A 116,151-nucleotide genomic window follows, 5' to 3' on the forward strand; every position below is an offset into this window, starting at 1 on the left:
TTCAGGTGACTACCTAAATGAAGCTGGTTGAGAGAATGCCAAGCATGTGCAAAGCTGTCATCGAGGCAAAGGGTAGCTACTTTTGAAGAATCTCAAATATAAAATCTATTTGAATTTGTTTAATACTTTTTTTGGTCACTACATGATTCCATATGTGTGATTTCATAGTTTTGATGTCTTCACTATTATTCTACAATGTAGAAAATAGTCAAACAGAAAGAAAAACCCTTGAATGAAAATATGTTTCCAAACTGGTACTGTATATATTTATATTCCAGACTCTAACATTGCTTGTTCTGATATTTCTTATTTTGGAGATTTGTGTGTATTGTATTACTTTACTTACTGTTGGAGCTAGAAACATAAGCATTTCGCTGCACCTGCGATAACATCTCCAAAATATGTGTGCTCGACCAATAAAATTGGATTTGATTTGACATTGAAGTCATTACATCTGGTTTGCAAGCATGTAAATGGTTTGTGTGGAATATATGGTTAATGAAACAGTGAAACATATGTAGATGTATTGTTGTAGGTACTAGTATGTGGAAGAGAGGGAAATATTCCTGTGTAGGGGGTGGAAGGAATTTTGGGGATGGGAGAGCGTTTTTATTTTTTTATTAACCCCTCAATCACCCCCCCCCCCACCCCCCCTTCGTTTTTTTTACAGAGTTTGTGTTACATATACATACATTTTTACATACACATTTTACATACATGTTACATTTTATATAAAGCAATCACATAACAATAATACATTACCAAACATAAACTTGTTAATCCCAACGCTCAGCCACTCTCAGCCCATCCCACCTATCACCATAGACCCCCCTAGTTTGGTTTCCATGTGCCATATATTTTTAAATTCAGCTGTGATGTTTTGCAAAATATTTTAACCTTTCTAATCATATATTATCCACAGATTGTGAGCTAAAGATGAAAACCTTTCCTACGAGTATTATTACATTATTTATTGACTGACTATTGCTTTCCAAATCGCCCAACACTCCTATTCGTAAGATTCATTTTGAGTGCATGTTGTGATTTTTTTTAAATACTTTTTTTTAACATTCCTGAAACTGTGTACAGAAACAAGCTACATGGGGGCAATACCAGAATAAATGATCAATCGATTATGTCTCTTTATAGTAAAATCTACAGAGCTGAGATTGTTGTATGCCCCATATATATGCATTCTGTTGGTGGCAAGAATATTATACAATCATTTAAATTGAAAGTGTTGAATCAAGTGTAATTTTTTGGAATTGGTACATCGAAAATCTCCTCCCATTTATTTTGCAACCTGTGTGGCGCAGCTGTCAACATTTTTGTCCTCAGATGAAACTGGTATATTTTTTTATTTACGCCAGTTCCTTTCAGACGATTTGTATCATTTAATATATGGCAGGCAAACAAGTTCCTTGCCTTCTCCCGTTTCCACTTGCCTCCTCCATTTTTGAGGTAGTGCTGCAATCAGTTGGTTGTAAATTTGGATTGAGCAGATATTCCCATATATTTTTGATAACTGCATATGTGACAACTCCTCCTTTCTATCCATAATATCATTAATAAATATAATACAAATTTGAAAAAAAATCTAAAATAATATTTTTTTATTAATCAGTATATTTAAGTTAACCATAACATTTGTGGTAATATTTTTTTATCTTTTCTGGGCGATAAAACTGAAATTGTAACCAGCTTTGTATGGCTGGTTTAAGAAAGGGTGATACTTTAAACAAAATTTCATTTTCAATTAGTCGGAAATGAGAAGTTGTAATCTGTATGAAGGCAAAAGGGCTATTTTTAACAAAGGACAAGCCTTTCTTAATAATCTACTGGAGAACCATTTTGGGTTTAAGTATAATTTATCTATGAGTGAAGCTTTTAGTGAGAGGTTTAAAGCTTTAATATTTAAGAATTTTAGCCCCCCAAACTCATATTCATTATATCAATAGGCATGTTTAATTTTGTCTGATGTAGCATTCCAAATAAAATGACATATTTTTTGCTCCCTAGATTTAAAAAACTAGTCATCTGGAGTGCCATTAGTAAGTAAGTAAACTGGGATAAGACCAGTTAATCAATGTGATTTTTCCATAAATAGACAAGTATTTACCTCTCCATGGTTGCAGAATCTTATCTATTTTTGCTAACTTTCTATTGAAATTAATTGTGGTAAATTCATTTATATTTTTTGAGATGTGAATACCAAGTATGTCTACTTCACCATCCACCCATTTTATTGGTAAACTACAAGGTAGTGTAAATACTTTTTTTAATGATCCAAGACATAATATGGTACACTTGTCATAATTAGGTTTTGATCCAGAGAGGCTAGAAAAGTGATCAAGATCTTCAATGAGACTGTGCAGGGATCCCGATTGGGGATTTAAGAAAAAAAATAGTCATCGGCATACTTTGACACTTTTTTTGTTTTTATCCCCTGGATTCCTAACCCCTTGATGTTCTTGTTGGATCTCATTTTAATAGCTAGCAATTCAATGTCCACAATAAATAGATATGGAGACAATGGACAGCCTTGTTTTACTCCTCTTTAAAATCTCAATACTTTCTGAGAAGTAACCATTATTTACTATTTTACATCTGGGGTTGCTGTACATACTTTAACCCATTGTATAATTTGTACCAAATTAAAGTAAGCCAGGCATTTATATATCAATTTCAGTCGTACTTTATCAAACGCCTTTTCAAAATCTGCTATGAAGACCAGGTCTGGTATCTTTGATGTTTCATAATGTTCAATTGTTTCAAGTAATTGTCATATATTGTCCACGTAAAAAACCCGTCTGGTCAGGATGAACAGTATCTGGTAAAACCTGTTTTATTCTATGTGCTATGCATTTCGCCAGCATTTTTTTCATCACAACATTGAAGTGTTAGAGGCCTCCAGTTTTTTAAATGGACTGGATCTTTATCCTTACCACCTGGGTCCTGTTTTAGTAGTAATGAAGTCAGACCTTTTTGTTGAGTACCTGAAAGTCTACGATTTGTATAAGTCATTAAAACATGTTTATAATGGATCTATGAGTACATCAAAAAAGGTCTGAAATACCTCTACTGGTATACCCTCAAGCTCTAGTGTTTTTCCAGACTGAAAATATTTTATTGCCCAAAAAGTTCCTCTTCTATAAATTGGCCTTCCTCTTCCTCTTCTGTTTGTTCCTTTATTAATTTAGTCTGTAAACTGTGATTGACTACACTCCAGTATAGTAGGTGGCGGCATGCACCTCAACGTTTGTTTGCGGGCCGCCGTAATATCATAGAAGTAGAGGCAGAAGCTAGCGTGGTACTCCTTACTAGCTAACAGTAGCGTCACAGATAGAACAATGAGACCGATATTTCACCGGATGTTTAAATGTGAAGTCCCCGTGGCATTTCCACTCACTACCAATTATGGATTTTGGCCGATATTTTGCAAATTTTCTCACCGATGAAACATTTGACCTCAATATAGTTTTCTGTTCCCAAAACTAAAATGTGTTATGAGTTGATTTTTTATTTAAACAACGCGATTTTCAACGGGTAAAGTCTACCCGTTGAAAATCGCGTTGTTTAAATAAAAAATAAAATAAACTCATATAGAAAATTTAAAAAATAAAGAAACATGTATTTTTTTATTATAAGGAGTGCAAAGGCGAATTGAGTTATTGCATATGTGCACTTCAGAGGTGGCGTTCCGTAACGGAAATATGCAGATGTCCGCTAGAAAGTGCCAATTATTGCATCTCTCCAGCTCGTGCTTGGCTCTGCCCAATATGACTCACTTGTTCCCGTTTGAAACGAAAGGCTGTGGTCTATCTTGGTTTAGTTATATACATCTTTGGTAGCGTGCTAATGGCCGTGGGAATTCAATTGTGTAGCATTAGCTAGTGGAAATGATTGTTGTTTATGCTTGCTTGACTGCACAATTATATGTTACGTTCTTTATATGCTAAATTAGTTGGGTTGTTACATCTAGCTAGACGTCTGTGCTTTTCAAATTAACATCTAGTCGTGGAAAATGACGAACGTTATTCAGGTGACAAATGTCTCTCCGAGTACCACCTCCGAACAGATGAGAACTCTCTTCGGGTTTCTTGGAAATATTGAAGAACTGAAGTTATTTCCACCAGAGTGAGTATTGTGAATATTAAACAATTAGCTAGCTAGTAGCGACGTACATTTTCCATGAAAATTCTGCCAAATCTGGCCATCACATAGGTTGGGGCCTGTGCGGCCTCAGTCCACCCCTAGCTAGTAGTAATTAGTTAGCACACGCAAGTGTGCGTTTGCTCATGCAACTGATACAGAGGAGCCAAACTCGCTCCTACATGGCTGTGAGCTCCCAATTTAGCTAACTTGATGGCTAGCTAGTGAACACTGCTTACTGCAAGCTCATGGAGTAGGATATCTGCGAACTCTTGTCCCTCAGTGCCTATATGAAACATCCTAACGTTAACCAGCGAACTGTACTGAGAAACAACTGGCTAGTAAGTTATCTTGTGATATCGAGAAATAAATCAGTCCCGCAGTCAGTAATATAGTAACTAGTTGACAAAACAATTTGTCGCGAATCAAACTGTTTTGAATTCCAATGATACTGTGAAAACAAATGGCTCCTTTGAATAACAGGGCTGGGTAGTAGGAGCTAATTAATCTGTTCTGTGCTTTGCTGTTTTTCACCTGTCGAATTACACCTGGCTGCACTGCAGTTAAGGTAGGAATTACAAGACGTCTTGATCATCCCTCTGAAGCTCTCATGGCAAAGACAAGAAAAGACTACAAGAGATGCAACGTTCTTTCATTGCTCTCTCTTCCCAATTGTAACTAAATCAGACATAAAATATGTTTAATTAGGAAAGTGAGCATATATGTTTTCAGGAAGAAAGTATACTAACAGTGTCAGTACCATGTTTCTTCTACCATATGTCGAGAATCTTTGTATTTCTTGCACAACAAATGTGTATTTTCTTCCAGTGAATCTTCCTTGCCTGTGACTTCACGTGTCTGTTTTGTAAAGTTCCTTGAACCTGAGTCGGTTGGAGTGTCCCAGCATCTGACCAACACTGTCTTCGTGGACAGAGCGCTGATTGTTGTCCCATTCGCAGAAGGTTGGTCGCCTTTGTCCTATTTCTAATGTTTTCCAACATACAACAAAGCTCAATCAAACCCTATTGTTTATCAATATTTTATTTCTAGTAAGATTTAGTACAAAAGTCTTACCAGAGATTGAAAATATAATAGGGGTAAACGGGAATACATGTGTAATTTTGCAGTTCTAGTATAGCCTATTAATACAAATCATTTTATCTGTAATTTGTGTGTTGTGGTTTTCGAAATGGACAAGGCATCTGCTGAGCCCCTACCTTGCAGACTGAACAAGGTCCTCTACAGCCATCAAGAGATTAGACACAAATGGGTGCTCGGCTCCTGAGCCCCTTCCCACTGTTGTTCTGCTGCAGAGAAAGAGTTTATTTATATCTCCAAAGCATCTTTTCATTATAAGGATAACCACTCAATGAACCATAGCAATAGCAGGGGCCAAGGGCCCTCCCTATCCCTCATGTCAACAATCTTAATTCTGGAAACGAGATTAAAGTAATCCAAGTTTAAAGGCCACAATCAGTAGTAGGTATGCGTCTAATAAACTAAAGGAAGCATACAAAAGTAAATTAACTGATTGCGGCAATGCATGCCAGAGTAGACTTGTATAGTACTCAGCCTACATCCATTTAGCTACTTTCAGCTACTGGCCTGAAATTCTGAACATCATTTTAGTTATGATTTACATGCTTATCTGTTGTTTGGACTTAACCCACCCAATTTGAATAGCTTTGTTTCGCAGTCCTTTTATACATATGTGCATTTCCGTCCCCATATATTTTCACTAACTGCAGGTAAAAGTAGGACTGGTTGTTGTAGTGAAATGCTTTATAATGATCCTCTCCACTTGACTCTGAACGGGTTTAGTAAGTCACACATTTAACGGAGGCTTTTCTTGTTGTTGTTTTTCCAGTTGTTTTTCCTGGTTCAGCCCTATACACCAGGCCCTGCTGAAAATACCACCCAACAGTTTTGTCTTCTGCAGCTTATCCTGTTTCTCAAGTGTCTTTATTTTATTTATTTTTTCCAGAAAAGATTGAACCTGTTTGATTTGAAATGATCTTAATTTTAGATTGCACCCCCATGGACCATCTCATAAGATTTTTGTTTTTATTTCACTATTGTATGTTTTTTTTCTTCTTCAGCATTGGGCACATAGTTAACCTTTTCTGTTTGGGCTTTTGCTGGCATTTTCCCTTTTTTGTCAGAGCCTACTCAATACTCTGGCAGGTAGCTTCGAGGTTAGAGTTTGGGCCAGTTCGAATACCAGAGCCGAGAAGGTGAAGAAAGAAAGTGTTGCTTTGCCCTTGAGCAAGGCACTTAATCGTAATTGCTCCAGGGGTGCTGTACAATTGCGACCCTGACCGTGACCCCACTCTCTGCAGGTCCTCGGGGAATTGGGATATTTAGAAAAATAAACACATTTCAATTACACACTTGTGAGTAACATGATCAAATATAAACAACCCCCAAATTATTATATATTATTCTTTCTGCAAGTTAAATTTTACAACACTTTACATGAGTGGTATCCTACGAAGCGCGTTTGAGGAGTTGTCAAAGTAACTTTGGTCAACTCAGGATAACGAGTCATACGAAAGTGGCTCGCCTTTTAGCCAGGTACATTTCTATGGCAACAGATCCTAACCAGCTCCAGGGCAGGCTAACTCCACTTACCCTGAATGAAATGACTGGGCAACGAGTTGAGGACCAATTCAATCAGATTCCCACCCTCTTGCAAAGATTGCATCATCCGCTTCATTTGAGGAAGACAATTGTTTCAGTATTTTGTTAAGGAAATGTTTTTGTGTTAAAAATAGTCACATTTTAACATATCACATTACACATTTAGTAATGACAGGATGCATTTAAAAAAAAACGTTCAGTGTTTGCTTAGCCATGTGCGACATAAACACGCAGATATAGGCCTGCTAGAGTTGGAGGCAGGCGGACGGGCAATATCCACCGTTGTAGTATGGATGAAGCCGGAGGTGAAATGTGAAACTAATGCTGGTTAGCTGTAGAAAACCCTGAGTAGATCTAGCTTGCTTCTTGGTATACCCCCCTGGTGAATATATTAGCCAATCAACAGTGCTGTAGGCTCTTTGGAAGGAAGAAAAGCCACCAGCAAAAGCCCAGAAAACAGAATTTGGTTGAGCCTTTTTCTGTTTGTTTTGTAATGGTAAGTGTTTTTAGGCAAAAGTAGTTACCTTTTCCCTGAACTTTTTTGTGTGTGTCTTGATGTTTTTGTGTGCTTTGTAGCGAAGCAGCCGTCACGAGTCGCTTGTTCATAAAACATCTAATGACACTTGAGAGCACATCCCACTGGACAACCGGCTGTGCTTGCTTACGTTTGGTTCATGACTTAAAAAAACAAGTACAGGTGATACAATCTTGGCAGTGTTGACCATAGTGTGTATTGTGACTTTATTCTCGTAGTAGTATTCTGAAATCATACTTAGCAAATCAGTTACCAACATTTTCCGCCAACACAAAATGGAATGTATGTCTTACTACATACAGTGCCTTGCGAAAGTATTCGGCCCCCTTGAACTTTGCGACCTTTTGCCACATTTCAGGCTTCAAACATAAAGATATAAAACTGTATTTTTTTGTGAAGAATCAACAACAGGTGGGACACAATCATGAAGTGGAACGACATTTATTGGATATTTCAAACTTTTTTAACAAAATTGGGCGTGCAAAATTATTCAGCCCCTTTACTTTCAGTGCAGCAAACTCTCCAGAAGTTCAGTGAGGATCTCTGAATGATCCAATGTTGACCTAAATGACTAATGATGATAAATACAATCCACCTGTGTGTAATCAAGTCTCCATATAAATGCACCTGCACTGTGATAGTCTCAGAGGTCCGTTAAAAGTGCAGAGAGCATCATGAAGAACAAGGAACACACCAGGCAGGTCCGAGATACTGTTGTGAAGAAGTTTAAAGCCGGATTTGGATACAAAAAGATTTCCCAAGCTTTAAACATCCAAAGGAGCACTGTGCAAGCGATAATATTGAAATGGAAGGAGTATCAGACCACTGCAAATCTACCAAGACCTGGCCGTCCCTCTAAACTTTCAGCTCATACAAGGAGAAGACTGATCAGAGATGCAGCCAAGAGGCCCATGATCACTCTGGATGAACTGCAGAGATCTACAGCTGAGGTGGGCGACTCTGTCCATAGGACAACAATCAGTCGTATATTGCACAAATCTGGCCTTTATGGAAGAGTGGCAAGAAGAAAGCCATTTCTTAAAGATATCCATAAAAAGTGTTGTTTAAAGTTTGCCACAAGCCACCTTGGGAGACACACCAAACATGTGGAAGAAGGTGCTCTGGTCAGATGAAACCAAAATGGAACTTTTTGGCAACAATGCAAAACGTTATGTTTGGCGTAAAAGCAACACAGCACATCACCCTGAACACACCATCCCCACTGTCAAACGTGGTGGCAGCATCATGGTTTGGGCCTGCTTTTCTTCAGCAGGGACAGGGAAGATGGTTAAAATTGATGGGAAGATGGATGGAGCCAAATACAGGACCATTCTGGAAGAAAACCTGATGGAGTCTGCAAAAGACCTGAGACTGGGACGGAGATTTGTCTTCCAACAAGACAATGATCCAAAACATAAAGCAAAATCTACAATGGAATGGTTCAAAAATAAACATATCCAGGTGTTAGAATGGCCAAGTCAAAGTCCAGACCTGAATCCAATCGAGAATCTGTGGAAAGAACTGAAAACTGCTGTTCACAAATGCTCTCCATCCAACCTCACTGAGCTCGAGCTGTTTTGCAAGGAGGAATGGGAAAAAAAATTCAGTCTCTCGATGTGCAAAACTGATAGACATACCCCAAGCGACTTACAGCTGTAATCGCAGCAAAAGGTGGCGCTACAAAGTATTAACTTAAGGGGGCTGAATAATTTTGCACGCCCAATTTTTCAGTTTTTGATTTGTTAAAAAAGTTTGAAATATCCAATAAATGTCGTTCCACTTCATGATTGTGTCCCACTTGATGTTGATTCTTCACAAAAAAATACAGTTTTATATCTTTATGTTTGAAGCCTGAAATGTGGCAAAAGGTCGCAAAGTTCAAGGGGGCCGAATACTTTCGCAAGGCACTGTATCTATTGTGGTAAGACTAGTTAGGTTGACGTGGTTTGTTTGAGTGTGGGGGTTGTTTGCAAAGACCTGTTCTGATTCTGTGGTGTTTTTCTCTAGGAGTGATTCCTGATGAGTCTAAAGCTCTGTCACTGCTGGCACCAGCGAACGCCGTGGCAGGATGCATGCCGGGAGGAGGCCTTCTCCCCACTCCGAATCCTTTGGCGTCCGTAAGTGTTATCTATTGGTGTCGAAATGAGACCTATCAACTGTGTAACCAAAGGCCCCATTTTGACAACAAAAAAAAGTAGCTGGAAGGAAGATTTGTCTGACTTGTGTCCCTTGTCCTTGCAGATGGGAGGCGTACCTCTTTCAGCTCTCGGAAATCCGAACATGGATCACATGGCTGCCATGGGCATGTCTGGCAACATCAACCCCCAGGTTGGACATGGCTACTTTCTATTTCACAACTCTGTACTTTAAAGCAGGTGTAGGTTATAGTTAAAATCTGTATGTAACATAATAAAAAATCCCTGTCTCAATCTGTCAGTTTAAGCTAGACATGTCTGTTTTTTGCATGGGCTGCGTCTCAATCCCCCGCATCCGACTATGGCGGCCTTTCCGCATCTGGTGGAAAGTGGCCGAGCTACAGTGGTCTTTGTCAGACCATGAGACAAAAATCGGTCTTCTCACAAAGCTTCCGAACTGTTTGGTCTACCAACAAATAATTTTCCCACTCTATGGAATGACTACGAACACGATGGTGTTTTGCTCTACGACTGAAGTCGGTAACGGTGATGTGCCAACTTCTGTCTGTAGCATCCAAATTGTTTGGGCTACAAATGACCCCATTGTGGAAAGGGGAGACTCATGAACACAATTGTGTTCTCCATTTTGCGCTAAGCCCCCACAAGTGTCACAGGACCTGGCTAATACAAATGAATGGAAGCATGTAGGTAGTTTTGTGGCAACAAAAATAAGGTGTTAAACGTGTCCAAAAAACAAAAAAACATTTCCTGAGCTTTCTTATCTCCTAGATATAGGACAGACACTTCAAAACTATATTCCTTATGATTTATTTTGTGATTATTTTTTTGCCATTACTGAATGTTATTCAAATGCGTTTCTATGAGCTATAGTAGTAAAGGCAGTTAATTTTTTTATTATATAAAAAAAAAAAATCAAACATGGTCTGACCATCTTCAAACAATTGCATATGTTAGCTTAGTAGAACCCCCCCCCCCCCCCTATAAATGTATATAGCTATGCATTTTCATGTTCCCTATTTCAGGCCCTCTCTGCTGACTTTCTGAAGCTTATGCAGTCCATGGATCCTACTAAGTAAGTATCACCTCCAATTCTGGCCGGTCTATAAAGAATATCTTAACTATTATTGTGTATGTGGAAAAGTCATCTGGAATTTTTCTGAGTGACTAACTGGGGTTTGACCATTGCAGGATGAATCCAATGGCTGCTGGTATGATGATTAATCCTGGTATGAAGAATGACTCCAACAAGGAGATGGAGGAGGCCATGAAGAGGGTCAGAGAGGCCCAGTCATTCATCTCTGCCGCCATCGAGCCTGGAAGTGAGTTATCACTAATTTAGACCACATATTTGCAGTATTACACTTTGTATTTTGACTGAATTACTCATTCCTCTCTTCTATGGTGCTCTTCCTCACGTCTTCAGACATTGACGGCTATCATGTTAGTCAGTTCCCACAGATTTGTATTGTTACGTTGGAGTTTCCCGAGCTTTCGTTCTTCCTCTTTGCAGATAAGAAAGACGACAAGCGCAAACATTCCCGCTCCAGGTCCCGGTCGAGGCGGAGGAGGTCCAGGTCTCGTCACAGGTACGCCGCTGATGAGAAACTGCATACCTTCGTTAAATCAGCAGTTTTGGATGTCTCACTTTACATGCATGTTGGAAAACATCAGCAAATCAGTCACGATGCATCTTGAGTGGTTTGAGTGCATGGATTTAGTTGGGACAGCTCTGAGTTCTGGTAAAAAAATTAAAAAACTGTCTAATCTCATTGCAGGCGATCAAAGAGCAGGTCTCGACGGAGGTCCCACTCGAGGAGCAGGAGGCGGTCGAAGAGCCCCCGCAGACGGAAGTCCCACTCCAGAGAGAGGGGTAGACGCAGCAAATCCAGGTGGGTGGCCATCTACAGTGTTATATTCACAGCGGGGATCAGGGGAAATGTGGTGCGTGATGTACCTCTTTCAGGATTCCTTCAAGTCATTGTTTGTCTTCATTGTTTTTCCTGCTTGTAGGGATAGGAGGAAAGAAGATAAATCCAAAAAGCGCTCCAAGACGCCGCCTAAGAGCTACAGCAGCACCAGGAGGTCTCGAAGCATTAATCGGTGAGTGGTTTAAATAAAGGAGAAGTCTAGTTAGCTTGACCAAAATGCATTGATCCCGCTTGATGTTCTAGACCTTTCAGGAACCCGAAGACAACCAGTGGAATATAGGGTTAAAGGTTTCCCTCCCATCTTTACTATCTTGTCTTCAACAGGAGACGTAGAAGAAGCCGCAGCGCCTCTAGGTCACCAAAAAAGTCCAGGTCCCCAAAGAGGAAACTGTCCAGGTCCCCTTCCCCTAGAAGGTGAGTGTGGTACAAAAGAGGGTCCTCTTAGTTCAGAACCACACTGGGCTTCACAGTGCAGTAGAAGCCGCAGCGCCTCTAGGTAGGTGTACCTGTCTGTATTTAAACTATAGTTTTTGTTCCCACAGGCACAAGAAGGACAAAAAGAAGGACAAAGAGCGAGAGAAGGACCGTGACAGGGGGAGGAAAGACGTCAGAGATCGGAGCCAAGACGAAAGAGAACGCTCCACTAGTAAGAAGAGCAAAGACAAGGATAAGGACCGAGACCACAAATCTGACAGTGAGAAAGGAGATGTCAAGGTGCGCAACCACTGACTTTCCCACATTAACGGCTCATTCTAATCGTATCTGTTAATAGCTTTTTAGCCATGACTAGGCTTAATCTGTACAGCGACACTGACCCTGAATGTTTTCATGTCCCGAGTTTGACCTGTTTCATGTGTCATTTATTCCTTTGTTGCTCAGAATGCTTTGCTCTTGAAAGTGACCAGGGATTACGATGAGGAGGAGCAAGGCTATGACAGTGGAAAAGAGGTAGAGGACGAAGAGGAGAGGAAGAGCGACTCTGATTCTGCGTCTCCCCCGAAACCCCAGGAGTCTGACGAGAAGCTTGCAGGGGAGAGCGGCAAGAAGTCCAAACAGAACGGAGATGACCACCATGATGAGGAAGACATGGAGATGAGCGACTGAGTACACCCAGGGAAACCCAGCCAGATGATGTCACTGAAAACCGACAGGCTCCATTCCCTACCTTTCTCTTTTTAAAGGCGTCTAGATAACGTGTCTGATCTTTAAAATGAATACTTGTGGGAATCTGGTGGGTTGTAGTCTTATTGGGGAGATGTACAGTTTTTAGAGTTATAGAGACACTTTCCATCTCTAGACTGGTTAGGGGAAATATTGTTCCTGTTTGAAATAGCCCGTTTATTTCTGCCTGTGTCTGGTGAGCATGTGTAGGAAATCAAAATATAAAATGTCAAATTGCTGTACTTTTATGTTGAAGGGCCTGTTGAATGTGAGGGATTTAGAAAGTGATTTCCTTTTTGGGCCTTTATTCATCTTGAACATATAGGAACTGTTTTCTCCTAAACGACTCACTGAACTTATGTATACTTAAACCTTTTACAGGACAGGGGTTGGCCCCTCACCTACTCAGACTGTTAAATTGTTTTTAGCCTGGTACCATTCTGGTTTCGGTGTAGCTTTCTATTCTTTGTTGTAATCTTGACAAATCTCAATCTGTAAAGCACTTAACATTGTTGTAGACATATCCTTCCACCCGTGACGATATACTGTAGATTCAAATCGGTGTTTGGATTATTATGATGGAACACCCTGTACTGTCTACATGTTTTACAAAGGAAAGTCTATAATAAAACGTGGTCAAAATAACTATGGTTTTGTGGTGGGATATGTTTGATAGCCTGCACCATTTTTGAAATGCATGATAAACAAATGGTACACAATATCATTATATGTGGACATTTGAGTAAAAATGTTGTTCATTTGATAATAGTGTTAGGCTTATACAAGGTTTTGTGTACAACTGGCATGTAGATGAGTGAACTTGTTTTACATCAGCTCCTGGCAGCTAAAGCCATGGTAAGGAGTAAAGCAACATTCAGCCCACAACAAAAAAGTGAAGAAAACACATTTCCATTTGCAGCACTAACCAGTAGTGGCATGGAAGCATGATGGAAAGGTTTATAACTACCGGAGGGGTCAATAGGACCCTGATCAATGTACAAAGGAAATGAGTCGAGTACAAAGAATTCTGCTATTTCTATTGCTGCTGGTGCAGTATTGATCACACTGCAGCTCAGCAAACCCTCCCTGTTGTACCCAGCAGAACCAAATGAGCACCATTTCAGAGAAGTCCAATTTCATTCCTGAAGTAAGGCATAGCTAAGCTTATTGGATTTGACCTTTTCCTTGAACGTAAAGCTTTGTTTATACCTGGTGCTAACGTGTAATTTGTCCTGATCTTGTCCACATTGATTGCCCACATTTTCAGAAATATGTCTACACGTCATTAAAATGTCTTTAATACCCATCCTTTGTGTCTGCATTATGACCAGAGTTCCAGGTCCCTCCCTATATGCAAATTATTTGACAGCTATTCTTTCAAAATAATATTGATTTGTTTTAAGACACATATTGATGCCATAATTCAATGGTGCCACCTGTCAGTGAAGGGATAATGATTTAAATGGTTTCACTGTCCAGAACTGTCTACACTTGTAAGATATCCTACCTCCGGAGTTGGTCAGAAAGAACTGATCACATTGAGTCTTTTAATTGTTTACACTGTCTGAAAATGTGGGCACAATCAGAATGTGAACAAAATCAGGACAAGGATGGATGTTGGAACCAGGTAGCAATCGGGACTCAACTGAAACTGTTCTGAAGATGGAAACTCTGCTGAATAACCCAGTCCTTGTAAAACCCAAGGATGTAAGACCCCACAGTGCTTTGTACACTTGGCTCATACATAGGTCTGCAGGGGAGAAGCCAACAAAGAGTTGACATAAGTGTGACAATGAAGACAAAAAAAAAAGGAGAATTGGAGACTTTTACCGGCACAATATTATATGTACAAAAATATCCATTGCCACCATGATACAAACCAATTACCTCTTTGGGTGAACTCACATCAACTAGGCTTGGCATCAAACTTCAGAAACCCTTCTTGACATAGAAGACATCTACACCCATATTAACACAAAGAAAGTGAAAAAAAAACACACAAAATAAAACAAACATAAAAGCACCTTGCGCAAAGGAAAAGGCCTGGTTTTTGCTAGCTTTAAAAATAGCATTTAGGGCTCGATTCAATCCACACCGCTGAAGTTGAACTCTATAGCGTGATTGAAATGTAAAGGTCATTTTGCGATTGAGCCGACATATGCAGTGTTTACCGTGAACACAGTCTCTGCTAACGCGGGCACGTTAACTTTACACTTATATCGCGAGGTGACTTGGAACGTAATCGAGCCCTTTACGTTGTACTTAAATCGTACCTAATCATCTACAGACAACTTTCACTCCTGGTTCATTTCCATTAACTGAATTGTACAGTTTGTTACATAAGTAAAAAAAAAAAAAAGGTAGAATATGAAAACAATTCTTATATGTAATACTTATAATGCCACACTTTGCTGCCAGTCAAATAGGGTAAGACAACTTGGCTCGGGTACAATTACATTTCTTAGCATGTCTATCATTGCTTTCAGGTAGAGTACCACAGAGTTGAGTAATCGACTGGCGCAGTAGGTCCTCCCCTCTGCTGCCAAGGCCAAGTCAGCCCAGTACTGACTGGCTGTAGTGCATCTAACCAGTGCCCAACGTTGAGTGCAGCTACTCCAAACAAAACGCTGGATAGTAGCTACATCTTTTCACGTCCATTTAAAACATTACACATACAATTTCCTTTTCTTGTCTTCTTCTCCTATGACAACTTGATGAAACATCAATGCCCTTTCATAGGTGACCCCTTTCTGGTGTCCACCCAACGGGGTTAAAGGTCAGGGAAGCGGCTGGGGTCCTCGTTGTACTCATTGGGGATGGTGAAGATGGACTCCTCAAACTCGTCGTAGCGCAACTCTTGAAATGTCACCGTGGCCGTAATGGTTGGAAAGACGGGGATATCTTTGTGGAGAGACGATAAAATGTAAACGTGTTATAACATCAGGGAATATCGCTGGTCAGCCAGTCAGCAGGCGTCCAACTGGATCTCTTATATTTTAGAATATGTTTCCCACTAAGCAGTATACTATGCATAGTACTTACCCAGTTTGACAGGGAAACCAGGAGGGAGTTTCATTTGAACAAACTCTCTGAGTTTATTAAAGTGCTTGAAGGGTGCTATCACCTCCAGGACGTTTAATAACCTGAAAATAAACAACAAAAATGAACAGTCTTTCGTTCTCACTCAATGAAGAATGGATTGCATGCATCACTTCATGCCAGAGAGTACAGCAGGTTACAGTCACTAGCACATTCAATTAGCGATGGGGATAATCGCGAGAAAACGAGGCCTCTGCACACCACAAAAGTGAGGGTTAACATTTTTGTTGTTGGTGTGATTACTGATCAATTCATTTATACATTTATAATTAGCAGGTGTTGTTTGTTTTAACAAACCTTTTTTATTTTTGTACTTATGTCTTGTATATTGTTTCCGTTGTGGTGTGGTTTTCATGGCTTCCAACCACACCTGCACACCGTTTTTCTTTAGTATTAATTTGTTTTTTATCTGTATTGTTGTCTATCGTGTGTTTTCTTTGGTGCAAATAAATAAATGCACCGTGCCCACCAACCTCTTAAGCCCATTCATTCACACAAACGACATCTCAGATTTCAATACATTACGAAGAAGAAAGAAAATACATTATTAAAATATATCCCGCCTGGCAACTACTTGTGTCAGTCTAGACTTCCATGTTCATCCGGGCGTAATAGAAGAGGATGCTTACGATTCAATGCTCAGAGGGAAGTCTTGACTCATGGCTACGGTAGCTTTGAAGTTCTTCTTGCTCTCTTTGCATACCAGGTCTCTTCCTAGATGAGGCGCTCTGAAGGAGGGGAAGAGGGAGAATGCCCAGTCACAAAATGAAGTGAAATTACTTTTTTGACGGAAAAGAAAGGAAAGAAAGAATCCCCCCTGGGGAGGAGAGCAAGGTAGAGCAAGGTAGAGCAAGGTAGAGAAAAGTAGAGCAAGGTAGAGCAAAGTAGAGCAAGGTAGAGCAAAGTAGAGCAAGGTAGAGCAAGGTAGAGCAAAGTAGAGCACGGTAGAGCAAGGTAGAGCAAAGTAGAGCAAGGTAGAGCAAAGTAGAGCAAGGTAGAGCAAGGTAGAGCAAGTTAGAGCCAGGTAGAGCAAGGTAGAGCAAAGTAGAGCAAGGTAGAGCAAGGTAGAGCAAAGTAGAGCAAGGTAGAGCAAGGTAGAGCAAGGTAGAGCAAAGTAGAGCAAGGTAGAGCAAGGTAGAGCAAGGTAGAAGAATATGGCAGATCACACAATTTTGAAAATTGGAAAAACAGGAAGTAGAACAGCTCTCCACAGCCACCCAAGCCATAGACTGTTCTTCCTGCTACCGCACGGCAAGCAGTGCTACTTACACTGACAACCCAACTCACACATACACACACACACACACACACACTGTATACGCCCACACACACATAACAAGCGCACACATGCATACTGACCCCACACACACACACACTCTTTCACAGTCACCACATACGCTGCTGCTACTGTCTTATCTATTCTGTTACCTAGTCACTTTACCCCTACCTATATGTACATAGGTACCTCAATTACCTCATAATATATCTTCCTTGTTCACATGCATTGACTCCCGATTCGCCAGTCTCTAATTAACTATGCCCGCTTCTTAAGTAGGCGTCTTCTTAATTTGTTTGTACAGCACAGATGACGGCATAAGGACTCCGTTCCTTGTTTTTATATAGCACTTTGCACTTCTTTCGAGCGTGGATTCAATTAATGATATTATTTCTGCATCTCGGGCCCCCTTGGGGTTTTCCTCTTCATGGTTTTGAGTGCGTTGAGTACTTCTTCCGAACACTACAGATATTTTCTCTCCCACACACCAGCCGCGGTTCATTCTAGCCTGAGCGCTAACCCTCATACTGGCTTTCCCCCCTCCCTGTCTATACCCATGTTGTTTTGACTCTTTATTGTTATTCACTGTGTATTTATTCCCTGTGTCACTATATCACATTTGTAACTCTGCACTGTTGGACCTTTAAGTGTGCATTTCACTGTTTGTCTACACCTGTTGTTTACGAAGCGTGTGACAAATAACATTGGATTTGATTCGATTTAACCCTGTATGTAGACATTTGAGACTAACAATGAGGAAGAGGGCACTCGTGAAAGGAAGCGTGTAAAGAAGTGTACTTGTGAGAAGGTGATGGGTCACACTTACTTTCCGTTTTCTGCGTTGATGTATTCCTCCCAGGAGATATTGTTGGGTGAAGGGGCAGTTAATGACTGTCGCCTCACAGGCTAAAGAGAGAGTGGACATACATATGAGTGGCAAGAACAGACACCTGGAAATAGAGATCTACACCGAGCAAAGTCCGACATCAAACTGAGCACAGAGTACACAAATCTCATAAACAAAGTCACAAGAAAAACAAAAACACATTCAGATATAACAAACAGCACACTAAAAGCGTAAAAATCCCAAGCTAATCACTTTTTTTAATGAGCTTCTCAAAGTGGCTTTATTTGTTGTTTGTAAGATTTTGCCTACAGTCGTTGCCAAAAGTTTTGAGAATGACACAAATATTAATTTCCACAAAGTTTTCTGCTTCAGTGTCTTTAGATATTTTTGTCAGATGTTACTATGGAATACTGAAGTATAATTACAAGCATTTCATCAGTGTCAAAGGCTTTTATTGACAATTACATGAAGTTGATGCAAAGAGTCAATATTTGCAGTGTTGACCCTTCTTTTTCAAGACCTCTGCAATCCGCCCTGGACTGCTGTCAATTTACTTCTGGGCCAAATCCTGACTGATGGCAGCCCATTCTTGCATAATCAATGCTTGGAGTTTGTCAGAATTTGTGGGGTTTTGTTTGTCCACCCGCCTCTTGAGGATTGACCACAAGTTCTCAATGGGATTAAGGCCTGGGGAGTTTCCTGGCCATATACCCAAAATATTGATGTTTTGTTCCCCGAGCCACTTAGTTATCACTTTTGCCTTATGGAAAGGTTCTCAAACATGCTGGAAAAGACATTGTTTGTCACCAAACTGTTCCTGGATGGTTGGGAGAAGTTGCCTGTGAAGCCCTTTTTTTGCAAAGCAATGATGACGGCCAGTGTTTCCTTGCAGGTAACCATGGTTGACAGAGGAAGAACAATGATTCCAAGCACCACCCTCCTTTTGAAGCTTCCAGTCTGTTATTCGAACTCAATCAGCATGACAGAGTGATCTCCAGCCTTGTCCTCGTCAACACTCACACCTGTGTTAACGAGAGAATCACTGACATGATGTCAGCTGGTCCTTTTGTGGCAAAGAGGGACTTTGCAATTAATCTGATCACGCTTCATAACATTCTGGAGTATATGCAAATTGCCATCATACAAACTTAGGCAGCAGACTTTGTGAAAATTAATATTTGTGTCATTCTCAAAACTTTTGGCCACGACGACTGTATATCCACCTGAGGTGAATGAAATGTAGGATACACAACCACGTTTGGGTCACTAGAGGGCCCAAATACATCACTAATGCTGAGAGCGGGATTGACCACATAAACAACACAGTGCCAGTGGTAAAACCAACTTGATGATTTTACAGCTGCACACAAACTGCATGAATGAAAAGGGGTCATTTCAATAAAGCACAGACTCAGTCGTTAATTCTCGACACCTCGTTACCAGCACCTTGACCTTAGGTTATCATCTCTCTGGACATCAAAGTAGCAACGGCCACCGAAATTGTTAAAAGGTTTTAATAAACGCAACAGTCAGACAATGGACAAAGATCCTCCAAACGTTTTGAATTTGTATAATCCATCAGATGTTGACTGAGTTATAGCACATAAAACATTTTACTGGCACGGACAAATAACAAATGGAATTCAGGGACTTTGGTGGGATCTATTGAAACATTCATATTTTTTTCTCTTAGAATACACTCATATATACATTTTCTTACTGTATCAGCAAATCGTTTTTATTCTCTGTTAAAAGAAAGAAAATGACATGTCCCTCATTTGCATAATCATACCAGGTGTGTTTGTATATATGCATACATTAACATAAAGGGGAGGAACAGAGCTGCAACCACCAAACACTTTCTCTGTCTACCCTACCTGCACTCACCTGCTCTGTCGACCCTACCTGCACTCACCAGGGCTGTCTACCCTACCTGCACTCACCAGGGCTGTCTACCCTACCTGCACTCACCAGGGTTGTATACCCTACCTGTACTCACCAGCTGTCTACCCTACCTGCACTCACCTGTTCTGTCTACCCTACCTGTACTCACCTGCTCTGTCTACCCTACCTGCACTCACCTGTTCTGTCGACCCTACCTGCACTCACCAGGGCTGTCTACCCTACCTGCACTCACCAGGGCTGTCTACCCTACCTGCACTCACCAGGGTTGTATACCCTACCTATACTCACCAGGGCTGTCTACCCTACCTGTACTCACCTGCTCTGTCTACCCTACCTGTACTCACCAGCTGTCTACCCTACCTGCACTCACCTGTTCTGTCTATCCTACCTGCACTCACCTGCTCTGTCTACCCTACCTGTACTCACCAGCTGTCTACCCTGCCTGCACTCACCTGTTCTGTCTATCCTAACTGCACATACCTGTTCTGTCTACCCTACCTGCACTCACCTGCTCTGTCTACCCTACCTGTACTCACCAGGGCTCTCTACCCTACCTGCACTCACCAGCTCTGGCTACCCTACCTGCACTCACCTGTTCTGTCTACCCTACCTGCACTCACCTGCTCTGTCTACCCTACCTGCACGCACCTGCTCTGTCTACCCTACCTGTACTCACCAGGGCTGTCTACCCTACCTGCACTCACCTGTTCTGTCTACCCTACCTGCACTCACCTGCTCTGTCTACCCTACCTGTACTCACCAGGGCTGTCTACCCTGCCTGCACTCACCTGTTCTGTCTACCCTACCTGCACTCACCAGGGCTGTCTACCCTACCTGTACTCACCTGCTCTGTCTACCCTACCTGCACTCACCTGTTCTGTCTACCCTACCTGCACTCACCTGCTCTGTCTACCCTACCTGTACTCACCAGGGCTGTCCACCCTACCTGCACTCACCAGGGCTGTCTACCCTACCTGCACTCACCTGCTCTGTCTACCCTACCTGCACTCACCAGGGCTGCATTCTGTAAGTTTTTACATTCTGCAACGTTGAATTGAACGGTGGGTTGGTTGTGGGTTGGAAAACGCTGTCAGCATGGCCACTGCCCTTTAAAAACGTCACTCATTGCTTCAAGCAAGAGTATGAACGAGTCACAAGAGTCAAATGAAAGCAATCAATCCAGCCAGATTTATTAAGTGACAAGTGGATTTTGCGCGTTGCTAGCGACTGACCCACCACACAGGCTTACTACCTCACATTGGCCAGGACAACTGGCTACTCAACAGTAGGCTACTGCCAATACTGAAGACTTGGCAACATCGAGGATACCAACCGACGCACGTCCACAAATACGCACGTATGCACAAAAACACAAGCACACCCACACCAATACTGAACTCTCTCTAACTGACCCGTCACTATGAATGGCTGTGTTTTCTGAAACGTGGATTGAGAAGCATCCACTATAATGTACTGTGGGATCCTGTGTTTTAGATTATAGCCAGTACCATATATATATGATTAAATATTATCTGATGTTGGCTGTGTGAAGTATCTGCATTTGTGCACTTGGAGCATCATCATGAGATTAAACAACTGCTTGCTACATCTACTTGCCTGTTTGTGTGTGTGACAAGAACTGAGTAACATGGTGTGACCTGCATGTTGCAAAACTGTAGATAACAGCCCAGCAGATGCTTTGTCCTTGTGTTTGTATGTAACAATATGGCGCACATGGTGTGACTTGCTGTATCTTACAAAGTTGTGGTTAAGCAGGCATAGGGAGGGGTGGTCATCACGTGGTTTAACTGAGATGGAAAAATACTGAACAACACAATAGCAGGAACTGAGCAACTGTTATAACTAGGCTGCGATACCAGAACAATAAGAATCTATACATCGACGGAGGGAGGACTCCAAGAAGCGCCAAGAGGCGGGGACCCGCCTGAGCGCCTGCAATAGGCTGAGCAAGTTTAAACCACGCCCAGCCTCTACTGTGATAGGCCAACAGACGGGTTGGAACTATGTCCATCACAGTATAAGAACACTGTTTACATACATCTTGTCAGTTCTCTGTTCTGCCCTGCGTGGCATTACAGTGAGCCCGTATATACAAAAGTTGCATTTGCCATTTATTACTTAGCTAATAAAAAATACATAGTATAAAATCGGTGACTCATTGTTATATGTATCCTGATACCAGATTCGAATTTACGCAACCCTAACAGTACCTACGGCCTACTTCAAGAGAAGAAAGACGGACCTGGCACCACATGATACCGTCAGTACCTCATCATTCAAACGTTCCCTTTACTTCAAACTGGACAATGTTATTATCCCTATGTGACCCTGAGCGGTGGTGGATCACAGTGTTTTGATGCATTTGCCGCCGCCGCTGTTGTTGTGACGGGGGCCAGAGTACACACAGCCTCCAGCCAGTGATCTCCTGGTATGCCAGTCCGCCTGTCGGCCAGTGCCACCCGTCGCTCCGTGGCACCAGGGGTTTTAGCCTTCATCCACCCAATCAATAGTACAGAGCCCTGCTTTAAACCCCCCTGCTATCTGTGTCCCCAGGCGCCGCGCTGACCCGCTCTGCTATGCCACCGCCGCCGGGAGTAAACAGAGGGGGACGTCAGTGCTGGGACGAACTTGGAATGTTATTTTTCCCCTCAACCTACTTCTGTGAAACAGTTCACAAGGGAAGCACTTGTACAAACATGGATGGATGGATGCACAGCGGACTGTGTAAGCAGTTTTTCCCCGTTCAATACTGTGCTGACCTGACCTTGACCTATATGCTCACAGGTTTTAATACCGGTTAAATGCACAGTAAAAAATAAACTCTGGGCAACAGATGAAAAATGCTTAAAAGCGTTTACCGTCACAGTACAAGGACAACAATACCACAAGAAGTAAATACCATAGGACACATCGACAACACAAAACCCAGTTCCTGGCAGGACAGGACTAACGAAAACAACAGAGCCGTTAAAGAGCATTGTGAGGCAGTGACTTCCCTGTGTGGCAGCTTTATGCACAGTGCATAGACAGGGGCTCCCAAAGCAAACTCTCGAACGAGCTAGAGGCCGAAAGAGAGGGAAAGCACTGTTACTGTGTGTAAAGTTCAGCTGTGAGCTTCCATCACTAGAGGGGGGTGTTGTGCCTGGTATATATGCGCAAAGGTGGAGGAAAGGGGTCGGAATGCCACAGACGAGGATCAGGAGGGCGGTTTTCATTCCGACAGACGGTATGTCCATATAAAACTACAAAGAAACCCAAGAGGGTCGTGGAGTCCAATTGAAGTATTTCCAAATAAACCATGCAGACGTGTTTCACATCAAAAGAGCCCGATGCTAAGGGGTCAAATATGACGCTCTCGTGGTCCATGTAGCATTGACATGTTTTGGTAGGAGTGACTGGAGGTGAGAGGAGATCCCATAGGATGGTGATAGGAGAGTGGCAAGCATTGAGGTCAGAGGGCGTACCCCGAGGGTCTAGCAGGAGAGGAGAGTTTCCGGACTGGACTCGCACTTAGGCTGCAGGTACAAGCAAACAGTATCTTCACTTAACACATAGCAGCCAGCTCACAACCGCAACAGGTGACATCATACCAGTAGGCCCCAGCAGAACGTTCTGGATATGAAAATATGGTTAAGAGTTGGGTGCATGTTTACATTGTGGCCATATTCCCGTCCTCTGCAGCCAGAGGACCTCAACAGCAGAGCTCACCTCGTAGTTCTGCTCAATGAGGTTTCCTCCTTTGCTCAGGCTCTCCATGATGGCCTTGTTTCTTAGGATGTCCTCCTCGCTCAGGTGCTCCCGACGCTTCCGTGACTCCAGCACCAGCCCGTTCACCGAGTAGAAATCCGCCAGGAAATTTCCCACGCGCTCCTGGAGCCACAAAGGACAAGAAAATAAAACCAATTCACCAATTTCCCTTCAATAGACCTCAAAGGACCGAGACAGACAGCAATACCCCCCCCCCCCCCCCACACACACACACACATACATGAACTCTCCCCTCAGGTGAACACCTGTGGCTCTCCCAGGAGGCTTATCAAACACAACCACTATGTTTTGGTTACTCTGTTGCCCCTGAACTTTGTTGTGGAGAGATACGACGCGGCCAATGTGAGAAGGACATGGGCGTCCTGTACTGCATGGAATAACAAGGCCGTGCTGTAGATCAGCAAAGGTCATATTTAGAGACGGAGAGGTAGTATTCGACAAAAGAGATGTATAAAAACCAACCGTTTTGTCCTCTCGGAACAGCCAGCCGGTCTGGGCTCTGGAGAAGGTGATGGACTTGGTGGAGAGAGTGGCAGAGTAAACATCGCTGCTCATTAGGATGTCCACCTCTTCCTCGGTCTCCATCTCTGACTCCTGCAACACAGGGAACACAGCCCTCTGACACACACACACACACTTCACAGACACCGGGGATCATTTTGAAAGGCAAAATAGGAGACATCGAGCGTCACTAGCTCGACTTCTGCAAGCAGAAATGCACCACGGTATGTTTGCGTGCGCGCGCGTGCGTATTTGTGCATCTGCGAGCGTGGGTGTATGCGCAAGTGTGTTTGTGTGTGCATGTGTCTCACCTCGTGGTGTATCCGCTGGTACACCTTCTGTTCATTGTCCAGCACCGCAAAGGACTCAGAGGGGATGGCGTCGCCATTAAAGATGAAACTAAGGTCACCACGCTGGCACTTCATATCTGTGAAGTCTATTAGGGTGGTGTCCAGTCTATGACCAATCAGAAAGAAAGGGAAGGAGGGATAGAATTTAAATTCAAACCACTTCATGGGCCAACATAATGTCAATAGCATCAGCAACAGCACATTAAAACAGCACATATTGCCTCTAGTTCATTTCTACACTAATTGCTTCATCACATCTACATAACCCCTCCACACCCATCAAAAACCAAAAGAAGACTGAAAGAAGCAAGGAGAAATGGAGAAAGAGAGAGACACAGTGAGGGACACACACACACACACGGAGTATAAGTACACGTTCTTGTTACCAAGCAACATACAGCGTAAAAGTAAAGCTTGTTTCAATAAAACTAAAGACCTCACCTTGGTCTCTAAAAGCTCGGAGACAGCTTTTGTGTTAATAGTTGCCGTGGGCGACAACCCATTTCTATGTTTTCCGACAAAAGCTAGTTCATTGGAGTCGTGGAGGAATGAGGTGTGACAACAAAGAATATAACGGAACTACTTTATGGGCTGCACATAGACACAAAGTGGAGAGTGAGAGGTATGACAGAGCTGAGAATTTCAACCATTGGAATGTAAATTAAGTTATGCCTAGGTCGGTTTCTTTCCCCACCTCAGGAATATCAAACAGACATTATGAAAGTCTATTAGACAGCTTTCAACCCACCACACACAGACACAGTTTGATATGCCTGAGAATGATTTGCCCTGAATCTCCAGTGTTGGATAGATTCAGAGCACGGTAGAGGGGGTGGGGAGGAGGGGGGCAATTTGTGAGGCAGGTAACCTAGCAACACTTTAAAACTCTTTCATTTGTCTGTGTGTGTGTGTGTCATTGCTGAGTGGGGTAAAATACAGGCCCTTTGAAGAACAAAACAGCCTAAACCTGGCTTCTCACTGAACACTGAAACTCAGCAGATCAACATACATTAACCAGGCAGCTAGCACATCAAAGCCAGAGAAGCAAATTGTTTTTCGTTCTTGTTTTTTTTCTGTTTGTATTTGACCCTCTTGCCTCATCACTGCAACTCCCCAACGGACTCGACGGACTCGGGAGGCGAAAGTCGAGTCATGCGTCCTCCAAAACATGACCCGCCAAACCACACTTCTTAACACCCGCCCGCTTAACCCAGAAGCCAGCCACACCAATGTGTCGGCAGAAACAACGTTCAACTGACGACCAGGGTCAGCCTGCAGGTACCCGGCCCGCCACAAGGAGTCGCTATAGCGCGATAAGCCAAGTGAAGCCCTTTCCTGCCAAACCCTCCCCTAACCCGGACAACGCTGGGCCAATTGTACGCCGCCCTATGTGACCCCCGATCAGGGCCGGTTGTGATACAGCCTGGGATCGAACCCGGGTCTGTAGTGATGCCTCTAGCATTCTAATCAACTGAACAAGGGCCCTAAAAGCCTGAAAGTGCTTCAAAAAAGGGCTTTGTCGAGGCATATTGACCTTTATTATCGTGGGTTTTTACCATATCACATTGTCCTTTTCAGTATAATACGGAAGGCTGTGGATATCACTCCGTAAAGGCGCCTGTCTAGTAAATGTTGTTGGTATGTCAATAGGGCAAGCATCAGTACCTGACACTTTTTCCATCCAATAAGATTGCATCTCTGCTCTGCCAAGACTCTGAACCAGATGGCTGGGGCAGAAACAGACTGGCACACAACCAGGACTAAAGATTGGTGATGATCAGTGTATCAACTCAGCTGAGGAGAACAAGCAACATTGTGTACTGTGTGTGTGTGTGTGTGTGTGTGTGTGTGTGTGTGTGTGTGTGTGTGTGTGTGAGCAAGCTGTAACAGCTGAGAAAAGTCCAGACAGAATGATCTGTCCAAGGCATAGCCAAGGGGTCCGTCAGTGATACTGTGTTGATACCACTGTGTGGTTATCTCTCTGACATGCTTATTTCTTACAATGATCTCACCTTACCGGCTTCGCACTAATTATCGCTTGTTACAACTTCATGAAAACAAGGGATTATTAAAAAGAATTACTTGACTTACCTGATGTTGATGCCCTGTTTGTAGATCTTACACACGTCAGAGGGCAGGATTCGGGAGAGCAAAGGCACTGCAACATGGGGGGAAAAGACATGGGGATAATCGATAGGCCTAGGCATTGAAACTCCACTTAATAATGAAAATCACCAACCGCTTCAGAGCCCATGCCAGCAACAGAATATGTGGTTCTGCAGTTGAATATGTAATGCTCTTTTTACAAATACGGTATGAGGCCAATTCAAACCCTTGGAGGGCACCATCCATGTTCCAATCACCACACTAACATGCTATAATATATTGCTAAATTCTAATGTACAGTATATGTCGGTATGCTAGTGTGGATATTGGAACAGAGCCCGTGAATGCCATGTGTGCACTCAGTGCACCTCTCTGATAGGAAATCTAATACAGACTGGACAATGTGTCTGTTTTGAGACTGTTCTACCCCCAGCATATTGAATAGGGCTGGTGGAGCCCTGGCTTCTCTCAATGTGTGTGCAGTGCATAACACTTGGGTTGTATTCTGGGAGGTGAAACGTTCAGAACATTGCAGATAGAAATGGAATGAATAGAGCTGGCACAATTCCCTATTATATCTGCTCTGCACTATACATTTCTATGTGAACGTTCTGTAACGTTTCACCCTCCCGAACAGTCCTAATAGAAAGGCATCTCCCAATACAATCTTTGGATTTGAGCCCTTGCCACTCAGGGGCCCTACAACCCCTGTCAAATACTACCAAACTAACACTTACACAATCAGCAACCCTTTCTTTACTGGGAAATGTTGACACACTGTTAGCATGCTCTCTGGAGTACACTAGACATTTAGCCAAAGAAATGTGGGACATTTGTAACAGCATTTCTTCTCTAATTAATTCAGTGAAACGGTAAGAAGTTCAATGGATCTAGAAGATAAGCTTAATTGAAGTAGGCATTCATAGGCCTTAGTAATGCTGGTGGTGTGACGTTGTAATGATGTATAGCCACCACCAGGGGGAGGGTCTGCCTGTGTGTGGAGGCGAGGCCACTCCCTACAGAGGATTACCTCAGTGTTGTAAACAATCTCTCAGTATCACTCTGTCCCCAACCAGCTGGGCAGAGAGCCCTTACTGACACCCACATAATTGGGCTCTCAGAGATGCTACCACCTCTCTCTCTCTCTCTCTCTCTCTCACACACACACACAGCGTAACAACACCAACCATTCTGGTACTTCTAAGTAAACTTTAATCTGGTTAAATGCACTTTGTGTAGATGGAAATTTCAAAGAAACTGAACCGTTGTAGTGAGTTGACCTGCTCATATACTCATCGTATACCTGTATAGATGCAGAGCAAACTCACCCCAACTTTGAAAGTCCCAGTGAAGCTCAAGATAAAAGTCTCCCAGCTGGAAGAAAAACGAAGAAGAATTACAATATGATTAGCAATCAAAATATACCAGAGAGAGTAAACGGGTGGAACAGTACATAAACATCTCTGTATCAAACATAGATTTTCTCGAATGAGTTTAGGATCCAATATGTAGTTCAAATGCTCTGAAATTACACAGCTGGCCCACCTAATCCAAGGGTACTACTGACCGGAAACAAAAACCCTCCAGTGACGCAATATGAATGATTGCGCATCTCTGAGGAGATATAATCCCCTGGAGTCAGGAGAAAAACTATCGGGGACATCTACGCCTGCTTCGTCACAAGAGTTACAGTTATGAATTCTCGTTGTCTAACACACGACAGGCTCCAAGGCCTCAAGCGGATCTTTATATCCCTTTCATCTCCTTCCTCTTATCGCTCCCCTCGGGGAGTCACAGTTAACCTGGCTGTGGCCTATGCCCAGAGCACCAGATGTTTATGCCCACAGAGAACCCTCAATAACATCATGCCGGCTGCAGCACTGCAATGCTCCCCGAAGCCCAGACTGTCAACTGTGTGTGTACATGTGTGTGTATGTGTGTGGAGTGGAAAGCATCTGCCTTCCCCGGTGTCATGCCATCCAGGGAGGTTTGTGAGAATGTCACCGCTCCTGCAGGTTGACCCTCCCTCCCTCCACCCCCGGGGCCCATGTTGCTGTCTGTTTGCATATTCCTTGAGCGTAGGCCTGGGGGAATGCTTACTGCATGCCGAGGGCTGTGCTATGGTGCCGCTTTGTTGTGATGACCATAGATAGTGTGTGACTGAGTGACTGAGAGAGGTATCTGTATGTATGTGTCTGTGTGCGTGCCGGAGAGTGGCATTTCTGACTGGGAGGACTCTGCTGGCAGGATGTGGAGTGAGTACACAGCCTGCCCCGCAGCGCATTGGATCATGCTTCATTTTGGGAGAGGAGTAAGATAGGGAGGGGAGAGGTGGAGAGGGTAGAGACGAGGTGGGAATACACAATATATCAGCCTTCATATCGGTTTCAGATATGAGGGATCAGGGATATGAAACTAGAGGAAGGAGGGAGAGAGAAAGAGAGAATGTACCGTACCTCTTTGAGGGCATTCAGTAGCTTTGGCCTCTTGTCCTCCACACTCTCTCTGGACTGCTGTTTGAGCTTCCTTAGCAGCGCTGTGACTGACAGAGAGAAGAGAGGAGGGAGGGAGGGAGGGGTGAGACCACAACAACTACATACAGTAACATCAAGCATCATTACTGGAATCTCTACACTCTTAGGAAAAAAGGTATGGTAAGGGTACAGTATTGTTCTTGGGGGTACACAAAATGGAAAATGCACATAATGTACCTTCCGATGTACACATGGTTAATATATACACTAGATGACTGACAGGGGGTGCTGCTTTGAAGCCACCGCAAATCCATCTTGGTACTCCCCCATCATTGTAAAACATATTTTGTAAGCTAGAGAAACACATTTAAAATGTTTAATTGAAATACTGTAGAATTCCGTTCATTCCTATGGAGAACTGCTTCTTCTGAGGAGTGCCTATATGGCCAACCGGTGGCTTCAAAGGCTCTTATTGGCCAATAGATAGCATTAGCAAAGGTTTATAGACATCATTGCACAATACTGTTTGGTACCTTTAAGGGTGTGGATAATGTAGTATAATGGTATATGTTTGTACCCAATTTTGTAAATATAAATGTACAACCATCACAATCTCATACCTCTTCATTATCATATTTCCCAGCATGCCCTATTGCAGGTAGATTTTTAAAAAATTGTTTGTTTCAATATGTGTGTTTTTGCATATACATTGATTAATTGATCTTATGCTACACAAAGATAAATAACATACATCTTTCTAAACTAATACAATCTGTTAGTAGTTGGATTTATTGCACCTATTACTGAGATTGTTGTTCCCATTTAGATAGTTTAGGTGGTCTCATTTATCAACTTTCCCTACCTTGGCAATCATTCTAAGTACAGGTTGCATAAGCAGTGGGAGTACACTGCGGCGTCCGTCAGGGCTGTCCGTTATCTCCTCTTCTGTTCGTGGCCTGTATTGAACCACTGGCACAGGTCTTGAGAAGGGACCAAGGGATCAGTGGGGTGGGTATCCCGGGAGTGGGGGGATGACCGCCAAGTGCGTCTTTTACATGGACGACGTCAACATTTTATGTACCGACCTTTTATCCATCGACAGGACTCTGGACAGGACTGACTGGTACGGACGAGCCTCTGGGGCGAGACAGAGGCCCAATTCTTCGGACCGTGGGCAGACCCAGACTTGACCAGACTACCTCTGACAGTTAAACGGACGGACATAAGGGTACTGGGGGTAAAGTTTGACCGGGGGGAGGAGGGAGCGGTAATTGAAGCGGAATCCTGGGGACTGTAAGACAGAGACTGGGTTTTTGGGGACTACGACAGCTGACTTTTGAGGGCAAGGTTTTAATCATTAAAGCTGTGATTTTACCTGTGCTTTTATTAATCAGTTCTGTTTTTATCCCCCCTCGAAGGAGTATTTTAGACCTGGAGCGAATGCTTTTTTACTTCCTGTGGGGGGGCAAGTGGGAGAGGCTGAGGAGGGAGGTGGTCAAGAGGCCCAGGTCCAGGGGGGGGAAGGCTTGCCTGACCTCTACTTGTTCCTGGGCAGCCGCTACACAGCGTTACATCTGACTCTTGCCACCTCCCCGGTCAACAATAAGACCCAGGCCCTCGCACGGTTCTGGCTGGGATCTTACCTCAGGACTCTGAGGCTGATCCCAGTCGACCTGCGAGCCCCAGTCTCTTTCCTGCTACCCCCGCACTACGCCCAGCTCCAGAAGTTTTTAAGACATTTTAAACTGGAAAAAGAAACAGTCACGGTCTTAACAAAACACCGCTCTCTTCTCTCTCTTGTGCAGGATCGGGAACCAGTATGTCCAGTGCGCGGGCTCGCTATAGGTGAGCCCACAACGGTTTGGCGCAACGTGGCCCATCCTGCTCTCCTGAATCGGCATCGGGACCTGTCCTGGATGGTCGCCCACGAGATCCTCCCGGTCAGGGCCGTTATGCACTCACGGGGCATGGCGAGGACATCCGCGTGCCCCCAACCAGGCTGCGGCCAAGAAGAGTCGGTGAGGCACATGCTCTGGGAGTGCAGAGCCGCCAGGGACCTGTGGAAGGAAGCAGGGCCCTGATCTCCTCGTGTCTGCCAGCAGGGGAGGACCTAACACCTCAGCTCGTGCTGTACGGGGTGGGCCGAAGGCCCTTTCCATTGAAGACCTTCACCAAGCTCTGGCCCACCCTCACGTGCCTGAAGGAAGCACTGTGGTCCTCCCGTAACCTGCTGGTAGCGAAAAACGTAGAGACCACCCCCCAGGCAGTGGCCATGGTAGCCACGGAAGCCCTGGGGTGGTACGAAAGGAAGGGGGCCTCGACCCCAGGTGAAGGGTCCCCCACAACACCCTAGGTCCCGGCGGCCACGGCCTGACAGCGCTGCGGCGCCTAGGGCGATGCGCCTAGGGGAGGGATCTCCTCTGGGCCCCGAAGGACGGGACGATGATCTATTCAAGGGAGCAGGATGAGGTGAGCGTGATAAAGACTCACCCCGCTCCTGTACAAGGGACTGAAGACAGCTTTTTAACAAAGTGGCTTTTTAACATGTTTTTCATGTCTAAAAATGTTTTACCTTTGTTAGATCATTAGTACACATTTTAAATGGCTTTTACAGATTTGATGTTTTTTTACAAAGAAAGTAATTTTATTCATGGTTGTTTTCATTGGTTTTAACAACATGTACTTTTTAACAAATTTAAATGTAAACGCTCAAATGCTGTGTTTTATGCTTTGTTGCCGTTTTTATGTGTATAAATGATGTAAAAAATGTATGACCTGTTTTTAAAGAACGGGGCTCCGGGCAGCCGAGCGGAAATGGAGGAAAACTCGCCTCCCTGCGGACCTGGCATCCTTTCACTCCCTCCTCTCTACATTTTCCTCTTCTGTCTCTGCTGCTAAAGCCACTTTCTACCACTCTAAATTCCAAGCATCTGCCTCTAACCCTAGGAAGCTCTTTGCCACCTTCTCCTCCCTCCTGAATCCTCCTCCCCCTCCCCCCCCTCCTCCCTCTCTGCAGATGACTTCGTCAACCATTTTGAAAAGAAGGTCGACGACATCCGATCCTCGTTTGCTAAGTCAAACGACACCGCTGGTTCTGCTCACACTGCCCTACCCTGTGCTCTGACCTCTTTCTCCCTCTCTCTCCAGATGAAATCTCGCGTCTTGTGACGGCCGGCCGCCCAACAACCTGCCCGCTTGACCCTATCCCCTCCTCTCTTCTCCAGACCATTTCCGGAGACCTTCTCCCTTACCTCACCTCGCTCATCAACTCATCCCTGACCGCTGGCTACGTCCCTTCCGTCTTCAAGAGAGCGAGAGTTGCACCCCTTCTGAAAAAACCTACACTCGATCCCTCCGATGTCAACAACTACAGACCAGTATCCCTTCTTTCTTTTCTCTCCAAAACTCTTGAACGTGCCGTCCTTGGCCAGCTCTCCCGCTATCTCTCTCAGAATGACCTTCTTGATCCAAATCAGTCAGGTTTCAAGACTAGTCATTCAACTGAGACTGCTCTTCTCTGTATCACGGAGGCGCTCCGCACTGCTAAAGCTAACTCTCTCTCCTCTGCTCTCATCCTTCTAGACCTATCGGCTGCCTTCGATACTGTGAACCATCAGATCCTCCTCTCCACCCTCTCCGAGTTGGGCATCTCCGGCGCGGCCCACGCTTGGATTGCGTCCTACCTGACAGGTCGCTCCTACCAGGTGGCGTGGCGAGAATCTGTCTCCTCACCACGCGCTCTCACCACTGGTGTCCCCCAGGTCTCTGTTCTAGGCCCTCTCCTATTCTCGCTATACACCAAGTCACTTGGCTCTGTCATAACCTCACATGGTCTCTCCTATCATTGCTATGCAGACGACACACAATTAATCTTCTCCTTTCCCCCTTCTGATGACCAGGTGGCGAATCGCATCTCTGCATGTCTGGCAGACATATCAGTGTGGATGACGGATCACCACCTCAAGCTGAACCTCGGCAAGACGGAGCTGCTCTTCCTCCCAGGGAAGGACTGCCCGTTCCATGATCTCGCCATCACGGTTGACAACTCCATTGTGTCCTCCTCCCAGAGCGCTAAGAACCTTGGCGTGATCCTGGACAACACCCTGTCGTTCTCAACTAACATCAAGGCGGTGGCCCGTTCCTGTATGTTCATGCTCTACAACATCCGCAGAGTACGACCCTGCCTCACACAGGAAGCGGCGCAGGTCCTAATCCAGGCACTTGTCATCTCCCGTCTGGATTACTGCAACTCGCTGTTGGCTGGGCTCCCTGCCTGTGCCATTAAACCCCTACAACTCATCCAGAACGCCGCAGACCGTCTGGTGTTCAACCTTCCCAAGTTCTCTCACGTCACCCCGCTCCTCCGCTCTCTCCACTGGCTTCCAGTTGAAGCTCGCATCCGCTACAAGACCATGGTGCTTGCCTACGGAGCTGTGAGGGGAACGGCACCTCAGTACCTCCAGGCTCTGATCAGGCCCTACACCCAAACAAGGGCACTGCGTTCATCCACCTCTGGCCTGCTCGCCTCCCTACCACTGAGGAAGTACAGTTCCCGCTCAGCCCAGTCAAAACTGTTCGCTGCTCTGGCCCCCCAATGGTGGAACAAACTCCCTCACGACGCCAGGACAGCGGAGTCAATCACCACCTTCCGGAGACACCTGAAACCCCACCTCTTTAAGGAATACCTAGGATAGGATAAAGTAATCCTTCTCACCCCCCCTCCCCCTTAAAAGATTTAGATGCACTATTGTAAAGTGGCTGTTCCACTGGATGTCATAAGGTGAATGCACCAATTTGTAAGTCGCTCTGGATAAGAGCGTCTGCTAAATGACTTAAATGTAAATGTTAAATGTTAAAGGAATTGTGCAAATAAAACTTTTCCAAAAGAAAAAAATTATTAAAAGTAGCTGGCAGCCGCTACACAGCGTTACATCTGACTCTTGCCACCTCCCCGGTCAACAACAAGACTCAGGCCCTCGCACGGTTCTGGCTGGGATCTTACCTCAGGACTCTGAGGCTGATCCCAGTCGACCTGCGAGCCCCAGTCTCTTTCCTGCTACCCCCGCACTACGCCCAGCTCCAGAAGTTTTTAAGACATTTTAAACTGGAAAAAGAAACAGTCACGGTCTTAACAAAACACCGCTCTCTTCTCTCTCTTGTGCAGGATCGGGAACCAGTATGTCCAGTACGCGGGCTCGCTATAGGTGAGCCCACAACGGTTTGGCGCAACGTGGCCCATCCTGCTCTCCTGAATCGGCATCGGTACCTGTCCTGGATGGTCGCCCACGAGATCCTCCCGGTCAGGGCCGTTATGCACTCACGGGGCATGGCGAGGACATCCGCGTGCCCCCGACCAGGCTGCGGCCAAGAAGAGTCGGTGAGGCACATGCTCTGGGAGTGCAGAGCCGCCAGAGACCTGTGGAAGGAAGCAGGCCCCCTGATCACCTCGTGTCTGCCAGCAGGGGAGGACCTAACACCTCAGCTCGTGCTGTATGAGGTGGGCCGAAGGCCCATTCCATCGAAGACCTTCACCAAGCTCTGGCCCACCCTCACGTGCCTGAAGGAAGCACTGTGGTCCTCCCATAACCTGCTGGTAGCGAAAAACGTATAGACCACCCCCCAGGCAGTGGCCATGGTAGCCACGGAAGCCCTGGGGTGGTACAGAAGGAAGGGGTCCTCGACCCCAGGCGAAGGGTCCCCCACAACACCCTAGGTCCCGGCGGCCATGGCCTGACAGCGCTGCGGCGCCTAGGGGAGGGATCTCCTCTGGGCCCCGAAGGACGGGACGATCTATTCAGAAGAGCAGGATGAGGTGAGCTTGATAAAGACTCACCCCGCTCCTGTACAAGGGACTGAAGACAGCCTTTTAACAAAGTGGCTTTTTAACATGTTTTTCACGTCTTAAAAATGTTTTACCTTTGTTAGATCATTAGTACACATTTTAAATGGCTTTTACAGATTTGATGTTTTTACAAGGAAAGTACTTTTATTCATGGTTGTTTTCATTGGTTTTAAAAACATGTACTTAACTAATTTAAATGTAACGTTCAAATGCTGTGTTTTATGCTTTGTTGCCGTTTTTATGTGTATAAATGATGTAAAAAATGTATGAGCTGTTTTTAAAGGAATTGTGCCAATAAAACTTTTCCAAAATAAAAAAATGATTAAAAGTAGCTCTGGCCCACCCTCACGTGCCTGAAGGAAGCACTGTGGTCCTCCCGTAACCTGCTGGTAGCGAAAAACGTATAGACCACCCCCCAGGCAGTGGCCATGGTAGCCACGGAAGCCCTGGGGTGGTACAGAAGGAAGGGGTCCTTGACCCCAGGCGAAGGGTCCCCCACAACACCCTAGGTCCCGGCGGCTACGGCCTGACAGCGCTGCGGCGCCTAGGGGAGGGATCTCCTCTGGGCCCCGAAGGACGGGACGATGATCTATTCAGAAGAGCAGGATGAGGTGAGCTTGATAAAGACTCACCCCGCTCCTGTACAAGGGACTGAAGACAGCCTTTTAACAAAGTGGCTTTTTAACATGTTTTTCACGTCTTAAAAATGTTTTACCTTTGTTAGATCATTAGTACCCATTTTAAATGGCTTTTACAGATTTGATGTTTTTACAAGGAAAGTACTTTTATTCATGGTTGTTTTCATTGGTTTTAACAACATGTACTTTTTAACAAATTTAAATGTAACCTTCAAATGCTGTGTTTTATGCTTTGTTGCCGTTTTTATGTGTATAAATGATGTAAAAAATGTATGAGCTGTTTTTTAAAGGAATTGTGCCAATAAAACTTTTCCAAAAGAAAAAAATATTAAAAGTAGGATTTACTGTACAAGCCAGCATAATGTTACTTGCTCGATGTGACCTGCAAATCAGGAGTTTCAGACCACTGTGTTGGGGTAAAAACTAGGCTGTCAAAGTAGTAGCTTATGATATACAGTGGGGTCTGAAATGATAGACACCCTTGATAAAGATGAGCAAAAATGACTGTATAAAATAAATAATTCAAATACTGAGCTATATTGTATATGGAAATTGTATGGGGAAATGATATTATTTTATGCTAGTACAATTGCTCAGACAAAGATTTTGTGTTAAAAAAATCTCAAATAGGTAGGATTCAAAATGATTGACAAACCTATTTTCAATACTTTTCATTACCTCACCTTGTGAGGATAACGGCACTGCGCCTTTTTCTTGAATGTTTTATGAGTTTGAGAAAACATTGAGAGAGATCTTAGACCATTCCTCCATACAGAATCCTTCCAGATCCTTGATGTCCTTCGTCTGCTCTTATCGACCACCCTCGTCAATTCAAACCACGTTTTCAATGGGGTTCAAGTCCAGATACTGAGATGGCCATTGCAAAATTATGATTTTGCAACCAATTAATTTCTTTGTGGATTTTGATGTGTGCTTGGGGTTACTGTCTTGCTGGAAGATCCACTTGCGGCCAAGTTTCAGCCTCCTGGCAGAGGCAACCAGGTTTTTGGGCTAAAATGTCCTGTTACCAGGTAAAGTTCATGATGCTGTTGACCTTAACAAAGGGTCTCAGGACTAGTGTAAGCAAAATAAAGATCAACCACAAATATTTTACAGAAGGTATGGGTTTATTTTCGGTAAATGCATCTTGATGGAAGAAATAAATGAAAGAGTATAATTTCGATAATAAAATATTCACTTTGGCACTCACTTGGTTTAGGCTACAGGACTGAAAGCCTTTGAATGCAACAACCAACTAGCATACGCAGTCATGGATGGTATTGGTAACTCAATTCACTTGAAAGGCACCCTGGGAAACATGCAAACAAGTTTTACACCCTACAGTGTTAAAACAACATCCAAAAACCTTTTTAGAGATACATTTCTGCCACTTAAAGGGAACAAACGGCTTTCTCACGGCGGTGGTCCCCTAAAAAGGCAATTTTTGACCTTTTCCAAAGGTCAGCTTTGTACCTGTACTATCTTGTCCCCTAAGGTACACTATTGGCTCTTTTAAGGTACGGACTGCAAGGGTACAATTACGTACCTATAACTAAAAGGTACAAAGGACTAAAGGGTACCACTACAGTAAGTAGTTTGTACCCCTTTAAGAACAAATCTAAACCTTTATTTCTGAGAGTGTAGGTAAAAGTAATCAAGATAAAGTATCCAATCAACAGCATTGCCTATTGCTAAACAGAGGACCACATTTCACCATGCAAACCCCACCTTATACTTTACGTGTGGAAGCTTAGTTGAGATGACTGAATCATTTGGCCGCCGGGTTACTAAATATCACATCATGCAAAACTTGATCACACAGTAGAGTATTCTACAATATTAAAGCACATACAGGACTGTCGGTGAATTTCAATAATGGGAGAGGCTCGCCTAGCGTGGTGAGACTGGTATTTCTAGTTCCTGAGGTACACTATGTTGGCTTCCCGTGGTGAAATGGCATAACAGGACCCCGCCCTCTACACCGCCGCTAGGATCACATATTTACCAGGAAGTTCAAAGAGGGGAAGCGTCTGGGAGTAAACAACAAAGTTGACCGTTAATGAGATATGTCTGTAAGCGCTGACGGCCCAGCTTTCCTGACTGGCTGCCTAATACGAGCTCGCTTGTTTTCAAACAAATAAGACCGAGCTGAAACAGACACGGCTGACTAACGTTTACCCAGGTTTTTTTGAGAGAGGTGGGAACAACAGCTAATTGCAGTTTTGGAGGTGCCGGGGGAATAAACGACAATGGGGTGATCCGCCTGTAATATGCTTTTAGAAGAAAACACAGCATTTCATTACATCAAAACAACAAATCTGTAATACAAGGTATGGAATTATGACTGATTGTCACAGATCAATCCTAGTGTTTGATATGGTCACTTCAAATGCAGGGGCTGAAGTAGGCCTAACCTACTGTAGCTATTCAATCATACAGGATGTTTTCCTATCACACATACATGCACAATACATCCCACAATAATGAGCTAACTGTAGGCCTACACTGGTACCCTTAATCCTGTGTACCCCCCAGTCCACGAACCCAAAGAGGCACACAAAGGGAGCTGGGACCTTGGTGCTGCTAATGAAACTAGGCCAAGGAGGACCAGGCTGGGGCCAAACACACACACACACAAATACACAAACAAGCGCTGGGCTCCACTTCTTACACACGCTGGGCTATGTTTTGGTGTTTTGGGGGCCAGGCGTCTCTCTCCCTCTCAGGCCTGGCTGTCTAATGAGATTTGACAGCCTCCTGATCCTTATCACCCATCGGCGGGGGAGACCAGAGGGGGAGAGGAGGGAGGACTAACTCACCATCTGCCCACGGACCACCCACCATATACGGGTGGCCCATCCACCGGACCTCCCCTCGCTACTTAGACTTGGGCCTATTCACCCTCATTCACACATCATGGCTATTTTGCTGCCATAACTTTCAGAAAGTGGTCTGAGGCACATACAGTGCATTCTGAAAGTATTCAGACCCCTTGACTTTTTCCACATTTTGTTACTTTACAGCATTATTCTAAAATGTATTAAATAGCTTTTTTCCATCATCAATCTACACACCCTACCCCATAATAACAAAGCAAAAACATGTTTTTAGACATTTTTGCAAATGTATTAAAAAACTAAACTGATATATTACATTGACATAAGTATTAAGACCCTTTACTCAGTACTTTGTTAAAGCACCTTTGGCAGCGATTACAGCCTTGCGTCTTCTTAGGTATGAGTCTACAAGCTTGGCACACTTGTATTTGGCGAGTTTCTCCCATTCTTCTCTGCAGACCCTCTCAAGCTCTGTCAGGTTGGAGAAGGAGCGTAGCTGTACAGCTATTTTCAGGTCTCTCCAGAGATGTTCAATTGGGTTCAAGTCCGGGCTCTGGCTGGGTCACTCAGGGACATTCAAAGACTTGTCTCGAAGCCACTCCTGCGTTGTCTTGGCTGTGTGCTTAGGGTTGTTGTCCTGTTGGAAGGTGAACCTTCACCCCAGAAACCTGGCACCATCCCTACGGTGAAGCATGGTGTTGGCAGCATCATGTTTTTCAGTGGCAGGACCAGTCAAGATCAAGGGAACGATGAACGGAGCAAAGCACAGAGAGATCCTGGATGAAAACCTGCTCCAGAGCGCTCAGGATCTCTCTGTGCTTTGCTCTGTTCATCGTTCCCTTGATCTTGACTGGTCCTGCCACTGAAAAACATGATGCTGCCAACACCATGCTTCACCGTAGGGATGGTGCCAGGTTTCTTCCAGACGTGACACTCAGCACTCAGGACAAAGAGTTCAATCTTGGTTTCATCAGACCATGTTTCTCAAAATATAAATTTGCAAAAATGTCTAAAATCCTGTTTTAGCTTTGTCATTATGGGATATTGCGTGAAGACTGATGATTAAAAAAAAGTATTTAATCAATTTTAGAATAAGGCTGTGACATAACAAAATGTGGAACAAGTCAAGGGGTCTGAATACTTTCCGAAGGCACTGTAGATGTAATAGAAGCAATAGAATAGCAACATGTCCTGTCTGAAAGGGGTCTGGAGTGTTAATAATATTAAATCATGTATAATTCATGCAAAATAATCACCCACATAACCAAGACATGAAACAGGCAAAAGACCTGAGGCAACCCCCACTGGTGAAAAATGTACTACAGCTACCAGCCAGCTTCCGAGTAGCAGAGATAGGACAGTAAATATTGACACAGTGTAGGCAGCACCAGGCTTCACTGCGGGCCAAGGGCCTACTCATTATTGGTTACACAACTGCTAAAATGACAGCTAGCTAGATTACCTCCCAGACCAAGCTAAGCTAGCAGTCAGTCACAGACAGAGCAGGCCAAGGCAGGCCAGGGTGCTCCAGTTTTCCAATTCAGCTGCCACATCAGAGGCTATGGGACAAATCCCTTCCATCTCTACTGGGCTTTGATGGATAAAGTCCCCTGTTAGTCTCATCAAAGCACCCAGCAGGGCACCCAGCAGGGCACTGGACAGTAAAAGCCCTATAGACAATTAGCCACCATAGACCCCCACCCCGGGGACCAGAGGCTGCTTTTGAACTATTTCATAGGCTACATGGCGATTGATGTGAGCACAATGTGAGTCATTAACTAACGACTTTCATGCAATTATCATGAGCGAGAACATTATGTTTAGTTAATTATAGATTTTTTTCACTTATTAGCAGGACTAACGGGGCATTTGAAATCAGCAAGGGGGGCACAATTAATTTGAGGACATAGGCTACAAGATAGATAGGGTAATTAACCTATTACAAACAGCCTATGGGAATGCGGCCGTTCACACAGCTGTCTTACCAAAATAATGCTAACTAAATGCTGAAGGTAGTTATGATGAAATATGATGAAACATACCGATACATGGCTATAGCCATGAGCATCATTTGAGTTCCTGCATTGGAATTAGATTGAATTCGGCGTACATCACACTATACCACAATAAACATAAAATGTCCAATGCTGAGACCATTTAGGGCTTTTGAAGAGACAGGTTGGCGCTAAATCTGTATCTCGGCTTGGTTGTATCAGCACCATGGAAAGGGTGTAGTACTGCCTACTCTACTGCCTATAGGCAGGGTGTAGTACTGTCTACTAGAGGTCGACCGATTAATCGGATGGACACACAGATGGACATACTTCTCACCCTGGACCAGGCCCTGATCCCTGAGACTCGGAGGAGGAAAAGACGATGTACAACACTCCGTTCTATTGGTGAACATACAATCACTGGAGAACAAACTGGACAAGCTCCGTTCAAGACTATCCTTTCAGGCCTCCCGGGTGGCGCAGTGGTCTAAGGCATCGCAGTGCTAGCTGAATCAGGCCTTCAGGCCTTCATGGTCGAATTGCTGCAAAGAAACCACTACTAAAGGACAGCAATAAGAAGAAGAGACTTGCTTGGGCCAAGAAACACAAGCAATGGACATTAGACCGGTGAAAATCTGTCCTTTGGTCTGATGAGTCTAAATTTGAAATGTTTGGTTCTAACCTCCGTGTCTTTGTGAGATGCAGAGTAGGCGAACAGATTTTTCCTAATTTTTCCTTTATTTAACTAGGCAAGTCAGTTAAGAACAAATTTTTATTTTCAATGACGGCCTAGGAACAATGGGTTAACTGCCTGTTCAGGGGCAGAACGACAGATTTGTACCTTGTCAGCTCTGGGATTTGAACTTGCAATCTTCCGGTTACTAGTCCAACGCTCTAACCACTAGGCTACCCTGCCGCCCCATGAACTCCGCATCTGTGGTTCCCACAGTGAAGCATGGAGGAGGAGGTGTGCCACCATATTCCAGAACTGAGAAGAATTAAACGTCAAGCTACCAGGATCCCATTATCCTCCAGTGCCACCATATTCCAGAACTGAGAAGAATTAAACGTCAAGCTACCAGGATCCCATTATCCTCCAGTGCCACCATATTCCAGAACTGAGAAGAATTAAACGTCAAGCTACCAGGAACCCATTATCCTCCAGTGCCACCATATTCCAGAACTGAGAAGAATTAAACGTCAAGCTACCAGGATCCCATTATCCTCCAGTGCCACCATATTCCAGAACTGAGAAGAATTAAACGTCAAGCTACCAGGATCCCATTATCCTCCAGTGCCACCATATTCCAGAACTGAGAAGAATTAAACGTCAAGCTACCAGGAACCCATTATCCTCCAGTGCCACCATATTCCAGAACTGAGAAGAATTAAACATCAAGCTACCAGGAACCCATTATCCTCCAGTGCCACCATATTCCAGAACTGAGAATAATTAAACGTCAAGCTACCAGGAACCCATTATCCTCCAGTGCCACCATATTCCAGAACTGAGAAGAATTAAACGTCAAGCTACCTGGAACCCATTATCCTCCAGTGCCACCATATTCCAGAACTGCAACTTACCTGGAGAGTCCAGAAGTACAAGGTGTCAAGTGCTCAGAGACATGGCCAAGGTCAAAAAGGCTGAAACACGACCACCACTGGATAAGATTCACAAGTTGAAGCGTCAAGATTGGTCAAAGAAACACCTGAAGACAGATTTTTCAAAGGTTTTATGGACAGATGAAATGAGAGTGACTCTTCATGGTCCAGATGGATGGGACCGTGGCTGGATCAGTAATGGACACAGGGCACCACTTCGAGTCAGGCGCTAGCAAGGTGGAGGAGGGGTACTGGTATAGGCTGCTATCATTAAGGATGAGGTAGTTGGTCCTTTTCGGGTTGAAGATGGACTGAAACTCAACTCCCAATCCTACTGCCAGTTTCTGGAAGATACTTTCTTCAAGCAGTGGTACAGGAAGAAGTCCTCAGCATTCAATAAGGCCATGATCTTTATGCAGGACAATGCTCAATAAAATGGATCCAAGTACTCCACTGCTTGGCTAGCCAGCAAGGACCTCAAAGATGCCCGAATAATGACCTGTCCCTCTTCCTCACCTGACTTAAATCCTATTGAGAATTTGTGGGCCCTTCTCAAACTTGAGATTTAGAGCGAGGGAAGACAATACACCTATTTGAACAGCATTTAGGAGGCTGTGGTTTCTGCTTCAGCGAAAGTTGATAGTGAACAGATCAATAAACTGACAGACCCCATGGATGGAAGGCTCATGGCAGTTATTGAAAAGAAGGGTGGCTGTATTGGCCCAAAATGTTATTTAACTGTCATTTTGTGTTACTTATTTGTTACTTACTCTAAAAATTGAGAATAAACAAGTGAGTTGGGAGAAATTATTTCTGTAATGTAGTTGCCTAATAATTCTGCACACTAATAGTTGCCTAATAATTGTGCTCACTTATATATTCTGGGACGGCAGCATAGCCTAGTGGTTAGAGCGTTGGACTAGTAAAAAAAGGTTGCAAGATCAAATCCCTGAGCTGACAAGGTACAGAATCTGTCGTTCTACCCCTGAACAAAGCAGTTTACCCACTGTTCCTAGGCTGTCATTGAAAAAAATCATTTGTTCTCAACTGACTTGCCTAGTAAAATAAATGAAAAAGACAAAACTCACTTTTCATTCAGTTTTGAGGTTCAATAACATTTTGTTTTGGATTGCATTGTGTTTGTTCAACAATAAAAATGAATCCTGATCAATACAATTTGCCTAATAATTGTGCACGCTCCACTATAATTGAGAATTTCAATAAGCATTTCTCTACGGCTGGCCATGCTTTCCACTTGGCTACCGTACCCAGGTCAACTGCCCGGCACCCTCCACAGCAACCCGACAAAGCCCCCACCATTTCTCCTTTACCCAAATCCAGATAGCTGATGTTCTGAAAGACCTGCAAAATCTGGACCCCTACAAATCAGCCGGGCTAGACAATCTGGACCCTCTCTTTCTAAAATGATCTGCCGAAATTGTTGCAACCCCTATTACTAGCCTGTTCAACCTCTCTTTCGTATCGTCTGAGATTCCCAAAGATTGGAAAGCTGCCGCGGTCATCCCCCTCTTCAAAGGGGGTGACACTCTAGACCCAAACTGCTACAGACCTATATCTATCCTACCCTGTCTTTCTAAGGTCTTTGAAAGCCAAGTCAACAAACAGATTACTGACCATTTCGAATCCCACCATACTTTCTCCGCTATGCAATCTGGTTTCAGAGCTGGTCATGGGTGCACCTCAGCCATGCTCAAGGTTCTAAACGACATCATAACCGCCATCGATAAGAGACATTACTGTGCAGCCGTATTCATCGACCTGGCCAAGGATTTCGACTCTGTCAATCACAACATTCTTATTGGCAGATTCGACAGCCTTGGTTTCTCAAATGATTGCCTCGCCTGGTTTATCAACTACTTCTCTGATAGAGTTCAGTGTGTCAAATCGGAGGGACTATTGTCCGGACCTCTGACAGTCTCTATGGGTGTGCCACAGGGTTCAATTCTCGGGCCGACTCTCTTTTCTGTATACATCAATGATGTTGCTCTTGCTGCTGGTGATTCTCTGATCCACCTCTACGCAGACGACACCATTCTGTATACTTCTGTCCCCTCCTTGGACACTGTGTTAACTGACCTCCAGACGAGCTTCAATGCCATTACAACTCTCCTTTTGTGGCCTCCAACTGCTCTTAAACGCAAGTAAAACTAAATGCATGCTATTCAATCGATCACTGCCCGCACCTGCTCGCCCGTCCAGCATCACTACTCTGGACAGCTCTGACTTAGAATACGTGGACAACTACAAATACGCGGGTGTCTGGTTAGACTGTAAACTCTCCTTCCAGACTCACATTAAGCATCTCCAATCCAAAATTAAATCTAGAATCGGCTTCCTATATCGCAACAAAGCATCCTTCACTCATGCTGCCAAACGTAAAACTGACCATCCTACTGATCCTCGACTTCGGTGATGTCATCTATAAAATACCCTCCAACACTCTACTCAACAAACTGGATGCAGTCTATCACAGTGCCATCCATTTTGTCACCAAAGCCCCATACACTACCCACCATTGCGACCTGTACGCTCTCGTTGTTTGGCCCTCGCTTCATACTCGTCACCAAATCCACTGGCTACAGGTTATCTACAAGCCCCGCCTTATCTCAGCTCACTGGTCACCATAGCAGCACCCACTCGTAGCACGCGCTCCAGCAGGTACAGTGGGGCAAAAAAGTATTTAGTCAGCAAACAATTGTGCAAGTTCTCCCACTTAAAAAGATGAGAGAGGCCTGTAATTTTCATCATAGGTACACTACAACTATGACAGACAAAATGAGGGAAAAAATCCAGAAAATCACATTGTAGGATTTTTTATGAATTTATTTGCAAATTATGGTGGAAAATAAGTACTTGGTCAATAACAAAAGTTTATCTCAATACTTTCTTATATACCCTTTGTTGGCAATGACAGAGGTCAAACGTTTTCTGTAAGTCTTCACAAGGTTTTCACACACTGTTGCTGGTATTTTGGCCCATTCCTCCATGCAGATCTCCTCTAGAGCAGTGATGTTTTGGGGCTGTTGCTGGGCAACACAGACTTTCAACTCTCTCCAAAGATTTTCTATAGGGTTGAGATCTGGAGACTGGCTAGGCCACTCCAGGACCTTGAAATGCTTCTTACGAAGCCACTCCTTCGTTGACCGGGCGGTGTGTTTGGGATCATTGTCATGCTGAAAGACCCAGCCACGTTTCATCTTCAATGCCCTTGCTGATGGAAAGAGGTTTTCAATCAAAATCTCACGATACATGGCCCCATTCATTCTTTCCTTTACACGGATCAGTCGTCCTGGTCCCTTTGCAGAAAAACAGCCCCAAAGCATGATGTTTCCACCCCCATGCTTCACAGTAGGTATGGTGTTCTTTGAATGCAACTCAGCATTCTTTGTCCTCCAAACACAACGAGTTGAGTTTTTACCAAAAGTTTCTATTTTGGTTTCATCTGACCATATGACATTCTCCCAATCTTCTTCTGGATCATCCAAATAATCTCTAGCAAACTTCAGACGGGCCTGGACATGTACTGGCTTAAGCAGGGGGACACGTCTGGCACTGCAGGATTTGAGTCCCTGGCGGCGTAGTGTGTTACTGATGATAGGCTTTGTTACTTTGGTCCCAGCTCTCTGCAGGTCATTGACTAGGTCCCCCCGTGTGGTTCTGGGATTTTTGCTCACCGTTCTTGTGATCATTTTGACCCCACGGGGTGAGATCTTGCGTGGAGCCCCAGATCAAGGGAGATTATCAGTGGTCTTGTATGTCTTCCATTTCCTAATAATTGCTCCCACAGTTAATTTCTTCAAACTAAGCTGCTTACTTATTGCAGATTCAGTCTTCCCAGCCTGGTGCAGGTCTACAATTTTGTTTCTGGTGTCCTTTGACAGCTCTTTGGTCTTGGCCATAGTGGAGTTTGGAGTGTGACTGTTTGAGGTTGTGGACAGGTGTCTTTTATACTGATAACAAGTTCAAACAGGTGCCATTAATACAGGTAACGAGTGGAGGACAGAGGAGCCTCTTAAAGAAGAAGTTACAGGTCTGTGAGAGCCAGAAATCTTGCTTGTTTGTAGGTGACCAAATACTTATTTTCCACCATAATTTGCAAATAAATTCATTAAAAATCCTACAATGTGATTTTCTGGATTTTTTTCCTCATTTTGTCTGTCATAGTTTAAGTGTACCTATGATGAAAATTAAAGGCCTCTCTCATATTTTTAAGTGGGAGAACTTGCACAATTGGTGGCTGACTAAATACTTTTTGCTCCTTTGCACCCCAGTATCTCTACCTGCACATTCATCTTCTGCCGATCTACCATTCCAGTGTTTAATTGCTATATTGTAAATACATCACCACCATGGCCTATTTATTTCCTTAACTTACCTCATTTGCACTCACTGTATATAGACTTTTTGGTTTCTTTTGTTCTACTGTATTATTGACTGTATGTTTTGTTTATTCCATGTGTAACTCTGTGTTGTTGTATGTGTCGAATTGCTACGCTTTATCTTGGCCAGGTCGCAGTTGCAAATGAGAACTTGTTCTCAACTAGCCTACCTGGTTAAATAAAGGTGAAATAAAAAAATAAAATGTGTGTATTGTTACTGTTGTGCATTGTGCACTGTTGGAGCTAGGAACACAAGCACATGGGTATGCAACCAATAACATTTGATTTGATGGCAAAATGCAGTAACTACGCCAACAGTGAAACTGAGAAAAATGGCTTTACATTTTTGGGGTTAGCCAGACAAATATGTTGTAGGTAGACAAGTGATAATTCACTGATGTATGATCTTATTATAAAGTCATTTGTATGCATATAAACCATAACCACTGATTTAACCTATGGCCCCTAAAATGCAAATACTGCACCTTTGTATGACCTTAAACAACTATATGGGTAATACAAAGGCAAAGTGGAGTATCTACAATCTAAATGTGTTTTTTCAACTGTCTTGTTGTTTTTCTGTTTGACAGTTCTAACTATATTCCAACTATATTTAATGGCTTTATGTAGTTATGTTTTCATGTTTTTATGTTGTATTGTAGTAACCCTTAAGCATTTTTCACCATAAGGTAAGGACTATTTCATGATGAATGAATGTTTATACTTATACTACTTTGTGCAGTATTTACAATCTTAATATGTTTTCCCAATTTTCTTGTGTTTTTCTGTTTGACTTATTTATTTTTTTATCTTTATTTAACTAGGCAAATCAGTTAAGAACAAATTCTTATTAACAATGATGGCCTAACCCGGCCAAACACTAATCCAGACGACGCTGGGCCAATTGTACACCGCCCTATGGGATTCCCAATCACGGCCGGTTGTGATACAGCCTGGAATGGTAATTTATTCACTTAGAGGTCATAGGTCAAATCAGTAGTCATTGTTGATATGCATAAAAATGTACTTCATAATAAGATAATACATCAGTGCATTATCACTTATCTACCTACACCATATTTGGCTGGACAGCTAGTAAACTTTAAATACATTTTTCTCAGTTTCACTGTTTGTGTAGTTACTGCTTGTTGCCTTTGTATGGCAGAGCGGATAACGGATTACTTGGATTTTGAAGCTACTGCACATTTTACACTATATTTTCACTGAAACTGAGCATAATTGAACAAGGACACTTTATCACAAGATAAAACATATACTATAAAGCCTGATATCAGTCTGAAAAATGTAGTTACTGCGTTTTGCCTTTGTAGGGCAGAGTACTGGTCTTGTCTTTTTAGAAATCAGAAAGGGCACTTTGAATAGGGGATTTTAGAACCTCTATAAAGACCAGACCAGTACTTCCTGGAAAAGTGTGATATCAGCATCTTTCAGCGGCCTCATTCACTCAGATGTTTCCATCCTCACACAGACAGCTCCCACTTCCCTACCAGATCCAGAAAAGTGCTGAACCTGCTAATGTTTCAGAAACACTGGGCAATGCTTTCTTGGCGAACCATGTTAACTACCGACTCCATTTTATATTACTGAATAGGGAAAGCAGCCACTGTTTCCTTCAGTGCTACTCTCCTATCAGGTCATATCACAGGGCCAGGATTATGAGCTACTGTAATCATTTACAATGTGTAACATTCCCAGGAGTCAACTGCCAGGAATGAAAGTGATTCATTTAAGCGAGGATATCAGTGTGATAACAATGCCCCATTGATGCCTTGAAAATAGACCGTTGGTGAGTCAGAAGGTAGGTACCAGTGGTGTAAATGAACTAAGTAAAAAATACTTTGAAGTACTACTTAAGTAGTTTTATTTGGGTATCTATACTTTACTATTTATATTTTTTACAACTTTTACTCCACTACATTTCTAAAGAAAATATGTACTTTTTACTCACATACATTCTTCCTGACACCCAAAAGTACTAGTTCAACTTTGAATGCCTAGGCAGGACAGCAATATGGTCAGAAATACGCACCTATCAATATAACGTGTTGTCATCCCTACTGCCTCTGATCTCACTAAGCACAAATACTGCGTTTGTAAATGATATCTGAGTGTTGGAGTGTGCCCTGGATGTCCGTAAATAAAAATATCCTGCCATCTGGTTTGCTTAACATATGGAATTTGATGTATAGCATTTACTTTGACTTTTCACTCCTACTCAAGTATGACAATGGATGACTTTTTCCACCACTCTACTTAAGTACATTTAAAACCAGATACTTTTAGACTTTTACTCAGGTAGTATTTTACTGGGGCACCTTAACTTTTACTTGAGTCACTTTCTATTAAGGTATCTTTACTTTTACTTTTAAGTATGACAATTGAGTACTTTTTCCACCACTGGTAGGTGCGTGCATCGACAAACACAAGTCAAAGTGTAGCCGAACATCATAGTAATTTCGAAAAAGATGTGCAATTTTTGCTCCTTTCAAAACTGGTGGACCTAGTTGATTATTTAATTCTAGAATTTATTAAAAAAGTATCCGTTTTTAAAATGAATGAGAGTGCCTCTCCTTTGAAACAGTTACTAAGTCACACAGACCAAATGGATGCTGGGTAGCCATGTTAAGTACAGACTACAGAGGTCAGCCATGGTGTACCCTGGTTCATACCACAAGGCATTGTCTGCAGCGCAACCAAAGACCCAAATAAATCCATAAAAGCACACTCCTCCTCTCATAGTTGTACAGTCAGGATCCATGGGGAAAAAAGAGGGAGAAGTATACAAAACCTCTGGCTTCTTACACACCCAAAAGACATCAAAGCCGGCCATAGAGGGTGTGTTCTTGAAGAGTTAGAAAGGTCAGTCAGAGAGTAAATTGATGCTTCTGCTAACTATCATTATTCTGACAAGCAAAAGTTCACAAGGCTAGAGAGACAGTGATGGACAGCCAAATGAAATAAGGGGAAGAAAGAGGAACACCTTTCAAAAAAGACGTCATTCTAGTCCCTTTTTGAGTGCAATGTTCCATTATGGACACCTGCCTCTGTCTCTCACTCGCTTTAACACTTCAAAAGCTCCCTTTGTGCTGAGTACGGTCCATAACAGTGGCTGGCGGTTGGCCTCGGTCAGAGTGACAGAATAAAGTCAAATTTACAGAATGCAGTCCCAATCTGTCACCCGTGTGAAGCTGAATCAGTTTGGAGAAAGAAAAAAACACTAGTTTTCCCCAGTTTTCCTATTCCCACAGCCAACATGACCAGGGGTGTCAAAAGACCTCTTCAAAATGGAAGACCAGTTCAGTTCCTCTCCCCATATAAAGGAATCTACTTTGATTCACAAGCCAAGAGTAGAGCCAGGGTGACAACATAGGCACTTCACTGCTTTGCAACCGGACAGAGGTTGGAAATAAAAATACAAATATGGGGTCAGGATGATGAGACAGAAATATCTCTACAAGCTTGGGGGAATTGGCATACAGTGCCTTTAGAAAGTATTCACACCCCTTGACTTTTTTTTTTATAGAAACGCTGTTGGTTTACAACCTGAATTTTAAAATGTATAAAATTGGGACTTTTGGTCACTGGCCTACCCATAATACCCCATTATGTCAAAGTGGAATTATGTTAAGAAATGAAAAGCGGAAATGTCTCGATTAAATTATTCAACCCCTTTGAAAATATGCAAGCCTAAACAAGTTCAGGAGTAAAAATGTGCTTTGCAAACCACAAAATAAGTTGTATGGACTCACTCTATGTGCAATAATAGTGTTTAACATGATTTTTGAATGACTACCTCATCTCTGTACCCCACACATACAATTACAGTATGTATAAGAACCCTCAACCGAGCAGTGAATTTCAAAAACAGATTCAACCACAAAGACCAGAGAGGTTTCCCAATGCCTCGTAAAGAAGGGCACCTATTGGTAGATGGGTAAAAAGAAAAACATACATTGAATATCCCTTTGAGCATGGTGAAGTTATTAATTACACTTTGGAGGGTGTAGCCATACACCCAGTCACTACGACGATACAGGCGTCCTACCTAACTCAGTTGCCGGAGAGGAAGGAAACCGCTTAGGGATTTCACCATGAGGCCAATGGTGACTTTAAAACAGTTACAGAGTTTAATGGCTGTGATAGGAGAAAACTGAGAACTGATCAAAAACATTGTAATTACTCCACAATACTAGCCTAATCGACAGAGTGAAAAGAAGGAAGCCTATGGAGAATAGAAAAGTCCCAAAACATGTATCCTGTTTGCAACAAGGCACTAAAGTAGTACTGCAAAAAATATGGCAAAGCAATGAACTTTTAGTCCTGAATACAAAGTGTTATGTTTGGAGCAAATCCAATACAGCACATTACTGAGTACCACGCTCCATATTTTCTAGCCTAGTGGTGGCTGCATCATGTTATGGATATGCTTATAATTGTTAAGGACAGGGGAGATTTTCTGGATAAAAAATAAATGGAATGGAGTTAAGCACAGGCAAAAACCCAGAGGAAAACCTGGTTCAGTCTGCTTTCCACCAGACACTGGGAGATGAATTTACCTTTCAGCAGTACAATAACCTAATACACAAGGCTAAATCTACACTGGAGTTGCTTACCAATAAGACAGTACATGTTCCTGAGTGGCCAAGTTACAGTTTTGACTTAAATTTACTTGAAAATCTAAGGCAAGACCTGAAAAGTGTTGTCTAGCAATGATCAACAGCCAATTTGACAGAGCTGGAAGAATTTTGAAAATAATAATGGACAAATGTTGCACAATCCAGGTGTGGAAAGTTCTTAGAGACTTACCCAGAAAGACTGTAATCGCTGCCAAAGGTGCGTCTACAAAGTATTGACTCAGGGGTGTGAATATTCATGCAAATTATATTTCTGTATTTCATTTCCATACATTTGCAAAAATGGTCATTATGGGGTATTGTGTGTAGATGGGTGAGAAAAATTCAGGCTGTAACACAACCAAATGCGGAATAAGTCAAGGTGTATGAATACTTTCTGGAGGCACTGTAACACTGCCAGGTCATGCCTGTGGGACACACAGGGCAGAGAGAGAGGCTTGCATTTTCTAATGTATTATTTTTTCATCTGAACACAAAAGCCTGAGATCCTTGAGGAATTTCCGCCTCTCTGACAGACAAAGAGGACGGCTTGGTGCCCACTCTGAGAGCCATGTGGAGGAAAGCACAAAGCATCTGTTGATCAGAAGTGGCACAGTGTTTCCCCCTACTTGTTGTTTTCTCTCCCACACAGGTGGGGCCCTCAAGAAGAGATGCCCTTCTGATACCAAAATCCTTCATGGAAACCAATTGAGGCCAAATACTTTTCATTAGGAAGGCAATAGACATTGGTGTGTTGGCTAGGCCCACCCACCCCCTTCTATGATAGGGGGAACAATTCTGGTCAGGATTTATGGTCTCAGGTACAGTGACAATAGTGCCAGTATATGAGTCAGGGAGTAGTTGCTTACTCATTTGTCGCTCTCCGTAGCTGATGGCTTCGGCGAGGGGACTCCATCCCTGAGCGTTCTTCACCTTCACTGGTGCATTGTGGGCCAGCAGCAGATGAGCACACTCTGTGGAAAAAAGAGACAAGAGGAAACAGTCATTTACTTATTACAGAGAGAGACAGAGCTAGTGGGAGAGAGCACTGCCTTGTTGGTTAACTGACAATTTGTCAATGGTTAATCTGATTTGCGCTGCTACATGACCCAGTGTGGACCGACTAGAGGGGACAAGGGTCAAGCATGGAAAATACACTAAATTATTGACCTCCAAAATCTTTAACAACTGTGTTCTGTGTAACGGTTTCTTCATAGCCTGAAGCCTGAAACGAGCAAAGAATGACAAGTCAACAGTACACCATGTTTCCCACCAGCCCTCTGCTGTGATGTATTTCATTCAAACTCCACTGAGCTTTCCCATCAAACAGACAAAAGCGGCCCTGGAAGCTAATTTGATCTCCAACCTGACACCATGCCCATGTCGGAACAGGCTCTAATTTAGACTTTTAACTTCCCTTCTCCAGGGAAAGCTTCCAGAAATTGAATTTTGCAATAAAGTGAGACATTGTGTATATGCTTCACTTCAAATATAATTATCTTCAAATTCATATATTTACTGACAAAATGCAACATTTTGGTCACATAGACCTACGAAAAGGCCTCATAGGATTGTATCCCAATCCGACTATTTCATTCTGATTTTATAAAGGGGATGTACTGTCATACATTCCACTGTGAGGCTCTCTCTTTCTGTGTACCAGTTTTCATGTCGAATAATAAAGGAGACAAATGCTTTGTAGCAGTAGAGAATCATTCATCTAAACCTAAGAATAGTGGAGGGTCAGATAGGGAGTAAGAATGGGATGGAAATAGAAGGGTCGTTCCACGAAATGAGTCCGTTTTGAGTCCCTTTGGTATTTTAAGTAGAAATTGTGCACCAATATTGAATTTTAAAAGCCTGTATATTTAATGAAGTGCTATTTAATGTAGAGACCGCATTGACAATTCAATACATCATGTTTATATTAATAAAGACTTGGTAATGTGTCAGAATTCAGCATGTCCCTCTGTGCAGTCTTTGTAACTTCTTGGAAGAGTTTAACCCACTTAACCCCAAAGTTTCTCCAGGTTTTCACCATCCCTGTAAAGCCCTAGTTATTTTGTTGCTTCGACAAAGTCATTTCTGAAGATGGAAATAGATGCTCTACACATACAGAGACAAAGAGGTGCTGTTTTGCTCGCTCGGATGCTGTCTCCGGTGAGATACATTCAGCCTATTGCGAATTGAATGAAATTTATGAAACACTGAGAGACGAAAGATAAATTATTTCAAATGTTTAAAAAACATTTTTCCTGCTAAATTTTGGGGGGGAAGTCTGGCTTCCCTTGGCATCCATGAATACACGCCACCGGTGAAACTATTCATTTTTATTATAATGATCAAAATAAACATTGCACATCCAATAGTTAAATCATAGCATAAAAGCAGGTGAGTTGGTTCTACTCTTTTTGGCAATTTTCTGGTGTTTTGTGGTGGCAAATTGAGTGGGTCGAACAGAACACCTCATTCCTGTTACCCATAGATACACATGCTAGAAATGTTTTAACATTTTTGTGAAGCTTGCATTCCATTGCCCTTCCCTGTTGCATACAACAAAGGTCCACTCCCCCTATCACAAGGGGATTTATGGCTGATTTAAGATGAACTTGTCAACCCTGTTACAGTCAACCCTGCTACTTTATTTGGCACTTAAAGAGGAATAATTGCATATTTCGGAAATTTGTCTAAGTGCCCTAAACCTTCTTGACTTACTATTGGACGGTCTATCACAGTACGCACCTCTGTCACTCAGAGAGAGCTGGGGCAGAGCTAGAGCCCTCCCCTTATAGCTTTTGAGCAATATATTCAAATATTAGAACAAAAAACAGCAACACCACTTAGGAGATAAAGATTGCGAGTACAGTGTTTCTGATCAGATCGACAATGATCTTTTAATGTATTTGTGTGTCTACAATGTCATCTTTAGCACATTGGAAAGAGAGAAATGAAATAGGCCTCTACCAACATTCTGATGGTGCTTCTGACAATATAGTAAAAGGCGTGTTGTGTTGGGTGATGTGCTAAAGTCTGATGCATTTTGAAAACTTCCTAGTGTGTTGTGTTTATGAGGAGTTCCCTCGTGTGTGTGTTGTCGCATGAGCAGTAAGCCTGTGGGCTGCTGTTTCCTCCGTGTTTGGCACAAAATTGTGACATTTATCACATAAAATGCATATGCCATATCTCACAACCGATTGGGCTTCCAGAATTTAGTATGATCGCTGTGACAACATTTGCATTATTCCACAAAGTTCTACCTAGCGTTGCAGTAACATAACCTTGTGACATAGCAGGCTCTAGCTCTGCCTCCACTCTCCCTGAGTGAGAGAGGTGCGCACTGTGACAGACAGTCCAACAATGAGTCAAAGAGGTTTAGGCACATAGACAAATTTCCGGAATTTATTCCCCTTTAATAGGCACTTACTATAATCCATTCTTTATTTAAGCTCTTAAAATGGGAAAACATGTTTTTTTATTAAGTAGAACGTGTTCGTCGTGAAAAATGTTATAATTAAGTGAATGTTTTTTTTTTTACCAAGTTGAACTACCCTAAAGGGACTCATTTTGTGGGATGACCCAGAACTGTTCCGTTAAACCACATGACCTCATGCATTCATACAGGCTTAGAGCATTAAAGCTAGGATCCCTTCCGATGAGCCATACACAAACAACCATCCCACTGGGCACAGACGTCAGTTCAGCGTCTAGTTTTGATTTGCATTTGCTTGGGTTTACAACTAATGAATTCAACGTGAAATCAACAACAAAAAATCTCTCCTTGTCATTGTATTTAGGTTCAACGTTAGGCGGAATAAAGACAAGATCCCTTACATGAATGACTTTTTGCAAATCCAGTCAGTTTTCCATGTTGATTCAACATCGTCACATAGATTTTTTGGCATTGAAATAACATGGAAACAATGTTGATTCAACCAGTTTTTGCCCAGCGGGATGAAGTCTGTAGGAAATTAGATTTTTGATCTCTGGCTTGACCAGAACATATCCTAGGCCAGGACATAAACAGACATCAATTAATGTGTACTCTGATGGGACGATACAACAGCCCAAACCCCCAGGCCTTGCCTATATTTATACAGGAAGCAGCACAGCAGCATGTGAATAACATAAGTTCTCTACTTCCTGGGTTGGGCAACTTGTCAACAACAATAGAGAGAGAAAATGGAGCCCGTTGTTCCGACTGTCAATATAGCAGTGATACCTCTAATTAAAATGGTGGCTTCTATGCAACTATGTTTTTTTGGCTAATGTCATTTATAGCATCAAACAAGCAGGTCAAATGCGGAAATTGTCAACAATCCGCTGAATGGAAAATATATAGGCCAGGTGTTTCATGGGCAGGAACTGGGACTTCCATCACTCCTTGTTTGGCAACCTGCTACAATGGATTGAAGAAAGGTCACATGGATGCTCTTCTGTGTGGAACAATAATATCCTGGGCACGTGTGTCAACCAGACAAACCTGTTACTCAACTAATTGAACCCAAGTTTAATCTCTTTCAATCAACTCTGCCTTCTGCCTTGTTACTCTGCCAAACGTCACAGAAAATGCCCAAGACATTCCTCCCTTAGTCATGAGAATGAGAAATTCTCCTCCTCGGCACACCCGTCAAACACACCGTTTGTATTTCTGGAGGTTGAGTCTTCCACACAATTTTTATATATATTTTTTATTTAAATGTAACCTTTTTTTTTTAACTAGGCAAGTCAGTTAAGAACAAATTCTTATTTACAATGACGGCCTACCCCGGCCAAACCCAGACGATGACAATGAGAAGGCAGGGGAAAAAAACACTGTGCATGAGAAAATCGTATTGATGCACTCACAGCGAATGCCTCTGATTTACAGTTAATTGCCAAAGTAAAGGAAACGGCAACATAAAGTGTCTTAATAGGATGTTGAGCCACGACCCAGAACAAATTAAATGGGCCTTGTCATAGATTCTACAAGTGTCTGGAATTCTACTGGGGGGATGCGACACCATTCTTCCACAATACATTCCACAATTTGGTGTTTTGTTGATGGTGGTGGAAAACACCGTCTCAGGCACCACTCCAGAATCTCCCATATAAGTGTTCAATTGGGTTGAGATCTGGTGATGGCCATGGTATATGGTTCACATTGTTTTCATGCTCATCAAACCATTCAGGGATCACTCATGCTCTGTGGATGGAGGCATTATCATCCTATCCTTGCCACTCCTTGTCATTGCCAACATTCTATAAATAATGAGATCGAGGAAAACAGAGGGGTTGATCCTAATTCGATAACCCTCACAACGTATCCTCCAATCACAACAATTATCCAAATATTGGAACTCTATAACTTTTTTTCTCCCCACAGAACAGTTGGTATCTGGTTGCTAAGCACACATTAAGCACACGTTTTTTGTTTTTCCCGACAAAACCAGTCAGTCAAAAGATGCTAGCTGACATCTAAATTAGTGGTGCACGACTCCAGGATTTTTGGAGTAGACTCCGACTCCTGTGGTTGGAGTTGCTAGCTCGCTCTTTCTTTGCTGTGAAAGATGTGAGCGTTTGTGTTCTCAAAGTAGACTACAGCAACTAGTCTCCTCCATTGCAAAAATACTGAATCTTAGGAGAAGGTTGACACCCAGAAATGGTAATTGAAGGGCAAGGAGTCGCGGAATCGAATATTTTGAAGTAGACTCCCCACCACTAGTCTACATTCTCAAACAAAATACATACTGCAATTCCAACCACAAAACCTCTTTGCTTTGATTTTAAGTCTCAAAATACAATAGCTTGCCTAGCTAATAGCTAAATGTTTGTTTTTGAGGCTCCACATGTTGTAATGAAAAATATTAATGCTATTTTCAACAACCATTGAGCAACTCCACTGTAAATCCAGCTGCATATTAATCATTGAGATTGCCGAAAGGCCAGTCTCTTTGGCAATGACATAGAGTGGCAAGGAGTGGAATGTTAGCCAAAAAGACTGGTACCCAGACTAGAGAAATTCAAACCCCTGCTAGATCAAGATCCCTGTTCCCTAAATTGTTTGGTGCATCAAAAATAAAAAGAGATGGACGCCTCGCTTCGCGTTCTTAGGAAACTATGCAGTATTTTTTTTTTTTACGTATTATTTCTTACACTGTTACCCCAGGAAATCTTAAGTCTTATTACATACAGCCTGGAGGAACTATTGGATATAAGAGCAACATCAACTTACCAACATTACGACCAGGAATACGACTTTCCCGAAGCGGATCCTCTGTTTGGACCACCACCCAGGACAATGGATCGGATCGCAGTAGGCGACCCAAAACAACGACGCTGCAGAAGGGGCAGACAGAGCGGTCTTCCGCCCACCGCTCCCGAGTATACTATTCACCAATGTCCAGTCTCTTGACAACAAGGTATACGAAATTCGAGCAAGGGTTGCCTTCCAGAGAGACATCAGAGATTGTAACATTCTTTGTTTCATGGAAACATGGCTCACTCGGGATACGTTATCAGAGTTGGTACAGCCACCCAGTTTCTTCTGAAAACAAGGCTCCCTAAATTTTATCAGCATATCGAATGTGTGACCCGGGCTGGCAACACTCTGGATCATTGCTACTCTAATTTCTGCGACACATACAAACCCTCCCTCGCCCTCCTTTCGGTAAATCTGACCACGACTCCATTTTGTTGCTCCCAGCCTATAGACAGAAACTAAAACAGGAAACGCCCATGCTCAGGTCTGTTCAACGCTGGTCCGACCAATCTGATTCCATGCTTCAAGATTGCTTCGATCACGTGTACTGGGATATGTTCCGGATAGCATCGGACAATAACATTGATGTATATGCTGATTCGGTGAGCGAGTTTATTAGCAAGTGCATCGGTGATATGGTACCCACGGTGACAATTAAATCCTTCTCCAACCAGAAACCGTAGATTGATGGCAGCATTCGTGCAAAACTGAAAGCGCGAACCACTGCTTTTAATCTTGGCAAGGCGACCGGAAACATGACCGAATACAAACAGTATAGCTATTCCCTCCGCAAGGCAATCGAGCAAGCTAAGCGTCAGTATAGAGACAAAGTAGAGTCGCAATTCAACGGCTCAGATGCGAGACGTATGTGGCAGGTTCTACACTCAATCACGGACTACAAAAAGAAAACCAGCCCTGTCGCGTACACCGATGTCTTGCTCCCAGACAAACTAAACAACTTATTTGCTTGCTTTGAGGACAATACAGTGCCACTGACACGGCCCACTACCAAAACATGCGGGCTCTCCTTCACCGCAGCCAACGTGAGTGAAACATTTAAACGTGTTAACCCTCGCAAGGTTGCTGGCCCAGACGGCATCCCTAGCCGCGTCCTCAGAGCATGCGCTGACCAGCTGGCTGGTGTGTTTACGGACATATTCAATCAATCCCTATTCCAGTCTGCTGTTCCCACATGCTTCAAGAGGGTCACCATTGTTCCTGTTCCCAAGATAGCTAAGGTAACTTAGCTAAATGGATATCGCCCCGTAGCACTCACTTCCGTCATCATGAAGTGCTTTGAGAGACTAGTCAAGGATCATTTCAACTGTTCTGCCTTATTATTATTCGACCATGCTGGTCATTTATGAACATTTGAACATCTTGGTCATGTTCTGTTATAATCTCTACCCGGCACAGCCAGAAGAGGACTGGCCACCCCACATAGCCTGGTTCCTCTCTAGGTTTCTTCCTAGGTTTTGGCCTTTCTAGGGAGTTTTTCCTAGCCACCGTGCTTCTACACCTGCATTGTTTGCTGTTTGGGGTTTTAGGCTGGGTTTCTGTACAGCACTTTGAGATATCAGCTGATGTACGAAGGGCTATATAAATAAATTTGATTTGATATCACCTCCACCCTACCTGACACCCTAGAACCACTCCAATTTGTAGTGAGGACTGCACAACGCATCACCGGGGGCAAACTACCTGCCCTCCAGGACACCTACACCACCCGATGTCACAGGAAGGCCAAAAATATCATCAAGGACAACCACCCGAGCCACTGCCTGCTCACCCCGCTATGATCCAGAAGGCGAGGTCAGTACAGGTGCATCAAAGCTGGGACCGAGAGACTGAAAAACAGCTTCTATCTAAAGGCCATCAGACTGTTAAACAGCCATCACTAACATTGAGTGGTTTCTGCCAACATATAGACTCAATCTCTAGCCCCTTTTATAACTAACATTTGGATGTAATAAATGTATCACTAGTCACTTAAACAATGCAACTTTATATAATGTTCACATACCCTACATTACTCATCTCATATGTATATACTGTACTCTTACCATCTACTGCATCTTGCCTATGCCATTCGGCCATCGCTCATCCATATATTTCTATGTACATATTCTTAATCATTCCTTTACACTTGTGTGTATAAGGTAGTTGTTGTGAAATTGTTAGATTACTTGTTTGATATTACTGCACGGTCGGAACTAGAAGCACAAACATTTCGCTACACTCGCATTAACATCTGCTAACCATGTATATGTGACCAATTCAATTTTATTTTATTTGAAAACAAATAGTGCCGATTGAGTGCACTTCCAGTAATACCGTATACCCTGGTAAGGTACCGCCCAACCCTATTTCTGGGTCAGCCTATAAGAGCTTTGCACACCTGGATTGTGCAACATGTGCCATTATTCTTTTCAACATTCTTCAAGCTCTGTCAAATTGCGCATTCCTTTTCTTTTTTATCCTGAACCCCCTCCAGTCCTTAACAATTACAAGCATAACCATAACATGATGCAGCCACCACTATGCTTGAAAATATGTAGAGTGGTACTCAGTAATGTGTTGTATTGGATTTGCCCCAAACATAACACTTTGAATTCAGGACAAAAAGTAAATTGCTTTGACATATTTTTGCAGTATTACTTTAGTGCCTTGTGCATGTCTTAGAATATTTTTTATTCTGTACATGCTTCCTTCTTTTCACATTGTCAATTAGGTTAGTATTGTGGAGTAACTACCATGTTTTTGATCCAGCCTCAGTTTTTCTCCTATCACAGCCATTAAACGTTGTAACTATTTTAAAGTCACCATTGGCCTCCTGGTGATATCCCTGAGCGGATTAGTTCCTCTCCTGCAACTGAGTTATGAAGAGCGCCTGTATCTTTGTAGTGACTGGGTGTATTGATACACCCTCCAAAGTGTAATTAATAACCTCACCGTGTTCAAAGGGATAATCAATGTCTGCTTTCTTTCTTTTTACCCATCTACCAATAGGTGCCCATCTTCGTGAGGCATTGGAAAACTTCCCTGGTCTTTGTTGTTGAATCTGTGTTTGAAATTCACTGCTTGACTGAGGAACCTTCGAATAATTGTATGTGTGGCGTACAGAGGTGAGGTAGTTATTATTGCACACAGAGTGAGTCCATGTAACTTATGTGACTTGTTAAGCACACCAACAGAATGCTCTCAATGGTGCATCTACAGAAGTTTGCGAGAGTCTTAGGGGCCATGCAGAATTTCTTCAGCCGCCTGAGGTTGTAGAGGCGCTGTTGCGCCTTCTTCACCACAGTGTTGGTGTGGTGGAACCATTTCAGGTCCTCAGTGATGTGCATGCCAAGAAACTTTAAGCTTTTGACCCTCTCCACTGCAACCCCGTCGTTGTGGATGGGGGCGTGCTGCCTCCTCTGTCTCCTGTAGTCCTCCTTTGTTTTTTGATGTTGAGGGACAGGTTATTTTCCTGGCATCACTCCGCCAGGGCTCTAACCTCCTCCCTGTAGGCTGTCTCGTCATTATTGGTAATCAGGCCTACCAATGTCGTGTCTTCAGCTAACTTGATGATTTGTACTTCCGGCGCCGACTGAGATGGCCGCCTCGCTTCGCGTTCCTAGGAAACTATGCAGTTTTTTGTTTTTTTACGTGTTATTTCTTACATTAGTACCCCAGGTCATCTTAGGTTTCATTACATACAGTCGAGAAGAACTACTGAATATAAGATCAGCGCCAACTCACCATCAGTACGACCAAGAATATGTTTTCCGCGACGCGGATCCGGTGTTCTGCCTTACAAACAGGACAACGGAATGGATCGCATGCAGCGACCCAAGGAAACGACTCCGAAAAAGAGGGAAACGAGGCGGTGTTCTGGTCAGACTCCGAAAAAGGGCACATCGCGCACCACTCCCCAGCATTCTTCTTGCCAATGTCCAGTCTCTTGACAACAAGGTTGACGAAATCCGACCAAGGGTAGCATTCCAGAGGGACATCAGAGACTGCAACGTTCTCTGCTTCACAGAAACATGGCTTACTGGGAAGACGCTATCCGATGCGGTGCAGCCAACGGGTTTCTCCACGCATTGCGCGGACAGAAACAAACATCTTTCTGGTAAGAAGAGTGGCGGGGGCGTATGCCTCATGACTAACGAGACATGGTGTGATGAAGGAAACATACAGGAACTCAAATCCTTCTGTTCACCTGATTTAGAATTCCTCACAATCAAATGTAGACCGCATTATCTTCCAAGAGAATTCTCCTCGATTATAATCACAGCCGTATATATCCCCCAAGCAGACACATCGATGGCTCTGAACGAACTTTATTTAACTCTTTGCAAACTGGAAACCATTTATCCGGAGGCTGCATTCATTGTAGCTGGGGATTTTAACAAAGCTAATCTGAAAACAAGACTCCCTAAATTTTACCAGCATATCGATTGCGCAACCAGGGGTGGTAAAACCTTGGATCATTGTTACTCTAACTTCCGCGACGCATATAAGGCCCTGCCCCGCCCCCTTTCGGAAAAGCTGACCACGACTCCATTTTGCTGATCCCTGCCTACAGGCAGAAACTAAAACAAGAGGCTCCCACGCTGAGGTCTGTCCAACGCTGGTCAGACCAAGCTGACTCCACACTCCAAGACTGCTTCCATCACGTGGACTGGGACATGTTTCGTATTGCGTCAGATGGAAATATTGACGAATACGCTGATTCGGTGTGCGAGTTCATTAGAACGTGCGTCGAAGATGTCGTTCCCATAGCAACGATAAAAACATTCCCAAACCAGAAACCGTGGATTGATGGCAGCATTCGCGTGAAACTGAAAGCGCGAACCACTGCTTTTAATCAGGGCAAGGTGTCTGGTAATATGTCCGAATATAAACAATGCAGCTATTCCCTCCGCAAGGCTATTAAACAAGCTAAGCGTCAGTACAGAGACAAAGTGGAATCTCAATTCAATGGCTCAGACACAAGAGGCATGTGGCAGGGTCTACAGTCAATCACGGACTACAAGAAGAAACCCAGCCCAGTCACGGACCAGGATGTCTTGCTCCCAGGCAGACTAAATCACTTTTTGCCCGCTTTGAGGACAATACAGTGCCACTGACACGGCCTGCAACGAAAACATGCGGTCTCTCCTTCACTGCAGCTGAGGTGAGTAAGACATTTAAACGTGTTAACCCTCGCAAGGCTGCAGGCCCAGACGGCATCCCCAGCCGCGCCCTCAGAGCATGCGCAGACCAGCTGGCGGTGTGTTTACGGACATATTCAATCAATCCCTATACCAGTCTGCTGTTCCCACATGCTTCAAGAGGGCCACCATTGTTCCTGTTCCCAAGAAAGCTAAGGTAACTGAGCTAAACGACTACCGCCCGTAGCACTCACTTCCGTCATCATGAAGTGCTTTGAGAGACTAGTCAAGGACCATATCACCTCCACCCTACCTGACACCCTAGACCCACTCCAATTTGCTTACCGCCCAAATAGGTCCACAGACGATGCAATCTCAACCACACTGCACACTGCCCTAACCCACCTGGACAAGAGGAATACCTATGTGAGAATGCTGTTCATCGACTACAGCTCGGCATTCAATACCATAGTACCCTCCAAGCTCGTCATCAAGCTCGAGACCCTGGGTCTCGACCCCGCCCTGTGCAACTGGGTACTGGACTTCCTGACGGGCCGCCCACAGGTGGTGAGGGTAGGCAACAACATCTCCTCCCGCTGATCCTCAACACGGGGCCCCACAAGTGCGTTCTGAGCCCTCTCCTGTACTCCCTGTTCACCCACGACTGCGTGGCCATGCACGCCTCCAACTCAATCATCAAGTTTGCGGACGACACAACAGTGGTAGGCTTGATTACCAACAACGACGAGACGGCCTACAGGGAGGAGGTGAGGGCCCTCGGAGTGTGGTGTCAGGAAAATAACCTCACACTCAACGTCAACAAAACTAAGGAGATGATTGTGGACTTCAGGAAACAGCAGAGGGAACACCCCCTATCCACATCGATGGATCAGTAGTGGAGAGGGTAGCAAGTTTTAAGTTCCTCGGCATACACATCACAGACAAACTGAATTGGTCCACTCACACTGACAGCGTCGTGAAGAAGGCGCAGCAGCGCCTCTTCAACCTCAGGAGGCTGAAGAAATTCGGCTTGTCACCAAAAGCACTCACAAACTTCTACAGATGCACAATCGAGAGCATCCTGGCGGGCTGTATCACCGCCTGGTACGGCAACTGCTCCGCCCTCAACCGTAAGGCTCTCCAGAGGGTAGTGAGGTCTGCACAACGCATCACCGGGGGCAAACTACCTGCCCTCCAGGACACCTACACCACCCGATGTTACAGGAAGGCCATAAAGATCATCAAGGACATCAACCACCGAACCACTGCCTGTTCACCCCGCTATCATCCAGAAGGCGAGGTCAGTACAGGTGCATCAAAGCTGGGACCGAGAGACTGAAAAACAGCTTCTATCTCAAGGCCATCAGACTGTTAAACAGCAATCACTAACATTGAGTGGCTGCTGCCAACACACTGTCATTGACACTGACCCAACTCCAGCCACTTTAATAATGGGAATTGATGGGAAATGATGTAAATATATCACTAGCCACTTTAAACAATGCTACCTTATATAATGTTACTTACCCTACATTATTCATCTCATATGCATATGTATATACTGTACTCTAGATCATCGACTGCATTCTTATGTCACTAGCCACTTTAACTATGCCACTTTGTTTACTTTGTCTACATACTCATCTCATATGTATATACTGTACTCGATACCATCTACTGTATGCTGCTCTGTACCATCACTCATTCATATATCCTTATGTACATATTCCTTATCCCCTTACACTGTGTATAAGACAGTAGTTTTGGAATTGTTAGTTAGATTACTTGTTGGTTATCACTGCATTGTCGGAACTAGAAGCACAAGCATTTCGCTACACTCGCATTAACATCTGCTAACCATGTGTATGTGACAAATAAAATTTGATTTGATTTGAGTTGGGAGTAGTGCGTAGCCACACAGTAATGGGTAAACAGGGAGTACAGGAGGGGGCTGAGCACACACCCCTGGGGGGTTCCGTGTTGAGGATCAGCATGGCAGAGATGTTGTTGCCTACCCTCACCACTTGGGGTTAACCCATCAGGAAGTCTAGGACCCAGTTGCACAGGGAGGGGTTCAGAACACTGAGCTTAGTAACAAGCTTGGTGGGCACTATGGTGTTGAAAGCAGAGCTCTAGTTGATGAACAGCATCCTCACATAGGTATTCCTATTGTCTATAGGTGGAATAGGGTAATGTGCAGTGCAATGGCGAATGCGTCGCCCTTGGATTTGTTGGGGAGGTATGCAAAATGTAGTGGGTCTAAGATGTCGGGCAAGGTAGAGGTGATATGGTCCTTGACCAGCCTCTCAAAGCACTTCATGATAACAGAGGTGAGTGCTACGGGGCGATTTAAATCAAATGTTATTAGTCACATGCGCCGAATACAGACCTTACAGTGAAATGCTTACTTACGAGCCCTAACCAACAATGCAGTTTAAAAAAATACGGATAAGAATAAGAGATAAAGGTAACAAGTAATTAAAGAGCAGCAGTAAAATAACAATAGCGAGACTATATACAGGGGGGGTACCGATACAGAGTCAATGTGCGGGGGCACCTGTTAGTTGAGTTAGTATGTACATGTAGGTATTAAAGTGTAAAGAGGGGTTGGGGGGGTACACTGCAAACAGTCTGGGTAGCCATTTGACTAGATGTTCAGGAGTCTTATGGCTTGGGGGTAGAAGCTGTTTAGAAGCCTCTTGGACCTAGACTTGGTGCTCCGGTACCGCTTGTAGCAGAGAGGTAGCAGAGAGAACAGTCTATGACTAGGGTGGCTGGAGTCTTTGACCATGTTTAGGGCCTTCCTCTGAAACTGCCTGGTATAGAGGTCCTGCATGGCAGGAAGCTTGGCCCCAGTGATGTACTGGGCCGTTCTCACTACCCTCTGTAGTGCCTTGCGGTCGGAGGCCGAGCAGTTGCCATATACCAGGCAGTGATGCAACCAGTCAGAATGCTCTCAATGGTGCAGCTGTAGAACCTTTTGAGGATCTGAGGACCCATGACAAATCTTTTCAGTGTCCTGGGAGGAATAGGTTTTGTCGTACCCTCTTCACGACTGTCTTGGTGTGCTTGGACCATGTTAGTTTGTTGGTGATGTAAACACTAAGGAACTTGAAGCTCCCAACCTGCTCCACTGCAGCCCCGTCGATGGGAATGGGGGTGTGCTCGGTCATCTTTTTGCTGTAGTCCACAATCATCTCCTTTGTCTTGATCACGTTGAGAGAGAGGTTGTTGTCCTGGCACCACACGGCCAGGTCTCTGACCTCCTCCATATAGGCTGTCTCGTTGTTGACGGTGATCAGGCCTACCACTGTGGTGTCATTGGCAAATGATGGTATTGGAGTCATGTCTGGCCGTGCAGTCATGAGTGAACAGGGAATACAGGAGGGGACTGAGCACGCACCCGAGGGGCCCCTGTGTTGAGGATCAGCGTGGTGGGTATGTTGTCACCTACCCTTACCACCTGGGGGCGGCCCATCAGGAAGTCCAGGATCCAGTTGCAGAGGGAGGTGTTTAGTCCCAGGGTCCTTAGCTTATTGATGAGCTTTGAGGGCACTATGGTGTTGAACGCTAAGCTGTAGTCAATGAGTATTATTCTCACATAGTTTAGTTACCTTAGCTTGCTTGGGTACATGAAAAATGCTGGACATCTTGAAGTAAGAAGGGACAACAGACTGGTATAGGGATAGGTTGAATATGTCCGTAAACACTCCAGCCAGCTGGCCTGCATCATGCACTGGGGACACAGCTTGGTATGCCGTCCGGGCTGGCAGCCATGCTTGAAAGTCCTATAATCGGGAAGCCGTAGTCCTCTTGAGCAGCGGGGGCCCACAATAGTGGCTCTGTGTTGTTTTCCTTGAAGCTGGCAAAGAATGTGTTAAGTTCCTCTGGGAGTGAGGCATCGGTGTCCGCGACATAGCTTGTTTCCTCTTTATAGTCTGTTATAGTCCCTGCCACATGTATTGTGTCTGAGCCACTGAATTGTGACTGCACATTGCCCCGTTAATATATTTTTGCCGCTTTGATTGACTTACAGAGGTTGTAGCTGGTCTGTTTGTACTCGTTCATGTTCCCAGTCACCTTGCCGTGGTTAAATGGGGTGGTTACGCTTTTATTTTTGCTCGAAAGCTGCCAATTACCACGTTTTATTGGTTTGGATATGCTTTAATCGTCACTGTAGGAACAACATCCTCTATGCACTTGATTATGAAACCAGTGACAGAGATAGTGTCAATGATATTCCAGAGGCGCCTCGGAACATATCCCAGGAGTGATCTGATTTGCTGTAGGGTGGGCGGGGGTGGGCCTTGTAACCATCACAGAATAGGGAGAATAACATTGTTCAAGCGTCTTCTCTCCCCATGTGGCACAGGAGATTTCAGGAAAACGTTCCTAAGATTTCCTTTATTAATAATATCCCCAGCTACAACAAATGTCGCCTCAGGATGTGCGGTTTCCAAGCTTTAATTTGGTGTATTGCCCTTGTGAATGTATGAAATTTAAATATATTAAAAAAAATACCCCTAGCCTTAAGAAGTTTTTAACTAACTCTTTGGAATTACTTCAATAGCAACAGTGAATCTATTAAGTGGAGATTTCAGTGACAAATATCAAAGCTATGCAGGGCTTGATTAAAACCATGGATGGGAGACCGAAGAGATAGCTGTAGCTATATCAACTCTACAGTAGGATGTGAGGTGCTGCCCAGTCTATTGTTTTTTTTATAGTGGATATTATGTTGAAAATCTGACTTTGTTTCAAAGGCAAAAATTCAACATATTTTATACAAATGTGGTCTTTGTTGAAAATTGGTTACCATAATGATGATGATTCTACCTTCAAAACAACAGTTGCTTTGACTTTTTCAAATCCAATGTGTTTTCCACAGTGATTCAATCTCACAACATATTGACAGATTAAGTTGAAACAACATTGATTTAATCAGTTTGTGCCCAGTGGGTTGGGTGTCCCCCTTGAGTGCAATTACAACCTAATAAAGTAATAAGATGGGTTGGATGACTACTGAATGTCGGCTAGAGTGTGGAAGAAGGAAAATGGACATGATAAATTCAGAATAATTGGACAAATGGGAGGTATTAGGTACAGAGGACAGTTGGGAGCTCAGCTTCCACATACTTAGAGAGAATTAGATCAGCATTTCTAGTCAATTCCTCTTGAAGAGGTCGGGAACTGTGAGGAAAGAGCAGAAAATGAGAACGGAAGAAAACATTTTAATGAGAAGGGGAACATACTACCCGTTTCCGAATACCCATACTAGCGTACTACATACTTAAACCGCATACTATTTACCCATCGTCGAATACTATTTAGCACATACTGTTTAGTAAAAAGTATGCAGTATGCCACCGTCGTAACGCAGTAGAAGCTTCTGATTGGCTGAGTAGGTTGGGCGTGGATTCTTCCAAATTCAACAGACTGGCAAATCATTAACCAACCTGATAATAGCTCATTTTCATTTCCAAATCTGAACGTGGTTTAGTATTTAGTTAAAAGGCTATGACGAAGCCCATGAGAACAAGAAACACTTTTCAATGAGATAACAGAAATCCACTTTGGGTAAAACATTTTTTTTTTAAAGACTGTTTTCAGAAATGATTTTCGAAATGTTGCATACTATTAAAAATTATATTTTCGCATGCTGAGAACGGGTCACGGGTGATTCCGTTGCTTCCCGCTATTTGTTGATCGAACTGATTAGCTGTTGTCAAAGCAGAAATTAGTATTACCACCGGACATTTAAAGTATACTTGATTTTCGAAATGTCGCATACTATTAAACATTATTTTTTTCAGCATACTCAAACAACCTAATATTTAGGATGCAAATATAGGTATTCGGACAGGGCCAGTGTTTATATGAAAGTGGGTAATATAGTCTATTGCATGATTCAATTAAATGAATCATAATAATAAAGATGTCCTCCGCTGATTGGGTGACGTTGGGTCACAAAAGGTCTTGCATCCATCTCCAAAATGAAAAGCAAAATGCTCACGTCAGTGAGTGTTGCATCAGCATGATCTGTGCTTAACCTCTTCTTGGCCCAGCGCCAGCTGATAAGACTGGTTAATGTAGAGCACGTGTCAAACTCATTCCACGGAGGGCCGAGTGTCTACGGGTTTTCGCTCCACCCCTGTAATTGATTGATTAATTAAAGTCACTAATTAGTAAGGAACTCCCCTCACCTGGTTATCTAGGTGTTAATTGAATGGAAAAAATGAAAACCCGCAGATACTCAGCCCTCCGTGGAATGAGTTTGACACCCCCGATGTAGAGGAAACAGAGTTCCCCTGTCCGGCCACCGTGGTCCAGGCGGTTGAGTGCACGATATTTCCCTGCCTATTCCCTGGTTGTGTAATAAGCACAGCATTTAGTAGAAATGCTTTATGTAAGCCTGAGCAAGCAAGCAGACCGGCTAGGCTAGGCAGGACAGGGCACGGCACGGCAGGGCATGTCTCTCTGGCAAGGCCCCAAGAGCAGGGCTTGGCATTTCAGGGAATAGGAGCACTAGGCTAGGGTGGGCTAGTCCTAATGAGTGGACCGATGCTGTACAACCTCATTGGTAAGATAAGTTATCTTATCGCAATCTCTACAGCACAGCTGTCAAACTCATTCCACGAAGGGCCGAGTGTCTGCGGGATATTTCTCCTCCCTTGTACTTGATTGATGAATAAAGGTCACTAATTAGTAAGGAACTCCCCACACCTGGTTGTCTAGGGCTTAACTGAAAGGAAAAAACAAAAACCTGCAGACACTAGGCCCTCCACATTTGTCACCCCTACTCTACAACATTTAATCAAGAATGAAATATATATGGCTTTCTCATTCATTCTCTTCTGTCTTATTTTCATTTTTTCCATAATCTCTAACAGAAGTGAGATGCTGCAACAGTCACTGGTTAGGGACATGAGCAAATAAATATCTCAATTTATTGGTTGCACTCCTCAATAATTAGTCTAACTTATACGTATTTGGGCTCCGGCCTTCTCATCTATCTTCTAAATAGATACTGTCCTTCCTGATGTTGAAGGCATTTCTCTGATTTGTGAAAAGTGTCCTTTTTATTGTGCCAACTGCCTATGATTTGATGCACTTGAATGTCAGATTCTGCTGTCTGTCGACAAGTTCCATCTCGTACCTTGGTACCAAACACGCAACTCGTTATCCTGCATCTTATGAATCCATTTGAGATGGCCTATCATTTTGTCTCTCTGTGCAAGCACTACAGGACATGAGGCACAACAGGACATGAGGCACTACAGGACATGAGGCACTACAGGACATGAGGCACAACAGGACATGAGGCACAACAGGACATGAGGCACTACAGGACATGAGGCACTACAGGACATGAGGCACAACAGGACATGAGGCACTACAGGACATGAGGCACTACAGGACATGAGGCACAACAGGACATGAGGCACTACAGGACATGAGGCACAACAGGACATGAGGCACTACAGGACATGAGGCACTACAGGACATGAGGCACTACAGGACATGAGGCACAACAGGACATGAGGCACTACAGGACATGAGGCACTACAGGACATGAGGCACTACAGGACATGAGGCACTACAGGACATGAGGCACTACAGGACATGAGGCACAACAGGACATGAGGCACTACAGGACATGAGGCACAACAGGACATGAGGCACAACAGGACATGAGGCACTACAGGACATGAGGCACAACAGGACATGAGGCACAACAGGACATGAGGCACAACAGGACATGAGGCACTACAGGACATGAGGCACAACAGGACATGAGGCACTACAGGACATGAGGCACAACAGGACATGAGGCACAACAGGACATGAGGCACAACAGGACATGAGGCACTACAGGACATGAGGCACTACAGGACATGAGGCACAACAGGACATGAGGCACAACAGGACATGAGGCACAACAGGACATGAGGCACTACAGGACATGAGGCACTACAGGACATGAGGCACAACAGGACATGAGGCACAACAGGACATGAGGCACTACAGGACATGAGGCACTACAGGACATGAGGCCAAAGAAACACCATCCTAACAACTATGTCAGATATAGGCAGCTCAGTGATGTACTGTTACTATACGCCAAATACTGGAATCCTCTAACACTTCCATTTACATTACATTTACATTTAAGTCATTTAGCAGACGCTCTTATCCAGAGCGACTTACAAATTGGTGCATTCACCTTATGACCTCCAGTGGAACAGTAGTGCATCTAAATCTTTTCAGGGGGAGGGGGGGTGAGAGGGATTACTTTATCCTATCCTAGGTATTCCTTAAAGAGGTGGGGTTTCAGGTGTCTCCGGAAGGTGGTGATTGACTCCGCTGTCCTGGCGTCGTGAGGGAGTTTGTTCCACCATTGGGGGGCCAGAGCAGCGAACAGTTTTGACTGGGCTGAGCGGGAACTGTACTTCCTCAGTGGTAGGGAGGCGAGCAGGCCAGAGGTGGATGAACGCAGTGCCCTTGTTTGGGTGTAGGGCCTGATCAGAGCCTGGAGGTACTGAGGTGCCGTTCCCCTCACAGCTCCGTAGGCAAGCACCATGGTCTTGTAGCGGATGCGAGCTTCAACTGGAAGCCAGTGGAGGGAGCGGAGGAGCGGGGTGACGTGAGAGAACTTGGGAAGGTTGAACACCAGACGGGCTGCGGCGTTCTGGATGAGTTGTAGGGGTTTAATGGCACAGGCAGGGAGCCCAGCCAACAGCGAGTTGCAGTAATCCAGACGGGAGATGACAAGTGCCTGGATTAGGACCTGCGCCGCTTCCTGTGTGAGGCAGGGTCATACTCTGCGGATGTTGTAGAGCATGAACCTACAGGAACGGGCCACCGCCTTGATGTTAGTTGAGAACGACAGGGTGTTGTCCAGGATCACGCCAAGGTTCTTAGCGCTCTGGGAGGAGGACACAATGGAGTTGTCAACCGTGATGGCGAGATCATGGAACGGGCAGTCCTTCCCGGGAGGAAGAGCAGCTCCGTCTTGCCGAGGTTCAGCTTGAGGTGGTGATCCGTCATCCACACGGATATGTCTGCCAGACATGCAGAGATGCGATTCGCCACCTGGTCATCAGAAGGGGGAAAGGAGAAGATTAATTGTGTGTCGTCTGCATAGCAATGATAGGAGAGACCATGTGAGGTTATGACAGAGCCAAGTGACTTGGTGTATAGCGAGAATAGGAGAGGGCCTAGAACAGAGCCCTGGGGACACCAGTGGTGAGAGCACGTGGTGTGGAGACGGATTCTCGCCACGCCACCTGGTAGGAGCGACCTGTCAGGTAGGACGCAATCCAAGCGTGGGCCGCGCCGGAGATGCCCAACTCGGAGAGGGTGGAGAGGAGGATCTGATGGTTCACAGTATCGAAGGCAGCCGATAGGTCTAGAAGGATGAGAGCAGAGGAGAGAGAGTTAGCTTTAGCAGTGCGGAGCGCCTCCGTGATACAGAGAAGAGCAGTCTCAGTTGAATGACTAGTCTTGAAACCTGACTGATTTGGATCAAGAAGGTCATTCTGAGAGAGATAGCGGGAGAGCTGGCCAAGGACGGCACGTTCAAGAGTTTTGGAGAGAAAAGAAAGAAGGGATACTGGTCTGTAGTTGTTGACATCGGAGGGATCGAGTGTAGGTTTTTTCAGAAGGGGTGCAACTCTCGCTCTCTTGAAGACGGAAGGGACGTAGCCAGCGGTCAGGGATGAGTTGATGAGCGAGGTGAGGTAAGGGAGGAGGTCTCCGGAAATGGTCTGGAGAAGAGAGGAGGGGATAGGGTCAAGCGGGCAGGTTGTAGGGCGGCCGGCCGTCACAAGACGCGAGATTTCATCTGGAGAGAGGGGAGAAAGAGGTCAGAGCACAGGGTAGGGCAGTGTGAGCAGAACCAGCGGTGTCGTTTAACTTAGCAAACGAGGATCGGATGTCGTCGACCTTCTTTTCAAAATGGTTGACGAAGTCATCTGCGGAGAGGGAGGAGGGGGAGGGGGAGGAGGATTCAGGAGGGAGGAGAAGGTTGCAAAGAGCTTCCTAGGGTTAGAGGCAGATGCTTGGAATTTAGAGTGGTAGAAAGTGGCTTTAGCAGCAGAGAGAGAAGAGGAAAATGTAGAGAGGAGGGAGTGAAAGGATGTCAGGTCCGCAGGAGGCGAGTTTACCTCCATTTCCGCTCGGCTGCCCGGAGCCCTGTTCTGTGAGCTCGCAATGAGTCGTCGAGCCACGGAGCGGGAGGGGAGGACCGAGCCGGCCTGGAGGATAGGGGACATAGAGAGTCAAAGGATGCAGAAAGGGAGGAGAGGAGGGTTGAGGAGGCAGAATCAGGAGATAGGTTGGAGAAGGTTTGAGCAGAGGGAAGAGATGATAGGATGGAAGAGGAGAGAGTAGCGGGGGAGAGAGAGCGAAGGTTGGGACGGCGCGATACCATCCGAGTAGGGGCAGTGTGGGAAGTGTTGGATGAGAGCGAGAGGGAGAAGGATACAAGGTAGTGGTCGGAGACTTGGAGGGGAGTTGCAACGAGGTTAGTGGAAGAACAGCATCTAGTAAAGATGAGGTCGAGCGTATTTCCTGCCTTGTGAGTAGGGGGAAGGTGAGAGGGTGAGGTCAAAAGAGGAGAGGAGTGGAAAGAAGGAGGCAGAGAGGAATGAGTCAAAGGTAGGCGTGGGGAGGTTAAAGTCGCCCAGAACTGTGAGAGGTGAGCCGTCCTCAGGAAAGGAGCTTATCAAGGCATCAAGCTCATTGATGAACTCTCCGAGGGAACCTGGAGGGCGATAAATGATAAGGATGTTAAGCTTGAAAGGGCTGGTAACTGTGACAGCATGGAATTCAAAGGAGGCGATAGACAGATGGGTAAGGGGAGAAAGAGAGAATGACCACTTGGGAGAGATGAGGATCCCGGTGCCACCACCCCGCTGACCAGAAGCTCTTCCAGTATAATACTGCATTCAGCCCATAGCATTGTGCTGAGTGGAGACACAGACTTATCATCTATACAGATATGCACTTAAATGATCTGACTCCCCAGATAATACAGCATCTTCAGTACTAAACGTGTCTCCAACAGTCCCTCTCACCCACTGACTTTCATTAGTATTCATTATGATTTTACCGTGCAGGGAGAAGAGAGGTCAGGGCAATTCCACATTAACGGAATTCACTTAATGTATGCCAAACAAAAACTTTCAAAGATTAACAAACCACACCCCAGCTAGCACATTTGGTTCCTTGGAAGTTGTGTGAATGTATGTTTTGGTTTCTGTTGAAGGATTTTTATCAATAATGACTAAATAATGTATACATTTGGCGTAGAGTTAAAACTCAAGAGTTATCTGCTGTCTGTTGAAGAATATGTTGGCACATAAAGCCAAGAGGAAGGGTCAACAGACAACTCGTGATCACAGTGAAACTAACAACAGGAAAGATGTCTGGTCCCCAACCAGGGAGGGGAGAAACCATTGGGCGTGCAGTAGATTGTGTAACATATGGTAGCAGAAGATAAGCAATGTGTATGTGTTAGAATTGAATTGAAAAGCAGCTTTGTCATTGTCCAAGAGGAGGAGGGACATTTCGTACGACATGACGCTATGTGTGATATATAAACTAATGTACATGTGATTATGTTCCGAGCTCTTGGGAATAAACGCTATTGATTAATTTTGAGACTGATCTTTGTCTATTTTATGCAAATAAGAACCTTACAAATTCTTAGAAACAGACAGTTGTTTTGCTTTGTTATAAATGAATTGGTTAATGAACATATAAGAGTTAAATTCCTCTAACAGGTTCCCATTAGCTCTGGGAACGAAGCCATAAGTTTCCTGGCCGGTGGAACGCTCTAAGAACAGAAGTGAACATTTAGCCTGTTCTGGGAACCTACATTTTTAGATTGCATGGAGGTTCTATTAACTTTCTGAGAATGGAAATTATAGGTTATTTGAAGGTAATTAAATAACATTCTGAGAACATTTTCTAAATGCTGTGAATGTTTTGATTGCAATGTAAGGTTATTTGGAGGTTTTTGAATAACTTTTTACAACTTTCACAACATTTTTAATAAGACCTTTAATAACACTGCAAGCTTAGTTTTGGGTTGACGACACTGAACAAAAATATAAACCCAACATGTAACAATTTCAAAGATTTTACTGAGTTACAGTTCATATAAGAAAATCTGTCAATTTAAATGAACGCATTGGGCCCTAATCTATGGTTTTCAAATGACTGGGAATACAGATATGCATCTGTTGGTCACAGATATCTTATTAAAAAAAGAGGTACGGTAGGGGCGTGGATAAGACAACCAGTCAGTATCTGGTGTGACCACCATTTTCCTCATGCAGCGCAACACATCTCCTTCGCATAGAGTTGATCAGGCTGATTGTGGCATTTGGAATGTGTCCCACTCCTTTTCAATGGTTGTGTGAAGTTGCTGCATATTGGCGGGAACTGGAACACACTGCCATACACGTCAATCCAGAGCATCCCACACATGCTCAATGGGTGACATGTTTGGTGAGTATGCAGGCCATGGAATAACTTGGACATTTTCAGCTACCAGGAATTGAGTACAGATCCTTGCGACATGGGGCCATGCATTATCATGCTGAAACTTGATATGATGGTGGCGGATAAATGGCATGACAATAGGCCCCAGGATCTCATCACAGTATCTCTGTGCATTCAAATTGCAATCAATAAAATGCAATTGTGTTGTCCATGGCTTGTGCCCGCCCATACCATAACCTCACCACCATCATGGGGCACTGTTCACAAAGTTCATGGGGCAAAGCTCTTTCCCACAGAAGTTAATGGATAAATCCCTGTTTCAACTGTACCGGGTAGATGGCAGACTGGACCAAATCTGAAACAATCATGGATGTCTATGTTTGGGCCAAGTCAAGGCCGGTCCGGACTAGGGCTGTTGCAATGACCATATGACCACAACACTGGCGGTCACGAGTCATGAAGGCAGTAAACTTCCATGTAACCGTTTAGTCACAGTAATTAGGCTTCTCCAAGCTCTGATGCTGCTGCTGGTCATTAGTAGTCTACCAAACTTGCTAAATACCCAGTACTCAGCACTCAATTGTACCTCTAATCACTCTGACATCAATGTAAATGTCTTCGAAAATCGAATCAAACACTTCATGAGAGCCCATGAGCTCATTTTGCGCAATATTTCTATAGGCTATGCAATTGCGCGAGAAAACAGAGTGATGGCCTCTACCAAAAAGAGGAGGATCCCATCAGCTTTCTATAGGCTAGGGCTGCTATATTTATTTCTCAACTTGCCTAATATTAAGCTCATTGCTTATATTTACAACAGGAGTATAGCCTACCTGGCTGGCATGAAAATAAACCACGGGGAAAAGCGTCCTCCATTCGCTATTTAAGTGCACAGATGATATGTATTTTTTCTCACTGCCCCTGTTTCGATAAAGGTGCATGATAATGGTCTATTCTAAATCAAAACACATTTCACACATATATTATTTAGTATATGTAAAGACAAGATTCAATCAGGAATAGTCTGATGGGGGACAATATTAGCCTATCACTTGTGAATAATGCCCAGCATAAGAAAAGATGCCTTATTTCCCCCCTTATTCCTAGCCTAGCCTAGCCTAGTCCAAAGGCCTGTATGCTTTAATAAGGTTTGTATCACAACTAAAGTGGCCAAATAACTTCTTAAAATTGAGCACGTTAATCCACTTTACAAGGGGTGGAGAGACTAACTGGCATACATAAGCAGCGCATGAGTTTCACGTTTGGGGAAGATCATTTTCACCATAAAAAATGCATCTTTATAATAAAAGCATTAAATGCATAATTACATTTACAGTCACTTATGATAATGGTGTTTTCCGCTAATGGAACATTCACACTTATAGCCTACTGCCATGTGCGCACTGCCAGATCAGGACCTAACATAAGGACAACTCAGATTATGCTATTCTGTTCTTCTGAAATAGACTACATTTTCTTCATTTCATGCTTCTTTAGACTGGTCTAAAATAAATAACATATTTATTATGAAGGTGTAGGCTATATTAAATTGATTTATTAGACTTGTAGGCTATGTTGGGAAGCCAGGAGATGCTAAATGTGTTTATGTTAATTAGAGAGAGAGAGAGCGAGAGAGAGAGAGAGAGAGAGAGAGAGAGAGAGAGAGAGAGAGAGGGAGACAGAGAGAGGGGCAGAGAGAGAGACAGAGAGAGGGGCAGAGAGAGAGGGATACAGAGAGGGGCAGAAAGAACGAGGGAGCCAGAGAGAGGGGCAGAGAGGGAGACAGAGGGAGGGACAGAGAGAGAGGGAGACCGAGGGAGGGAGGGAGAGAGGCAGAGACAGAGAGAGGGGCATCGAGAGAGGGAGACAGGGAGACAGAGAGATGGGAAGAGAGAGAGAGGGATACAGAGGGAGGGGAGAGAGGCAGAGACAGAGAGGGAGGGAGGGAGGGAGGCAGAGAGAGAGGCAGAGACAGGAGAGGCAGAGACAGACAGAGGGGCAGAGAGAGAGGGAGACAGAGGGAGGGGCAGAGAGAGAGGAGACAGAGAGAGAGGGGCAGAGAGAGAGTGAGACAGAGGGAGGGGCAGAGAGGGAGACAGAGAGGGGCAGAGAGAGTGAGACAGAGGGAGGGGCAGAGAGAGAGAGTGAGACAGAGGGAGGGGCAGAGAGAGAGAGAGGGAGACAGAGGGAGAGGCAGAGAGAGAGGGAGACAGAGGGAGGGTCAGAGAGAGAGGGAGACAGAGGGAGGGGCAGAGAGAGAGAGGGAGACAGAGGGAGGGGCAGAGAGGGGAGACAGAGAGAGGGGCAGAGAGAGAGTGAGACAGAGGGAGGGGCAGAGAGAGAGTGAGACAGAGGGAGGGGCAGAGAGAGAGAGGGAGACAGAGGGAGGGTCAGAGAGAGAGGGAGACAGAGGGAGGGAGGGAGACAGAGGGAGGGGCAGAGAGAGAGAGGGAGACAGAGGGAGGGGCAGAGAGAGAGAGGGAGACAGAGGGAGGGAGGGAGTCAGAGAGAGGGGCAGATAGAGAGAGAGGGAGACAGAGGGAGGGAGGGAGACAGGGGGAGGGGCAAAGAGAGAGAGGGAGACAGAGGGAGGGGCAGAGAGAGAGAGGGAGACAGAGGGAGGGAGGGAGACAGAGGGAGGGGCAGAGAGAGAGAGGGAGACAGAGGGAGGGGCAGAGAGAGAGAGGGAGACAGAGGGAGGGAGGGAGACAGAAGGAGGGAGTCAGAGAGAGGAGCAGAGAGAGAGAGAGGGAGACAGAGGGAGGGAGACAGGGGGAGGGGCAAGAGAGAGAGGGAGACAGAGGGAGGGGCAGAGAGAGAGAGGGAGACAGAGGGAGGGAGGAGACAGAGGGAGGGGCAGAGAGAGAGAGGGAGACAGAGGGAGGGGCAGAGAGAGAGAGGGAGACAGAGGGAGGGAGACAGAGGGAGGGGCAGAGAGAGGGAGAGATAGGGAGAGAGGCAGAGAGAGGGAGACGGAGGGAGGGAGGCAGAGGGAGAGAGGGAGGGAGACAGAGGGAGGAGACAGAGAGAGAGGGAGACAGAGGGAGGGAGACAGAGGGAGGGGCAGAGAGAGGGAGAGATAAGGAGAGAGGCAGAGAGAGGGAGACGGAGGGAGGGAGGGAGGCAGAGGGAGAGAGGGAGGGAGACAGAGGGAGGGAGGGAGACAGAGAGAGAGGGAGACAGAGGGAGGGAGGGAGACAGAGAGAGAGGGGGAGACAGAGGAAGAGAGGGAGACAGATAGAGAGGGAGACAGAGGGAGGGATGGGTTGTCCAGACTGTTTTCAGACTTGCTTTGACCACCAGATGACAAAAAGAATAATAACAGTACGCCAGTGGAAGAGAGACGCCAGCGGAAGGGAACGCCAGCGGAAGGGAGACGCCAGCGGAAGAGAGACGCCAGCGGAAGGGAGACGCCAGCGGAAGGGAGACGCCAGCGGAAGGGAGACGCCAGCGGAAGGGAGACGCCAGCGGAAGGGAGACGCCAGCGGAAGAGAGACGCCAGCGGAAGGGAGACGCCAGCGGAAGAGAGACGCCAGCGGAAGGGAGACGCCAGCGGAAGAGAGACGCCAGCGGAAGGGAGACGCCAGCGGAAGGGAGACGCCAGCGGAAGGGAGACGCCAGCGGAAGGGAGACGCCAGAGGAAGGGAGACGCCAGCGGAAGGGAGACGCCAGCGGAAGGGAGACGCCAGCGGAAGGGAGACGCCAGCGGAAGGGAGACGCCAGCGGAAGGGAGACGCCAGCGGAAGGGAGACGCCAGCGGAAGGGAGAAGCCAGCGGAAGGGAGCACTGTAGCAGGTGACCCAACTGTGGTTTGTGACTATTATGATTTCTCATTGTAGCCAACTCAATTGCAGTAAATTCGTTACAGATTTTTCTGAAATTCTATTACCAATTTGGCTTTAATCATTAATTCATAAACCAAACAGATATCAGTCAAAATAATATAACTATTTGTATGTCTACCTTTACTTGTTACTTCTGTGAACTTTCATTATCCTCCGTCCTCAAGAGGGAGAGAAATGAGAAAAATCTTAAATATATGTGGGTTTTTGGTAATGGAATTAATTCTAAGGCACAGGGCAATGTTTCTTAAACTTCCAAAAGGAAAATTATTTAAATATAAGTTGTAATATTAGTTGGCATTTGTCTTTACTTCAAAATGATTGTGTTTTGATGTATTTCTAATTCCTTTTAAAACCTTTTCCATCTGTTTAACCAGAAATCAAAGCATGCAAAGAAATGGTTGAAAAATGTATATGCCTTCATTTCAACAACAAAAATATAGACTCTAAGCTTTCATTTCACACCAAATTTGACATGCTCCTATGAGCTTCACATGTTGGTGCTCATGGGTCCTTTACATGGAAATGCCCATTACTCATTAGCTGCTATCAAGGCAGCAGCTACTCTTCCTGGGGTCCAGCAATATTAAGGCAATTTACATTCAGCTAAAACATTACACTTCAAAACACATTATCACATACTTCTACAACATATCTACAGAACCAAATCCATATGTACGTGTGTGTAGAGTGTGTGTGTAAGTCGCTCTGGATAAGAGCGTCTGCTAAATGACTTAAATGTAAATGTATTAGTGTCAGTATCCAGCACCTAATCACAAACGAGACACATCCCTCACTGTATGCTACAGGGGCAATCATACATTACACACATACACACAAAGCAGTGCAGTGTCTCCTTCCAAACAGAAATCCCAATAGGAGGACCACACCCACAACATGAGATGTTGTTGCCGTCGCCTCTCTAGCCAGGGAATCTCCAGAGGAATCTCCAGAGAATGGGGTAGTGTCATTAGCTTGGGCTAGGCTCATTACAACAATCAATTCAACCACTATACACACGTATTTGGCTAGAAAGCACTAAGCAATAACTAACGTGCCTTCAGAAAGTATTCACTATCCTTGACTTTTTACACATTTTGTTGTGTTAGTCTGAATTTAACATGGATTACATTGAGATTTTGTGTCACTGACCTACACACAATACCCCATAATGTAAAAGTGGAAATCAATTTTAAAAAATGAATAGCTGAAATGTCTTGAGACAATGAGTATTCATCCATTGTTATGGCAAGCCTAAATAAGTTCAGGAGTAGACATTTGCTTAACAAGTCATATAATAAGTGTCATGACGTTGGCCTTGGGCCCTTTTTCCTCTCTCTACCCTACTGAGGTTACATTTGCAAAACCCTTGGTTAACATAGAGATTCTGGGAACGTCAGAAGGTGGGGGGAAATGAATATATTCTGGTAATCCAACCAATTGAACATATGCAGTGGTACTTAATGAATATGATGTCAGTTCCGTTGTCATCTGAGACATTCTCATCAATGATAAGATGCCATAAACTCTACAGTGGAAAGTCTACACATCAGAGTTATCGGATTCACATGGAATTGTTGTTCAATTTTAAACGCTTGAATATTAAATTATTCGTGATGGGATGAAATGTGATTTTAGCTTCTAAAATGTGAGATTTGGGTTTTCACAAGATAGGGCTCTGCTCAATCAGTGGCCCGCCACTGTGAAGGGACATGGGCTATAAAACTTTTCAAAAACGCCATCCTCTCCCTTCCTATATAAGCCCTTGACGACCTCCTGTTCCGAGGATGTAGGACGACGGTCCTCTGTCAGAATGGTTCAGATAATAACTACAGAACGAAGCCAACATCTGCATGAGCTTTGGTTGCGAATGGTGTGAACGTTAAACTCTTATTTACTACAGAAGTGATACCTCCTAGCCGTTGAATTAGCAACAGCAGATGCAACGAGGGTTAGGAAGGAACAGACAGAGTATCCCGTCTATCACCCAACGACATTACTACAACGTATTCAATTGACAACCAGAGACATTCTTCAAAGGACTCGGTTGGGCAACAAGGCCTTCCATCTACCACCAACCTACCGAAGCGCAGCTCAGAGTAAATATTTATTGCATTTTCCTTTTCCAAATGGGCAGTAATTTTGAATGCATAAGATAGTGTATTTAGGATAGCACAGCTTCGCCTTTGTTCCTCAGTCTTCCCGCTCCTTCACTCAAACCCAACCCCTTTTCTTTTGTGTAACAAGCTGTCGTATTTGTTCCGCCCGCTAGGGACATTTTCCTTTATGACGTAATTTGTAATCAAGTTATGATTTAATTATGTGTATGTGTAATTCTGTGTGATTAGTTAGGTATTTAGTAAATAAATAATTAAACCCAATTTTGTATTGCTGATTCAACTTGTGAGCCAGGGTTCGTGCAGATAACCAAGAATTTACAACTTTCAGATGAGACTGAATTAAGATGAAGATTAATATTGACTGATTTTGATGTAAAATATTACTAGGTCTTTAAGAGTTTATTCGGAAATATAACAGCTCTATAAACATTATTTCGTGGTGCCCGACTCTCTAGTTAATTACATTTACATGATTTGCTCAATCAGGTGATATGAAACATTTTGGCAAAACAATGAACTTTTAGTCCTGAATACAAAGTGTTATGTTGGGGGCAGATCCAACACAACACATTACTAAGTACCACTCTCCATATTTTCAATCCTAGTTGTGGCTGCATCATGTTATGGATATGCTTATAATTGTTAAGGACAGGTGATATTTTCTGGATAAAAAATAAATGTAATGGAGCTAAGCACAGGCAAAATCCTAGAGGAAAACCTGGTTTGGTCTGCTTTCCAACAGACACTGGGAGATGAATTTACCTTTCAGCAGGACAATAGCCTAAAAGACAAGCCCAAATCTTCACTGGAGTTGCTTACCAAGAAGACAGTGAATGTTCCTTTAAGTTTTTTACTTAAATCTGCTTGAAAATCTATGGCAAGACTTGAAAATGTTGTCTAGCAATGATCAACAACCAATTTCACAGAGCTTGAAGAATTTTGAAAAGAATAATAGGAAAATGTTGCACAATCCAGGTGTGGAATATTCTTAGAGATTTATAGCCTATTTATGCTTATTCTGGAAAGGCTGTCTGGAGGCTCCGTATGGAGGCTGTGACGCAATTGCGGAGGCCCCGGAGGCACACAATGGCCAAATCGAGCTCCTACCGCATTGCTGTGTGCCTCTCAAGTTTTTTAACAATGGGGAGAGCGCCATATACAGTTGAAGTCAGAAGTTTACATTCACCTTAGCCAAATACATTTAACTCAGTTTTTCACAATTCCTGACATTTAATCCTAGAAAAAAATTCCCTGTCTTTGGTCAGTTAGGATCACCACTTTATTTTAAGAATGTAAGAATAATAGTAGAGAATTATTTCTTTCGTCACATTCCCAGTGGGTCAGAAGTTTACATACACTTAATTAGTATTTGGTAGCATTGTCTTTGAATTGTTCAACTTGGGTCAAACGTTTCGGGTAGCCTTCCACAAGCTTCCCACAATAAGTTGGATGGGTGTAACTGAGTCAGGTTTGTTGGCCTCCTTGCTCGCACACACTTTTTCAGTTCTGCCCACAAATTTTTTATAGGGTTGAGGTCAGGGCTTTGTGATGGCCATTCCAATACCTTGACTTTGTTGTCCTGAAGCCATTTTGCCCCAACATTGGAAGTATGCTTGGGGTCATTGTCCAGTTGGAAGACCTATTTGCGACCAAGCTTTAACATCTTGACTGATGTCTTGAGATGTTGCTTCAATATATCCACATTTTTTTCCTTCCTCGTGAAGTCATCTATTTTGTGAAGTGCACCAGTCCCTGCTGCAGCAAAGCACCCCCACAACATGATGCTGCCACCCCCGTGCTTCACGTGTTCTTCGACTTGCAAGCCTCCGCCGTTTTCCTCCAAACATAACGATGGTCATTATGGCCAAACAGTTATATTTTTGTTTTATCAGACCAGAGGACATTTCTCCAAAAAGTATGATCTGTGTCCCCATGTGCAGTTGCAAACCGTAGTCTGGCTTTTTTATGGCGGTTTTGGAGCAATGGCTTCTTCCTTGCTGAGCTGCCTTTTAGGTTATGTCGATATAGGACTCGTTTTACTGTGGCTATAGATACTTTTGTTCCTCCAGTATCTTCACAAGGTTCTTTGCTGTTGTTCTGGGATTGATTTGCACTTTTCGCACCAAAGTACTTCATCTCTAGGAGACAGAACGCGTCTCCTTCCTGAGCGGTACGACGGCTGCGTGGTCCCATGGTGTTTATACTTGCGCACTATTGTTTGTACAGATGCACCGGAAGGCAACGTGTTCCCATTTTGAACCATTTATTGTGTCTGAAGGTGGAACTCCGCCCACCCGGCAGGCCCAGAGAGCAATTTAAGTGCACCTATATATAGGCCTACTGCTGGCCAATCAGAGAGCTCAGATCACCGTGTCTGCACAGTTTCCTCAAGTCATAGACTGTAAAAAGAAACCTCGAACTCAAAGCAAAGTTGATAATGCGAGATTTCAAAACTTTCAAAACCATGACTAGAGAGACTCAACGAATACAGCACAGGGCTGATGTTTTTATGAGTAAGTTCATGTTTAAGTTGTTATTCAGCACTGTCAACACTTTGTTCAACACTTCTATAAGCCATAAAATGTACATTCTGCCTACAGCCAGCACTGTAGCTGCAATTAATGAGTATAGCAAAGGGTTCCGATAAGCTTGCATTGTTATTATTTGCAACATGAATCCTTTTAATATCAAGGAATATATTCACTTTCTCTGGTCATAGGAGTAACAACATGAATTGGTGTATGAGGCAGAAATAATGCAGTGCGACTTGAGTTTCTCCATCAGCTGGAAGACTGTGTCCCATTTTCTCAGTGGAGGCACGGAGGGAGAGTGGAGGGATGGTGTCAGCCTCACCGTTGCACCCTCTCTCCCCTCAGACTGACCATCAGATGCAGGCCATCAGTCCAGTAAAAAAAAGAAAAACTCATGATTATGCTCACGCAGCTGTGCCTCAAGTAATACAACAAATGATGTATTACCATTGTGGTCATATACTGGGGTGGCAGGTAGCCTAGTGGTTAGAGCGTTTGGCCAGTAATCGAAAGGTTGCTAGATCGAATCCCTGAGCTGACAAGCTGAGCGGCCTTTTAGACCATCATTGTAAATAAGAATTTGTTCTTAACTGACTTGCCAAGTTAAATAAAAAATTGTTTTTAAAAATCTACCTAATTAAAAAATATATATATTTCAAAATGGTCTGAGAGGAACAACATTGGTAGGGTAATTCAAGCATATCCAATATGCAGTGATAATGTATTTGGCCTAGAGCCTACTGCACAAACCTCATTGCTACAGAATTTTTAAAAATTGGTTAACATTTTTTAAGTAAATCAAAAAAAATAATCTGAGCGGTAGAACTCAGCTAGCATTTTGACTCAGAAAGTGATCTTGAAAAGGTTGGTGACCACTGCTGTACGGCCACTGCAGATGCCAGATTGACCATGCAGAGCCTTTTGCCCAGAAAGACTCATAGCTGATTCTATCATCATCGGGTTGAATACTTATCTAATATAAATATTTATTTGTGTTTTATTTTTCATTAATTCTCATAGAGTATTTTGTGTTGATCGTTGACAAAAAATGACAACGAAATCAATTTTAATCACACTTTGTAACACAACAAAGTGTGGAAAAAGTCAAGGAGTGTGAATACTATCTGAAGGCAATGTATACTGTAATGGGAATGAGAGTTCCATGTTAATTCAATCCAGTTGTGTTTAGATCTGACAAACACAAAGCCGTGAACAAGGAACATAATGGCATGCCCTGATCTGTTTCACCTGTCTTTGTGATTGTCTCCACCCACCTCCAGGTGTCTCCTGTTTTCCCCAATAGTCCCCGGTGTATTTATCCCGGTGTTTCCTGTCTCTCTGTGCCAGTTTGTCTTGTTTTGCCAAGTCAACCAGCGGTTTGCCTAGGTCTTATTTTTCCCAGTCTCTGTTTTTTCCTAGGCCTCCTGGTTTTGACTCTTGCCTGTCCTGACGCCATATCCGCCTGCCTGACCACTTTGCCTGTTCTGACCTCGAGCCTGCCTATCGCCTGGTACTGTTTGGACTCTGACCTGGTTTATGAACTCTTGCCTGTCACTGACCTGCTTTTTTTTACCCCTTTTGGTATTATAAATATCGGAGCTCAACCATCTGCCTCCTGTGTCTGCATTTGGGTCTCACCTTGTGCCCTTGAGAATTTCAATAAGCATTTTTCTACGGCTTGCCACGCTTTCCACCTGGCTATCCAAACCCCAGTCAACTGCCCGGCATCCCACAGCAACTGGCCCAAGCCTCCCCATGTCTCCTTCACCCAAGTCCAGACATCTGATGTTCTGAAAGAGCTGCAAAATCTGGACCCCTACAAATCAGCCGGGCTAGACAATCTGGAACCTCTCTTTCTAAAATGATCTGCCGAAATTGTTGCAACCCCTATTACTAGCCTGTTCAACCTCTCTTTCGTATCGTCTGAGATTCCCAAAGATGGGAAAGCTGCCGCAATCATCCCCCTCTTCAAAGGGGGAGACACACTAGACCCAAACTGCTACAGACCTATATACAGTGCCTTGCGAAAGTATTCGGCCCCCTTGAACTTTGCGACCTTTTGCCACATTTCAGGCTTCAAACATAAAGATATAAAACTGTATTTTTTTTGTGAAGAATCAACAACAAGAGGGACACAATCATGAAGTGGAACAACATTTATTGGATATTTCAAACTTTTTTAACAAATCAAAAACTGAAAAATTGGGCGTGCAAAATTATTCAGCCCCTTTACTTTCAGTGCAGCAAACTCTCTCCAGAAGTTCAGTGAGGATCTCTGAATGATCCAATGTTGACCTAAAATGATGACACAATCCACCTGTGTGTAATCAAGTCTCCGTATAAATGCACCTGCACTGTGATAGTCTCAGAGGTCCGTTAAAAGCGCAGAGAGCATCATGAAGAACAAGGAACACACCAGGCAGGTCCGAGATACTGTTGTGAAGAAGTTTAAAGCCGGATTTGGATACAAAAAGATTTCCCAAGCTTTAAACATCCCAAGGAGCACTGTGCAAGCGATAATATTGAAATGGAAGGAGTATCAGACCACTGCAAATCTACCAAGACCTGGCCGTCCCTCTAAACTTTCAGCTCATACAAGGAGAAAACTGATCAGAGATGCAGCCAAGAGGCCCATGATCACTCTGGATGAACTGCAGAGATCTACAGCTGAGGTGGGAGACTCTTTCCATAGGACAACAATCAGTCGTATATTGCACAAATCTGGCCTTTATGGAAGAGTGGCAAGAAGAAAGCCATTTCTTAAAGATATCCATAAAAAGTGTTGTTTAAAGTTTGCCACAAGCCACCTGGGAGACACACCAAACATGTGGAAGAAGGTGCTCTGGTCAGATGAAACCAAAATTGAACTTTTTGGCAACAATGCAAAACGTTATGTTTGGCGTAAAAGCAACGCAGCTCATCACCCTGAACACACCATCCCCACTGTCAAACATGGTGGTGGCAGCATCATGGTTTGGGCCTGCTTTTCTTCAGCAGGGACAGGGAAGATGGTTCAAATTGATGGGAAGATGGATGGAGCCAAATACAGGACCATTCTGGAAGAAAACCTGATGGAGTCTGGAATATACCTGAGACTGGGACGGAGATTTGTCTTCCAACAAGACAATGATCCAAAACATAAAGCAAAATCTACAATGGAATGGTTCAAAAATAAACATATCCAGGTGTTAGAATGGCCAAGTCAAAGTCCAGACCTGAATCCAATCGAGAATCTGTGGAAAGAACTGAAAACTGCTGTTCACAAATGCTCTCCATCCAATCTCACTGAGCTCGAGCTGTTTTGCAAGGAGGAATTGGGAAAAAATGTCAGTCTCTCGATGTGCAAAACTGATAGAGACATACCCAAAGAGACTTACAGCTGTAATCGCAGCAAAAGGTGGCGCTACAAAGTATTAACTTAAGGGGGCTGAATAATTTTGCACGCCCAATTTTTCAGTTTTTGATTTGTTAAAAACGTTTGGAATATCCAATAAATGTCGTTCCACTTCATGATTGTGTCCCACTTGTTGTTGATTCTTCACAAAAGAATAAAGTTTTATATCTTTATGTTTGAAGCCTGAAATGTGGCAAAAGGTTGCAAAGTTCAAGGGGGCCGAATACTTTCGCAAGGCACTGTATATCCTACCTTGTCTTTTTAAGGTCTTCGAAAGCCAAGTTAACAAACAGATTACTGACCATTTCGAATCCCACCATACCTTCTCCGCTATGCAATCTGGTTTCAGAGCTGGTCCTGGGTGCACCTCAGCCATGTTCAAGGTCCTAAACGATATCATAACTGCCATCGATAAGAGACATTACTGTGCAGCTGTATTCATCAACCTGGCCAAGGCTTTTGACTCTGTCAATCACCACATTCTATCAGCAGATTAAACAACCTTGGTTTCTCAAATGACTGCCTCGCCTGGTTCACCAACTACTTCTCAGATAGAGTTCAGTGTGTCACTGTTGTCTGGACCTCTGGCAGTCTCTATAGGGGTGCCACAGGGTTCAATTCTCAGGCCGACTCTCTTCTCTGTATACATCAATGATGTCGCTCTTGCTGCTGGTGATTCTCTGATCCACCTCTACGCAGACGACACCATTCTGTATACTTCTGGCCCCTCTTTGGACACTGTTAACTAACCTCCAGACGAGCTTCAATGCCATACAACTCTCCTGCCCTTGCCTCCAACTGCTCTCAAATGCAAGTAAAACTAAATGCATACTCTTCAACCGATCGCTGCCAGCACCTGCCCGCCCGACCAGCATCACTACTCTGGACGGTTCTGACTTAGATTATGTGGACAACTACAAATACCTAGGTGTCTGGTTAGACTGTAAACTCTCCTTCCAGACTCACATTAAGCATCTCCAATCCAAAATTAAATCTAGAATCAGCTTCCTATTTCGCAACAAAGCATCCTTCACTCATGCTGCCAAACATACCCTCGTAAAACTGACCATCCTACCGATCCTCAACTTCGGCGATGTCATTTACAAAATAGCCTCCAACACACAAATTGGATGCAGTCTATCACAGTGCCATCCGTTTTGTCACCAAAGCCCCATATACTACCCACCATTGTGACCTGTACGCTCTCGTTGGCTGGCCCTCACTTCATACTCGTCGCCAAACTCACTGGCTCCAGGTCATCTACAAGTCTCTGCTAGGTAAAGCCCCGCCTTATCTCAGCTCACTGGTCACCATAGCAGCACCCACACGTAGCACGCACTCCAGCAGGTATATCTCACTAGTCACCCCCAAAGCCAATTCCTCCTTTGGCCGCCTTTCTTTCCAGTTCTCTGCTGCCAATGACTGGAACGAACTGCAAAAATCACTGAAGCTGGAGACTCATATCTCCCTCACTAGCTTTAATAAGCACCAGCTGTCAGAGCAGCTCACAGATCACTGCACCTGTACATAGCCCATCTGTAATATAGCCCATCCAACTACCTCATCCCCATGCGGTATTTATTTATTGATCTTGCTCCTTTGCACCCCAGTATCTCTACTTGCACATTCATCTTCTGCACATCAATCACTCCAGTGTTTAATTGGTATATTGTAATTACTTCGCCACCATGGCCTATTTATTGCCTTATCTCCCTTATCTTACCTCATTTGCACACACTGTATATAGATTTCTTTCTACTGTATTATTGACTGTATGTTTGTTTATTCCATGTGTAACTCTGTGTTGTATGTGTCGAACTGCTTTGCTTTATTCTTGGCCAGGTCGCAGTTGTAAATGAGAACTTGTTCTCAAGTAGCCTACCTGGTTAAATAAAGGTGAAATATATATATATATATATATATATATATATATATATTTTTAAATACATAAGCCTAGATCGTGCACTGAAAGTCCCCTGCAAAAATGCATAAATCTTTCAATAGCATGTACTTTAGTCTCCCAGTGAAATTACATGTTGGCATCTAGTAAAGGGGTATTCCATTAATATTTTACTCAGAAGTATGTTTCCGGTCGAGCCAATATAACTCAACACAAAAATGTATGTACTAATGGATTCCACAAAGCCTTTTAGCAGTTGTGGGGATAGTTATTTGTGTCAAACTACCCACATAGGCTATATATTATTCCACTGTATAAATAAAATAAAAATAATATGTAACATGCCAGAACTGATGAGACAGGGTATGGTCTCTGCCTAGATATTTCTGGGATGAGAACAATGACGTGTATATACTGTATAAACCATTGGCTGAGACTAGCTACCTTTTTGAACAGTCTGACTTTGAACAAAATCCCTTTATCAAACCATCTCGGTATCTTCCTTGATCCAGAGAGATGATCACTAACATGAATGATCTGCAACAGTCATAGCAGAGTACATTTAGGAGATACAAATCTCTAGTCATTTGTACAGCTAGGCTCATCATCATCACTGCCAAGTTCCATCGGTCAGGGTATGTGTGTGCCAAATGTGCCACATTTACCAATCTCAATCATAGACAAGCGGCAATGGAGAGTCTCTGTTTTGTGCAGCCGTAGATTCAATATTAGGCTAGTTATGCAATCTTCACTATTCTCGAGACAGTCCGTTCTAGCACGGGAGTCCACTCGAGGGGTTTTAGTCTGTTGGCAAGTCCATTAAAAAGAGGTTGCCAGTGCAAACTTATTTTGGTCAGTTATAAATCCATAAGATCAACCTGTTGAGCATCCTGCCTTTTAGAGTTTGCCTCGGAGAGCTGTGATCTGTGACACAAGTCTGGCACTTTACCCTCCGCATATGGACATACCAGGCACACACATGCCAGACACAACACACACACACACCCACAGACACACACACAAACACACACACGGAGACATACACACACGGAGACACACACACACACACACACACACATAGAGACACACACACACACACACGGAGACACACACACACAAACACCCTAATGAACTCAGTGCACTACTCACCTTTGTGACCCATCATGACAGCGAGGTGTAGAGGTGTGTTTCCTGAAGAGGATAAATACAATAGAGAGTTTAGACTGTGCATTACAGTTAGGCCTGCATACAGACACAACAACTGCCGCACTGACATTATCCAGCACTAACGCAGTGTTCGGCAATGTACCTGTCTAACATCAGCACGCTTGTGTTCAGATGGGAGGGGTGGAAATAATTCAGGTGTGTTTAAAAACATTATCCAAAGTGCTAATTTTAGGCAGTGCTGGTAGGGATATTTAAGACCAACCAGAAGCTGGTTTTAGCGGTAAGGCAGTTGGTTATGGCATGAAGTTTGACAGCGGAAATGCAGCCTATATAGCGGTGGTGCACACTGCCGATATGTGCATGGGACAAGATGTGACATCCCATTTTTATCTATGTATTGTAGGCAGGTCTACATTATTTTAGCCATGCTTTGGACGTGCATAAAACCCCCTCCGTGATGTAGGCTACGTGTCCATGCACATCATGAAACGAGAGATGAGAACCTCGGGGAACTTCGTATTTAGAAGCTTTTTTCCTGTAACTATGGTTTGTTTTACATGTCATATTTGTTTTATTTAAATCAAGCCCCCCATAGGCTACCCTTACCCTAAGCCTACTACAGTTGAAGTCAGAAGTTTATATACACCTTAGACAAATACATTTACATTTTTCACAATTCCTGACATTTAATCCTAGTAAATATTCCGTTTTAGGTCAGTTCGATCACCACTTTATTTTAAGAATGTGAAAAGTCAGAATAATAGTAGAGATAATGATTTATTTCAACTTGTATTTCTTTCTCACATTCCCAGTGGGTCAGACGTTTACATACACTCAGTTAGTATTTGGTAGCATTGCCTTTAAATTGTTCAACTTGGGTCAAACGTTTCGGGTAGCCTTCCACAAGCTTCCCACAAAAAGTTGGGTGAATATTGGCCCATTCCTCCTGACAGAGCGGGTGTAACTGAGTCAGGTTTGTAGGCCTCCTTGCTCGCACACGCTTTTTCAGTTCTGCCCACAAATATTCTATAGGATTGAGGTCAGGGCTTTGCGATGGCCACTCCAATACCTAGACTTAGTTGTCCTTAAGCCATTTTGCCACAACTTTGGAAGTATGCTTGGGGTCATTGTCCATTTGGAAGACCCATTTGCAACCAAGCTTTAACTTCTTGACTGATGTCTTGAGATGTTGCTTCAATATATCCACATCATTTTACTACCTCGTGATGCCATCTATTTTGTGAAGTGCACCAGTCCCTCTTGCAGCAAAGCACCCCCACAACATGATGCTACCACCCCCGTGCTTCACAGTTGGGATGGCGTTCTTCGGCTTGCAAGCCACCCCTTTTTCCTCCAAACACAACGATGGTCATTATGGCCAAACAGTTATATTTTTGTTTCATCAGACCAGAGGACATTGCTCCAAAAAGTACGATCTGTGTCCCCATGTGCAGTTGCAAACCATAGTCTGTTTTTTTTATGGCGGTTTTGGGGCAGTGGCTTCTTCCTTGCTGAGCAACCTTTCAGGTTATGTCGATATAGGACTCGTTTTACTGTGGATATAGATACTTTTGTACCTGTTTCCTCCAGCATCTTCACAAGGTTCTTTGCTGTTGTTCTGGGATTGATTTGATTTCACAGGTACACCTCCAATTGACTCAAATGATGTCAATTAGCCTATCAGAAGCTTCTAAAGCCATGACATCATTTTCTGGAATTTTCCAAGCTGTTTAAAGGCACAGTTAACTTAGTGTATGTAAACTTCTGACCCACTCGAATTGCGATACAGTGAAATAATCTGTCTGTAAACAGTTGTTGGAAAAATTATTTGTATCATGCACAAAGTAGATGTCCTAACTGACTTGCCAAAACTATAGTTTGTTTACAAGACATTTGTGGATTGGTTGAAAAACAAGTTTTAATGACTCCAACCTAGGTGTATGTAAAGTTCCGACTTCAACTGTAACGAAGGCTGGTTCAACAGCAATGCGTCAAGTCATTTTTTTATACTGCTGATTTTATGATGTCATTAGATTTGACATGTATTTGTTGTTGTTTAAAAAACAAATAGATTGCTTGTTTTTGATTTAATTTGATTAAAACCAAACATATTAGAATGATTCACTGTCCTGGGTTTCTGGTGAAAATGTCCGTGGCACGCAATGCAATGCAACTTCTGGAGAAGTGTAAATGCGATCTGTAAGATGGTTCCAATGTGTATATAAAACATAGGCCTATTTGAGAGCATCATAACAGTGAGTGGACATTCTCCTCTTCTCTTTATATTGGATTTTGTCCAGCTAATGTGAAAAGTTTGGATGTGCATAAAACCATCCATAGTTTGTGTTGTTGCAATATTATATGCCCACTGGAAGCAATTATGGTGCCTGTCAGTCTGTTTAGCCTATTTCAAACAAGTTGTTGTTAGAATTTGATTAAAAAACAGTCAGTATCTGGTGTGACCACCATTTCCCTCATGCAGCTGAAACACATCTCCTTTGCATAGAGTTGATCAGGCTGTTGATTGTGGCCTGTGGAATGTTTTTGTGGGAACTGGAACATGCTGTCATACACGTCGATCCAGAGCATCCCAAACATGGTCAACAGGTGACCTGTCTGGTGAGTATGCAGGCCATGGAAGAACTGTGCTATTTTCAGCCTCCAGGAATTGTGTACAGATCTGTGCGACATGGGGCCGTGCATTATCATGCTGAAACATGAGGTGATGGCAGCGGATGAATGGCATGACAATGGGCCTCAGAATCTCGTCACGGTATCTCTGTTTGATTACCTTCTATTTGCTCTGTTCCGGACATTATTATGAGCCGTTCTCCCATCAGCAGCATGCTGTGTATTCAAATTGTTATCGATAAAATGTAATTGTGTTCGTGGACTGCCGATACCATAACCCCAATGCCACCATGGGGCACTCTGTTCACAACGTCGACATCCACAAACCGCTCGCCCCACACAACGCCATACATTCATCCATGAAGAACACACTACTCCATCATGCCAGTGGCCATCGAGCGTTAGCATTTGCCCACCGAAGTCAGTTACAAAGCAAACCTGCAGTGAGGTCAAGACCCTGGTGAGGACGAAGAGCATGTAGATGAGCTTCCCTGAGACGGTTTCTGACAAACCCACAGTTTCATTAGCTGTCCGGGAGGCTCGTCTCAGACCATCCCGCAGGTGAAGAGGCCGGATGTGGAGGTCCTGGGCTGGCATGGTTACACATGGTCTGCGGTTCTGAGGCTGGTTGGACGTACTGCCAAATTCTCTAAAATGATGTTGGAGGCTGCTTATGGCAGAGAAATGAACATTAAATTATCTGGAAATGGCGCTGGTGGACATTCCTGCAGTCAGCATGCCAATTGCACACTCCCTCAAAATGTGTGCAAAATGTGTGAGGTCTGTGGCATTGTGTTGTGTGACAAAACTGTACATTTTAGAGTTGCCTTTTTATTGTCCCCAGCACAAGGTGCACCTGTGTAATAATCATGCTGTAATCAGCTTCTTGATATGCCACACCTGTCAGGTGGATGGATTATCTGGGCAAAGGAGAAATGCTCACTGACGGGGATGTAAACAAATTTGTACACAACATTTGAGAGAAATAATATTTTTATGAGTATGGAACATTTCTGGGATCTTTTATTTCAGCTCATGAAACATGGGACCAACACTTTACATGTTCTGTTTTATATTTTAATATGTTTCTTACTTATTTTTTCTCTGATTGAAAAGTTCTGTTACAGAAATCTTTCATTTGTTAAGGAAAAGCATTCCTGATACCCTCAGCCCTCACTCTTATTACGTGACACTTATGCATCGCATGCACGTGACCAATAAGGCCTGACCTATAGCATATCATAATCACATCAATAACAAACTCTGAACACAGTAAAACATGTGAAATGTGAAAAATGGTGCCGATAGATAGGGCAGCCGAGCTTCTAGCCCCTAGGCAACTTTGCAGCATTTTGTTTTTATAATGTGTTATTTCTTACATTATTAGACCAGACATTTTTTGATGTTATTACATATAGCCGGGAAGAACATTTGGATATCAGAGCAGCGGTAACTCACCAGCATTTCCTGAATTGGATCCCTTGTTAGTACCCCCCAGGGAAATTGAACTGATTACAGAGGCTGACCCAAAACATCGCCGGTGGAGAAGAGGTGGAGAAGAGGTACTCGGAGGCGCGAGATTGCTTCTGAGTATATTACTCTCTAGTGTTCAATCTCTGGATAATAAAGTTGATGAGCTGAGGGTGAGGATTTCCTTCCAGAGGGACATCTGGGGTTGTAACATACTCTGTTTCACGGAAACATGGCTCTCTCAGGATATACTGTCTGAGTCCATACAGCCAGTTGGGTTCTAAGTTCATCGCGCAAAAAGGAATAAATATCTCTCCGGGAAGAAGAAGGGCGGTGGTGTATGTTTCATGATTAAATACTCATGGTGTGATTGTGATAACATACAAGTCCTTTTGTTCACACAACCTAGAATACCTCACAATCAAATGCCGACCGTATTACCTCCCAAGAGAATTCTCTTCGGTTATAGTCACAGCCGTGTATATTCCCCCTCAAGCAAATACCATGACGGCCCTCAAAGAACTTCACTGGACTTTATGCAAACTGTAAATCACATATCCTGATTCTGCATTTATTGTAGCCGGGGATTTTAACAAAGCAAATTTGAGAAAACACTATCGAAGTTCTACCAACATATTGACTGCAGTAATCGCACTGCTAAAACACTCGACCACTGCTACACCAACTTCCGGGATGCCTCAAACAGGAAGTACATGTGCTAAGGACTATTCAGCGCTGGTTTGACCAATCGGAATCCACGCTTCAAGATTGTTTTGATCACGCGGACTGGGATATGTTCCAGGTAGCTGGAATAACATTGACAAATTTACTGATACGGTGACTGAGTATATTAGGAAGTGTATAGGAGATGTTGTACCCGCTGTGACTATTAAAACCTACCCTAACCTAACCAGAAACCGTGGATAGATGGCAGCATTCACTCAAAACTGAAAGCGTGAACCACCGCATTTAACCATGGCAGGGTTACTGGGAATATGGCAGAATACAAACAGTGTAGTTATTCCCTCCGTAAGACAATCAGACAGGAAAAACTTCAGTACAGAGACAAAGTGGAGTTGCAAATCAATGACTCAGACACAAGACTAATGTGGCAGGGTCTACAGACAATCACGGACTACAAAAGGAAAACCAGCCACGTCGCGGACACCGATGTCTTGCTTAACGACAAGCTAAACACTTTCTTTGCCCGCTTTGAGGATAACACAATGCCACTGACGCGGCCCACTACCAAGGACTGTGGGCTCTCCTTCTCCGTAGCCGACGTGAGTAAGACATTAAAGCTTGTTAACCCTTACAAGGCTGCCGACCCAGATGGCATCCTTAGCCATGTCCTCAGAGCATGCGCAGACCAGCTGGCCGGTGTGTTTACGGACATATTCAATCTCTCCCTATCCCAGTCTGCTGTCCCCACATGCTTCAAGATGGCCACCATTGTTCCTGTACCCAAGAAAGCAAAGGTAACTGAACTAAGTGACTATCTCCCCATAGCACTCACTTCTGTCATCATCAATTGCTTTGAGAGACTAGTCAAGGTTCATATCACCTCTACCTTACCTGACATCTTAGACCCACTTCAATTTGCTTACCGCATCAATAGATCCACAGACGATGCAATCGCCATCGCAATGCGCACTGCCCTATTCCATCTGGACAAGAGAAATACCTATGTAAGAATCCTGTTCATTGACTATAGCTCAGCGTTCAACACCATAGTACCCTCCAAGCTCATCATTAAATTCGAAGCCCTGGGTCTGAACCCCGCTCTATGCAAGTGGGTCCTGGACTTCCTCACAGCCACACCCAGGTGGTGAAGGTAGGAAGCAACACCTCCACTTCACTGATCCTCAACACTGGGGCCCTTGCTCAGCCCCCTCCTGTAGTCCCTGTTCACCCATGACTGCCGGGCCATGCACGCCTCCAACTCAATCGTCAAGTTTGTAGACAACACTAGTAGGCTTGACTAACAACAATGAAGCGACAGCCTACAGGAAGGATGTGAGGTCTCTGGGAGTGTGGTGCCAGGAACGTCAACAAAACAAAGGAGATGATAGTGGACTTCAGGAAACATCAGAGGGAGCAGTCCCCTATCCACATTGACGGGACCACAGTGGAGAAGTTGGAAATCTTTAAGTTCCTCTGCGTACACATCACTGACAAACTGAAATGGTCCACCCACCCCTCCTTTAACCTAAGGAGGCTGAAGAAATGTGGCTTGGCACATAAAACCCTCACAAGCTTTTACAGATGCACAATTGAGAGAATCCTGTCGGGCTGTATCACCGCCATGTACGGAAATTGCACCGCCCGCAACCGCAGGGCTCTCCAGAGGGTGGTGCGGTCTGCCCAACGCATCACCGGGGGAAAACAACCTGCCGTCCAGGTCACCTACAGCACCTGATGTCAAAGGAAGGCCAAAAAGATCATCAAGGACAACAACCAACCGAGCCACTGCCTGTTCATCCCGCTATCATCCAGAAGGCGAGGTCAGTACAGGTGCATCAAAGCTGGGACCAAGAGACTGAAAAACAGCTTCTATCTCAAGGCCATCAGACTGTTCAATAGCCATCACTACCACATTAGAGGCTGCTGCCTATATTCATAGACTTGAAATCACTGGCCACTTGAATAAATGGAACACTAGTCACTTTAATAATGTTTACATATTTTGCATTACTCATCTCATATGTACAGTGGCTTGCGAAAGTATTCACCCCCCTTGGAATTATTCCTATTCTGTTGCCTTACAACCTGGAATTCAAATGGATTTTTGGAGGGTTTGTATCATTTGATTTACACAACATGCCTACCACTTTAAAGATGCAAAATATTTTTTATTGTAAAACAAACGAAATAAGATGAAAATACAGAAAACTTGAGCATGCATAACTATTCAACCCCCCCCCCCCGACCCCAAAAGTCAATACTTTGTAGAGCCACCTTTTGCAGCAATTACAGCTGCAAGTCTCTTGGAGTATGTCTCTACAAGCTTGGCACATCTAGCCACTGGGAGCTTTGGCCATTCTTCAAGGGAAATCTGCTCCAGCTCCTTCAAGTTGGATGGGTTCCGCTGGTGTACAGCAATCTTTAAGTCACACCACAGATTCTCAATTGGACTCAGGTCTGGGCTTTGTCTAGGCCATTCCAAGACATTTAAATGTTTTGGACCACTCAAGTGTTGCTTTAGCAGTATGCTTAGGGTCATTGTCCTGCTGGAAGGTGAACCTCCGTCCTAGTGTCAAATCTCTGGAAGACTGAAACAGGTTTCCCTCAAGAATTTCCCTGTATTTAGCGCCATCCATCATTCCTTCAATTCTGACCAGTTTCCCAGTCCCTGCCGATGAAAAACATCCCCACAGCATGATGCTGCCACCACCATGCTTCACTGGGATGGTGTTCTCAGGGTGATAAGAGGTGTTGGGTTTGTGCCAGACATAGCGTTTTCCTTGATGACCAAAAAGCTACATTTTAGTGTCATCTGACCAGAGAACCTTCTTCCATATGTTCGGGGAGTATCCCACATGCCTATTGGCAAACACCAAACATGTTTGCTTATTTTTTTCTGGCCACTCCTCCATAAAGCCCAGCTCTGTGGAGTGTATGGCTTCAAGCGGTCCTATGGACAGACACTCCAATCTCCGCTGTGGAGCTTTGAAGCTCCTTCAAGGTTATATTTGGTCTCTTTGTTGCCTCTCTGATTAATGCCCTCCTTGCCTGGTTTGTGAGTTTTGGTGGGCGTCCTTCTCTTGGCAGGTTTCCTTTTTTTAATAAAGGATTTAATGGAACTCCGTGAGATGTTCAAAGTTTCGGATATATTTTTATAACTCAACCCTGATCTGTACTTCTCCAAACTTTGTCCCTGACCTGTTTGGAGAGCCTCTTGGTCTTCATAGTGCTGCTTGCCTGTCTTACAACAGGCCTACAAGCCCTCAGTCCATCCTCACTCAGCCTATTGTGGACAGTCTGAGCACTGACGGAGCGATTGTGCGCTCCTGATGTAACTCGGGCAGTTGTTGTTGCCATCCTGTACCTGTCCCGCAGGTGTGATGTTCGGATGTACCGATCCTGTGCAGGTGTTGTTACATGTGGTCTGCCACTGCGAGGACGATCAGCTGTCCTTCCTGTCTACCTGTAGTGCTGTCAGTACAGACATTGCAATTTATTTCCCTGGCCACATCTGCAGTCTTCATGTCTCCTTGCAGCAGGCGTGAGGCACGTTCACGCAGATGAAAAAGTACTTTATTTAATTTCACTTCATCAATTTGGACTATTTTGTGTATGTCCATTACATGAAATCCAAATAAAAATCCATTTAAATTACAGGTTGTAATGCAACAAAATAGGAAAAATGCCATGGGGGTGGATACTTTTGCAAGGCACTGTATATACTGTAATTCATTCTATTCTACTGTATCTTAGTCTATGCCGCTCTGACATTGCTCATCCATATATTTATATATTCTTAATTCCATTCCTTTACTTAGATTTGTGTGTATTGTCGTGAAATGGTTAGATATTACTACACTGTTGGCGCTAGAAACACAAGCATTTCAAACACCCGCAATAACATCAGCTAAACACGTGTATGTGACCAATACATCTAATTTTATGTGCCCACTCTGGTATTGGCACATGCACGCTAGCCAACAGCTTGCAGATACAGCGCAGATATAGCCTACTACATGATGAGATTATGGAGAAAAGTGCAAGAATGTTTTGTTGGTCAAATGGCAGCCAAGCATTGATCGTCATGTCACCAAAATAAGATCCTCGATATTTATTGTATAGGAGTATAAAGTGCATCACTGTGCACTTTCACCACCCTGTGAAGTTCATCGTAATTTATTTAATCTGTAGCCTAATAAACTGCATGCTTTGTCATGAAAAAAAACATCTGACATGTAGGCTACTTTACTCGCATAAAAAGGTTGAATGCAAACCTGGTTAATGTCAAGCCATTTTGAGGATGCTGGAATTATATTTTGGATGAACATGCCTACAGGAGACTTTTGAAGTGGCCGAATCATATTAAAACATTGTGACTGGTTGTGTTTCTGCCACATATAAAAGGTCATACAATTTAAAAGTAAAATTATAAATATTAAGGCTATATTGAAGCTTTCCAGAGTAGTTCCACAACTGATCCAAATCTTATTAAATAGTCAAATCAGGGCTTTTGAGACGTTATTCAAATGACATTTTCACTGCAGCCTAAAATAGAATTGTATTGTCCCTAAATATGATCAATAGGGGGAGCTTTTTGAGATGTGTGTCATGTCTTCACTGTTCACTCACACAGTACCTGGCCTCTCTGCTGCCTATCAGCTACTCCTATTTGTTCTTGTGGGTTAATATTCAAAATTGATGCAGCTTTGAATGCTTTTATGTGTGGTATGATTGTTAGCCTATTGCAGATCTGGACAAACTATCCAATAAGCACTATTGTCACAATGAATGGTGGATGGAGGGCAGGATGAACCGTTAGACTGGTAGGCTATACTGACCTGTGGTATAGTTAAGCAATAAGGTCAGGGGGGAGGGTGTGGTATATGCCCAACATACCACTGCTAAAGGTTGTTCTTAGGCACGACGCAACGTGGACTAGCCTGGATACAGCCCTTAGTCGTGGTATTTTGGCAACATCACTGCACTCTATACTCTTCTGTAAACAGATCATCTCTGTATGCCCATCGCAAGACCCACTGGTTGATACTTATTTATAAAACCCTCTTAGGCCTCACTTCCCCCTACCTGAGATATCTACTGCAGCCCTCATCCTCCACATACAACACCCGTTCTGCAAGTCACATTCTGTTAAAGGTCCCCAAAGCACACACATCCCTGGGTCACTCGTCTTTTCAGCTTGCTGCAGCTAGCGACTGGAACGAGCTGCAATAAACACTCAAACTGGACAGTTTTATCTCACTCTCTTCATTCAAAGACTCAATCATGGACACTCTTACTGACAGTTGTGGCTGCGTTGCGTGATGTATTGCTGTATCTACCTTCTTGCCCTTTGTGCTATTGTCTGTGCCCAATAATGTTTGTACCCTGTTTTGTGCTGCTGCCATGTTGTGTTGCTACCATGTTGTTGTCATGTGTTGCTGCCATGCTATTTGTTGTCTTAGGTCTCTCTTCATGTAGTGTTGTGTTGTCTTTCTTGTCATGATGTGTGTTTTGTCCTATATTTTTATTTTATTTATTTAATCCCAGCCTACGTCCCCTTTTGCCTTTTGGTAGGCCTTCATTGTAAATAAGAATTTGTTCTTAACTGACTTGCCTAGTTAAATAAATATTATTATATTCCACAAACCCATGAGGTGCCTTATTTCTATTATAAACTGGTTACCTATGTAATTATAGCTGTATAAATAAATGTTTTGTCATACTCGTGGTATATGGTCTGATATACCACGGCTTTCAGACAATCAGCATTCAGGGCTCAAACCACCCAGTTTACAATAAAAGTTAGCACACTGAAAAGGAAAAGCATAGTGCATATGGGAAGTACCAAAACACCTTAATTTAGGGGAGGCGCATGCTAGCAGATTAAGAAATTTGGCTAGGATGGAAGAAATTATATAGTAAAACCTGCAACTAGCGAATGTAACTAGGGGGAAAATACTACCCTTCCCTGTGCCCAATAAAGAAAACACACAACCCTCCCCAAAGCAACAAAAAAAAGTCTGCCAAACCCACCTTCCCCAGTAAATTGTGATGTGTCCCTAAATTCCCTGTTGAAAAAAGATTGCTGTCTGAGTGCAGTGCACTGTAGTATAACTGTGGTTAGAATGCCGTAAAACGGCAGTATGCTGCAAATACTGCATCCAAAATAACAGTTATTTTTACTGCAGACATTTAGCATTGTAACAGCAGTTACAGAGTAGTATAACTGCATCTCAACTGCAGTACACAGCTGAAAAGTTCAAACAAAACGATATTAGCGACGGTATCGGTATCAACCGGGTCAAGTATCCTAGTTTGGAACATGGAGATAAAGAGCAATTCGATTCTTACCATGGATATCTTTCTGAGCGATATTCTGAGTTCGAATGAGCGAGGACAAGCGTCGGACATCCCCCTTGAATACACATTCATGGACTGGAAAGTCTTCGCGGGTTCGTATGATAGGGTTTTTGTTGTTATCATCGATTACGTCCGCCGTTGATAATGTGTTAGTGTTTGCATTTATCTGCGATTGCTGATTCTGATGTTGTTGCTGTGCCGATGGAGATTTGACCAACTTGTGATTGCTAAAGATTTTACTTGCTTTTCCTTTATTATTAGTCTTGGTTAAAGTAAATGTCCCAGTTGCAGCCTCCTCGTCCGGTTCCAGTAAATCCTCTTCTTTGCTCGGTTTATGATCCTTGCGCAGGGAGCGGATCTTTTCTCCGGTCATTTTCTAAACAATTGACAGCAGAACGGAGGGTGCCGTTGACGATGACCCTCTGGGCAAATAGATGTATTTCGTTGGCAAGAATGCAAATGGTAGTTCACCCAAAAACTGTAGATTGCATAACATGAAAACCACAAATTCTTCAATGAATACAATGAAATAATAATGCAATTTAAATCGGTAGCAAATACTCCACAATAACTAAGTAACTACCAGAACTCTGTCCCCTTCGTCTCATTGACGAAACTGTCCCTGCATAAGCGGCTCCTACAGAGCGCATCTGCCATCTTCCGCCAGTAGTATCGCGAGAGTTTACAACGGATACAGATTTTACATGATTTATTATCTGGTGGTTACTGTCACACCCTGACCATAGTTTGCTTTGTATGTTTCTATGTTTTGGTTGGTCAGGGTGTGAGCTGAGTGGGCATTCTATGTTACATGTCTAGTTTGTCTAGTTCTATGTTTGGCCTGATATGGTTCTCAATCAGAGGCAGGTGTTAGTCATTGTCTCTGATTGGGAACCATATTTAGGTAGCCTGTTTGGTGTTGGTTTTTGTGGGTGATTGTTCCTGTCTCTGTGTTTGCACCAGATAGGGCTGTTTGCTTTTTTTCACATTTCTTGTTTTGTTAGTTTATTCATGTCTAGTGTCTATATTAAAGAACCATGAAAAACCACCACGCTGCGTTTTGGTCCGCCTCTCCTTCACCACAAGAAAACCCTTACAGTTACATTGTATCAGGGGATATTACAAACCACTGTGGTTACAATATTACAACCCAATAGCCACAGTGTTCAGGCCTACTCATAATGAAATGCATTGGCTACTATTATGCACACTAAGCATCAATAAGTTATTAGTATTAGTTTAAAATATATATATGTTGCAAAGCAAACTAGGACACTAGCAACTACAAGTTAAATTCTAGTGTTCTCAAAAAAATGAATGGTTACAACACTTGACTGACAGACACGCACAGTCAGTGGAATTCTATGCAATTTATGTACGCTTTGACAATAACAACATCGTGTTGGTTGTGAGGGCCACCACCGACCCAGAAGATTGGGTGATTTCGCTCTTCAAGGATAATGTCAGTAAAGTCTTTAATCGGGTCAATACCGCAAGGCCGCGGTGCCCGATGGTATTCCAGGGTGCATTCTCAGAGCGTGTGCAGAACAGCTGGAAGGTATGCTCACGGTAATTTTCAACCTCTCCTTGTCCCAGTCTGCAATTCCCACGTTTTAAGATGACCACCATCATTCCTGTTCCCAAGAAAATGACACACTGCTCAACTCATCTCAACCATAGACCGATATAGCATCCACAGTTACAACTCATAGGTGACACTTAAGCCTTGTTCACACTGAAGGCCTTAATGCTTGTTTTTCAAATCTGTTTTGGAATGATGATGGTCCAAACAGCATGTTACAAGTAACTAAATCAGATTTATGTTCAGACAGCAGTCATTTGCATCTGGGTCATACCTGAAATTGTGATAGTACGAACTGGCCATGACTGACCCAGCAGACTCAGACCAGCTCTGCCACATCAACTCCTCTCAAGGAGCCACAATTGAAAGGCACAAGGAGTTTCTTTGTGGTCTCATGGAATTGCTAGAGCAATTCCGTGGGTTGTCTACTATGCAGCCTACCACGACGGTAACCTCCCAGTCCCTCAGTTACCCGGCTGGTAGCAGCGCAGTCACCATTGTTTCCCGGCAACCCCACTTACCTCCCCCGGGGGAGCACTTAGATGGAGAGTTGGGCACCTGTTGAGCTCTTCTCGCTCAGTGTTCACTCATCATCGAGCTGCAGCCCTCATTCTTTCCCTCAGACTGCTAAGATAGCATACCTCATCACGCTGATGTCTGGGAGGGCTCTCGCCTGGGCTACAGCAATATGGGAACAACAGTCTGCTTTCATCTGCTTTGTATGCTTCCATCTGGAGGAGTTTGTGGCAGAGGTAAAGAAGGTTTTTGATGCTCCATTGTATGGGAGAGAGGCTGCCCGGAAGTTACTCCAGCTTCGGCAAGGCTCCCACATTGTAGCAGACTATGCAGTGGATATCTGCACGTTGGCAGCTGAGGGTGCCTGGATTCCAGAAGCACTGTTCGACATGTTCCTGCACAGAGTTTCGGAGTAAGTAAGGGACGAGCTTGCTGCCCAGGAACTACCGACGGATCTCGACTCGCTCGTCGCCTTGACCATTCGGATCAATGGGCGACTACGAGAACGAAGGAAGGAGATTCGATTTCACTCACCTCTTCCCCAAACCCATGCAACTAGGCAGAGCTAGGCTGTCTCCAGCTGAACAGCTATACAAGGATTCACACTAAGAGCTATCTGTATTGCAGGACTACTGGTCATTTTGTCTCCACCTGTCCACTAAAAGACCAGGCTCACTGGTAGTAACGGGTACTTTGGTGGGCCATACGGAGATTTTTTCCTCTCCCCTTACTCGCATCCCTTTTCATGCCATGTTGCTGTGGGGGAACCAGTCGCAATCTCTCCGGGTACTCATTGACTCTGGGGCCGATGAGAGCTTTATGGACGCTACCCTGGACATTAGGGCACTGGACGGGCGCTCTATAGGCCAGGTCACCCACAATTACCACCCATCAATCTACGTGTGTCAGGGAACCACAGCAAGACGATCCAGCTCCTGCTCTTTAAGTCTCCTCAGGTTCACGTGGTATTGGGATTCTCCTTGCTCCAGCGACACAATCCCTTATTCACTGGTCTGCCGGTGCTATCATGGGCTGGAGCCCGTTCTGCCTCGCCTATTGCCTGAAGTTAGTGCAGCCTGCCCCGGGAATCTTCCTGGGGCCTCAGAAGTTGCCCCGGACCTCTCCACCATTCCCGCGGAGTACCAAGACCTCCAGGAGGTGTTCTGTAAGGCCCAGACCACTTCGCTGCCGCAACACCAACCATATGACAGGATTGTTCTTCTTCCAGGCATCACTCTGCTACGGGGACAACTGTACTCTCTGTCGGGTCCAGAGACCAAGGCTATGGAGACCTACATAGAGGACTCGCTAGCTGCTGGGTTCATCCGTCCTTCTGCCGGTGCAGTGTTCTTTGTGGAGAAGGACAAATCGCTGCGCCTGTGCATCAACTACCGATGTCTCAACGACATCACGGTGAAGAATCGCTAACCGCTACCTCTCATCTCCTCGGCCTTCGAGCCGCTCCAGGGGGGCACCGTGTTATCCAAGCTGGGCCTACTGAACACCTACCACTTGGTGCGGATACGGAAAAGGGACGAGTGGAAGACTGCCTTCAACACGGCCAGCTGCTACTACGAGAACCTGGTCATGCCCTTTGGCCTTACCAACGGACCTGCTGAGTTCCAGGCTCTGGTTAATGATGTTCTCTGTGACATGTTGAACCGGTTCGTCTTCATTTACCTTGATGACACCCTCGTCTTCTCCCGCTCCACCCAAGAACATGCGCTCCGACAGATTCTCCAATGCCTCCTGAAGAACCAAATTCCATCACTCCACCAACCCTTTTCTGGGTTACATCATCACTCCAGGGAGTGTACAGATGGATCCCGGGAAGGTAAGCGTGGTGGTGGATTGGCCCAAGCCTACTTCCAGAGTACAGCTGTAGCGTTTCCTGGGTTTCGCCAACTTTTATCACTGCTTTATCTGGGGCTACAGCACACTGGCTTTTCCCCTGTCTGCACACACCTCTCCCAAGGTTCCGTTCATGTGGTCCCCAGCTGCTGACTGGGCGTTCCGGGATCTCAAACACCGCTTCACCACAGCTCTCATCTTGGTTCATCCTGACCCGTCCCGCCAGTTTGTAGTGGAGACCGATGCTTCGGAAGTCGGAGTGGGGGCTGTTCTGTACCAGCGGTCTGCCCTGGACCTCAAGTTGCATCCCTGCACCTTCTTCTCCCACCGCCTCAACGCCACGGAGAGGAAATACGATGTGGGGAATCAAATCAAATCCAATCAAAAATCAAATCAACTCTAATTTTATTTGTCACATACACATGGTTAGCAGATGTTAATGCGAGTGTAGCGAAATGCTTGTGCTTCTAGTTCCGACAATGCAGTAATAACCAACAAGTAATCTAACTAACAATTCCTAAACTACTGTCTTATACACAGTGTAAGGGGATAAAGAATATGTACATAAGGATATATGAATGAGTGATTGTACAGAGCAGCATAGGCAAGATACAGTAGATGGTATCGAGTACAGTATATACATATGAGATGAGTATGTAAACAAAGTGGCATAGTTAAAGTGGCTAGTGATACATGTATTACATAAGGATGCAGTCGATGATATAGAGGACAGTATATACGTATGCATATGAGATGAATAATGTAGGGTAAGTAACATTATATAAGGTAGCATTGTTTAAAGTGGCTAGTGATATATTTACATCATTTCCCATCAATTCCCATTATTAAAGTGGCTGGAGTTGAGTCACTGACAGTGTGTTGGCAGCAGCCACTCAATGTTTAGTGGTGGCTGTTTAACAGTCTGATGGCCTTGAGATAGAAGCTGTTTTTCAGTCTCTCGGTCCCAGCTTTGATGCACCTGTACTGACCTTGCCTTCTGGATGATAGCGGGGTGAACAGGCAGTGGCTCGGGTGGTTGATGTCCTTGATGATCTTTATGGCCTTCCTGTAACATCGGGTGGTGTAGGTGTCCTGGAGGGCAGGTAGTTTGCCCCCGGTGATGCGTTGTGCAGACCTCACTACCCTCTGGAGAGCCTTACGGTTGAGGGCGGAGCAGTTGCCGTACCAGGCGGTGATACAGCCCGCCAGGATGCTCTCGATTGTGCATCTGTAGAAGTTTGTGAGTGCTTTTGGTGACAAGCCGAATTTCTTCAGCCTCCTGAGGTTGAAGAGGCGCTGCTGCGCCTTCTTCACGATGCTGTCTGTGTGAGTGGACCAATTCAGTTTGTCTGTGATGTGTATGCCGAGGAACTTAAAACTTGCTACCCTCTCCACTACTGTTCCATCGATGTGGATAGGGGGGTGTTCCCTCTGCTGTTTCCTGAAGTCCACAATCATCTCCTTAGTTTTGTTGACGTTGAGTGTGAGGTTATTTTCCTGACACCACACTCCGAGGGCCCTCACCTCCTCCCTGTAGGCCGTCTCGTCGTTGTTGGTAATCAAGCCTACCACTGTTGTGTCGTCCGCAAACTTGATGATTGAGTTGGAGGCGTGCGTGGCCATGCAGTCGTGGGTGAACAGGGAGTACAGGAGAGGGCTCAGAACGCACCCTTGTGGGGCCCCAGTGTTGAGGATCAGCGGGGAGGAGATGTTGTTGCCTACCCTCACCACCTGGGGGCGGTCCGTCAGGAAGTCCAGTACCCAGTTGCACAGGGCGGGGTCGAGACCCAGGGTCTCGAGCTTGATGACGAGCTTGGAGGGTACTATGGTGTTGAATGCCGAGCTGTAGTCGATGAACAGCATTCTCACATAGGTATTCCTCTTGTCCAGATGGGTTAGGGCAGTGTGCAGTGTGGTTGAGATTGCATCGTCTGTGGACCTATTTGGGCGGTAAGCAAATTGGAGTGGGTCTAGGGTGTCAGGTAGGGTGGAGGTGATATGGTCCTTGACTAGTCTCTCAAAGCACTTCATGATGACGGAAGTGAGTGCTACGGGGCGGTAGTCGTTTAGCTCAGTTACCTTAGCTTTCTTGGGAACAGGAACAATGGTGGCCCTCTTGAAGCATGTGGGAACAGCAGACTGGTATAGGGATTGATTGAATATGTCCTTAAACACACCGGCCAGCTGGTCTGCGCATGCTCTGAGGGCGCGGCTGGGGATGCCGTCTGGGCCTGCAGCCTTGCGAGGGTTAACACGTTTAAATGTCTTACTCACCTCGGCTGCAGTGAAGGAGAGACCGCATGTTTTCGTTGCAGGCCGTGTCAGTGGCACTGTATTGTCCTCAAAGCGGGCAAAAAAGTGATTTAGTCTGCCTGGGAGCAAGACATCCTGGTCCGTGACTGGGCTGGATTTCTTCCTGTAGTCCGTGATTGACTGTAGACCCTGCCACATGCCTCTTGTGTCTGAGCCGTTGAATTGAGATTCTACTTTATCTCTGTACTGACGCTTAGCTTGTTTGATAGCCTTGCGGAGGGAATAGCTGCACTGTTTGTATTCGGTCATGTTACCAGACACCTTGCCCTGATTAAAAGCAGTGGTTCGCGCTTTCAGTTTCACGCGAATGCTGCCATCAATCCACGGTTTCTGGTTAGGGAATGTTTTAATTGTTGCTATGGGAACGACATCTTCAACGCATCTTCTATCGTGAGCTTCTTGCAGTGAAGATGGCATTGGAGAAGTGGAGGAGGAACTGGCTGGAGGGGGCAGAACATCCATTCATTGTGTGGACCGACCACAAGAACCTGGAATATCTCTGCACCACTAAGGGCCTCAATTCCAGGCAGGCTAGGTGGAACCTACTGTTCATCCGGTGTCAAGCAGCATGCACTATTACACCGCTATAGCCCCACGACTACTACCCCGGAACCTGAGACCATCCTTCCCACCTCTTGCCTGGCGATGGCACTCAGCTGGGGAATAGGGAACCATGTTAGGGAGGCGCAATGTTCCCAGCCAAACCCCGGCGGGGGTCCAGATAACCAGATGTCCGTGCCTGACGTGGGCCCACTCCTCTAGGCTAGCCTGCCACCCGGGCTCCCGTTGGACCCTGGCTTTTGTGCGACAACGCTTTTGGTGGACTACCATGGTTTCTGACGTCTCCGTATTCGTTGCCGCTTGCACGGTCTGTGCACAGAACAAGACTCCTCAGCAAGCTCCGGCTGGAATCTTCCAACCTCTGCCTGTCCTTCACTATCCCTGGACTTTGTCACCGCCACCTTGACCGTTGTGGATCGGTTTTCCACTTCATTCCTCTTCCCAAGTTACCCTCTGCCAAAGTGATGGCCCAGCCCATGGTGCAGCACGTCTTCCGGATCCATGGACTGCCACCCGACATGGTCTCCGACCGGGGTCCTCAGTTCTAGTCCCGGTTCTGGAAGAGGTTCTGCACCCTCATTGGGTCGTTGGCTAGCCTGTCCTCCGGGTTCCACCCCCAGTCCAACGCCCAGTCGGAGCGAGCCAACCAGGACCTTGAGACACCTCAATGTCTGCCATGACCCCCCAGGGGGCAAATCTGTGGTGGCTCTATAGCTAATTACCTGCCCTTCCGGGTGGAATCCCTCAAACTCTTCCCCTGGTTTACCGGCCCATTTCCCATCTCCAAAATCATTAGCACCTCTGCTGTTCATCTTCTGTTGCCCCGTACCCTTCATATACTTCCCACCTTTCATGTGTCCAGAGTTAAACTCATGTCTCACAGCCCTTTGTCTCCTGTTGGTTCAACCTTGGGGCAAGGGGGTTCCAGTACCTTGTTGACTAAGAGGGTTATGGCCCGGAGGAGAGGTGCTGGGTCCCCACCAGAGACATTCTGGACCCGGGCCTCATTGCAGATTTCCAACACCGGCACCTGGGTCAACCAGGTATGCACCCAGGTAGGATGCCAGTTGGCGCCCCTAGAGGGGTGGTACTGTCACACCCTGATCTGTTTCACCTGTCTTTGTGCTTGTCTCCAACCCCCTCCAGGTGTTGCCCATCTTCCCCGTTATCCCCTGTGTAATTATACCTGTGTTCTCTGTTTATCTGTTGCCAGTTTGTTTAGTGAAACCTTCCAGCGTTTGTCCCCATGCTCCTGTCTGTTTGTTGCTCCTGTTTCCTAGTCCTTCCCGGTTTTGACCCTTCTGCCTGCTCTGACCCTGAGACTGCCTGCCATTCTGGACCCTTTGCACCTCCTCTGGATTACTGCCTTCTGCCTACCTTTGACCTGTCGTTTGCCTGCCCCTGTATTCAAAATAAACTTTAGTTTTTTCGACACTGTCTGCATCTGGCTCATACCTGAAACGTGCTAATTGGACATGATTTGGAAAGGCATACACCTGTCTACATAAGGTCCCACAGTTGACGGTGCATGTCCGAGCAAAAACCAAGCAATGAGATCGAAGGAATTATCTATGGAGCTCCGATACAGGATTGTGTCGAGGCACAGGTCTTGGGAATATTGAGTTTGGGTGGTGGACCATTCTTGATACACACGGGAATCTGTTGAGTGTGAAAAACCCAGCAGCTTGCAGTTCTTGACACAAAGCGGTGCACCTGGCACCTACTACCATACCCCGTTCAAAGACACTTAAATATTTTGCCTTGCCGATTCACCTTCTGAGTGGTACATGTACACAATCCATGTCTCAATAGTCTTAAGGCTTAAAAATATATATATTTTTTTTACCTGTCTCCTTCCCTTTATCTACACTGATTGAAATGGATTTAACAAGTGACATCAATAAGGGATCACCTGGATTGACCTTGTTAGTCTGTCATGGAAAGAGCGGGTGATGTTAATGTTTTGTACACTTTTGACTTGTACCAGTCAAAAGTTTGGACTCACCTACTCATTCAAGGGTTTTTCTCTATTTTTACTATTTACTACATTGTAGAATAATAGTGAAGACATCAAAACTATGAAATAACATATATGGAATCATGTAGTAACCAAAAAAGTGTTAAACAAACAACATATATTTTAGATTCTTCAAAGTAGCCACCTTTTGCCTTGTCTTTGCACACTCTTGGCATTGTCTCAACCAGCTTCATGAGGAATGCTTTTCTGCTGTGGGAACCACACATGCGTTCACCTACTCAGCGTCTCACAAAGACACGTCAGTTGGAACCAAACATTTCAAATTTGGACTCATCAGACCAAAGGACAGATTTCCATCAGTCTAATGTCCATTGCTCGTGTTTTTTGGCCCAAGCAATCTCTTATTATTATTGGTGTCCTTTAGTAGTGGTTTCTTTGCAGCAATTCGACCATGAAAGCCTGATTCACCAAATATTACCAAATAGGGCTATCTTCATATATACCAACCCGGGTGCTGCTCTACCTTGTCACAACACAACTGATTGGCTCAAATGCATTAAGAAGAAAATAAATTCCACAAATGTACTTTTAACAAGGCACACCTGTTAATTGAAATGCATTCCAGGTGACTACCTCAGGAAGCTGGTTATTGGGGTCAAAGGCATTTTGTAACACAGTGTCTACGGCCCTCAAGGGCCAAATCTGTGGTGGTGCCGTCTCTCCATTTTGCATACATCTACCTCTGTGCCAGATTTGACTATCTCAAAATAGTCCTTCTGAATTGTACAACTGTGTTAGCACTGGAGCAGCACCGGAGCAGCACTGGAGCAGCACTGGAGCAGCACCGGAGCAGCACTGGAGCAGCACTGGAGCAGCACCGGAGCAGCACTGGAGCAGCACCGGAGCAGCACTGGAGCAGCAATGGAGGAGCAGCGGAGACGCCATCACGTCATCAAGAAACATGACAGAAATTGGATGAATATAAAATATGAATATCTGCAGTGTGAGTGATGGAGAAAAAAATTGGCCTCGAAGACGAAAAGTGTAATTTTAGGACTTTTCTAAATGGACTTCTCTATGTGGCCATCTATGGGAAATGTATTTTTGGGCTCGACTTTAGCTAAACTGCAATAACAAAATTGTCTTATGAGCACATTGAAAAGTGTACTTCTAGAACGGAACCCTGGGGTCCTAGCTACAGCCCCCAAGGGCAAAATCTATGGTGGCTCCATAATGAAACCGTTCCAAGGTATATAAATGTGCCTCTCTGACAAATGTGGTACTTTTAATATAAAAATAGTCCTTCTGAATTGTAAAACAGTTTTACCGTTGGGGGCCATTTTGTAAAATGTCTGCCATGACCCCCCAGGGGGCAAATCTATGGTGGCTCTATAGCTAATTATTTTCAGGGTACATGAACCTACCCCCGTACCAAATGTAGGTGCTGTTATCTCAAAACAGTCCTTCTGAATTGTAAAAGTGATACGTTTTTTATTGATGGATAGCCAGGGGCACGCTCCAACACTCAGACATAATTTACAAACAATGTATTTGTGTTTCGTAAGTCCGCCAGATCAGAGGAGGTAGGGATGACCAGGGATGTTCTCTTGATAAGTGTGTGAATTGGACCATTTTCCTGTCAAAATGTAACAAGCACTTTTGGGTGTCAGAGAAAATGTATGGATTAAAAAGTACATTGTTTTATTTTGGAATGTAGTGAAGTAAAAGTAAAAGTTGCCAAAAATATAAATAGTAAAGTACAGATACCAAAAAAAACAAGTAGTACTTTAAAGTATTTTTACACCACTGTATAACTCCGATAAAGAAATATTCTGCCAGGTGCATAGTCTGTGGTTATAGAGTAAGACCCTAACAAGGACTGTCTATAAACTTAAAATTTTTACTTTACAGTCAAACTGTCTTCTGCCTGAAACACTCAACAACATAGCACACCAGCCCCCCCCTGTGGCACAGGACTGGAAATAGTGTGATAGAGAAAAGGTGTACTGCTTTTTATCACAGCAATAACTTGACTCTCCTCCGTAGCATCAATGGGAGTGTTGTTGTTGTTGTTTTACATCATTTACATTATTATGTACTAAGAAGAAAAATACAAATGTGTTATAATAACTCTGTGTATATGTTTATGAGTGTGGAAAAAATACACTAAACTGTCTTCAACAAATTAGTGGTATAAATGTGTCTTAGATTACTTTGAAACTAAGAACAAACAATATGATTTGTATGTAATCAGGGGCGGACTGGGACCAGAAAACTGCACCGGCATTGCTAACACACCGGCCCATTTTTCCCTTCCCTTGAGGCCCCCACACCGGCCCATTTCCCCCCCCCCCCCCCCCTCAAGGCTCCAAAACCGGGCCATTTTTTTCTGGAGGCCCCCATTGCTAACCAGATAATTCAAATTTTGCTTTAAAAAAAAACAAGTTGGACAGGCCCAAATGGACCAGCCTACCAAAATGCCAGATAGCCAGTCCGCCCCGGCGCGGATGTAAATATATAATGCCGCATACTCTTCCTCCTATTGGCTTAAACCATGCATCATACCATCATTGCTGTGGAAAAATAAACCATGCAAGCAAGCATAGCAAACAAGCAACGAACTAACTCGGGTTACGGGAAGTCCCTGAAATACCAATCGGTGCCATCCTCCCCTTGTAGAGAAGTGGTGATTGGGTTAGAAAGGATTTGGGCGTTTACACTTCGCTGTTAAATTCTCAATTTACTTTTCATTATGAGTATTCAACGGTAAAACATAGCGACACATCACTCTCAGGGAACCGGACTGGATTTGCAACACATGGCTTCTCCACACCATCAAAACGGCTTGTCCACCGGTTTCCACCCGCAGTTCAAATCTTTCGCAACAGAGGCGATCCACGTTGGGCAAGAACCGGAGCAATGGAAATCTATGGCCGTAGTACCACCTATTTCTTTGTCCACCACGTTCAAGCAGTATAGACCTGGAGATCATGCTGTAAGTTGCCTGATGCAATAACCTTGGTGTCTGGTATCGAAGGCTGTTAGTTCCGTATAGGGTGTCTTTATACCAATCCGGTATACTGAACCGGTCCCGTTCAACGAATTTTCAGGGAAAATGTTGATGTTAATATTCTTATGTATGAAAGTATGGTTGCTAGTCTTTCCCTGCCTAGCACATACGTTACCCATTTTATTACACAGTCAGAATGTTGTCTGCGCAACCTTTGACAGTGATGGGGAAATGAGTTTTTTTTTGTGACGAATATGTGAAAGTGAACCATTTATTAGATTTTACCGGATCATTAATGAGCAGGTGATCATCAGTACCAGCATCTGTTTATCTATAGAAGCTGTGGCAAATGTGTGCTCTCTACATGTAATGTATCTTCTCATCAGGGTTTTGAGTACAGTCGGAGTGGAAACCCGACCAGAAACTGCCTGGAGAAAGCTGTTGCTGCTCTGGATGGAGCAAAACACTGTATGTGTTCATGTCAGACACCATTACCTCGTGAATTTGTATCTAATCAAATTGAACAAGTTAGAGAATGTATAGTCTAAAAGGTCGAAAATAGAGTTAACTAGCCTCGTGATGATGTGTTCTTTGAACTATCGTTAACTGAATTTCCTGTGTAGGTCTTGCTCTCGCCTCTGGGCTGGCTGCGACTATGACCATCTCTCACATGCTGAAAGCTGGAGATGGCATTGTCTGCATGAACGATGTGTACGGAGGTAAGACATGGCCCACAGTGTCTAAAACTGTCTAGAGAACCACCGAAATGGTAGACAACATTGTGGGTGAAAGACCACACACATCTAAGTTTTTATATTTGATGCATATGACCATGAAGCAGTAATAGATTATGATTTTTCTCTACAGGTACCAATCGTTATTTCCGAAAGATTGCTGCAGAAGTTGGCTTGGTTGTGTCCTTTGCTGATTGCACCAAAATCGAGTTGCTCCGGGCTGCTCTTAAGCCAAACACAAAAGTGAGTGGAATTCTAAGTCTACTTAATGACCTTATTGCACTATTTATTTTTTGCCTAAATCAACCCAGGTTTCAGGTTTCTTATTCGTACAAGAATAGACGTCATCCAGCATCAGCGCTATTTTTTTTCCCCCCCCTTTTGTTCTTTATGTTAAGTGCTCCATCCTGAGCTTTGCTGTGAGTCATCGGACTCCATTTGAGAATTCAATACGAGGCGCTTCACTCTCCCTGTGACTTGTCTCTCCAGTCCCTACATGACTATAGTTTAGGAACTATATGTTATAGCTGTGAGTTTTTGGTTGGGAGCCAAACTATGAAACCCAAACACCTGTTGAACTTCTATTTAAAAACAAATATGCTCTTTTATTTTCTCTTTATGTAGTTGGTATGGATCGAGACCCCCACCAACCCCACCATGAAAGTGGTGGATATCCAGGCCTGTGCAGATGTGGTCCACCAACACAACACTAATACCGTGGTGGTTGTGGACAACACTTTCATGTCAGCCTACTTCCAGGTTTGTTTACAGTACCAGTCAAAAGTTTGGACACTTACTCATTCCAGGGTTTTTCTTTATTTTGTACTATTTTCTACATTGTATGACATTTTCTACAAACTATGAAATAATACATGGAATCATGTTGTAACCAAAAAGGTGTTTTAGGTTCTTCAAAGTAGCCACCCTTTGCCTTGATGACAGCGTTGCACACTGAGTTATTCTCCTGGAATGCATTTTAGTTAAAAGGTGTGCCTTGTTAATTTGTGGAATTTCTTTCCTTAATGCTTTTGAGCCAATCAGTTGTGTTGTGACAAGGTAGGGGTGAAAAGACTATATTTTGGCAAGAACAGCTCAAATAAGCAATGAGAAACAATAGTCCATCATTACTTTAAGACACAAAGGTCAGTCAATCTCGAAAATTTCAAGAACTTTAAGTGTCTTCAAGTGCTGTCGCAAAAACCATCAAGCGCTATGATGAAGATGGAGCTCATGACGGCCGCCACAGGATTTGCAGCCAAATAAATGCTTCCGAGTTCAAGTAACAGACACGTCTCAACATCAACTGTTCAGAGGAGACTGCGTGAAGCAGGCCTTCAGGGTGGAATTGTTGCAAATAAACTACTACTAAAGGACATAAGAAGAGACTTGCTTGAGTCAAGAAACTCGAGCAATGGACATTAAACTGGTGTAATTGTCTAAATTTTTTATATTTGGTTTCCATGTCTTTTGTGAGACTCCGAGTAGTTGAGTGGATGATCTCCGCATGTGTGGTTCCCACTGTGAAGCATGGAGGTGGGGGTGCTTTGCTGGTGACACTGTCGGTTATTTATTTAGAATTCAACACACACTTAACCAGCATGGCTACCAAAGCATTCTGCAGCAAAACACCATCCCATCTGGTTTGTGCTTAGTGGGACTCAACTGTTTTACAACAGGACAATGACCCAACACACCTCCAGGCTATGTAAGGGATATTTGACCAAGAAGGAGAGTGATGGAGTTCTGCATCAGATGACCTGGCCTCCACCCAATTGAGATGGTTTGGGATGAGTTGGACTGCAGAGTGAAGCAGCCAACAAGTGCTCAGCACATGTGGAAACTCCTTCAAGACTGTTGGAAAAGCATTACAGGTGAAGCTGGTTGAGAGAATGCCAAGAGTGTGCAAAGATGTCATCAAGGCAAAGGGTAGCTAGCTACTTTGAAGAATCTCAAAATATATTTGGACTTGTTTAACACTTCTTTTGGGGGGGTTACTACATGATTCCATATGTGTGATTTAATAGTTTGTTACAATGTAGAAAATAGTAAAAATAAATAACCCTTTAATGAGTGGATGTTTTCCAAACTTTTGACAGGTACTGTATTATGTTTGTTATGCATTGCTCCATTCAGCCCAGTGGCCGTTGGAGATGACTTAAGCCTAATGATTTGAACTGGATGTTCCTTCATTTCACGCTCTCTTAAGCTTCCTAACACACCCAGTCATTTCCTCTCCTCATAGACCGGCTCAAACAGAGTCATTAACCCAAATGTACTCTGCTTGTCTCTTGCTCTTTAGCGCCCCCTGGCCCTCGGCGCGGACATATGCATGTATTCAGCTACTAAGTACATGAATGGTAGGTAGACAGTTTGTACATCGCTGTTGACTGAAGAGAATCCCCATTGGGTTTGATCAAATGAGTTTAAATATTTGATTGACAGGTCACAGTGACGTTGTAATGGGCCTGGTGTCTGTGAACCGGGAGGACCTGTATGAACGACTGAGGTTTCTACAGAACGGTGAGAGATGAATGAATAGCAACTGGCAAAAAGACATGTATGTTTAGGTGATAAACCGTCACATTTTTACCCTACTATGATTCGAAGCACTCATCGGCGCAGTTGCTCAACTCTTGTGACCTACTTTCGCTCATCAAACATCCGCACATGCTCGTGATGCCAGGGCTTTCCACCAATTCTAAACCGCCGATAAAGAAGGCTTTGTGTAGCACTCTTGTTGGTTGTTTGTCTG

General features: G+C 44.2%; 3 protein-coding genes across 7 annotated transcripts in view; 2 read left to right on the plus strand and 1 right to left on the minus strand.

The window, feature by feature from the left end:
• Nucleotides 1-3,786: 3,786 nt before the first annotated feature.
• On the plus strand, nucleotides 3,787-13,217 carry LOC115108210 (serine/arginine-rich splicing factor 11-like). Of its 2 annotated transcripts, XM_029632282.2 has the most exons (13): nucleotides 4,048-4,137; nucleotides 4,716-4,826; nucleotides 4,981-5,114; nucleotides 9,335-9,444; nucleotides 9,569-9,655; nucleotides 10,506-10,555; nucleotides 10,672-10,802; nucleotides 10,994-11,069; nucleotides 11,259-11,372; nucleotides 11,494-11,583; nucleotides 11,736-11,825; nucleotides 11,954-12,125; nucleotides 12,291-13,217. In XM_029632282.2, exons 2-13 carry the CDS (start codon nucleotides 4,792-4,794, stop codon nucleotides 12,513-12,515), a joined length of 1,314 nt encoding a protein of 437 aa, XP_029488142.1. In that variant the 5' UTR covers nucleotides 4,048-4,137; nucleotides 4,716-4,791; the 3' UTR covers nucleotides 12,516-13,217. The 2 variants fall into 2 exon arrangements, with proteins under 2 accessions (XP_029488140.1, XP_029488142.1); XM_029632280.2 differs by lacking the exon at nucleotides 4,716-4,826 and having other exon boundaries at nucleotides 3,787-4,137.
• Nucleotides 13,218-14,383: 1,166 nt separating this feature from the next.
• Nucleotides 14,384-101,497, minus strand: LOC115108209 (ankyrin repeat domain-containing protein 13C-like). 3 transcript variants are annotated; one of them, XM_029632278.2, is made up of 13 exons: nucleotides 100,846-101,496; nucleotides 89,692-89,733; nucleotides 51,736-51,840; nucleotides 28,902-28,987; nucleotides 27,774-27,819; nucleotides 26,431-26,497; nucleotides 24,301-24,445; nucleotides 23,951-24,082; nucleotides 23,429-23,590; nucleotides 17,774-17,853; nucleotides 16,301-16,399; nucleotides 15,615-15,715; nucleotides 14,384-15,473 (listed from the first exon to the last, which is right to left on the minus strand). In XM_029632278.2, the coding sequence occupies exons 1-13, from the start codon at nucleotides 101,225-101,227 to the stop codon at nucleotides 15,343-15,345; spliced, it is 1,578 nt and encodes a 525-aa protein (XP_029488138.1). In that variant the 5' UTR covers nucleotides 101,228-101,496; the 3' UTR covers nucleotides 14,384-15,342. The 3 variants fall into 3 exon arrangements, with proteins under 3 accessions (XP_029488138.1, XP_064865050.1, XP_029488139.1); XM_065008978.1 differs by lacking the exon at nucleotides 23,429-23,590 and having other exon boundaries at nucleotides 100,846-101,497; XM_029632279.2 differs by lacking the exons at nucleotides 89,692-89,733; nucleotides 100,846-101,496 and adding an exon at nucleotides 67,382-69,133.
• Nucleotides 101,498-112,272: 10,775 nt separating this feature from the next.
• LOC115108213 (cystathionine gamma-lyase-like) overlaps nucleotides 112,273-116,151 on the plus strand; it is a 7,129-nt gene continuing 3,250 nt past the window's right edge. The window contains exons 1-7 of one of the 2 annotated variants that reach the window (XM_029632293.2): nucleotides 112,273-112,650; nucleotides 113,052-113,133; nucleotides 113,289-113,384; nucleotides 113,533-113,642; nucleotides 114,024-114,158; nucleotides 115,699-115,756; nucleotides 115,842-115,919. In XM_029632293.2, the coding sequence (XP_029488153.1) occupies nucleotides 112,474-112,650; nucleotides 113,052-113,133; nucleotides 113,289-113,384; nucleotides 113,533-113,642; nucleotides 114,024-114,158; nucleotides 115,699-115,756; nucleotides 115,842-115,919 (736 nt within the window). In that variant the 5' untranslated portion in view covers nucleotides 112,273-112,473. The remainder of the gene's footprint in view (nucleotides 112,651-113,051; nucleotides 113,134-113,288; nucleotides 113,385-113,532; nucleotides 113,643-114,023; nucleotides 114,159-115,698; nucleotides 115,757-115,841; nucleotides 115,920-116,151) is intronic. The other variant, XM_029632292.2, reaches the window with a different exon arrangement.

The sequence above is a fragment of the Oncorhynchus nerka genome, linkage group LG24, assembly GCF_034236695.1.
Source record: "Oncorhynchus nerka isolate Pitt River linkage group LG24, Oner_Uvic_2.0, whole genome shotgun sequence".
NCBI classification, from domain to species: Eukaryota; Metazoa; Chordata; class Actinopteri; order Salmoniformes; family Salmonidae; genus Oncorhynchus; species Oncorhynchus nerka.

Excerpts from the sequence above, each read along its gene's own strand:
- LOC115108210 (XM_029632280.2), top strand. The coding sequence starts at position 4,025 with ATGACGAACGTTATTCAGGTGACAAATGTCTCTCCGAGTACCACCTCC. Across the intron at positions 10,803-10,993 it reads TGCCGCCATCGAGCCTGGAA|ATAAGAAAGACGACAAGCGC; the intron begins GTGAGTTATCAC and ends TCCTCTTTGCAG. Across the intron at positions 11,070-11,258 it reads AGGTCCAGGTCTCGTCACAG|GCGATCAAAGAGCAGGTCTC; the intron begins GTACGCCGCTGA and ends ATCTCATTGCAG.
- LOC115108209 (XM_029632278.2), bottom strand. The coding sequence starts at position 101,227 with ATGACCGGAGAAAAGATCCGCTCCCTGCGCAAGGATCATAAACCGAGC. Across the intron at positions 23,591-23,950 it reads TGTTCCGAGAGGACAAAACG|GAGCGCGTGGGAAATTTCCT; the intron begins GTTGGTTTTTAT and ends TTGTGGCTCCAG. Across the intron at positions 16,400-17,773 it reads ATCAACGCAGAAAACGGAAA|AGCGCCTCATCTAGGAAGAG; the intron begins GTAAGTGTGACC and ends CCCCTCCTTCAG.